Below are 106,145 nucleotides of genomic sequence, written 5' to 3'. Positions count from 1 at the left end.
TAGAGATAGATTGAGAAGCTTGGTCTTCCAGGAGAGGCTTGGAGTTGATCCGCTTCTTCTCCAGATCGAGAGGAGCCATTTGGTGTGTATGCCATCCTGGTGAGGTTTTCCAGGCACGTCCAACTGGGAGGAGACCCAAGGGAAGACTCAGAACACGCTGGAGGGACTCTCAGCTGGTCAGGAAACGCCTTGGGATTCCCCCAGAGGAGCTGGCCCAAGTGGCTGGGGAAAGAGAAGTCTGGGCCTCTCTGCTTAGACTGCCGCACCCGCAACCCGACCATAGGTAAGCGGATGAAAATGGATGGATGAATGATAGTTAAAATAGAAATATAATTAAATAAAATGTATTAAAATTAATTAACATGTAAAATCCCAACAGGTAGGCTTGAAAAGTCAATAGTAATCCCACATGATCTGTTTTCAATAGTACACCAGTACTTGCAACTGTAGGCTGCACAAAAAAATGTGCAAGGTTGCTCACCCTGTGTTGACCCAAGTTGAGTTTGGAGAGTGAGGAACCCACTAGTATGGCGGCAACGCCGTTTCACACTCCAGCAGCCAATGGGGCGTCTACATATTCATGTCTATTCTCCACCCAGGGTGTGACTTACCCTTTAATCTCTAAAGCCAGACATTTGGCTCCGGTCTTTCTCCAGTTGTTGATGGAGCTTCCATCTAGCGGGGGCCATCTAGTGGCGAGCGTACGTAACAGTCGTCCTTATTCATTTAGAGCTCTAAAGAAGAAATGCCACCTTAGAGGCTGTAGAGAGACAGCTGGAACTATTGTCAAGGAGTCATAAATTACAAGGCGACTTGGTGGAGACCATTCTCCTACAATAGCATTTTGCTATTATAAGCAGGCTTAGGAAAGCGCCCTTACCAAATTAGGACTTTTTAGGAATGCTTTTGTAGAGTTATAAGCAGTGGACAAAGGCCAGAAAGGCAGAACCACTATTGGGCTGAATGGTTCTCCATCGTGTACCGATGTCTGTATTTAACTGGACTGGATTGTAATAAACTTATCTTTTTTAACTTAATCAATTTCCCTCTGGGATTAATAAAGTATTTTTGAATTTGAATTGAATTGAATTAAACTTTGTCATCACTGAGTACAACCACTCCAAGATACAGGACCAGCTCAGCATGAAAATTAACCACATTGTCATTCTTAGGCACTGCTGTTCTGTATTATTATATTGTCAGTGCGCCCCAGGGCAGCTGTGGCTACATCGTAGCTCAACACCATCAGTGTGTGAATGTGTGTGTGAATGGATGAATGATAACACTGTAGTGTAAAGCGCTTTGGAGTCCTTACTCTAAGAGGCGCTATACAAGTGCGGGTCATTTATCATTTATTATGTAGCAGGCCCAGATGTAGGCATGGGCAAGGAGGGGCAATGCCCCCCCCTAAAAATACTGACTGCCCCCCAAATGCGATGACATGTAGAAATCCCAAATTTGAAAAGATTTGATGAAAAAGGGTCAGACTGCTCTCCTCTCTCTCTCTCTCTCTCTCTCTCTCTCTCTCTCTTTCTCTCTCTCTCTCTCTCTCATTCAAAGTAGTTGCTGATTGTAGATGCATAGGGAGGGTGTGGCCAGCCACTGCACTTCGTTCTATTTCGTCTAGTCTTAGCCCTTAAGCTAGCTGCTATTGGAAGGATGATCTCAGCATCAGCCAATCATGAAGAGCTTAAATGTACGCCCACCAATGGTGGGCACCCCTGTGGGTATATAAGTGGAGCGACTCCACTGTTCGCCTCTGTTATCTCTTCAAGCCAAGCTTAAGAGCTTCCTTTAAAGAGCAATTATCCAAGAAGCATTCTACTCACCTACCATGTCCAGCGACGCCAGGACCTGCCGGCTTGCCAGACGGGCTCCATCTCCAGCGGCAACCTGCACGCCAAGTGTGAGGTCTGTCTCGGGGCTCATCACGCTGGCCTGGCCTTGGCCCCCCAGGCCTCGTGCCGTGGCTGAAAAGATCCGCCGGGTCGAGTACTTCACCCCCGCCGCCGACGAGGAATTTCCGGTGGCTGACATGTACTCGCTGGACAAGGCGTTACAGTTCTTCAGCATCGGCCAGGAGCCGGCTGGCTTCAACCGACTGGATGATTTCATCGACAGTGAGGAGTACGACGAGGCTGGCTGCCATAGCCCTTCTTCCCTCCTGGACAACACGGAGGTCGATGAGCCTCATCAGCGGGTCCTTCTGCTCCACTGACTTCTCGCTCCTCCCTGCCAGTAGTTAGAGCACTGCTCCAGGAGCTGCCTTCCATCATCTCCGCAGCTGCGGTCCACAAGGGGCTAGCCGTGCCAGAACTGGCCTCGCCTGAAGCAGATGATTTGGCGGGAATTTTCGGGGCAACACAGATGCGCTGTCCAGACCCCATCTGGCCACGCTTCCCCGCTGCCATGAGCTGCTGGTCCGCCGCCTTCTCTGAACCTGCTAAGCTCAAGGCGCCAATTTCCACATATGCGCCCATTACCAAGGTCGAGGGCTTCTCCGACCAAGGCTGGCCTTCCGTTCCTCCACTGGAGCCGGACTTGGCCTCGCTGTTTGGCACCAAGAACCACCTTGCTGGCCCGTGAGCAGTTCCCGCTTCTAAGCATGACCAGCTGCTGACGCGGCTCACCGATTGCGCACATCAGTGCGCCTTGCAGACTGGCGCTGCAGGAAAAAACATTGCCCTTCTTGCCTTTGGCGTTTCCAAAATGGTGGAAGAGCCTGATGCTCCGGACGAGTCAAAAACCATCATTACTAAAACTGCTGATGCCATTCTCAATCTGTGCGCTGCTGTACTCACCAGTTCTGCTCACATTGCTGCCTGGCAGACCCTTATCCAGCAGGCCTTGTGGTTCAAGGCCCTGCTCTCCATTCCTGAACACCTGCACAGGGAGATGTTGGAAGGCCCCATCACCTCTGACGTTCTGTTTGGTCCCCATCTTAGGAGCGTCATCGAGAGGGTTCAGAAGACAGCTGAACTGTCAGCCACGGTGCGAGACCTGGTCCAACCACGGTACGCCTCTCACTCCGGCCGTTCCTCCAGAGGATGGGACGAACGACGCGGAAACTTCAGGTGCCCAGCTGCACCGCCCGCCCCGCGGAGCCGGCCTCCCGCTTCGGCTCCACTTCAGTGGGACCAGAGAGTTGGCGGCCAACAGTTCCGAAAGAGCCAACAGACACTGTCTTAGCAGTCAAAGTCACAGGAACCTTGCCGAAAGCAACCACGAAAATGACTCATTGGGGGGAATGTGTGTGCTTATGACTGTAATGTTAACTCTGTGAATGATTTTGGTTTAGAAATAAAACCCAAAAAACGTCACATAAAGCACAATCCTACAGTCCTCTGCAGAATCCTCTGCCGAATCCTCACACATGTTCCCCACACCAAGCACTGCGACACATCTGCATGTTCCCGCAGTCAGTCATATTACACGGCCAGCTGTCCGGGTGCGCTCCATTTGCGCACCGGCCCTAGCTTCCAGCCAGACCCAACACATCCTGCTCCCCCCACAACGTAGGGTGGGACGGGATGTCATGGCACTGTCGCGACCACGCGCGGCGACACAGTGCGCGGCTCCATCCGCTGGCACTTTGTCATCCCCATGCACGGGCCTGGCTCTCACTCATCCTTTAACTTTGGACTCCACGCTCCGCGGTGCGGATCAGCCTCTTCCAGCTGTTTCACACTCGCCCTTTCGAGCGCAGCCTTCCATGGGTCGCTCCCAGTTCTCTAGTGCGAGCGACGGCGGTAAGGGTACGAACCCAGTCCTCAGACGTCGTTCATGTGACCTTGAACATGTGTCCGCTGTCGGAACACGCGCAAGAATAGCACCACCTTTGTCTCATGAGCAAATGGATATTGGACACCATTCATTGCTGTCACACACTCCATTTTCAGTCCGCTCCTCCTCCTCCCTTCAACGGGATCGTGGAGATGACGTTTACGTCACAGGAACAATCTCAGGCCCTGGAGCTGGAGCTGCGGGAACTTTTGTCCAAGGACGCCATTTCCCAAGTCCCTCGCGGACAAGAGCTCTCAGGCTTCTACTCCCGCTCCTTTGTAGTACCGAAGAAGTCGGGAGGAATGAGACAAATTCTCGACCTTTCCCTGTTCAACTGCTCCATAGCAGTGATGCATTTCCACATGTTAACAATGAGGCAAGTCCTAGAATAAGTACGCTCCGGGGACTGATTCACGTCAATAGACCTGAAAGACGCATACTTCCACATCCCAGTAATTCCCAAACATCGAAAGTTCCTGCACTTTTCATTCAAGGGAGTTCAATACAAGTTCAATCGTCTCCCTTTCGGCTACTCACTAGCCCCGCGCACCTTCTCCAAATGTCTGGAGACCGCTCTGCAGCCATTGCGCACGGCGGGAATGAGGGTTTTATTTTACCTGGACGATCTGCTCCTATGCGCCCGGTCCAAGGGCGAGGCGTCAGAGCAAACCAGGAAGTTAATAGAGCATCTGTCAACCCTGGGGTTTTTCATAAACTGGGAAAAGAGCTCCATCCTTCCATCCCAGTCGATTGTGTTTCTCGGGGTGGAGCTGAACGCCTCCCTAATGAGAGCACGTTTGTCTCCGGCAAGAGCGGCAGATCTCACCACGGTGATCTCCCACATGCAACCCCACAGGAACGTGAGAGCCCTGTTAGTCATGAAACTTCTGGGCATGATGGCTGCAGCCCACGCTCTTGTGCCGTTAGGTTTACTGCACACGAGACGCCTACAGCGTTGGTTCACCTGCCTCCGGGTACACCCGATATGTCAGAAGAGACGTATGTTGAGGGTTCCCCCTTCAGTGGCAGGGACCTCGCTCACTGGGGGAATCCCTGCATCCTCTCACACAGGGTTCCCATCGGACGTCCTACGTCACACGTATCTGTGTTTACGGATGCGTCACTGTTGGGATGGGGGGGCACGTGCTTGTCCCATACGGTGGCAGATCGCTGGCCCTCCCACACGCACGAGCACATAAATGTGTTGGAGCTTATGACAGTGAGGAATTTGATCAGACACTTCGCTGCCCTTCTCGAGGGCCGTCATGTCGAAGTTCACACAGACAACCAGGTGGCGGCAGCCTACATAAATCGTCAAGGGGGAGTTCGATCCCTCCCACTATTGCGCATAGCCACAGATTTACTGTGTTGGGCACATGTCCATCTGCTGTCCATAAAAGCCACCTACATTCCGGGGGTCCTGAACATGTCAGCAGACATTCTGTTGAGAGGGGGACCCCGCGACTCCGACTGGCGTCTGCATCCCGCACTGATATCACAGATCTGGATCAAGTTCGGGGAACCCTCTGTGGATCTGTTCGCGGCTCGCGAAAACGCTCAGTGTCGCCTGTTGTTTTCCCTGAGTCCCTGGGTCCACCCCCCACTCGGAGCGGACGCCTTCTCATACCAGCCCTGGTCTCAGACGCTCTTGTATGCATTTCCACCAGTCCCACTGATTCCCCGTCTCCTGGACCGAGTTCCGTCGGAACAGCTCTCGGTAATTCTGGTAGCTCCCAGATGCGTGTCCGCCTCATAGTTTCCAGACCTGCAAGCGCTAGTGTCCGGCTCCCCGTGGAGGCTTCCGTGGAGGGCGGACGCCCTTCTCCAGGCGGATGGGATAATCAAACATCCTCCGGAAATAGGCCATCGGCTGTGGGTCTGGCCGCTGAGTGGTCACGCTTAGAGGCTTCTGGGCTGCCGCATGATGTGGTCGCCACGATTCAGAGTGCGCAGGCGCCTTCTACCGTCACATCTTATGCTGCTAAATGGGCAGCTTTCCAGAAATGGTGCACAGAGCGGAATGTTCAAGCGCTCTTCTGCCAGCTGGCGGATGTCCTATCGTTTCTGCAGATACTGATGGACAGGGGCCTCGCATTTAGCACTATTAAAACATATGCTGCAGCTATCTCATCCTGTCACCAGGGCTTTGGAGATAGATCTGTTTTCAATCACCCCCTCACAAAACGTTTTCTAAAAGGTGTCAGAAGGAACAGACCTGTGTCCCGCCTGCTATTTCCCCAGTGGCACCTAACGGTGGTTCTGCACGGCTTATCTGAAGCCCCATTTGAACCCTTGGACCAGGTCTCACTCAAGTTCTTGTTACTCAAAACTGCCTTGCTGCTGGCGCTGGCATCAGTCAAGAGAGTGAGCGACCTAACCGCCCTCTCAGTGGCTCCCGCATGCCTCAGGATCCGGGAAGATGGCGGGTCTGCTGTTTTATGCACCAACCCAGCCTTTGTGCCCAAAAACATTAATACTTCCTTCAAATCCAGGTCAATTTCATTGGCTGGACATTTTCCTCTTCCCCATAATTCTGATGAGGAGGCGGCTTCCCACCTTCTCTGCCCGGTGCGTGCGCTCTCGCGATATGTGTCACGCACTTCAGGGATTTGTCGCTCACAAAGCCTGTTTGTGCACTACAGAGATTCTTCCCTTGGGCAAGCGCTGTCGACCCAGCGTCTTTCACACTGGCTGTGTGACGCCATTTCACTCACTTACACATCATCAGGGCAGGATCCTCCTGAGACTTTCAGGGCTCTCTCAGCCAGAGGGATTTCCTCTTCTATGGCGCTCCACAGTGGTGTGTCGATGGAAGACATTTGTCAGGCTGCTTCATGGGCTTCACCCTGTTCCTTTACTCGTTATTATTTACGAGATGCGTCTTCAGGATCCATCACTCGTTCAGTGCTTGGACCTCAGCAGGCTGAGTGAAAGCATTATGGCACCACATCAGCCCTACCTGAATGAATTTCATCCTCTTGTGGATGATATTTTTAGTGGGGGCCCCACTCTTCTCTCTGGCTGCCTCAGCCTTTTAAGCCCTGGGCTAAGGCTGAGTGACCCTCGCTAAAAGGTGACATGTTGGGTGTGTCTATTGGTTGAGCTAACCAGTGTGGCGTAAACCCATCCAGCTGCGCTTTATTCCAGTAGCAGCTAGCTTAAGGGCTAAGACTACACGAAATAGAACATTGGTTATGTATTGTAACCCCAGATTCTATTAGTCTAGTCGCAGCCCTTAAGCCAATGGCCCCACTGGTTCTGTTAGGACTAAGAGCCATCGGAGGCAAACAGTGGAGTCGCCCCACTTATATACCCACAGGGGTGCCCACCATTGGTGGGCGTACATTTAAGCTCTTCATGATTGGCTGATGCTGAGATCATCCTTTCAATAGCAGCTAGCTTAAGGGCTAAGACTAGACAAAATAGAACCAACATTCTCTGTCGTGTCACTCGCTTCACAGTTCACACGCTCCCAGTCAGCAGCAGAACACAGAGAGGCACCGTTGTTATCTGAGCTCAGCAGCCACTGGTTGAAGTTTTCTTTTGCTGTCGGTCACTGTAATAAGTTGGTTACTCTTAATCAAGGTTTTTGTTTGCCTTGTTCTCTTCTTTCATTTGTTTTTGAAGTGAACCGAGTCGACATGCATAGGTTTCTGGTTTCTAAACCTAGCAACAGTGCTAAGGCACTAGCGGCAGAAGCCGGCTCGTCAGTGCTTCTCAACTCGCCACAACCCCCCATGTTCAGGGCAGTACTGGAACAACCAGTTGCACAAGCACCGCAGCCCCTCCTGCTGTCCCCGTCGCTACCAACCCAGCCATCGCTGTGGGTGACACAGGCCTGAACAGTAGCGCACTGTCCCAACCCACCGCTCTTGTTTTCCCCAGGCGCTATTTTGGGAAGAACATGCGCTCACTTTGCCCTGCCTGGTATCGTGAGAGACCATGGCTGGCATATTCAGTAAAGCTGGATGCGTGCTTTTGTTTCCCTTGTCGTAAGTTTGGGGGGAAGAACAATGATAGGGATTTGGTTTTCAAAAAACAAGGATTTAATAATTGGAAAACAGCACTGGAAAAGGACACGGGATTCACAAAGCATGATGCATCAAGTCAATGCCACATAAAAAATGAAAAAGCCTGGTCTGAAATGTCCCAAAGAGTGGCCACAGGGGAAACAATAGGTAATTTAACAAGTCCCACACAAATTTAAAAAAGAAAACAGATACTACGTAAAAACTATTGGAGAAGTAGTTCAGTTCCTAGCAGTAAATGAACTAGTGTGGAAAGCTCCAGTGGTGATGATTTCTCTGTAGGACTCTTCTTAAAAATGGTAGACTACACACTGGCCAAAGACTCCAAATTTAATGAAATAAACAAACACATGCCAGAAAATGTAAAATACAAATCTCACAGCATACAAAATGAAATTATTGAAACACTGGCAAAAATGGTGTTAAAAAAGATCAAAGATAATTATGACAAAGCAGATTAAGCTGGGGTTTCCTAGCCTGGCAAGCCAGACTAAATAAATGTATTATTTAGTTTGCAAAGCAAGAATTTGGCCTAGTTCACTAGGCTAGGGGTTTCCATTAAAAGTGATGGAACTAGGGACAGATGCAATGTGGAGAATCAGTCAGTCATGATTAGATTTGCCTGTAATGGCATTCCAGAAGAACACCTGATCAGTCTGCTTGACCTCAGTCAGTTAAATGCTGATTTTATTACCACCCAAACCCTTGAGCATCTCTCTGATTCAGGCTATAGTGCAGCTGAAATGATCAGTCAGTGCTATGATGGAGCTTCTGTCATGAGTTGGGTCAGGGGTTATTATTGGAGCCTATGGAAACCCATTGCCCAATATTTATGTGTCGATGGAGGCGACCCGCGGCAGCGGCCAGCGGCAAAGCCGTCAACGCGTTCGAGGCTCGACACACGGGAGGCGACAAACGGCCGCGATCAGCGAAATTCGTCGCTGTCGCTTTTATTACCCGACACACGGGAGGCGATCCGCGGCAGCGGCAAAGCCGTCTACGCGTTCTGTTCCATGGCGAAATCGAAACGTCCGTTGTTTTGCTTGGCTGTGTCAGGTTGGAGGAAATTAAGGTTATTTAAGCGTTCAGAGTTAATAAAGTGGCAGATATGATGTTTCACAAGGTGCTGCTAGAGTTATGCGAAATCTTACTTGTGATTTTACTATAAAACATAATAATAATCAACTTCTCCTTCATGTTTGCTCGGAGATGTACGGAGCATCCTGTCCGCTCATTGGTCAGTGAATGAAACCTCCGTTGATTGGTCCTCGTCTGAGCGACAGCGATGAAAAGTTGAAAATATTTCAACTCTCTGGGATTGCGTCGCGGTGTCGCCTGTGCACGACACGCGCACGAGCGCAAAATTTCACACGCACGTTTTTCACCTTTCGCTCATCGACATATAAATATTGGACAATGGGTTTCCATAGGCTCCAATAACACGTTTTTGGGGCCAAATGGGAGGTGGCCACCACCGCCATTTTGACCGTGTCACAGGTTCCGTCAAGCCCAGACAATTCCACAAAATGGAAGAGAGTGGGAGCTGAGGGTGGGGCTGTAAGGCTGGGATCAACTGACGACAGCTACAAGCTAACCTGAAGCTAAACCAAAGCTAACGCGGAGGTGGGAGCTAAGCTAACGGAGGTAGCAACCTAGCTACAACTGGAGTTAACTGTGCACAACACCAGAGCTTCTGAGTCAGAGATACGCCGGGCTGACCGCTGGGTAAAACCGGGTGGAACACAGAGGTCTCCGAGAGCTCCACAAGCCGGCAGCCGCACAGCAGACAAGAGCCGCTGCGATCTGAGATGCGCAGAGCTGCCGCTGAGGAGAACCGGGTGGAAAGGTTTCCATCCCAGAGCTCCACAAGCCGGCAGCCCGCGCAGCAGACAGAAGCCGCGATCAGACAGAGATGCGCTGAGCTGCGGGGAGGGGAGAAGAGCTCCACAAGCCGATAGTCGGAACCCAGCTCCTCCAACATGTTATATTTCAACCCATTTTCTAAAGTGCAGCATTATGTTAAATGCACTGGGTTTTACCCTATTACATTTAAATGTCATGGTTAAACAGTACATGTTAAAATATAAGCTCAGCTCGGCAGTGACCTAAAATACATAAATATAATTTTACTTACCGAAAAAAATGAAGTGGAGACTCCTTGGACGCTCTATTAGTGCAATTAATGCCACAGCAAGTCATTTTGTCCAACAATTGCACAAAAAATATCCAAACAAGAATACACAAACACAGAGACTTAAAATCCTGGAACAGTTTCCAGACCAGACTGAGGCTCTACTGAGGCCTTTCCACGGAGCTAGCTCTGTGGTCACGTGAGTCTGATGCTCATTAATTATACAGAATTTTAGGCTTTTAATACACTTAAACAGAAGAGTGAGAAAAAAATTCAACCCCTCAGAGTTGTCATGAGTGTAAACTAGATAATTTAAACCAAAACATGTTTTGGTACCAGGCTGTAAACATGTTTATTTCTGCTGTGAAATTGGTATTTTTAACATGGGAGTCAATGAGGATCTGCTCGCTTCTGACACCAGCCCCCAGCGGATGAGAATGGAACTGCAATTTTTGGTACTTCCGGGTTGGCCTCAATTTTTGAGCCGCATTGTGGGGGCTTGGTTTCGCTTAGGAGGGAGACCCGCGATTATCGCTTTGTCACGCATGTGTCATTGAAAATGAATGGAGGAGAGGAGATGTTGCTTCCCGTATGTCGAGCCCATAATTCAGTTCAACTGTCATCTGAACAGGCAAACAAAATAACACACAAAAAAGAAAAGACATCAACATTGTAAATAGCAAATCTAGGATGTATTGTACATTTCTAAGAAGATTAGACAGTATTTCATAAATAAACTCATGGTGATTATCATTTTAAGTAACTTTTTTTCTTCTTTTTTTAAACAAGTTTTATTTAACCAATGAAGCTTGCAGGCTTACATAAGATTCAATATTTACAGTTGAATTCTGAGCATGACAAAAAAAAGCAGGTGTACAAACAGAAACAATAATATTAACCTAGCTCAATATCAACCTGCAGAAATCATAACATATATATATATATATATATATATATATATATATATATATATATATATATATATTACAGAGGTGGAAAGTAACGAATTACATTTACTCATGTTACTGTAATTGAGTAGCTTTTTTGTAAATTTATACTTTTTAAGTCGTTTTTAAAATCTGTACCTTTACTTTTACTTGAGTAAGTTTTTAAAAAAGAATTGTAATTCGCTACATTTTAAATCATATCCGTTACTGAGTAAAAATAAATTCTAGGCTTAATGAATTAAAAATATTACGTGTAGCAGCGTCGGAACAGAAAGAGACACCTGCATGAGCGCCACGTCTAAACGGGGGGGGGGGGGGGGGGGGCTGGCTACACGCTTTATGATGAGGACAAACAGCCATTTTTACCGCAGTTTTGCTCAAAAGCATCAGTTCAGTCCCTGTGATCCACTCGCTGTTTACCTCCTCTCTCCCTCCTCTCCTGTGGGTTGGAACCCGCACCTTCGCGCACCGGTGTGACGTCATCAGAATTCTGCTCGGTTCGGCAACCAGACTCGGTTCCGTGTTTGAAATGTGTTTCCTTACCGCGCATAGAAGCGGCAAAATTACGTTTAGCGCTCCTAAGAAGCCGATTATCAGCACCCTGCTCATAAAACAGAAGACCTGCAGGTCTCTGTGAGTTAATCCTGATACCAGGGGCGGATTTAGCAATTTGGGGTCCCAAGGTGAACACAGACATGGGGCCCCTTACACTAAATTTTCTACAATCTTACCTTTAACTGGATTTGCGAAACTACCCCCTCTTCTGACACGAATTATTGTCACTTTTTATTAATCCTCCTCTTTTTTCCAGTTTTTCTCTCCCTTTGAGTGCTTTCTATATTTACTCTGCTTTCTTCTTCCTGTCAGCGCTCCTGTGCTTTAGTCTTAGTTATTTTTTTTTCTATTTTCCATTTTGGTTTATGTTTTCCTCCCTTTAAACATTTTCCATTGTCTTTCCTTTCTGCTTCCTTTTGATGTTTACATCGAAAAACAACGTCACTTTCAGAAGTGAAGATAAAAGCTTTTATGAAGCACGCTGCTTCTTTCTCTTATTGGAGCCACTCGGATAACTCAATTTCATGCTCAGTGGTTTGACTATCACTCTGGGTTTGTTACGAACGCTCCCGCCTCTCTTCTTATTCTTATTTGTGGTCTTATGGAACTTGGCAAACAACAATTTGGTGCATTACCGCCACCAACTGGATTGGAGTGGAATGACTACCAATCACTTCCTGTTTGTTTATCGCCGTCTTAATAACCCTCTTATGACCATAATTATAACAGGGCCGCCTGGTATGTTTTTAATCTTATGGCTATAAAATTGTAATAAAAAGTACAAAGTGGGTGTAACTCTTCTCCTTTTATCAGAACTTCAGTGTATGGTTTGTATTTAGAATTTATTTCCATTAAAGCCTTTAAAAATCAGCTTAAAAGGGAAAAAAGCAAAAAACGGATTTGAATTTTTTACATTTATTACTGAACAGGAACTTCTAAACTACTGGGCAAACAATTTAAACTTTGAACTGTAATGCATCTATTCTTAAAAAAGTTTGAACCTTGGTATCTTTTTTAGCTGTTTTTAAGACCATTTATTTTTGTAAACTTTCAGATGTTTTATTTGATGTGGTAGACCTTGAAGCAGCTTCTCTCCAGCTGCAGGCAGAGTCCTGCACACCTCACACTGCCATGGGGTGCTTCTCTTGCACACCATGCTGCTGTACCAAAAACTTTTGTTTTAGCAACAATAATTATTTATTGTAAAAAGATAAATAATGCTGAAATGAAGCTGAATCTTACAATCAGCAAATAGTTGAGGGTTGTTCAAATAAAAAAATTAAAGACTGAACAAACATTCATACCCTGGTTCACTGGAGATCTGTCCTTCGTGGTCACTGACTTCAAATATAAGCCTTCTGGGACACCTAATAGATCATGATGATTTTCTTTGAGGCATTTCCATGATTTCATGCTGGTTTTTATGCTAATTAGCTTCCCCGTTCCGTTATCCGCTTTCACCGCGGCGCTGCACTCCGTTTCAATCAGGCTGAACAGCAGGATTTCCCCTCGTAGCGATATTTTCCCTAACTCTGATTGCTTCATACTATAGATCGTTGGAAAGCTGCTTTTATGTACTTTTATAAACCGTTGGAATTATTTGAATCTGATCAGCCATTCAAAAGTTATAAAATGGAGCATTTTGGATGACAAACTCAGCACGTCTCTGAATCTGTGTTGTGATTCGTTGCGCTCAAGACAGGGAATCCCGGTGGCTACCATAATGTATTGTATATGCACGGAAAGCCCCATTTTTAATCTTTGCAGCACTTTTGTAATTTTAATGATATCTTGAACGGTTCAGGAATTATGGTAATGAGAAGCATGTCCAATCCCGTCTGCGGCGACAGGTTGGTAATAAGAATATTGTGGCATTAACAGAGGGGTGCCGGCGGTCAGGGCTAGGGGGCCCCCCAACACAAGGGGGCCCCAGGCGGCCGCCTACCTATGCCTAATGGTAAAACCGCCTCTGCCTGATACTGTTCAGGTGTAAACATTGTGCTCCATCCCTGTGTTTGAACTCAGAAGATGCTTCTTGATGCCACAGATATGTGATGATTTAGCTTGTTTCTTTATTTTACTCCAGAATAAGAGATTAAATTATTACTAAAGCAGTTCAGTGTAGTTAAATTAGTCATTCAAATGATTCTAACATGCTGCTGCTGCTGCTGCTGTGTGTGTGTGTGTGTGTGTGTGTGTGTGTGTGTGTGTGTGTGTGTGTGTGAGTGTGTGTGTGTGTGTGTGTGTGTGTGTGTGTGTGTGTTTGTGGGACTGCATAAGACAGCATGGCTTCATCAAATCCATGCATCCTATATCTTGGCTGAAGTAATGGCTCAGGAAAATAACTTGTATTTAATAAACAATGATGTCTCTGCAGTGTTTATGATAATATTTTTATATTATATTGGACCTTTCTTTGGTCTGGGAGGTATAACATATCATGATGCAAGCCTTTTAAAACATGTTAAAGTGTTACAAGAGGAGATAAATGCATGAATTTGAAGTTCATGTTTGGAGACCAACCTTCACAGTTTGGAGGCTCATGCTGGTGAGGAGACATCATTAGTTCTAGTAACACCTGGGCTCCCAAGGCATATTCTGACAGAATGTACGTTACGGGACCCTTAAGGATTCCAGTTGGATGATTGGAGGATTATTTAGGAGGATTGGGATGAACAAACTGGTTTCAGTGGTGAAGGCTCGGCATTAAAATTGTAGAAATGCAAAATAACTACACTTTATTATCTATATAAACATGTACTGGGTCCAGTTTTTTATTTTATTAAGGACTTTTGTCATAAATCATTACAGAAAATCCAAATCCTCTCCTCAGACAGTGAAGAACTGTGTTTCGCATACGTCACTCCAGCACGTAAAACAAGCTAGCTGCTGATGCTAATATTGTGAATCACTGTTGTTTGTTTACTTTCATGCTCCTAATTATTACGTAAAATTGCGTTTACAGCCGCAGCGAAAGGTCTGAGCCATGTGTCTGTGTCCTACACGCATTTTTAAATAACAGGTCTGATCTAAAATAATAACCTACGTCTATAAATCCATCTAGAACCGCACCGCTACTTCTGGACTCCAGACGAGTCCCGTTAGCATGACTGCAGCAAAACTAACCGTGTTCGCTCCGGTTAGGAAAGAACAAGTCCTTTGGGAAAGCTACGACACACACACACACACACACACACACACACACACACACACACACACACACACACACACACACACACACACACACACACACACACACACACACACACACAGATATAATCTAAAAGATTATCTCTATATTTCAACATTAAAACCTCCATGACATCCTGGATTAGTGCAAACAACGAGTTGAGCTAAGGAGTTACTCCAGCATCAGGAAGATTTATTCTGGTAAATTGTTGGTTAAATATTTTCCAGAGTTATGTCAATAAATACACACAGCAGTAAAACTGTAGATTACTGAACTATATTGGGACACATGATGGAGCTAAGACCAGCTGAAAACTTGTCAGCTTAGAGCTCCCAGTGGAGCACAGAAATGAAATATTTAAAAAAAGTAAACAAACTGTACCGATTTTGGTTCTGAAGATGAACAGAATCCTCCTCTATGTCCAAATCAGGTCGCAGGTCTTCTGAGTCAAACGGTCTAAAACATGTCTGCACCTCTGGTAGTGATATCCAGCTGGCGGGGTCGGAGTTCGGTTGAACTTCTCCAGTAATCTAACATCCGTTCTCGTCGTCGTATCCCAGAGAAAAAACAAATCTGACAGACTAGTAGAGGCTTCAGAAGCTACATCTGACTGATGACACATTGTTCTCTGCTATAACGCTAACGCAGAAACAGCGGAGCCAGGCGTTTACTACAGCTGTTTCAGCAGAACTCCATGTGAAACGTCAACTGCTGCCCAGGGCTTAGACCGGAAGTTAGTTTCTGTTTTTCCTGCGCCGGTCACAAACATCAGATTTTCTTACAATTCCAGCCGTCAAAATCCAAAAACCTTTTTCATCTGAGATTTTAATACACATTTACACATGCTGTTCAAACCAATTTTGCCACTGGCCGATATCTTTGAATGAGTGAGTGAACCCACTACCAAAGATGACCTCTGCTAACTTTAAAAATCAGCTGCTCTAAATAAGGATTCACGGAAAAGTCATGGGCTTGTGACTATAACCTAATTTATGTTACTAGTTTGCAGTGTAACTGCCTTTGTACTTCAATATGCATATTTGATCATTTAATTAAAAAAACGGCCACTTTGACATTTATACCCCATTGTCTTTTTTTTAACTATTCAGAAGAGCCCGTCCTTGCACAGTCAAAAAAGTAACTATGTAACTTTTACTCTGACTACATTTGAAATAAGCTACTTTTTACTTTTACTTGAGTACATTTTGAGGCAGGTAATTTTACTTGTAATTGAGTAAAATTTCATGAAAGTAATCATACTTGTACTTAAGTACAACATTTTAGTACTCTTTCCACCTCTGATATATTACATCAAACAACATTATTAGGGGTAAAGGAAACATTCACCAAATTGTTATAGAGCCAAATGGCTTTCTTGGAACTACATAATTTAAGAGAATCCATAAAGGATGCAAGTTCTTTCGAAAAAACAATAAAGATCGGTTTGATATTGCCAAATTTACATTTATGTATAAAGAATTTGGCAAAAATAATAAAATTATTGACAGTGAATTGCTGCATTTTATTTTCCAAACTAATACCATACTTGATGTCAGAAAAAGATAAGGAGCGTATAATGAAATTATTATGCGTTAACCACGAGTGAAAACTATCCCAGAAAATTTTGGTAAAGATGCACGTGAAAAATAAATGTATCTCAGTTTCTATATTATCAATCAATCAATCAATCAATATATTAGAAGTGCAAAAGGCACAATCGTTCTCTCCAATATTAAATTTAGACTGCAAGAAATCTTTGCAAGGATAAATACTGTTTATAGTTTTAAAATGAACTTCCTTGGCTTTAGGAGGGATTGGGAATTTGAGATAGTTGCATCTAATGTTTTTAACATCAGAATTACTAAATTGACGTACTATTTCCCGTCTTCTAAGAGGTAAGGGAAAGAGGGCGTCAGTGAGCCAACATCTAAGGATTTTATTATTGCAGTTCCTGTCCACAAAAGAACAGTTCTTAATTGTTAAAGGAGGCGTTTTTGGAATAAGGTGAGAGTACAACAAAGTGCCTTTCAACTGAGCATATATAGCTGGTGGGATTGCCTTGATTACCTCGGCATATTGCTTAGAAGAACAAGTTAGGTTAAATTTGTGATTGAAAACCGTAAAATTAAGAAACTCTCCATTCTGGTCCATCAAATGCAAAATGGACCATACTCCATGGAGATGCCAATCATTAAAAAAAAGATTTCCTTTTAATCAGGATATAACGGTTGTTCCATATTGGCGTGTTGTGCGGTGTGAAGTGATGCTTATACATTAATTTCCAATATTGTAGAACTTGCTCATGAAATTTGGATAACTTAATAGGGAGTTTGGATAATTCAAAGTCACATTGAAGAAGCAATTGGATTCCGCCTACACTGGAGAAAATTTTAGCAGGAAGATTAAACCACAACATATTTATATTCTTTATAAAATTTTGTAGCCATTTTAACTTAAGTGCACCATTCATTATATCGAAATCGATTGCATTGAGACCCCTTCCTCTATTGATTTGATGGTGTCATTCCTTCTTATGTAATGATGTCTGTTTTTCCATATGAAGTTAAAATTGTTTTGGTTAAATTCTTTAATAATATTTTGAGGAATTCTTGGAGAATAAGCCGGATAGATAATTCTTGACAATCCTTCCATCTTGGATAGAAGTAATCTACCAAAAATTGAGAGATCTCTTTGTAGCCATATGTTTAAAATACTTTTACTCTTTTTAATTAAGCTCTCAAAATTACATTTTACTCTCGTTTCTAAGTTTTTTTAGATTGTAATACCCAAATACTTGACTTGATCTTTAACAGGTATGCCATGCAGAGTTGTTTGAGGATGATCATAAATGGCCATTAATTCACATTTATTTTAAGGAACTTTTAGGCTGTGTCCGAATCCAGAAGTAGGATGCTTGTGAGTACGGGTCCTCGCCGGTCTAGCAGGGCCGGGTCCTTGCAAGACCGCTAAAACCGGAAGTCAGCGGCTCTGAATTCGGACAGTACTAGCCTCGTTTTTATTCCCTCCCCCAGGTCAGGTTGCCTAGCTACCGTGACGGCGGCAAACAAGCTAACAAGCTAGTAGCGACGTTGAAAATGGATCCACAGCAATATTTCACTTTATTTGTGGTTTTTGAGGAGCTGCGACGGCTCAGTAAACGTCACCGGCCTTTGTATTTAAAGTTTAAAAATCATTTAGTCCTGTTATCTGCTAGAGTTACAAGTATTATACTCATGATCTCCTTTTTTTGCATATATCTGAATGTTAGTGATGTGACAGCCATCGATTGAGCCAGCCCAGCAAACCCTTTTGATGGACGATGCAGTGGACAGTGAGATGAGGCATCCAGAAGCACCCTCTGCAGACCACTCAGTCTGATGTTCCACTTGCCAACCAGAAACGTTCAGCCACAGATCTCGGTTCCTGCACTCCATCCACCTCGATCCATGTTTAGATTTAGCAACACCACCAAAGACTCCCTGCTTTCCAAGTTTACTGTATATATTTTACTTTTATTCCTTACAGTGTTCCCTTACAATGTTGTTACTTGTTAAAAACTGAATAATAAAACTGTTAATGGTCAAAAAAGAGTTATCAAATAATAGAAATTTTATTACTCGTCTCGTCTCGTCTCGTCTCGTCTTCCTCCGCTTATCCGGGTCCGGGTCGCGGGGGCAGCATCCCAACTAGGGAGCTCCAGGCCGTCCTCTCCCCGGCCTTGTCCACCAGCTCCTCCGGCAGGACCCCAAGGCGTTCCCGGACCAGATTGGAGATGTAACCTCTCCAACGTGTCCTGGGTCGACCCGGGGGCCTTCTGCCGGCAGGACATGCCCGAAACACCTCCCCGGGGAGGCGTCCAGGAGGCATCCTGACCAGATGCCCAAACCACCTCAACTGGCTCCTTTCGATCCGGAGGAGCAGCGGTTCTACTCCGAGTCCCTCCCGAATGTCCGAGCTCCTCACCCTATCTCTAAGGCTGAGCCCGGCCACCCTACGGAGGAAACTCATTTCGGCCGCTTGTATCCGCGATCTCGTTCTTTCGGTCATTACCCAAAGCTCATGACCATAGGTGAGGATTGGGACGTAGATCGACCGGTAAATCGAGAGCCTGGCTTTCTGGCTCAGCTCCCTCTTCCCCACGACAGATCGGCTCAGCGTCCGCATCACTGCAGACGCCGAACCAATCCGCCTGTCGATCTCCCGATCCCTCCTACCCTCACTCGTGAACAAGACCCCGAGATACTTAAACTCCTCCACTTGAGGTAGGACCTCTCCCCCGACCCGGAGGTGGCAAGCCACCCTTTTCCGGTCGAGAACCATGGTCTCAGATTTGGAGGTGCTGATCCTCATCCCAGCCGCTTCACATTCGGCCGCGAACCTACCCAGCAAGAGCTGAAGGTCAGAGCTGGATGAAGCTAGGAGGACCACATCATCCGCAAAAAGCAGAGACGAGATTCTCCTGCCACCAAACTCGACACACTCCACACCACGGCTGCGTCTAGAAATTCTGTCCATAAAAGTGATGAACAGAACCGGTGACAAAGGGCAGCCCTGGCGGAGTCCAACCCTCACTGGGAACAGGTCCGACTTACTACCGGCTATGCGGACCAAACTCACGCTCCTCTGGTAAAGGGACTGAATGGCCCTTAACAGAAAGCCACCCACCCCATACTCCTGGAGTGTCCCCCACAGGGTGCCCCTGGGGACACGGTCATAAGCCTTCTCCAAATCCACAAAACACATGTGGATTGGTTGGGCAAACTCCCATGCCCCCTCCATCACCCTTGCAAGGGTATAGAGCTGGTCCACAGTTCCACGGCCAGGACGAAAACCACATTGCTCCTCCTCTATCTGAGATTCAACTATCGATCGGACCCTCCTCTCCAGTACCTTGGCGTAGACCTTTCCAGGGAGGCTGAGGAGTGTGATCCCCCTATAGTTGGAACACACCCTCAGGTCACCCTTCTTAAAGATGGGGACCACCACCCCGGTCTGCCACTCCACAGGAACTGCCCCCGATGACCACGCAATGTTGTAGAGACGTGTCAACCATGACAGCCCTACAACATCCATAGCCTTGAGATACCCAGGACGAACCTCATCCGCCCCCGGGGCTCCGCCGCTGTGTAGTTGTTTGACTACCTCAGCAACTTCTGCCCCCGAGATCGGACAGTCCATCCCCAGGCCTCCCAGCTCTGGTTCCTCCTCGGAATGCGCATTGGTGGGATTGAGGAGCTCCTCAAAGTATTCCTTCCACCGTCCGACTATAGCCTCAGTTGACGTCAGCAGCTCCCCATCCCCACTGTAAACAGTGTGAGCGAGTTGCTGCCTTCCTCTCCTGAGGCGCCGGACAGTTTGCCAGAACCTCTTTGGAGCCGATCGATAGTCTTTCTCCATGGCCTCACCAAACTCCTCCCACACCCGAGATTTTGCCTCGGCAACTGCCACTGCTGCACCCCGCTTGGCTGTCCGGTACCTGTCTGCTGCCTCCGGAGACCCACAGACCAGCCACGCCCTGTAGGCCTCCTTCTTCAGCCTGACGGCTCCCCGAACCTCTGGTGTCCACCAGCGGGTACGGGGGTTGCCACCACGACTGGCACCGGCCACCTTACGGCCACAGCTAGCAACAGCCGCCTCGACAATCGCAGAGTGGAACAAGGCCCACTCGGACTCAATGTCCCCCACTGCTCTCGGGACGTGGTCAAAGCTCTGCCGGAGGTGGGAGTTGAAGACCGTCTTGACAGGTTCTTCTGCCAGGCGTTCCCAGCAGACCCTCACTATGCGTTTGGGTCTGCCAGGTCTACGCGGCATGTTCCCTTGCCATCTGATCCAACTCACCACCAGGTGGTGATCAGTTGACAGCTCCGCCCCTCTCTTCACTCGGGTGTCCAAAACATACGGCCGCAGGTCAGATGATACGACTACAAAATCTATCATCGACCTGTGACCTAGGCTGCCCTGGTACCAAGTGTACCGGTGGGCATCCTTATGTTCGAACATGGTGTTCGTTATGGCCAAACTGCGGCTTGCACAGAAGTCCAATAACAAAACACCGCTCGAGTTCAGATTAGGTGGGCCGTTCCTCCCAATCACACCCCTCCAGGTCAAGCTGTCATTGCCCACGTGAGCATTGAAGTCCCCCAGCAGGACAATGGAGTCCCCTGATGGAGCACTATCTAGCACTCGTCCCAGGGACTCCAAAAAGGGTGGGTACTCTGAACTGATATTTGGCCCATAAGCACAAACAACAGTCAGGACCCGTTCCCCGACCCGAAGGCGCAAGGAAGCTACCCTCTTGTCCCCCGGGGTAAACCCCAACACACAGGCAGAGAGTCTCGGAGCTAACAAAAAGCCAACCCCAGCCCTCCGCCTCTCACCCGGAGCAACTCCAGCAAAGTAGAGTGTCCAACCCCTCTCCAGGTCTCGGGTTCCAGAGCCAATGCAATGTGTCGAGGTGAGTCCGACTATATCTAGCCGGTACCGCTCAACCTCTGCCACAAGCTCCGGCTCCTTCCCCGCCAGCGAGGTGACGTTCCATGTCCCAAAAACTAGTTTTCTTGTCCGGGGATTGGACCGCCAAGGCTCCCGCCTTGGTCTGCCACCCGATTCGCATTGCACCGGACCCTTCATGTTCCTCCTGCGGGTGGTGGGTCCACAGTTGGACGAGCCCATGTATCCGGTTCGGGCTGGGCCCGGCCGGGCCCCATGGGCGAAAGCCCGGCCACCAGGCGCTCGCTCACGGGCCCCAACCCCAGGCCTGGCTCCAGGGTGGGACCCCGGTAACCCTCCGGGCCGGGTACTCCGACTCTTCATTTTAACCGCCATGAAAGATCCTTTGAACCGTTCTTTGTCTCACCCTTCACCTAAGACCAATTTGTCATGGGAGACCCTACCAGGGGCACTAAGTGCCCCAGACAACATAGCTCCTAGGATCATTAGGGCACTCAAACTCCTCCACCACGATAAGGTGACGGTTCAAGGAGGAGGAAATTTTATTACATTAAAACAAATAACAAAAACATTCAAACACATATATAGAACCTGAACCAGAAGAAACTAAAAAAAAAAACATTTCTCTGCCATCCTTTCCATCAATGCTAAAAATCTGTCCATCCTTCTTTCTCTCCTCTCCTCCGCTTCCCTCTGTTGTCTCATGTCCTCCCTGATCAGGTCAAGGAGCTCATCAGCCCTTCTCCTTTTTCTCCCTGATGAGGAGTCTGGCTTCCTTCCACCACTCTCCCTGTCCTCTGTCTCACCCACTGCTGCACTTGGCCCTGGAGTGTCCTCGGGAATGGAAGCAATAAGGACAGGATGCATAGTTGAAGGCCTCTGTCCCAACACCTCGTCCATGGGGACAAACCAGGGCCAGGTTTCAGCAGTGGGCTTTCCGCTAACTCCCTCTCCTGACCCTGGATACTTGCAGTCCTACAGACAAAGGGAATTAGAATTACAAGGCTTTATTGTCATTTAACAACAGAGAACACTGGGCATAGTGAAATTACAGATGCTCCTTAAAGGTACTGGTTCTGGATGAGAATAGAGAGGAATAGAAGAACAAAGTCAGATTATAAATCATAGTTCATAAAACATGCAATAAACAATATTTTAATTTATCAACATGGGAGATGAAAATTGTGTTCTGTGTTTTTTTTCCGCCTAAAATGAAATTAAAAACATTAAATCAGTAATGTGGTTTCTTAAAAATTAACTTAAATAAACATTAAACTTAGTTTTCGTTATTTTTGGCGTTCGTTACATGATTACATAAGATGCAAGGTCTTTTACGGTGAGTTTTTTCCTATTAGACTTTCAAGCAAGTTTACGGTGGGGTGTTAACCTTAAAACAAATGATGAGAAGCTTTATTCGCTAAATAAACACACACACGGGAATAATGACGGGACCACCATACAAGCTCGTTCTCGCTGATTTCTGCTTAAAATGTACTTATACAAACGAAAAATGTCTATAAACAGAACCGCTTTCAGATTAGTTTTCTACCGCTATTTTCTTTTAAAAAGCCTGCTGGGATCAAGCTAGTTTACGGTGGGTTTATTCCTATTAAACATTCAAGCTGGTTTTCGGTGGGGCATGTTTTAGCCTTAAATTACAAGAAAAAAACAATTTGCGGTATTAGATCTTATATAAAAAAACAAATCAAAAGTGCCCAAACACGTATTTTATTTTTCGACCGCTATTTTTTTTTTAACTAACTTACATTTTAAGCTGTACTGCTGTCCCGCTCCGTCCGCCGTTGTTGCGAGTGTCCAGTCCAGCGGCCGGCGCGCAAAGCATGCTGGGATACCCTTGCTCCTGAGAGGATCCATCAGACCCATCCTCGAAATGTGGGTGGAGCGAGGACGTGTTTGAGGACGCAAGAATGAGGATTCTTGGAATTCGGACAGTACTCGTCGCTGCGCTTTGACGTCATCGACCTCAAAATGCGCACTTACGAGCATCCTTCCTCTGGATTCGGACACAGCCTTGGAGTAGGACCTCTTGAACTTTTAAGGCTCTTCTACTTCCTATTTTTTCGGGGCGGTCTGGATGACGCAATAGGTGTGCGACGATGAGAAGAACCCCCCAAACGCGCGATGACAAAAAGTTTAAAAGAAGCTTTAAAATCCCACTTTGGCTTCGACAGCTTCAGGTCTAAACTACAGGAAGATGTTGTCAAAGCTGTCATCAGAGGTAAGCCGCGAATATGTCAGTCTGCTCGCTGTTTTTATGCTAATGGAAGTTGTTAGCATCTAAAGAGCAGACCGTTGAAGGAACTCTGCTTAACCAGGGTTGCCGTGATTGCTTGAAAGAGTGTTGAATCTAGTTTTGTGTTTGCAGGTGACAGGGATGTGTTTGTGTGTATGCCCACGGGAGCGGGGAAGTCTCTGTGCTACCAGCTACCCGCAGTGCTAGCTGGAGGCATTACTCTGGTTATATCCCCGCTAATCGCTCTCATCCAGGTCAGTCTCATTCAGAACCACCACCCCAACAAAAACACCTCATGACAGATTCGTAATGGCGCTGCAAACCCTTAAGTTGATTACATTCGTAATGCTGCAGCTGTAATTGGATTGTTTTGGTTGTAAATCACTGTCTTGAGTCAAGTGTATAAGCTTTTAAAATAAATAAATGGGTTTGATCTTTTAGTTGTCTGAAAATTCCTCCATCTCTGAACTTGTACATGTGATTGCACATCTATGGTGAGGATTGCTTCGGCTATGCTTGTGCTTCATTGATCCTCTTGTTATTGTTTTGTTTTACCATACCCTGACGTAACCCTAACCCTAATTAGAATCACTTTAGATGTTTTGAGGGCATTGCATTCATTTAAGGAGCTGTGGAAGTGGACCGTGAGTGGGCTCGGGGAGCAGATGTTTATAGAAGGCCTGTTGGCTCGGATGTGAGCTGATGGTTTTTTTTTTCTCAGTCTTGTCAGTGTCAGCTGCCAGTGAACTTTTAGTCCAAATTCTGACCGACAGAAGCCCATTCTACATAATCAACGACTGGAGGTTGTAAGAATTTGTGAGGTTTTATTTGCCCACCCATTTTTAAGCCACATGTTTACAATAAAATTCAGGTCTGGTCCTCAGCAGTCCTGAACCATCTCCACACTGGTGGAGCCTTGATCCCTCACCTTGAGGAACTTTAGACGTTGATCCTAGACTTTCTTGGGTGCTCTTACCTTGAGCCTTCTTCACTAATGCTGTAGAGAGCATGGCCATATTTCAGCAAGAGGAACTTAATTCACCTCCGTACTCATGAAATCATTTTGACATCATAAAAACTGAGATGGCTCAACCGCTGTACCACTCGTCCGGTTTTTAAAAGGAAGTCTGAGGTTAAAAAGGTGTAACACTTTGTAGGTGTCCATTCTCACTCTTGAATCAACCCTGTCTGTGTATTTTATTTATTTCATTCAGGACCAAGTGAGTCACCTGAAGGCTCGTAACATCCCCGCATGTTCCATCAACTCCAAGCTCCCTGCACGGGAGCGCCATCTGATCATGGCCGACCTGGGGAGCAGCAGCCCAAAGCTGAAGCTTCTCTACGTCACCCCAGAGATGGTGGCGTCTCCCTCCTTCCAGTCCAGCCTCAAGAGCTTGTGTTCTCGCGGTATGCTGTCCTACCTGGCCGTGGATGAGGCCCACTGCGTCTCCCAGTGGGGCCATGATTTTAGACCAGACTATCTGAAACTGGGAGACCTGCGGGCCTCCTTACAAGGAGTTCCCTGTTTGGCTCTGACTGCAACAGCAGCCAAACACGTCCAAGAAGACATTGTTCAGTCCTTGAAGCTGCGCTTGCCTCTGTCTTTCCTTACACCTGTCTTTCGTAGTAATTTGCATTATGATGTGATCTTCAAGGAACTGCTGCCAAACGCTTACGTCCACCTCCAGGGCTTTATCCAGAAGGCTCTGGCCATGGGGAGTGGCTCTAATGGACAGGTTGGTAGAACAAAGCCATTCTAGACGTTGGTTTTCTAGAAATGCTGCCTTTTTAAAGGGGATGCAGCATTAAATACGAGATGCTCTCAACCTAAAACTCCTAAACATTGAATCACCTGAAACAGTGAGCACGCATGATAATGTTTAAAACTTCTTTAATGTCACATAGCAGCCAGAAAGAAAAGTTTTTAAATTAACATGGATAATATCCTGATTATCTCTGTGTTGGTGGAAATTTATGGGAATAAAATTCACAAACTGAATGAAGTTGTAGGTTTTAGGGGACTTTTGTGTTTTTCTAAGAAGGAAAATAACCAAATGTTTATATTTGTTACATAAATATGTGAATCAATATAAAAACATCCGAGTTTTACTCAAAATTTTACCAAATTTTTAAAAAGCAACAGAAAAAATAAATATTTCATTAGTACCGATACTAAACTTTAGCAGATTTTCACCCTAAAATCTCCCTAAATTCAGTTTTTATGGAGGTACAGTAAACCTGCGCTGAGGATTAAAAATGTTCCCATTCTAAGTGATGAAGGCATCGGTGACTTCCTGCTGAAGATCCCAGCCAGCTCCGACCCTCTTGGATATTTTTTTACTCTTGTGTTTTTGTTTGTCTCTGATGTTTGTGAGCAGGGCTGTGGGATTGTTTACTGTCGAACCAGAAACGACTGTGACACTGTCGCTTACCAGCTGACTAAGCTCGGGGTGCTAGCCAAATCGTATCACGCAGGTAAGACTGTTGAAGTGTGTGTGCGTGTGTGTGTGTGCGTGCGAGTTTCAGGTGTTAAGTTTTCTGGGTTTTGCAGGAATGAAGGCAGTGGATCGTACCGATGTGCAGAATGACTGGATGCAGGGGAACGTTCTGGTTATTGTTGCTACCATCAGCTTTGGGATGGGAGTGGATAAAGCTAACGTCAGGTAAAACAACAGATTTTTTGGCTTTCTGCTTTTTCACATTATTATTTAGATTTGGATGTACACATGACTTAATTTGCTCCTTCAGATTTGTAGCTCACTGGAACATAGCCAAGTCTCTGGCCAGCTACTACCAGGAGTCTGGACGCGCGGGCCGGGATGGCCTCCCCTCTTTGTGTCGAACTTACTACTCCCCTAAAGACAAAGAGCAAATTCTGTTCCTCATCCGCCAGGAAGTCCATCGCCGTCAGGTGGGACTACCAGCTGCTGGACAGAGCTGTGTTACTACAGAACTTTGTGATGTTTTCTTTACCATTCCTGCAGGAAAAACGAGGTTCTGCAAAGGAGACGGACAAAGCAGCCATTGCAGACTTTGAGGCCATGGTGTTGTATTGTGAGCAAGACCGGTAAGAGGGTGATTTGGTTCAGCCAAATTAGTTACACACAACATTCAAACTTTTGTAACAGCCAGTTTCGGGTAAAATCTCATTTTTATTTTCATTTTTACAACAAATGTCCAGCAGAGGGCAGACTTGCACCCTTTTTCTTTGTTCATCCAGGTTTTGCATCCCCTCTAAGGGGATTCTACCTCACAAATACATACGTTCTATGTGTTTATAGCATTTAGAAGGTCTCCAGTTTGTTGAATTACATGTCATATCCTGTCTAGGTGTATATCAGACAGTTGGGCTAGGCCCCGCCTTCTCCCCAGGCTGTCGCAGCGCCGTAAGCTGCAGGGATGCTCCGAGGAATGCCGATCCTCTGGAAAAGCTGGCAGCTTCAGCAGGTGTGTTTGGCAGCCTGTCTGCACACACACCTGCCTGTTTGCTTTGCTGTTGAGCAGCCAGGCCTCTTCAGAGCACACCCTGTTTGATTTATGTTCCCACAAAAGTAGGATTCTTGAGATTTGGGTTTTAAAAATGTGCCAAGCTTAAACGTCAGCGCCGCCTTTGCTTGGCCTTGCAGCAGCAGCAGCGGCAGCAGCCGCAGCAGGTCACACAGGTCACAACCGCCATGAGCAGGACAGTGACTGTTGGAGAGGAAATAAACATTTTCACGAACAGCTCAGCCTTTGAGCAACGGAAGATGTGATGAAGACTCACGGATGAAGATGAGGAGGACGAAGAAGGCTCCCAGCTCCACCGGGTGGGCGCTGGACAGACTCTGCAACTTGAGCCAAACTTTGCTCAGGAGGCTTAGCGTCTCCTCTCTGGCATCCATTCTAGAGGAGGGGGACAGGAAGTGGAAAGGTTATAATCGAGTCGTTATAAACGCACGTTAAACCTGGTTAAAGTCATCTAGGTGACGGTCTTATTAAAACGAACCCTCTGGGTGAAAGCAGATTGCTTCCAGCTGTTCTTCTACGGTGCGGTTGGTTGTTTCTCAACCCGTAGGAAGACGACGGCGAGCCGAAGGAACGCCAAGAGTTTTACTGCCTGTTAGTGAGCGAGTGGTTTATAGGAGGGAACGTGTTCGCCAGTGAAACGATACAGACGATCAGCCAGGCTAAACCTTCGTTAGGTCCGTTTAACTGAAATGTGTGTGTGTGTGTGTGTGTGTGTGTGTGTGTGTGTGTGTGTGTGTGTGTGTGTGTGTGTGTGTGTGTGTGTGTGTGTGTGTGTGTGTGTGTGTGTGTGTGTGTGTATCAGGTTACACATGTTTTGCTGCTGATTGGATACTGGACGGGTGTGGCACTGTGAGGTTTCTGGACTTGAGGGAGTTACCTGTTGGAGAATAATACAAACACTCCTGAATCGTGGCGGTGAAACAGCCCAGGTGTTCTGAATTGGGTTTCTGTAGAAAGATCCTGATCAAAGACAGTCTCACTTGTTATCTTTGAACAACCTCAGCTCTGAGAAACAACATAGTTTTGATTAGATAGATGAGCTAATGGCTAGTCACAGTAGACCAAGCTCTTCGATCCAATTGAGTTTCTATTAAAAGTTATTAAATATCTTAGGTGTTGTTTGAAGAAATAAAGATAATTCCAATTAAAACAGGTGAGCTAAAGTGGGACCAGTTAAAATGTTTCAAGTCCATTCCTGAGCACGACTGTCCCACAATGGTCCTTGGAGACATGAATATTCACCTGGACAATCCCAGCTCATCAGGCTTCCTGTCAATAATGTCATCATTTGATCTAAAACTAGTACAAAGTCCTCCAACTCACGAAGCTGGATAAGCACTTGACCTCATTTTCACCAGAAACTGTGCCATAGACACAATCTCTGTCACACCACTGCATCTTTCCAATCATTACTTCATCCATTTCAGCACAACTCTACAAGGGAGGTCCACTGCTTCTTCCCCAATGGCCTCATTCAGCCACAACCTCCACAATCTGGCACCCAACCACTTCTCTTCTCTTGTTGCTTCCACTCTTCCATCTCCCAGCTCATTCTCTGCTTATGAAGTGAATGATGCCACCGAGTCACTCTGCTCTTGTCTTAGCAACTTGTGCCCTTTAGCCACTAGACCTGCTAGATCCTCTCAGTCCCACCCTTGGCTAAATGATACGCTCCGGTCTCTACGCACCAATCTTAGAGCTGCGGAATGGAAATGGCGCAAAACAAAAGATCCTGGTGATCTATTGAAATTTCATGAATTACTGTCCTCATTCTCTGCCAGCATCACTGATGCAAAGAAAGCTTTCTACACTGACCAAATTTCTCAGCTCCACTGACTCTCAGAAACTATTTTCGACATTCAAAACTCTGCTCAACCCTCCATCTCTACCTCCTACCAACAATCTATCAGCTGACACCTTTGCCTCATTCTTCACTGACAAATGGCAGCTATAAGCAAACAGTTTTCTCAACTGGCTACTCCTGAACATTCGCTACCACAAACTCCTTCTAGCCCAACCATCTCAAGCCCTACTGCTTCATTTTCCTCTTTTTCCCCTCTCACTGAGAACTGTGTGTCCAAGCTTCTCACGTGCAGCCGCCCTACTACATGCCCACTCGACCCCATTCCGACTAAGCTGCTCCAAGCTATGGCTCCTACAGTAGCCGCAGCAGTCACACATGTGATCAACGCTTCACTGACATCCGGTACATTTCCCACCTTTCTCAAGCATGCTCAGGTTAAACCGCTGCTAAAAAACCCATCTCTTCCTCCAAATCATGTGGAGAACCACCGACCTATTTCTCTCCTCCCTTTGCTGTTCAAAATCATTGAAAGGGTGGCTTTCAAGCAGATCACAGAATACCTCTCACAAAACTGTCTGCTTGACCCTTACCAGTCTGGGTTCAAAAAGGGCCACTCCACTGAAACTGCTCTGTTAGCAGTGACAGAATCCTTAAAAGAAGCTAGAGCGACTGCCAAATCCTCAGTGCTTATCCCGCTCGACTTATTGGCTGCATTCGACACTGTCAATCACTACTTCCTTTTGTCCACACTCTCTAGCATGGGCATCACAGAGAAAGCACACGCCTGGTTTGAATCGTACCTCACAGAACCGCCATTCAGTGTATCTTGGCTTGGACAATCCTCTACCATGCACCATCTTGCCACAGGAGTCCCCCAGGGCTCTGTACTAGGACCCACCTTCTCTGGGTGAGATCATTCGATCACATGGCTTCTCCTACCACTGCTATGCAGACGACACCCAGCTCTATATGTCATTTCCATCGGACGACCACACTGTCTCTGCACGAATATCAATCTGCCTCTCTGACATATCAAAATGGATGAAATCCCACCATCTCCAACTCAACCTCTAAAACTGAACTACTTGTCATCCCAGCAAAACCATCCATGCAGCACAATATCTCAATCCAAACTGACTTCCTATCTCTGGCTCCATCAAAGGCAGTTCGAAATCTAGGTGTTGTGATTGATGAACACCTGACCTTTAAAGATCATGTTGCCTCTGTTGCTCGTTCATGCCGCTTTACGCTGTATAACATACGAAAGATTAGACCATACCTAACACAACAAGTCACCCAGCTCCTGGTGCAATCTACTGTCGTCTCCCGCCTTGATTACTGCAATGCCCTTCTAACTGGTCTTCCAGCCTGTACTGTGAGACCTCTTCAAATGGTCAAGGACGCAGCGGCGAGTCTGGTCTTCAATCAGCCAAAAAGAGCACACGTCACCCTTCTGCTCATTGAGCTCCACTGGCTACCGCTTGCAGCACGCATCAAATTCAAATTGCTAACACTAGCATACAAAGTCCGAGATGGTGCTGCTCCCATCTACCTGAATCCTCTTGCAAAGGCTTACGTCTCAGCCCGGCCACTCCGGTCATCACAGGATCGTTGGCTAGCAGTGCCTACACCACACTCAGGACAATCCAGACTCTTCTCATGCATCGTTCCACAAATGTGGAATGACCTACCAAGCACCACAAGAACAGGGGCTTCCTTATAAATTTTCAAGAAACCTGAAGACCCTGCTCTTCAGAGAGCATCTTCTAAACTAGCACCCTCCCTGCACCCATCCACCTCTCTACAGTCCACTCCTTGTTCCCTCCTCTCCATGATTCATCATGCTCCATCACTGCCACCTACGACTGACTGGAAATTGATTGTTGTTATTGTTGTTGTTAGCCGCAAGGGCAACATGCCGATTATCACTTGTAAGTCGCTTTGGACAAAAGCGTCTGCTAAATACATAAACAAGTCCAGTCTACTTGGCGTGGCTCGACTCTGTTCCACCAGGTTCTAAATAAGCTGCTCCACCGGATGCGTGAAGCGATGGTACACAGCAGTTAGCCGCCAAAGGCAGAGGAGTTAAGTGCTTGCCTCAGAACCGGGGGTTGCAAGTTCAAACCCCATCTGTCAGTCGTGTCCTTGGGCAGACATTTACCCCGCCTTACCTGATGGTGGCGGTCGGAGAGAATGGTGGCACCAGTGCTCAGCAGCCTCGCTTCTGTCGGTGAGCCCCAGAGAAGCTGTGGCTACCTTTTAGCTCACTACCACCTGTGTGTGTGTGTGTGTGTGTGTGTGTGTGTGTGTGTGTGTGTGTGTGTGTGTGTGTGTGTGTGTGTGTGTGTGTGTGTGTGTGTGTGTGTGTGTGTGTGTGTGTGTGTGTGTGTGTGTGTGTGTGTGTGTGCATGGATGACTGACAGGTAGTGTTGTAAGGTGCCTTTGGGGGTTGTAGAACTCTAGGAGGCCATTTACCATTCACCAGAAGCGTAGGGACGTGTTTCTGGCGCTTCAAGTCTAGTTTTTATGCGGTGCTGTTTGAAGAAGTTCAGCGAGATGACCGAACCAGTGATACAAGTCATGTAGTGGTCCTCCTAGAACATTCTAACTCGGTGAACGGTCCAACTGAAAGGTCCAGTTCAGGGCCCAGAAAGAGGAGGCTCGTGGGCCTTTGCTTTGGAGTCCTCTGACTCTGAAAAGCGCTCTACAAGCGCGGGTCATTTATCTTTCATCGCGGGAACTCCTGAAATCACGCGTGGTTTTGCGATTCTCCGTCCATTTTATAATCTTGCAGGACCAGCTGCGTGGAATGCTTTCACTGCTGACTTTTCTTAGCTAAAACTTGTTTTAAGATGGTCAATCACTCATGCTAGCTGCTAGCTTGTCAATCAGGTGAGAACTAATTTCTCTTTCTCCAAAGTGAGGCTGTTCAAAGAGCCATCTACAAACGGTGAGCTGAAACCGGTTTTAGCTTTAATTAGCTGCCAGTGAGTCACGTTACCCACCAGCCTGAAGTCCTGGACCTCGCCCAAAACAACACGAGGCACCAAAATGTCATCAAAAGCAGGATTATCGCTGGAATCTGAGACTCACATGAGTGGTTTAACACGGCTTCACCCCTAATCTTCATTCTGATTGACTTCTGGAGGTCGTCAGGATTGTTCCTCCGCTTTGGAGCACAGATAATTTAATCAAGTACGAGAGAGGAATTCAAACGCTTTACTTCTTTAACAGTGTTTCGTTTTAGTACACATGCATCCACCTAACTCTAACAACAACCTTCAAACATCCTAAAACCACGGAGCTATGCTAAGTAAAGGTTAATCATTAATAATTTACATCATTACCTTAATATTATTGTTACATTACAACCCAAATTGCCCGAAATAATGCGAAAGCTCTTGTTTTCTTGTGACCCTTAAAGAGTTAAAATTATGTCACATTTATTGACAAATGCACATCATGGAGCTAATCCAGCTCTACTAAAGATTACAGATTATCCACAACATTTTATTATGGAAGTTTTGCATGTGACCGTGAAAAATGTATTCTAGTTTAAAAGAAGAAATGCAACAAATTCCTAAAAAGCAAGAAGTTTCCAACACTTTCCAGATGTTTCTGCTACTTTTCCCATTTTGGGTGGATTTTTAGTTGATTTTTTTGCACTTTTAAAATTTTTTTATGAACAACAAAAAAAAAAACACGATGTTCTGATTCCTCCCCAGCTGTAGCCGTGGTGCCTTTCTGGCTGTTTGCACTCAAACACTAAATGTCACTCACCTGTGAGAGATTTCACCAAGTCTAGTCCAGATTAGGAAATCCTGTTGAGTTTGTCATCCAGAAGAGATTACGGGATGCAGATTATCACACAGGTTGAGATTAAAGATGAGTTTTCTAGACTGATGATGGTGGAGCAGAACAAACACTGCGTTTGTCTTCCTCCCTCTGAAGCTGGTTTCTTTATGTCTGTCCTGTTTGGGAGTGACTCTTGCTTCAGTGTTTTCCACCACCTCCTCCTCCTCCTCCTCCGAGGCTTCTCTGTTTCACACAGAAGAAAGTGGCGGCGTTTGAGCGTGATAGTTAGGATGTTGTCGATATGACCGCCTCCCAGTCCGGCTCTACGCTCGTGGGAACGTGTGAACGTTACATAACGCTGCCTCTGACTTTTTCATATGGAAAAAACTGATAAAATCAGACTTAAAGGGGAGTTTTCATTAGGAAACAAGTTAATTTTTAAGAATAGTGAAATATAGAAGACAAAAGTATCTAACAGTCTTTCCAAGTGTGGATCTGATTTTCTGTAATTGATTCCTCGTGTTGGCATTTCTAGCTGAATGGAACGATTCTTTGATTTTTATTTTCCAAAGACAATCTGGTTTTTATTTCATAACAGAACCACCGACCCTGACGGCGTGTGATGGTTACACAACAGGTTATAGATCAGGGATGAACTTGGTGGTCTGAGTGGCTGCAGGGGGAAAATGGCAACCATGTTGTGGTTTTTGTTCAGTTTTACGTCCCAAAACAAAAATAGGTCATAGCATGTTTATTCAGGATTAACGTGCTGACTGTTGGTCTCGGCACGACAACTCCACTAACATATTAGTATTAGTAAATTACATCAATCAAGGCTTCATTTATAAAGCGCCTCCCACAACCCTCTACTTGGTGCCCAAGGCGCTATATAGTTACTTTAGTGTATTCTTCTATATGTATCTGTACTTAAGTAATTTTCTTGGGGCCTACATTTTACTTTCTACTCCTAGTTTTTCTCGAAAGTAAAAGTACTTCAGTTTGTGTTTTGTCTGACCCCCACCCCCGATCTGATGGAGACCAGCAGCGCCCTCCCTAGTCCAAAGATATTAGTACTTTAATTTGCATTTGACCCCCTCCCCCCTTTTTCTGACACACTTCTACACACACATGCTCACACATTTAAATATCTAAATACTTTTACTGTGCAAGTAAAATGAATACTTTTAAAACGTTTTACTTAAATCAGAAATGTCTTGGATACCCAATCTTTTACTTAAAGTAGCTTTCTGGAGTTTTCCCCTTTCAGAAATTATGGATGGTTTTTCAGAAATCCGTAAAAGTGATTGTCTCATCATGTACTGCGATATAATGTAGGTAATACGTCTAAGCATGCCTCCTGCCCCACACAGCTCAATCAATCAATCAATACTTTATTAATCCCAGAGGAAAATTAGAGTTTCAGTACACACAATTCAGAGATCAGACATACATGGGCAAGACACATGACAAGAATTGGTGACTGTGGTCATTTGCAACCCGATTCTCGCTACCTTAATAGAGATCAGAGGGTAACATGAGGATTGGTTCAGGTAGAAAGCTCCGTCCAGTAGGAAACTGAGAACCGACCAGAACAAACCAATAGCGTTAAACTACCGCTTAGATTCTTCAAATTTAAGGAAGTGCATCGGCTGATGCAGAGTTGAACTTTTCACAGACAAGTAAGACTTTAAAATATAAATATGTGAAAACACAGCATGACATGAGAGTAATACTTGTAAAACAACGTGCTTAACTCTGTTTATCAGCCACAAAAATACATTTATAAACTAGAAACGTGAAGTCGCCATCTTAAAAAAAGAGTCCTAGAGAAAATTGGTGTGATGTGCTTGTCAGCCACTAGATGGTGCCATCGGGTAAGAGAAATACTCCGGAAAGAAACTAAGTAATTTTTACCCCATTGCCAATTTTACCCCAGTTACCAACAGCGGGACTGGAGAAATCGGTGAGTAAACCCACCTCTTTTTGGCTCAGGTGAATGTCAACATAGAAACATCTATCGGAGTTTAAACGGGTCACGGGAAGTTGGACTTACCTGACTGACTGGTGTTTTGACTGATGGTTGAGCGAGTCGTCGTGTGAGTCGTTGCAATCACAGTCTGAGTTTTGTGTTCCGCTAGTTCACTCTAACCTTTAAGATGTCCAAATAATCACTTTTTTAATCCCAGAGCTTGTTTCAGGTGTTGGTAATCTCTCCTCCCATCAGGTGTCGCCATGCCACCATCTCCACCTTTTTCGGGGACAAGACGCCAAACTGCGCGGGTGCCTGCGACTTTTGCCGTGACCCCAAAGCCGTCCGAGCCCAGCGAGATAGGGCGGCCGCGCTCGGCGCCCAGGCCAAAGCCGCTCAGATCAACAAGCCCAAAGGGCCGTTCGGGTTCCAGCCGGACTTGTACGAAGGAGGGAAGACGGGATATGGCTTTGAAAGGCAGGACGGGTCATTGTGGACACATTTGATCCTCACACTGATGGTATCGACTCTGTGTGATGTTGTGGGTTATCACTGCAGGCACGATGAAGGGGAAGGAGGAAGTGGTGATGACGAAGTCAAGAAGAGGAAAAAGGAGTTTTCTGATCTCTTTAAGAAGCAGATGAACATGCGGAAGGTGGTGCAAAGGAACGGACTCGTCTTCTGTCATTTTCATCTAAATGAAGATTATTATTATTAGCCTAATGAACTAGACCTAATTCTTGCTTTGCAAAGTTTGGTATATACGCTCCATCGGAACCTCTGCAGCCCCTAGCAACATTCTGGCTGGCCAATCACAGCTCTCTAGAGGAGTTTCAAACCCATAGAGAGCTGTGATTGGTCCATAATGGGGGGGGGGGGGCAATCATAGCGCTCTTATCTGTTTTGTGAACCAATCACAGCGCTTTATCCGCTTTGAGGGCCCTCTATTGGTCTGGTTGATGGGATGAAGCAACAGAGTGGAACAAAATGCCGACAGCTCATTTGAAACGGCTTTTACATCAATGTTTGAATATTTAGACTTTGGTTTTATATTGAAGGTTTTATTTTTTTAGAAAAAAGGATGTATTTTGCCTTCAACAGCGGACCGTCTCGTTGACTGACATCCGTTGCAGTGAGTACGTCACATTGTTCATTGTCCCGTAGCACGTGGAGATCGTTTGAAAGACAACGGTAGAACCCGCCCCCCCGACCGAGAGCTGTCAATGGAGCGTTGAGCTGGCTTGCCGGGCTAGATTATTATGAATGAGTTAGATTAAAGCAGAAATCTGGAGCTTTCCCTCTTTCAGGAATTATGATGATTATTTAGAAATCTGATAAAGTGACAGTCTTGATCTGTACTTTACTGCTAAGCCTGTCCTGTAGAGCCCCATGCAGTTTACACTGAGTTAAGCATCAGCCGATAGCGTTTACCATCCGCTTAAAGTGGGCATGTGTGTTTGCACTTTGCAGACGCTGCTAGACTTTCTTTAAAATGCTTATTAGCTTATTGGCCGGCTAGAGGTGTGCGTTCATGACGAGAGGCGTGCACAGCTGTAATCACAAAAGTAGGGATAGGAGCTTAAAGTGCAATTCATGTTTCCACCTCTAGATGGTGCCATCCGAGGAAAAAACTCCACATTTCTGCTTTAAATCTGTTTTGTCAAAACGGCTTCATCAGATCAGCCTTCTGCACATCTGTATTCCAGCTGTTAGCAGCTGGGGCTCCGTGGGGCCCTCCTGTGTGTTCTGTGCTCTTTTTTTTTTCTTGTTAAATTATTCCCACGTGTTGTCAGAAACTGGCACAACATTTCAGTTAAACAGTTCCTCAGAGGCTCCAGGTGGAGGCAGGCCAAAAGGTTTCAAGCTAAATGTAAAACAAAACAAAAAAACAACATCACTGAGGACAGAAACCGATTAAAACAACATCTGGATGGTGGGAATCGTTGAAGATGTCTGTTTTCTGTCACTAATTTTGACAGAGCGGTGTAAATAAATGAATAAATGTGAGTCTGTTGCTTTAGGGTGCTGGTGGTCAAACGGAAGAGTTCATCCTACCAGGTATTCATGCAGTCACTGGATGAAAGGGTGAGTCATGATGCTTTTTAAGGAGGTCTGACGAGTATCCTGCTGTGCAGATGTGGAATGTCCGCTCAGAGAGGCCAGCAGCCAGAGGATCCCCAGGCTTACCGTGAAGGTACGAGACCTCCTGTTTGTCATGAGATGAGAACGGAAAACTTTCTGATCATTAACCACAACGAAAACAGACCATTTGTTTTAAACGTGAGGTTTTGTGCAGAAAAAGTGCAAAAATTGAACTCCACGATATTCCAACTTGTCGTAAGGGGCTTGTTTTACTCACATTTCAGACCCGAGAGCACTGCCTGCACCTCCTGCAGGACGCCCTGCGAGGCCAGCGGGGAGCAGCAGAGGCTTTCAGGTGAGAAACCCTTCAGCCATCCTGTTTCAGCCTGACGGCCCCCTCTCCTCTCCTCTCGGTGACTCCTTCTCCCACCCCTCCTCCATCTCCCAGCTGCAAACGCCTGACGCTGGCCGTAGAAACGGAGCACGAGATCTTCAGGAACAGCAAATCTTCCAACCTGTACAAAGCTTCGGTCTTAAAGAAGGTAGCTGGAAATGTTTCTGTCACGGTTAAAACCACAATAAAACTTGACGTGTTTGAGGGACTGGTTTGTGTTTTGAAGATTTCAGAGATTAATAAAGCATCACCGGATTCAGCTGGAGGAGCAGAAGGACAAGGCAGCACGGTGGAGTCGAGAGATGAGAAAAAGCTCAAAGAAGAGGCGGAGTCTTCGTGTTTATATCCTGAGGAGTTTGAGGGCTTCACGTCTGCCTCACAGATCTACTCTGTAAGCTCCCCAGTACCACGTGTTTCTGTTCAAAACTTATAATGATGGTTTTACGCAGGGTAGATTGCTATGCGTGGATACAGGGTTGATGTGCTAACTGCTAGTAAAGTGTGTTGATGCCACCCTGAGATGGCTTGGGCTTAGAAAATGAACCATTCATCCCAGTCTGACATCCAGCCTCGAGGAGCAGGTTATCATTCAGATGTCTCTGCACATTGCTGCAGCTGCCGACTATTCTTCATCATGATGCTGCCACCACCGTGCTTTACTGATACGATACAAGTTATTCAGGTAAAAATGTTAAATCATTGTTTCATCAGACCAGAATAGTTGGTTTCTCATGGTCTGAGAGTCCTCGTGGTGCCTTTTTAGGAAACTCCAGGGAGGCTGTTGTGTATCTTTTAAAGCTGAAGTTCACAGAGAATTATGTAATACTTGTTCTTTTTTTAAACATGATCGGTGCAGGATGAACGTGAAACAAGTCTTCTACCTTTATTTCCTGCATTAGCTGAAAAGGGAAACGCTCGGGTCGGAAAAAGCCACGCAGATCTACGTCACGCTGTCGGCATGCAGCATTCATGGACTCACCCATCTTGGCTCGTGTCGGGAAACGGTGGTCGTTGATGTGGCGTCCGGAAGAGACGAGAGCACAACTTAGCTAATGAAAGCTAACTGTTAGCATTAGCAACTCCACAACATGACAGAACTCTTTCAGGCTTTGGTTATTTGTGGACATAAAGCATAAATGTTACAAAGCTATTAGCCAATCAGAGACGAGATGTCCATACTTCAGGAGTAAAACTCCAAATCCTGCAGTTTTGTGCTCGTCTCTAACTTCTACTTCCTGAAATCAAGCTGTAGAAACACCTGAGCTCAGTGGTGCGTGGAAACTTAAGTACATGTTTATTTTAAATCACAAAGTCACCTTCTGTTTGTTATTATGGGATGTAAAACATGAATTAAACCCATTTCACTAAATGAAAAAATTTTTGACAAGGAGACAGTGCTGGGAATATTTTCTGGGTGTACAGTAATAATTATACCTTATAGAGCTCCGGACGTCACGTGACTCTCAGAGAGTCGACGCCATGTTGGCAGGCAACAGATGTAAACAAATTGAACGGGATCGGCTTGGATTTTACTCCGTCGGAGTTTACTTCACACTTTAAAACCGAAGAAATCGTTTTATATAGTCAGAAATTAAATAGACTAAACCTCTCCGACCCTTACCGTGCCCCTGGGATACTCTTTAAAAACGCCAGAAGCTGTCGGAGCGGACTTCTTACCGGACCTGGCCAGGGAACGCCTTGGGATTTACCCGGAAGAGCTGACCCAAGTGGCTGGTGAGAGGGAAGTCTGGGCCTCTCGCCTTAGGCTACTGCCCCCGCAACCCGACTCCGGATAAGCGGATGAAAATGGATGGATGGATGGACAAATAACAGATTTACATGTAAGAAGTTTAAATAGAGTGCTGTGCTGTTTGAATGTATAAACTGAACACCAAGAGAAATCACTAGTCTGATTTGTTTCCGTGAATAAAATAAATATGTCAGGCTGGAGCGTCTCAGGATCTGTCTGAGATCTGTCTCGGTGAGACAGATAATGGCAATCCAAAGTGCTTTTTATGTGTGATCTGACAATTGATCAACCATTGCTTCAAAATTAAATACAACTTAGCCGTTAATTGCTGTGATCATAAGACACGTAAACGGCAGCACGCAGAACTCACGAGGAAACGTTTTAAGTGATGTTTACTTGTTGCTATGAGTAATAAGACAGAAAAAGCCACGTCAAAATAAAGTTAGGAAGCCCACTAAGAATTGTAATAAAAGCATTTAAAATAAATACCATACACAGTTGAGGAAACCGTGGTATAAGTACCTGATATGAAGTGGTCGCTGCGTAAGCGAAAACCTTTACTCTCTGGATCCCACAGTTTCATTTTAGCCCGGTCACTAGCGCGTTTCATTGCGATAATCCAACGTTTGCGGCGTCCGTGTCTGTTCTGCATCCTGGGGCACAACAGGAATCTACCATATTTCCCGTTTGAGTTTTCTGACAATAACAAATAGCCCAGCTGCGGCCTTCTGCCTGCCAAGATGGCGCAGCTTCGATTTGAACTGTTGCATGCTGGGAGAATTGACTCAACTCCCGGAGCTCTATACACTGAAACACACCTAGAAAAGCTGAAATGTCCCTTTAAATGGGAGAAAAAGGACAAACTAAGTGAGTCGTGTTTTATTTGTTGTTCCCACAGATGAAAAGAAAAAGAGTTGGAGCAGGACAGAGAGGCTCCTGCGCTCCCCACACACAGACGGAAAACTGTGGATTTTCCATCAATCAGTCTGGGAAATCAGACGTCCGGGATATCAGGGAGAGAATCAACTCATCAGCTGCTTCATCAACCATCAGAGCCACAGCTTCTGCCACCCATGTCTCACTCCACAGTCCCACCAGAGCCAGGAGCAAGAAGCAGCAGAAGCTGGTGGAAGCTGCCAAGAGTTCACGCAACATTTCCCAGTACTTCACCACAAAACCAGCCAGGGAGGTGGGAGGTGATGCGTTACCTCAGACTCACGTTTGTGATGCGGGACAAACGATGGAGGAGGAGGAGGAGGTGCACGAGGGCAGCCCTGTGACATCAGAGACGGAGGATGTGATCCTGCTGGAGCCTAAAATTGATGTTATAGTTGTATCTGATGATGAGGAGGAGGAGGAGGAAGAGCTGGCTCAGGATACAGTTCAGCCAGAGCCAGCTCTCATTACAGAGTAATTCACCAGGTTTAGTCCAAACTCGTTTGAAGGTTTTTTTTATGAATCCTAACAAAACTTTTTCCTCCCTCTTAGACCCAACCGCCCAGCAGAAGAAGAAAAAGACCTTTCTGACTCGCCTTTAATCCAACAGGTACACACTTTTTTAGGTGTTAAAGAGCAGGTTCACAAAGAAACAGCTTTTACTTATTTTTTAAATGTGATCAGGCACTCTTGCAGGGTATCCGCGGGTCCTTAGAAAGTCTTAAATTTGCTTTTCCAAATTTAAGGCCTTAAAAATCCTTAAAAATGACAAATAATCCTTAAATCCAGTTTCCAAAGGTCTTAAATTACCAAAGACCCAATAAACACGATTATTTCATTTCTTTAAAAATTTCGTGAATTTCTAGTTGGTGTTTAGCGTTTTTTGTGTGTGATGTTGGCGTAAGCGGAACCGTACACATTCAGGTGGTTGTGAAAGGGGGCTGTTTTTAGATAAGCACATTAGCTGATTAAGCTAGTGGGAGCTTGCACCATGGGGATGTTTAATGGTAACTGGATGGCTGATCCCACGCTTGCGACGTGGTTAGCACCGGTTCCAGGCAATAGCTGGAAATGATAGCTTAAATATATTTTTAAAAATAGCTTAAATTTGGTCAAAGTGGCCTTAAAAAAGGTCTTAAAAAGTCTTAAATTCGGCACCCATAAACCTGCAGATACCCTGTCTTGAGCTTCGCATGCAGGCTAAACATGAAAATGGTCTTCTACACCGATTTCCTGCTGATAGGTGAGGAAACGCTCAGGTTAGAAAAGCTCCTCAGATCCACGTCACACCGTAAATTAACATTCATGGACTCGTCCAAATTGGCTTGCGACTTGCAAGGCTGTTGGCTTAGCATCCAGGAGAGAGCAAGCTAGCAGATGCTAACGTTAGCATTAGCAAATCTACCACACAGCAGAGCTCTTCAGGCTTGTGTTATTTGGGGAGATGAAACATTAACGTTGAAAAGCAAACGGCGTCAGTGGTAGAGTCGTGTTGCTGTTATCCATTCGGAGACAAGGTGTCTGGACATCAGGAAATAAGACTCCAGATTCTGCTCCCCTTCTCTCTGGCTCCCTTCTAGTTTCTTAAACAGAAGCGCCAGAGCTTTTTTTTTTTCCCTCTCCCCTGAGCTCAAATCACAAGGCAGAGAGAGACCACTGCAGATGTGTTGGGAAAAGAAGTGAACTTGGTCTTTAAACGTGATCTCTATATCCAGTGATGACGTTTTATGCTTCCAGGTCACTGATGATATAAAAGCAGAGGAGTCGTCTCCCGCGGCCAAGCGCAGCCGGCCAGCTGAGGGAAACAAACAGAAATTGACCTTTAACCCCAACGTGCAGGAGAAGTCCCTGCAGCCGGTCAGTGAGCCTCTGAAAACGGTGACGCTGAAGGAAGCGGCTGATATCGTGGTCCGTTATCTGGGCCCGTTCTACACTCGGGGGAAGTTTGCCACTAAGGTGAGGAAAGAGTGGACCGGAAAAGCCTTGGAGTGAGAATGTGACTCTAATCGTTTGTTGTTTTGCAGGAGCTGTTTAAGTCCTTTGCTCGCCACCTGTCCCACCTTCTAGCAGAGCGTTGTAGTCTGGGAAAGGACCAAGGTAACCTGGATGTCATAATTAGGTAAAACACCCCTCTGGCATCACCTTAACCCTCTTCTCTGGTTCTGCAGTTAAAGCCGAAGCCAAAGTTTTCATTCGGACGTTTTTCAGCAGAGTCCGGCGCTGTGAGAGCGAAGCCGACTGGAAGCACCTTAAACCTCCGCACAGCTGGGAAACGTCAGAGAGCAAGTGATGATGGGAAATGGAGTCGTTTTCATGTATCCCTTTTTATCAGGGTGCCTGCTGACCGGGTGATTCAGCTCCTCTCAGGGCTTTGCTGCTGATGTTTCTGATGAAACAGACTTTTACAGCCTGATGGAGACGAGGATGGTCTCTGGTCCTACTGTTTTACTCATTTTGACTGTAAATTGTGTGTATTTTGTTTGAGTTTGAAGGATGTAACATAAAATATGTTGTACTTTTGGTTAGCCATGTGTGTTTGGGGGTGTTTTTTATAACGTGTCCTATGGGTTATCAGGTCTAATCTACAGCACACACCATGTGTATTCTATGCATATATACTCAATACATGGAATATACTCTGTTCTCTCTATAACGTAACAGTTGAAAGAACCACAAGATGCCTAGACCTGATTAGTGATGTTGGAGAAACCGGGTCTGGACTCAGAGGACCATACCTGTGTGTCAGACCACCACTGGCCTGAACTGGACCACCTGTGGGCAGGAGTCTTCCACATCAAGTCAGTTGGGGTTCATCTCAACATTCACAGGGGAAGTACTGCTCCATTTGTAAAGCCATTAAGTCGTTGTGAGGAACGACTATTGCAGGTTTCAGATTTCTTTACAACACTTGCTGCATGTAAAGCTGCTGAAACAGCTGAAACGGGACAATATTTAAGCAAAACTACGAGTTTCGTTACTCTTATTTTGGCTCTTGTGGGGAATCCGTCTACAAATGTTCACCAAGATTATTTGTTTCATTAGATTTTGTGCCTTTAAAGACCATGTTCACATTCAGAAAGAAACAGCCAGCTTTAGACACATGGAGGTTCCTGGTTTAACAATAAAGCCAAAGTTAAAACAAATTATAGAAGTACGCTGTGTCCTTATTTAACTCTATAGCACTAAATGTATATTTAATGAGCCTACTTTTACGTTTCTACTAGCTTTACCTTTAAACATGTGCTTCTAAAACCTACTGTTAAACGTATCTGCTGCCCTCTGGTGGAGCATGTCAGTACCACAAGTGTCAGCCTTTTTATGATTGGATGAAATGGTCTAGCGAACTAGACCAAATTCTTGCTTTGCAAAGTTGATATTTATTTATATAGTATTTAGTCTGGCTTGCCAGGCTATGGATTAAATGCTTGCATATGAAATATAACGACTTGTGTTTATTATTTGAAAAAGAGAGTCTGCCCTAACATTAATTTAATTGCGCAACATGAAAATTGAAGAGCGAGTCATCCGCAGATCAGCCTTTATTTTTTGCTGATAAAATAAAAATGAGTACCTAATGGTGCTGTAGATGTGTGTAGTCTTTATTTTGGGACTTTAAAACATCTTTTTAAAAATAAAATAAAAATCAGCCCAAAAATGTTATCATTGCTCCCTCTTCAGGTTAAAATTTCACTACATTGAATTTTAATCAGCTATTGCTTCTGGATAAGAGGCACACACACATTGACATTGCAGCAATCATGTTACGTGGCTGAAATGCCTTCATGGGGGTTACTGTAGCTTCTTACTAACCAATCAGAATGGCATCAAAATATGTTTCCCTGCTACGTTTGTCAAAATAAAAGTCTAAACTAATTGATCGTGTCGCACAGCCACAGCAAAATTAAAGCTGCCACACCTATAGAATACACATTTTGTTGATTTTTTAAATGTATTTTAATGACTCTAACTTGTTCTTCCTGTTTCGTATCTTTATTCCGAGTTCCTGCTGGCAGCAACCCACTCCTTAAAGAGCAAGTCACTCCCTACCAGAGTCTTACTCCACTCCAACTTCCTGTTTGAAAAAATGCAACAAATGCAGTTGCCTGGCAGATTGAGAGGGCAGAGCTGCCAACAAATATGCACACAGGCTCACAATGACATTGTGACATCATAATGTACAAGCTAACATCATAGTGTACCTCTTAGCCAATAGCGATGGCAGATTTTAAATCAAATGCAGTGCAGAGTTTTTACCTGACGACGGCGCAACAGTGACAGTTTTAGGCAGAATATTTTAAATTGAACTAAGATGCACTAAAGTGCCAAATTGTTGACTACACGTGTCTACAGCATGATTAGACACTCATTTATATAGTTTATCAGCAAAAAAAAAGTTGCTTTGGGGATGACTTGCTCTTAAAATCCAGGAAGAACAACGTTAACAATCTCCGTTCAAACTATCTCGTTTTCTCTTCCTAAACAACCGAACCGGATTTCTCCACACAACCGGCCAACCCCCCCTCAACATAAGTCTAACCATAACAAATTGTAACCCGTTACACTATTTTAAAACAATGTAAATGGTGAAATATATAGCCTATATTTGCACACTTATACTAACCATAATTGTAGTTTTTAACCCTCCCAATGTCTTTATGGCTGACCCCGCGAGGAAAGTTGACCATTGAGCGGGATTGATGGTTTGTCCCTTGAGGTCCACATGGCAGGGGTGAAGTGGTGCTCTTCCTCAACCCTGCCACATGGACCCAAGGGATAAACCATCAACCCTGGCCAATGGTCAACTTTCGTCACGGGGTCACACCCATTAGGACAGTGGGAGGGTTAAATGGTGAGCAGCATTCTGATTATTTCTTTACTCATTAATTGTATTATTTTTATGTTGTTTTACAATTATGCCTTGAATAAATAAGATCGATTTATGGTTTGAGTGAACATTAATATTAAGATGATTTATTGATACTGGCGTTTGCTGGGGGGGGGGGGGGGGGGGTCGTCCATGGGTGGCCACGGGCACCCCTGGCGCCCCTTGGGGGCGCCGTTGCCCGTCTCCCTGCGCCTTTATACTTTGCACGTGCGGTTCGGTAACGTATTCCAAACCTGCGGGAGGTTCTGGAAACAGGTGTGCTCCCAGAACGTTTCATTAATCGTTTGTCTTAAACGGAGCGGCGGTTTGTTGTCACTTCCGGGCATAGCCCTGGCCACACCGCCGCCGTCGGAGTAGGAAAAGGAGGAGAAGCTCTGGCAGCATTGATGCTTCGTGCGGGAAGGATGGAGGAGTTTGTCACGGAGGAGGACGAGGAGGAACCGTGGTACGACCAGCGGGATCTGGAGCAGGGTGAGGCATCCTCTCATATGTCAGCTTTGTGCGATCGCATCCACCCATGAAACTGGCTGCTCGTCATTTCTGCTAATTATTGTCGGTCTGGTCAGTGATTTTCCCGTAGATGGTCCTGCTTTCCCACCGGGTGAATGCTGCCTCTGTTTCAGCTGCACACTCTGGTACTCTCGTGTCAGAAAACACCGGCTATTGTAGCGGAAACGTCTTTATTAGGGAGGAAATCGAGACAATGTCTGGATTTAGAATCAGCGGGTTACTTTGGGAGTTGATTGACAACATCTAGACAGGAAATTGATCAGATTGCATGTCCACTGATGGGGAAGTGTGTCCTTTAAGTGATGATTCAGTGGTCCTCAGAGGACAGCTCTGGTGTGTCCTGCTCTGCAACATCCCCTCATCTCCTGATCACCTGCTAACCCAGAGAGCTAAATCAGCTGTATGCCTCATCAGCATCATCATGGCAGGTGGATTTCTGATGGTGTGTGTTTCCTCTCATTTGAAGAGGTTAAACATCCCCCAGCAGAGCTGATTAGTCCCCCCAGGCTCCTCAGTCTGGATCAGAGATTTCAGGCTCAGATTGGAGGCACAAAGTCCAAACACTCATGGTGGATTTTATCTCAAAGGATGTCGTTATGCAACACCTGTGCTGCCAGCACTGCTTATTCTGTTGTCAGAAACTTGAGGTGAAATCCGCGCTGATGGCGTGGCGTGGTGATGTCACGTTGGTGCTACTGAGCGTGATTCACACATCACAGAGCATCACTGCGAGCGCAGAGGTATCTAATGGTTGGTTTTCCCCTACGGATAATGCTTACGTTACATAACTCGTGACAGTTGCAAGAACAGAACCAGCAGTGTGAGTGGCTCTCTCCTCACTCAGCTCATTATCATTCTGTGTTTCAGGCCATTATCAGTTCTGCTTTGTTTAAACAGGAAGTCACAGCTTCTTCTTCTCCTCCCTCTGCAGTGCAGAGACACTATTTTTCAGGCCAGTTCCAATTTCTGATATTTGTAGAGTTCTGCTATGTGAATCTGGACATTTAATGTGACCAATGTTTTGGAGATGGTGTATTTTTCCACTTAAAGCTGCAATAGCTAATTTGGAAAACAGCTTAAACCATTTTAAATTTTTCGTCATAACATCAGCTAGTCCCCTCAGTGGCGGCTCCAGAAATGTTTTTCTGCAGGTGCTATGAAGGAGCTAGTCTTTTTATTGAGGGTGCTATAGAGCTCCGGGAGTTGACGTCACTTCTCCCGGCATGCAACAGTTCAAATCGAAACGGCGCCATCTTGGCAGGCAGAAGCCCGCAGCTGGACTATTTGTTATTGTCAGAAAACTCAATCAAACGGGAAATATGGTAGATTCCTGTTGTGCCCCAGGATGCAGAACAGACGCAGACGACATAAGGAATGAGCCGTCTACAGGATTCCCCAAAATCCGGAGCGCCGCAAACGTTGGATCATTGTAATAAAACGCACTAGTGACCGGGCTAAAATGAAGCTGTGGGATCCCGAGAGTAAAGGTTTTCGCTTATGCAGCGACCACTTCATATCAGGTACTTAAACCAACGTTTCCTCAACTGTGTATGGTATTTATTTTAAATGCTTTTATTACGATTCTTAGTGGGCTTCCTAAACTTATTTTGGCGTGGCTTTTTCTGTCGTATTACTCATAGCAGCAAGTAAACATCACGTAAAACATTGCCTCGTGTTTCTGCGTGCTGCCGTTTACATGTTTTATGATCAGAGCAATTAACCGGCAAAGCTGTATTTAATTTTTAAGCAATGGTTGATCAATTGTCAGATCACACATGAAAAGCACTTTGGATTGCTATTATCTGTCTCACCGAGACAGATCTCAGACAGATCCTGAGACGTTCCAGCCTGACATATTTATTTTATTCATGGAAACAAATCAAACTAGTGATTTCTCTTGGCGTTCAGTTTATACATTCAAACAGCACAGCACTCTATTTAAACTACTTACATGTAAATCTGTTATTTGTTCATCCATCCATCCATTTTCATCCGCTTATCCGGAGTCGGGTTGCGGGGGCAGTAGCGTTGAGAGTCCCTGACTTCCCTCTCCCCAGCCGCCGGAGCCAGCTTCTCCGGGGAAATCCCAAGGGGTTCCCCGGCCAGGTACGGGAAGAAGTCCGCTCCGACAGCTTCTGGCGTTTTAAAAACGTGTTCCAGGGGCACGGTAAGGGTCGGAGATGTTTAGTCTATTTAATTTCTGACTATATAAAAAGATTTCTTCAGTTTTAAAGTGTGAAGTAAACTCCGAAGTAAAATCCAAGCCGATCCCGTTCAATTTGTTTACATTTGTTGCCTGCCAACATGGCGTCTACTCTCTGAGAGTCACGTGACGTCCGGAGCTCTATGAAAGAAGTGGTCATGCGTACCTATTGTTCGCTAAAACACCTTCAACACTAGCAGATAAAACATGCGTGCACAAAACCTCAACAACACCTGAAACAATCATTAATATGCATCATAAACATATGAACAATCGCTGACTTTTCCGTGAAATCATAAACGCATACAGCCATACAGAAAACCATCTATAGTGTTGCAAGGTTAGCTAACGTTAGTGTTAGCATTTCCAGCGGCAAAACCCTCAACTGCTGCGGTGGTTGAGGGTTGACTCTCTTCATCCAGATTCGTAGGTTTTTGTGGGTCTGAGATCACTTCCAAAGATTCATTCGTTTCTGACTGAACCTGTGGAAATTTGAGCAACAAAAACCACTAGCTCTACCTTGCACTCGTTCGCAGGTGGAAAATGAGGTCAAAGGTTAGCATCAATTTCCTGTTTTGGTTTAAGTTTTTACTATTTATATGATAATTTACTGATTATTTTTGTTTTGTATGTTAAATATTATCACATCCACACGTTAAAATAAAATAAAATTGTAAAAAAAAAATCTAATATTTACTTGGGGGTGCAAGGACTAATCCAGGGGGAGCTATAGCGCCCCCCCTTCTGCGCCACCACTGAGTCCCCTCCACGCTGTCACGGACGTTGGCGGGACACGTCCTCTGTAGCCTCAGCAGGTCTACCATTGGCTCGAACAGTTTTGTGTCTAGCTGGTCACAGAGCTCTACGTTTGTTGAGACGCTGGATGGAGAAAAACTACAAAGATGGTGTCGACCCCAGGAATGGCAACTTTGGACTATTCTTTCAGGCATGAGTAGATGGAGGTAATTAAGCCCTTTATTTCAAAACAGGATACTTACTTCTCCTACGATGTATGGCGGACTGACCTTTTTAGTTCTGTTGGCCGGCTACAGATGCACGCTCACAAATGAGAGGCGTGGATTCTATCCATAGTCATGGGAGTAAGGGGAGGGGCTTAAGGGGCAATATATATATTTTTTTCATTTCTAGGTGGTTCTCTCTGAGGAAAAACCTCCGTGGTGATAAAACTTTCATGCTCAGAGATGAACATCGGTAACTGTTGGTTTCTGGTCCAGTGTTGTGATGTTAGGGTACCCTCGAGTACACAGCCTGGCAGCAGAGTTCTTCTGAGCTCCACCAGACCAGATGAATAATGTAAACTGTTTAGATTCGATTCGACACATGGTTCATCCTTACAAACTATTCTTTTAAATATGCAACAACGTTAGGAACAAAAAAAAGCCAGGATACTGTTTGAAATCCAAGTAAAAACCAAACTACAAAAATGAAATTGGTGTTTGTAGCCCATAAAGCGCTGATTCAGCGTGTTATTTGAAACCCAAAATATTGGTTTGTTCCTTTCTTGATTCTACTAATGTTTAAGGAGTAGGAAAAATCTCAATTTCAGACCCTGATGGGTTAAGGTTTGCTGATTAAAATCTGCCAAAGCAGAAAGATCAGAACAATCTTCTGTAAAATATGAGAATGACACGCGTTGGACGTTTCTACCCGGACATTTAAGTGTGACACATTCTGAGCCTCACCATTTTAGTGTGTTCACGAAACTGAGTCAGTAAAACTAAAGCTGTGTTTAATGTCCGTCTTTAGATTTGTTCGTTTAATGTGATTTACACTAATTATTTGGCTATGGCGATATATTTGCTGTACTTTCACCTGTTAGCAAAAAGCTAATTATTAGCCATAGCCTCTTTTTTATTATTTTAGGGCTAGCATAATAATAGTGTGATTTGTGTTTTAAATATGTAAAAATTTATGTAATTGTGACAAAATAATGATGCTGTTAAATTGTGTGTGTGTGTGTGTGTGTGTGTGTGTGTGTGTGTGTGTGTGTGTGTGTGTGTAGATATGTATGTATGTAGATATGTACAGGTCCTTCTCAAAAAATTTGCATATTGTGATAAAGTTCATTATTGTCTGTAATGTACTGATAAACAGACTTTCATGTATATTAGATTCATTACACACAACTGAAGTAGTTCAAGCCTTTTATTGTTTCTATATTGATGATTTTGGCATACAGCTCATGAAAACCCAAAATTCCTATCTCAAAAAATTAGCATATCATGAAAAGGTTCTCTAAACGAGCTATTAACCTAATCATCTGAATCAACCAATTAACTCTAAATTTGATTTTTCTAATATATATATATATATATATAAAATTTTCTTTTGCTGTTGCCATAAATCCCCTTTTTTGGTCAATTTTACACTAAAGAATAACATCCCTAATATGTAGATATTTGCATTTAGTTTTCAGTGGATTTAGGTGGATTTTAAGTCACTTCAGAAGCTGCAGTAACCAGTCTAGTGTTCCTTTCTGCTGATTTCTTTCCGTCTTTACTTCTATCAGATCTGCACTTGGCCGCGGAGCTCGGAAAGACTCTCCTGGAACGCAACAAAGAGCTGGAAGACTCTCTGCAGCACATGTACATCAACAATGAGGAGCAAGTGCATGAGATAGAGGTATGACCGCATCAACTGCTACCTGTCCTGATGTTCGTAAGCATCAGCAGACATTTTTCATTAGATTGCATTGAGCTTTAAATCAATCTATAAATCTCCAAGGGTGTTTTTTTTCATTACATGTTTTTTTAGTAATAATAATTCAAACTTTTCTTTATTAGCAGTGCTACGTTAACCATTTATTCCTAACAGCTATGAGCTGGGACAAATCATTTTGTCGCTAATCTGGTAGAGAAGACATGTGGCTGGACCTTACCAGGCAGTAAAGTGTTTAGGATATGCTTAACAGTGGGATTTTTAAAATCTCTTAAGTTGGTTTCACTTTTTTCTGATTAAGAAAAAATGTGAAATCTGCTGCTAAGTAGCATAAGCTCGTTGTCTCAGTTCAGAACTTTGCACAAAACCACCCAGTTGTAGCGTGTTAATCTACATACTAGAATCAACACTGTTTGCAATCAGTTGTTAGATTCTGAGGAAAGACCCATACGAGTTAACACTGAAGCTTCTATTATATATAAATATCTAGGATCTTATATACTCGATAGAAGTTCATACGCCAACGAGCTTGGTCTAATTTTAATCCAAAGATAAATGTTTAATTTAAGATAAAGTTAATAGCAAAAGTTTATTTATTTAATCAGAAGTTGGGAATCTTTGCTTATTCAATAACAAAGAATATTTATACCATTCTGTGTTTCATTTCAAAGATGAGGCAGAGTTTAAAAGTTAAGAATTTATTACTAACAATGTTAAAAAATGACAATTTGAAATGACAATTTGATATTAAACTTGTTTTAAAGGCAAACCTGTGACTGAATGAAAGCTAAAATGGAAATGAGAGTTTTGGATGTGTGAATGTTGTCAGAAGGTTTCTTTCAGCGAGAGAAGCGCGTTCTGGGTTGGAAATGATGGTTTTGCAGCTAACTGAGTCGTTTCTTAGAAGAACAGAATCAAACACCATCTTGTGTGCTACCTCACCCAGCAAGACGACCCTCTGTGTGTATCCGGAGGTCAAGGAGGATGTTGTCAGCCTCAGGGTACTTGGTCCGGTAGAGAAGACGCGAGTAGAACCGATCCTCTGGTCCAGAGATGTCGCGGGTACATGGTGTCGAGTGTCTGGCTTAACTCTGAAGGAGTTTTGGGTCAGCTGGTTATTATTGCGTTTATTCAGGGCAATTCTATCGGCATGACAGAACAGCTTAGTAGAGATTCGGGTGGCCGTTCCCTCATCTCCTCGTATGGTTCAAGAACTGAACTTTTGCTGCTGGAAATTTAGTTTTAACAAAACCCTCAGAACACGCCCACTCTCGGCCTCAGAAAGCTTGGTCATGAGTAAAAGACGTGATGATGTTACCCTTACCCTGGATATCCCTTCTGAATGAGGCTGGTTACGTGCAAGATGACCTTCTGGTTTGCTGAACACACATAACTGATTATCAACCATAATCACAATTATACCCAAAGCATAAGAAATCATTTCAGTAATTAAAGTACATTTACTGATCCAAGAGATTATTATGATGATTGTAATAACAGTAATAAAGTCAAAAGTTTATTAAAATTATTATTTAAAATTATTATTGAGAAACTTGAAGTGTCCTTCAGCCTGGGACGGAACAGCAGCAGATAAAGATGATTTTCAGCAGACATCATGGCTCCTTGCGTGTTTAATTTGTGGGGCAAAGTTACAGTCGACCCAGCTTGACCCAGCTGGGAAAATGTGACCTTTGTCACAAATTAGAGGCCATTCATGACGCTACAGTTATTTTTATTTATTTATAGAATTCATAAACACTGTTTCAAATGCTATTTATAAACATTGATTTACTATCTCCAGCTGCTGTTTATAAATCCTGTTTAGAACACTGTAACATGTTTACAAACATAAATCAGACATCAATAAAAGACCAACATGACTGCCGTTAAAAGCAGTGTTCATAAACTAGTTACAGAAAAAAAGTAATAAATTTGCTTTGCTTAAGTAATTTAGTGACAACACAGCTAAACAATTTAACAAATGACCAGTTTTACGATCTGTCAGGGTTTTGTGTTGAAATGTGCCAACTTGCTAGAATATCACAGATCTGGACGTGAGATTGGTGGAAATAATCAGCTAGGCTCTTGTTTTTATTTGAAACCACCTTTGCAGCACCTTTCCAAGCAGCTGGAGACGTTGAGGGACATGAACGAGCAGCACGCCAAGGTGTACGAACAGCTGGACGTGACGGCCCGAGAACTGGAGATCACCAACGAAAAGCTGGTTCTGGAGAGCAAGACCTCGCAGCAGAAAATAGACAGGTGACCCGACCCAGCTCAAGTTTTTATCGGGGTCACCTGGTAGGTGGACGTTGGTCACACCAAGACAGAAATACCTCTCACTTGTGAATTTGTGTGATTATGGCACAGAAACGGAGTTTCACACTTGTAGAGCTGCACAAGTAGAAAATGTATCATAGTTTAAAAATCAAAGCGTGTGAAGGACTGCACGATAAGAATGTTACTAGCCATAAAGCTTTAGTGCTTACAGATGCAACAAACCCTTTAGGTCCTCTGACGTGTTAAATCCTCCCCAGAACAACGAGGACCTTGATTTGCTTTGTCATCACGTTAAAGAATTTTGATCCCGAGTGGCCACAAGCCAGCTGAACACCATGGAGACGTGGACCAGCCACCTTCCACATGTTCTCTATAAAATGTTCTGAGGGATCAGCTGTTTACTACCAGTGCTCACTCTTGTGCCATTTGGGTGTGCCGCAGGTTGACCGGCACCATGGAGTCTCTGCAGGGTTTGGTGGACAGCCTCACGGCTCGGGTGGAGGAGCTGAGGATGCTGGAGGAGCTGAGGGTGCATCGAGAAAAGAAGGAGCGCCGCAAGACCATCCACTCGTTCCCCTGCCTGAAGGAGCTGTGCAGCGCTCCCAGGTCCCTCACAGTCTCCTGTCAGCTTGGAACACAACTATAAATGTTAAAGTGGCTTACCGTATTCACTGCAGATGCACTCAGTGAGCACACCTCACTTTTTACCATGACTGCAGTTGCTTCTAATCCTGTGATGTGACCTTTGTCCAGGTACGAGGATGGCTTCCTGCTGGCCAACCCGGGCAGTGTGGACCTTGTGGAGAGACAGCCTATGGATGAAGAAAACGAGCGCCTCAGAGACATTGTGTCATCCCTGCACTCTGCCATGGCCTTGGAGCGATCCAAGCGCGAGAGCGCTGAGCGGGAGTGCGCGGCAGTGCTGCAGGAGTTCGAGCGTCTGGAGCAGCGCCTCCTGGGAGCTGAGGGCTGCCAGCTGCGCGTCCAGGAGCTAGAAGCAGAGCTGCAGGAGATGCAGCAGCTCAGGAAGTCCAGGGCGTCCCTGATTGAGGACGGTTTGGAGACGCTGCTCAGCGACGGCCCTGAGATGGACACCCCAGAGGATGGAACGGGACTAGACCAGGGAGGCGAGGGAGATGCAGAAGCAGCTGGACAGCAGGGAGGACCGGTGAGGAAAAGCTGCAGCGACACAGCCCTGAACGCCATCTCTGCTCCATCAGGAAGACGCCAGGCAGGCTACAGCCTCCACGCCAATGGCACGCGCAAACGGGGCATGTCTATCCTCCGGGAAGTGGATGAGCAGTATCACACCCTGCTGGAGAAGTACGAGGAGCTGCTGGGGAAGTGCCGGCGGCACGAGGAGAGTCTGTGCCACGCTGGGGTGCAGACCTCTAGACCTGTCTCCAGAGACCCCTCCATGAAGGAGTACAGCATGATTCCCGTGGAGCCTTCTACATCAGGGGCCTCGGCCGCCGTCGCCACCCCTCCTACGCCCCCTCAAACCCCCTCCACTCCCGAGGCTCTGGAGGGGATCAGCAGGCAAGTGGAACAGGTGGACAGACGGCTGAGCCAGAACACACCCGAGTACAAAGCCCTGTTCAAGGAGATCTTCTCCCGCCTGCAGAAGACCAAGAGGGACGTGAATTCCAGCAAGAGCACAAAGACCAAATAACTCATCTGCCCAACCCTGAATCTTTTTGTAACTTGATATGTAATAAAATATAACTAACCTGGCTGTTGAACTGATCCAGCCAGATCTTGTAAAACACGTTTGTTGGCTCTGATGCATTTGTAGCAAGTTAAATCCCACAGATCAGAAGTGAAGAAGGTCCAGACACACATCCAGGCGGAACATTTTTATTTGAACACATCAGTAAACAGCTGGTAACACAGACATTGATTTAAACTCAGCTCACTGTGAAGGAAGTCAAATGGACAGCACCCATTCATTTATTTCTGGAGTGTTTAATAAAACCTGGAGTTCAGGGCTGAGGTTGGTGCTTCCTTCAGTGATGAAGAGGGAGAGCATAAAGGCACAGTTAATACATCATGAGCTGTGGTGACACACCAGACTCAAACCACTGCAAATACATGCCACCAGATGTCTCATGGTTTCTACAGACCTGAAATAAAGATAATCTCAATCCTTGGTCCTCATTCTGTGTCCATTATTTTATGAAAACAAGCTCAGACATTCGAATCTGAAAGCAAATGGCTCATCGAGACTTTCTCCCTGTATTCTAGCTGCTGCTAAGGCCACATGGCTGCTCACAGGAAGAGGTTAGAGGTCACCTCTGATCTCTGGTCCAGGACTAAATGGTTAAACATGGCCCAAATAATCTGCTCTCAGGCTTTAGCTGGGCCCAGTCCAGCTACGATAGCTCAATAACCATACAGCAACCGCATCACTGCTTCCTGATGCTCGCAAAGGCAGATTGTGGTATTCGTACAAAACGGCAAGAGAAGTGAAGGAAAGGGGCGCAGCTCGGAGGTAATCAGAGTCAGATCTGCTCCTAGAAACAAACCTGAATCATGGCTGGGCACATCGTGTGCTTTCTCCATATAGTTTTGCTTTTTGAGGATTTAATACTAGTCAGAAAAGGCGAGTGTAAACAAGAGTTCTACAATAGAGAGGAATGATGGTGTGATTGGGATGTAGAAAAAGGACGGAGAGAGCAGAAAGCCTTAAAAAAAAAAAAGATAATCCAGAGAGAAATCATGGAATGACTGCAGGAAGAGGAAAGCTGGATAAAGCAGGAGGGTGATGGCGGGAGAGAGCGAGGAGGAAGGGGATCAGTCTTTCCAGTCCTTCTTGATAACGAGGCCCCATTCCCAGGAGAGGTGGTCGTACTTGTCGTCATCGGTGAACTTGGACTTGATGGAGTAGGTGCCACGGGCCAGCATCCCTTTGGGGGCTTCCTCCAGGGTGGTGAGGAACTCGTACTCCTCGTTCGGTCTGGGGCCGTAGCTTCCAACCATGTAGTCCGACTTATCGACTGGATGGTAGAGAGTGAGAGTGAGAGTGAGAGAGAGTGAGAGTGAGAGTGAGAGCAGTGGAGGATGAGCGACATCACCTTCAGGTTTTAATGAGGGCAGTAACATGGCGTCGAGTCTGATTCTGGTTAAAACCGGCAGGAATTCTCCTTTTGTCACGTTGAAATGTTTCAGATCAGTAATCAGACACAGAACATCCGAACGAAAAATGAACGGAAGTTTTTAAACGATGATCTCATGTTTAAGGGAACAAAGTAACTTCTCCTTAAATAAACTGAACTCATGAAGTCTGCTAAAGACCTGAAGAAGCAACATGTTGTGCCCCATTCCAAAGAAACCCCAGAATCAAATCAGAACGTCAGATAGGGCTCTGGTTCTAACATCCGACCTTTGACCCGACACAAGCCCTCTAATGTGGCTGAAGAAAAACTGAAGAGGAACCAAATCCCTCCACAGTGAGACTCATCAGCGGTTGTCAAACACACTTCCTGGTTGTTGCCAGGAATGTTTTAGAGTGAATCGAGTTTTCACGCAGGACCAGGCTGGGCTGAACGACCGTTTTCTCAATCAATGAAATCATCAACAGAAAAAAAGTGTATTTTCTGTTTACCCTGATCTGTGAAACACAACTAACCCTAACCAGGTGAGTCAGTCAGAACAGGAATGCATCACCACACAAATCCACGAGAGCAGCCTCACCTCTGACGGATTTCCTGAATAACTGCTGATTGTACTTCAGTCCTGAGACAATCTCCTTGTTCACCTGCAAAAGCCAACATGCATGGTGTCTCCATGATGGTAAAATGACTCCTTAACTTAGGAGCTGATGGAGGTAACCCACCTTAAAGTTGATCTTTATTCTGTATTCAACTCCCTCTTTCAGTGTGAACGGGTGCTTCTTGAAGTTCTCCAGATCTCCTGACAGGATGAAGCATCAGAGTTAACAGAAGTGAGTCAGAGCTAGCGTGTGAGGTCAGAACAGCTGAGCTGCAGTGACTCTGGCGCCTGCTAGGGGGGGAATGGTGCTGTAGCTCAGTCTGACCTCTGGGAGAGCCAAGGAGCACCAGGAAATGGCTCATTAACCCACATGCACTGGAACCATGTCATTACCAACTAGTGGACTAATGACACAGCTGATCTATTTGTGCACAAGGATGGTGATCACACCGAGGCCCCCACCTATGGAACTCTTTTATTTCATAATGACACTTTACAGCAGAATGTCTCAGTCCGTCAGTCAAGACTAACGGGGTGGAGCCAGTGTGTCATTGGCTGCTAATTCAGTCAGACAAAAGCAATCGCTCACAAAGTATCAAACCAAAATGCTTCAAAAATGTCACCCAAACAACTCAAAATATCGTCTACTGACAAACTATTCTATTTGATCCGCCAAAGAAACCGAGCTAAACTAAGTTCGAGCAACGCCGCCATCTTTCATGACCATTGACCTAGGAAGGTGTTACAGAGAACTACCTTAAACTGTCCGGCCATGTACGGTGAGCAGAAATCCAGGAAAACCAAACGATGCTGAAGGATTAACCAGTGGTGTTGCAGGTCACACCCACTGGCTTGACTGAGACATTCTGCAGTAAAGTGTCATTATGAAATAAATCAGCCATGGGAAAAAACACTATTATGAAATCAAAGCTGTCTTTGTTAAAAAGACGTTACGTAATAAAAACTGAATCAAAAATGGCTCAATATGAATTTGGGTCATTATAAAAAAATGACTTAAAAAACATTAAATTAATAAAGATGTTTTAAAAGAAGAATGAAAATATTTCATAATACTGAGCTTAGATTTTACATAACATTCTGTTATTTCATCATTTCATTGTCAGATTACATGATTGTCTTAATTTCTTCATGTAGATGTTTATTTCATAATGTCTCATTTATTGAATTTTGAATACTTTTGAGTTCCATACCCACCGACGTGTCCGAGTGCAGCACCAGCTGTTTAAACACGGCTCTTTGTTGAGAACTTTAGGGGAATTTGGTTTCCAGCTGCTTTTAAAATCTAATTAGCATCAAACTCACCTGTCAGGTCGAGAACCAGAGGAGCAGGTGCCGTGTCACACACCAGGGTCATCCGTGTCACCTGAACGTTTGGAGCATTAGGATCTAAAAGAATAATAAAATGGTCCCATCAATCCAAATCCGGACACTTTTATTTTAAAGCACCTCTTTTAAAAAAACAGAATCATAACTTAAAACTTGTCCAGATTTCATCATATTAAAAAACTGCCATAAAAATAAGAAAGGAGACAAAAATGTCTGATCATTAAGTGGTAACTCTGACTTTACGAAATCTTTTCACACGTTTATAAAAATGTTTCTTTTGATGGGCGTTTTGATCTCTTAGCCACATGCCAACAGTTCCAGGTCATTAAACTTCATTTTACCATTTCAGAAACTATTTTTGGCACGCGGCATCCCAGTTGTTGTTTTGGGTTTGAGCTGAGAACCAAGTAGGAAAACAGGCTGAAACGAGCGTGGACTACATCATAGTGTCCGATGGTCCAAGAGGCTGAAGTGTTTTCACGACAAATAACCGATCTATTGATAGAACAAACACCCAGAGCAACTCCAACATAAAAACACTGGTGTGTGTTCGTCTCTCTGAAAGGCATCGGGAGGTTTATCTGAGCCGCCATCGGTGCTTAATTTGTAAATCCAACGTTCCCGGAACATTTCAATTCAAGTTTATTTATATAGCGCCAAATCATGACAAGAGTCGTCTCAAGGCACTTCACATAAACATGCCAATTCAGGTCAGTTCATTAAGCCAATCAGAAAAAATGTTTCCTATGTAAGGAACCCAGCAAATTGCATCAAGTCACTGACTAGTGTCAGTGACTTTACAGCAATCCTCATACTAAGCAAGCATATAGCGACAGTGGAGAGGAAAACTCCCTTTTAACAGGAAGAAATCTCCAGAGAATCCTGGCTCAGTATAAGCAGCCATCCTCCACGACTCAAATACTGATGTCAAACCAAAGTTCACTGAAGGTAAAACAGAAGCCGGAATACGCAAGGGGGTTGGGGGTGGGGTGGGGGGGGTGGGGGTTTGACAAAAATTGCGCCCACATTTTCTAAGTTAAACACGTCTTTTAACAAAGGGTAGTTTTTTGCATCTTTACTGTTCCCCTATTTCAGTTTCAGGGTTTCCAGGAGCTCCCTTTAGCTCACCTGTAATTCGAATCCTGCGTATAGCACAAGTTTGTCGTGTGAGTTGCCGGATCCTACCCGACAGTTGCCGGAATGGTCCTTTCAAAATAAAATTGTTCCCGGATCTTGTTCCGGCAACATCCGGCTCAAATTAAGCACTGGCCGTCACCAACCTGCCACCACTGCGGCCGATCCCAGCAGCGCCTCCTTGTACTTCCTCAGGCTCTCGTCATCCTTGTCCAGCTCCTGGATCTCCTGTAAGCTCTTCTGGGCGGGAGGTTTGTAGTTGACGCCAGACTCGCCCTCTTCATTGGCTGCTGCGATGGCTGCCAGCTGCTCTGGTGTGAGGTCCTGCTCTGCCATGGTGTGTTAAACTGTAACAGCAGCAGAGAAAGGGTTAAAACACAAACACAAGTAAATGGAGCGGTTTAATCAAATCTACATGTGAAGCTGAACAGCAGCAACATTCGGCTGATGGGTGACTCATCTAGATCAAAAACTGCAGTGAACTTTGACCTGAGGACATGGCAGCTTAAACATCAGTGCATGCTGGGAGAAGCAACACTGATCAATTCACCACCACTCTAATCTGTTTGTTCCCAACAGCTTGACGGCTCAATCCAGTGTTCTAAAGTCCAATTCTCTGGGGAGGTCTGTGAACGCACCACAATAATGATGCAGTCATGTATGTGGAAGCCTGCTTTCAGTAGGAACCTTTAGTTTTTACCGAGCTAGTGTTCTGTAGATCTATGACATATGAGACACTTTACAACAACACTAAAGAGTTTTTAATACTTTGAAGTTATTGCGTTCAATCTGGTTTCAGTGGTTCTTGATGTAGAAACTTGAGCAACTTCACTCAGGACAGCACTGCTAACCAGAAACTTCACTCAGCAATTTTGTGGTACAAACTCTAGTGGGAGGTCTCTGACTGCTTTACAGGATCAGCTGTTTACTGTGCCTCTAGCTAATATACAGGCTAGCAGTTAGCTTGTTCTGTTCACCGACCGCCAATAAAAAGTACAAGAAGAATTTAGCTTTTGTTGTTGGCATTGTGGAGAAGACTGGGAGGAAAAGTAGAGCAAAGAGCTAAAACCAGAGTAAACATCAGCGCAGCTTACATTAGCTCAAGGGAGCTAAAGAAGGATATGAAATCACAGACTGATGGTGACCTGGCTTTGTTGCTGCTGGGCTTGTAGGTAATAATATTTTTTGCACAACCGTGTTGAACTTTCTACATTGTGGCTTATTTAGTATCAGTTGGCTCATGTTAGTATTAGCTCATTGTTAGCGCTAGCTACAGTAGAGTTGTTTATGACAGCTGTAAGGCCTGATGTATACTTCTCCGTGAGCTCTGCAATGGAGAGACGCACAGTGTCGAAAAGGTTTTCACATGCGAACTTCTGTTCAGGCAGCTGAGCGTTGCAAAAAAAATTCCTCGCCATGACAACAGAGGGCGTAGCACTGTTCTGTGGTGTCCTACCACCATAACACTCATGCATCTGGTCCATGATAGTGTATTTACTAACGTGTGAGACTTTATAACACGAACAAATTTGTCCTTTATTTCCCTCCACCTCTTCATGCGGTCACCACCTCTAAACCCACATTTCCGTTCACATCTGCTCCGTATTATGTATTCCTTCAGTCACGGGTGAATAAAAGTTCATACTTTCACACAGGGCATCTGCAGGTTTAAGGGGGCCATATTTAAGACCTTTTTTAAGCTATTTTTAAAATGAAATTTAAGCTATAATTTCCAGCTATTGCCTGGAACCGGTGCTAACCACATCGCGAACGTGGGATTAGCCATCCAGTTACCATTAAACTTCCCCATGGTGCAAGCTCCCACTAGCTTAACCAGCTAATGTGCTCTAGGGCTGCAGCTATCGAATATTTTTGTAATCGAGTACTCTATCGAATCTTTTTTTCGATTAATCGAGTACTCTAATAAATTACCCTTTTGTGTTTGTAAACCTTTATATCATATATTGATGAGCCAAGATGGCGCCGAGTATGGCTGCCTCGTCGCGAGCTCCACCAAGTTCCAACATTACACGCTCCATACTGTACATTAATGCCACTGTTTTGCACATACCAACCTCTGTACATTTTATATCTCTTATCTTATTGTTTACTTTATTCATTTGTATACTTAGATTAGCCATTTTTATATTTTACTTGTTTTTACATTACTGTATTTTTGCACAACTCTGTTGCTGTGAAGCTCGCACACAAGAATTTCACTCGCATGTACTGTACCAGTGTACCTGCACATGTGACGTGACAATAAAAGTGATTTGATATCAAATAGCATGTTATAATTATGAAAGACCTCTTAAAATGAGCAAGCAATTGCCAGTTATTCTTCAAGTTTTATTCAAAATTAGTTTGCATAACTTCAGCACTTCAACTTTACTTCACAGTAAACAAATGCCTGTGCAAAAAATAAGTAAACAACCTGAGCCGATTTTCCCCTCATGCGAGAATCTGCTAGCCTGCAAGCCAGACAAAAACTAGGAGGATAACGCTGCGAGCGGCTGCGGCCCAAACAGAACCAGAACCGCTCATGGCGCAAACAGCTCGCCCCTGTTTCCCTATTAACACACGTCCGTTTTAATTTCTACACTTTTTTTCTCACACTAACAAGGATTGCCAAAAGCATGTTTGCTGTGGTTTTGTCAAATTATACTGATCACACAACATGTATTTACTTTCTTTCGTTTTCCTCCGCCACTCTCATAAATACCCGTGTCCTGCTGCAGAAACCCCGAGGGACAACAGACATCAAATAACACAATAAAAAATCCGACGTGTTGTGTAAAAACTGCTATTTTTTAGCACATTTTAAGTCCGACGTGTTGCTACCAAACGTACGGTGTGAGCTGAAACTGAGTGCTACAAACGAAAAAGTCACAGTGTCTGCAGAATATATAGAAATACAGGCTAAAATGCACTATCCAGGCTAAAATGCACTATCTTGTAGAGGCTCCGAGTCCGCTTGCAGAAGTGACATTTACAGGTGCTGCAGCACGGAGGATGTGGTGTTGTGCTAGGCTAAATCCATTTTACTGTATTTATACTGGACTACGTTTTGACCTTACGACGTGAAAAATGGTCCCACAACTTTGACATTTTCTGTCTTTTTCGCCCTCCACCGGGGTCAACGTTGTCCGCCATGGCTTAAGAGAAAGTTAAGTTATATTCGCTACTCGCAGTCCAGTGGGCACGTGCGTCACTTATTTCGGTCCGGGTGAAACATGACCACGGGCGATTGCAAAGCCATGAATTAATTAAATATGAATTAAACGAATCCTCGAGGCAGAGAATTTGACTCGAGGATTTTTTGTACTCGAATTATTCGAGGTACTCGAGGAATCGTTTCAGCTCTAATGTGCTCATCTAAAAATAGCCCCGTTTCACAACCAGCTGAATGTGTACGGTTCTGCTTACGCCAACATCACACACAAAAGCCCTGAACACAAACTAGAAATTCACAAAATTTTAATTGAAATAAAAGAATATTGTTTAGTGGGTGTTTGGTAATTTATGACCTTTGGAAACTGTATTTAAGGATTATTAGTCATTTTTAAGGATTTTTAAGGACTTAAATTTTGAAAAGCAAATTTAAGACTTTTTAAGGACCCGCAGATACCCTGTTCACACTTTTTCCGAGACGTGTTCTATGTGCACTGGGTCTGCTGCTCCATATCTTTTTACTTTTTAACGGGGCAATGGCGGAGCTGGCGACACATTTCCAGGAAGTGGCGTCCTGGCCAATCACGGGCTTGCGGTCTCCGTCACTTCCGACAGATGTTTAAAATTTTGGGCATGTCTCCGTCACCCTCTGTGAGCCTCGGAGAGCCTGTGCACCGACGCATAATGGCGTTGCAAATCTCCACGCAGACATATAAATCAGGCTTAATTTGGCTTCCAACCAGTGGGAGGGAGAAGCAGGAAACTTATTTAGTGTTGCTTTAACACAAACAGCTAGACGGTCAATGGGCTAAAAGCTCTGGGTTTAGTTGTTTATCACTACAAACTGATCAGCCTCCAGCAGGTTATTTCCATCCAGCCACTCTGCCACAGATGATTAGAAGCTTCAAAGTAAGAAGTCTTTGTTTCCTGGTGCTTTGATATAATTCCGGAAGGAAAAGTTACTGATAGCAGCTGGAACACACGTGTCCATCCACACCTGCAGAAGCCAGCTGGATTCCAGTCTGTTCTTTCCCTGTTCTGCCTCAAACGCTCCAGATACAGACACACAAATCAGCCCAAAACACAGCCCTCAGCTCTGATCCACTGTACCACATAAAATCATAGAATTCTTATTAAAACAGATGAGATGTCAGTGAAAATTAATTTAAAAAAATGCTGCAGAATTTTCCACGAATGCAGCTACACCCTGAAGAGTCTCCGCGTTTCTTGTTAAAACAAGCCAGCTTCCCGAGAGATGGAGAAGTCAAGCAAGCTCCGACCAAAGCAACATTCCAGTGTGGAGAGAGAAGTGAGCAGATGAGAGAGCTGTGCTTTAGGAGAGAACTTGGATCCTGAACCAGGCTGCAGTGAAAGAGGAAGGATCTATACGAAAAGACCTAATTTACATTTATGGTCAGTTTGTTTTAAACGGGTGAAAATCAAACGTTTTAGCCACTGGATCAATGATAATGGTGGATGATGCTTTGTGAGATACGTCCACCTGCTCAGGTGGACCACCACACACACCAATCTCCATACACATCTGAGTGTTAGCATCTCAAACTGAGTGTATACACTGTTTTCCCCCTTTTCCAAATGAGGCCCGTGTGCTGCCATAAAAGCACAAATTCCTCAGCAGCCGATTGCGTGTTTCAGCTGGTCAGCTGCTTTAGAAGAAGGAGCGAGAAAAACAGGAGGAACCAACACAGAGGCGCTCGTGCACGGCGATGAGGAGCAGGTTGTTTTTCTCGCCTCCAAACTGCAGCATACCGAGACGTCGCCGGCAGGCTACGCTCTATCAGATTATTGGCTGGTCTTCAACAAAATAACTCATCTTTCAAGTCAGAGCTTCTCCTCACAACAACGGCTATGTGAACTGAAATCAAAAACCAACTTTGGTTAGAATGACGCGACCCTGAGGTGAGACGGCTGGTTTGAGAGTGCAGAGATCGTTTGAGCGGTGATGTATCTGTGTCTTCACTCAACTCTTCAACACCAACAAGCAATGAGAAAGGAGATTACGCAACGCCAGTTAGCTGCATCGTTTTCATTCCTATCAACAAAACTGCTGATTTGCTAATTTAAATGGCCCACATGCTCCGAATTACCAGCAGGATCACTGACACCACCGCCACGCTCATAATGACAGGCCTTTTCTTCCATCTGGCCTAAACAACGTGGTTAAGTGGTGACTTGCTACTCTACCAGGAGAAGGCTGTGTCATTGTTCACCCTGCGTGGAATCAGATTAGAGGTTAGGAGATCGAGTCTGCTGCTGAATTTCGGGTCTACGGGTTCCTCTTTTCTCTACGTCCTGAGGGTAAATAGTATATCTAGACCTGAGCAGCGGCACAAATTAAAAAACACACCAGGCCTGGCAGCAGCTAAGGTTTCAGATTAGGTCTGTTTCTTAGCAACATGGATGAAACTAGATTATGGTTACAGATGCTTTTGTAGCTCCCATTGCATTAGCCATTCCATCACCTATCAATATAATTTTTCTTAAATTGTATTTGATCATCTTTAACAGTCAAGTATTAAAGACAGAGTCAAACGTTAACATCAACCAACAGGAAACGGACCTCATAGCAGTAAAAGAGAGGTTGATGAAAGATAACAGGAAGTTCTGGAGTTTCGGTTGATACTTTGTGTCCTGATTTAGTTGGACGTGGACCAAAGCTTGTATCGAAGACAATAACAGGAGACGACTGCTGCTTCACTAAAGAGGACACCGAGACGTCTGTAGCTCTGCTTTGGTCCTCTGCTCTCCCAGCACCGCCGTCTTTCTGTCCAATCAGAGATCTTTGGACTCGTCTGTTTATTCCGCCCAACGTGTTGAATTCTGCAACAGCAGATTTTCTTTTACAGCTCAGACTCACTGAAACACATTTGGCCTGATTCTGACTGATCTCAAACAACTTTAACAGATTATAATTTTTAAGAATTGTTTTACATAAGTGCGATTCTGGCCACGTGGCTTAGCTGTTTTCATTGGTCTGTAGCAGTTAGATATGAGGAGTTTATGGACCAGAAAAAAAGGACTTTCCTTTTAAGTTGCGTAGCAAAAGTGACAAAAAACAAAACAACCTTTTGAATTTCGCATTGCCCAATCTCCAAGTTAACTAATTCAGTTGATATTTGGTGCTTCCCGAGTAGCCTCGGTTTGGTAAAATGGAGTTTACATACCACAGGGATGATATGCTAACAGGTAGTCAAAGCACACCAAGACCAAAGTGTATTGCTGCAGAATTTAACAGCTAAATTCTCCTAAGGTTTCCAATATTTGCAAATGTTCCTTTATAGACCTTTGAACCGCCATTTCGTTTGGATCAGTTTATTTTCCTTCAGAAAAGTTCAACTGCCCCCCCCCCCCGGATTCCTCTTCCGGTCGGCATTTTAGGAATCGAAATAAAAATCTTTGAACGATTCCGGGAAAAACTAACAGTTGGTCCCGGTTCCAATCGATGCTCAATGCCCAACCCTACTTGTGAGTCGTACTCGGGGAGAAAAAAAGCTCAGATGTGCTTGTTTCAGGAACTAGCAGAATGCCACATCAGAGGAGAGCTGAACACGACAGGATTTGGAGTCTTAGTCCCTGATATTTGGACATCTCTCCTCTCATTGGCTAACAGCAACGCAACTCTACCAACGACTTTGCTTTGCATCATGAATGTTTTATCATTACAAATACGACAAGCCTGGAGGAGCTTCTGCTGTATGGTTAAGTTGCTAATGCTAATGGTTAGCTTCAACTAGTCTAGATGTTCTCTGCGGTTTTCTGCACACTAAACCAACAACAGCCTTCGCAGTCATGAGTCGAGATGAGCGAGTCCATGAACGTTATGTGACAGTGTGATGTAGATCTGTCAGGACTTTCAAATCCTAGAGTGTCACAGTCTATTTTCCATCAGAAGCTAATGCATGAGATAGGTGTAGGAGACTATTTTCTTGTTCAGCCTGCATAAAAAACTCAGATTGACTGATTATAATCAGAAATAATCATTAAACAGGGGTTTTCAGTTTCCCAAGCCTTTAAGATTGAAACAACACAATTTGGACCTGGCTGCTTTTGTCTAGCTGTTAGCTCATCAGTACTGAAAACAAGTAACATACTTCTGAACTGAGGCCATTCCATCTATGACAGATAACATGAAAATGACCAAAAATATCCATTTAAACTGCAAATAACTGAATGTAATGTTGAACATCAGAAAACATTAAACACTACTCTTGAAATGATCACGTAGGTTGGTACGAGTCTGAAACTATGCAGCGGTGCCTTGTTTGAGACTAGAGCTGCATATGGGCCCTTAACTGCTAACTTCCTTTTTCATGCAAGAGTATGATGACTCACATCCTTTATGGTGCTATAACACAATCAGTGCAGAGAAGCTCATAGTCTACTGTTACTGTAACTAAACTAGCAAAACAAACTTAAGTCTGTTTTTAAAGACGCCGAGTATAATTTATAATTTTAGATTAAATCTGGCTGTGCCTCAGTATGCTAAGAATGCAGAAGAACACAAACCAAAACTTTGAGGAAGTGCTGCAGCGAACAGTAAAGACCTGATGCAACATGGAAGAATTGAGCAAAGCTGAAGGAAAAAAGCAAGATGTCTGCCACCCAAGAGCCTTCTGATTCAGGGAAATCTGTAATGAGGATTTGTTGGGTCTCAGTAGACAAGAGATGGTGAAACAAAGCACCAGTACATCCCAGGAAGGTAGAGAACAAACAGGAAGTTGCAGAAATAGCCAGTGATGGACCCCTGCAGGAAACTGGGGTGAATGTCAAGGTGCCAGCGATACAGATTTACTCCTCCTGAGATTCAGCTCATCTCGAGGCAATGAAGATAACAAGAGGCTGAGAAAGACCATGCTCAAGCTGACAGGCCACTGAAACAAGAGGAGCTGCACCACATTGTGGGTGAAGGGGGTCGGTGGAGATAGCTGCCATACCTGCATGCATTCCTCTTAGAGCTAAAACAGGTCACAGTCAGACACAAAGAGATCCTGAAAGTCAACTGGACTTGTCTCATTTTAAAGACTTCCGTGTCATGGATGAATGAGAACCCACACCAACAGAAACAGATGTCTAATTAATGCTGTGTTTTAACATTTCTAGCATTTTGGGAAACATTGCAGAATTAAGAACCAGTTTACTACATAGTATGATCTGATGGGAAGTTTAAAGCTTAAACTGAAACGCAAAGGTCCTTTTTTTGGCTAAATTCTTTCTCTTTGGCCTCATCAGCTCATGTCAGAGCGTAAAAAAAAAGCTACAAGAGACATCCGGTCCTGCGAGCTAGCACAACCTCAAACTGAAGGGAAGCAAATGAAATGTTCCATAAAAAGTTTACAAAACAAAAAACAACAACGATAAAAAAAAATAAAATAAATAAAAGCTTTATGGCTCATTTTTCACAAATGAAGGAAAAGGGAAGGACACAGGGTTCAGCTGATCTCACACGAGTTTAAGGAAAGCACTCCAGCTAAAAGTAACTTTTGTGGGTTAAGTTAAGCTGTTAAATTGATCTAAGTGATGTATGTGTGCACTTGACCGAGGAGGCCTTCAAAGAGCCAAAATGGTGGCTGTTTGAGGTGTGAGCAGAATCAAATCTAAAGGCAGACAAGTCACAGGAAGTAGCAGGAAAAGGTTCCTGCTACAGCCGATCACATGCTAACGAGACACGGTCTTAAACGAGTCCTCACTGACATGCTACAGCGAACTTTCAATAGTCCGGACGTGACTTTCTTCACCAGACAGGGAAATAGCTAAACTCGGTGGCATTAACATTACCTAACCGCCTTCACGTGCACAGCAGATCAGGCTCCAAACCCGGAAATTCACTGACAACTTGAACACTCTCCCTTCTGGGCGACAAACTTTTACTAGCAGTAAATAAAATAAGCAAAACCGTTTCAAATGCTATATTTTCTACAACCTAATCTTGAATTCAGACAAACGGCGTTAAGAAACTAGCTTTATCGTCAAGTAGTTCCTGTCAAAAAGTCGCGTCAATGCGGTCATTTTCCCACGTTTTAAAGAATATTTGTGAAACGCTCACTGATAATCACACGTGTATGCGTTAAAACAAGCAACTAAAATGCCTACAGGATACTTTTGGCAAGTCTTACCGTTCCACTTCTGCTCGACTGAGGCAGTGAATGGGAGTGAAGCGGCAGAGGAAAATCTCAAAGAGCTGCTGCTAACGGGTACATCCGGTTTCACTTCAAAATAAAAGCATTCTTCAAGGCGGTAAATATTCACCTAAATGTTTTTTTTTTGGGCCAATTAATGAATGTTTAGTTTCTGGGTCTTCAATTGACTCCGTATCATTTAAACGTTAAAAGTTTAATTCTCCCTTTCAACAATAGCAAGTCATTTGGTACCACTTCATAATCCATAATTCATAATCTACATTACTCCACTACAGCAAAATAACAATTCATCGTTATAAAATTTAATAACCAGTAATAATAAAAGGTTTGATTCGTGTCAAAAGCACATTTTCCCATATTGTTTCATCTCTATATCAGAATAATGTGCAAAGAAGTTCCAACATTATAAGACACAATTACAGAAAAATAAGCAAATGCTTATATTGAGGTTTACCAAATATTGGGGCCATCTAAGTGTTACGTTCAAGCATGTACGTATTTTTTATGGGGGGTTCCAAAGTCAAAAATTTCCCCTCCACCTTTTATCGTCCCAAAACAATATTACTCTATACTAAATAGACAGTGGCTGAGTACAAGGACCAAGAGCAAAACAATCACTTGTGTTTGCCCTTTACTTACGGTAGAGATGCCCCCCCCCCACTAGTATTTTGTTATGAAATTTTCAGTATACAGTAAACATATATAGGTAAAACTAGAAAATGTATGGCGCAAACCTCAATTTACTTCGGTAATTAAATTAAAAAATGTGAAACTTATAGCGAAGCAAGAAACCTCAAAGAGGAAAAGGTTCTATATTCTAAAGCAATCTTTTCTATAGCGCCCATCGACATAATAGCGCCTCGCAAGGTAAAAAAAATCACGAGGCATTTCACAAAAACTTGAAAGTATGAAAATATTTTTTAAAACGATTAATGCTTAAAAAATGTCATTAAAAATAAAGAAAAGGGAAAAAAATGAATAGGAAAAAGGAAAATCAATAGATTCTAGGCTTAAAGTCACACTATACTCAACCAGTTAATCCACAGCACCCGCAAACCGTTCCCAAGCCTTTAGATGGCATCTGATTCTTACTTTTTATGAAATAAATGGACTTTTGCACCACATTCTAATCTCACCTGTATATGTATTCACTTAGGAAAAATGGAAGCTCCCCTCAATACTTACGCTACCGGAAGTTGTTGCAATTCACGCGGGTAAAAACACTTTCCCCTTAAATGTAACTTTCACATTAAATAATCACATTTGATTTTCTCTGCTGCAGCCTCATGTCAATACCCTAAAACGTTACAACACACCACACAAGGAGTTGGACAAATGGCGACATCTAGTGGATTTTCAAGGTCGTAAAACAAAATGCTCACTAGATCCACTGGACCAACAACTATCATAACATCACTTGCACAGACATTTCAAAAAGTTTAATTCCAATAGATGTTATACCAAGACAATTAAAAATAAAATAACAATTTTTTGGCAGTAATGAGAATGCCCTTGATAAACCAGACAAAACAAAAACACAAACATTTGAGAAATACAAGTATCGGTCGATACCCACTGCAGGCTTTTATTACAAGTTTCATTTACTACAGGGCAGAGGGAAACTGGCAAAACCCAGTTCAACCTACAGTCAAAAACCATTTTCATCGAGAAAAAAAAAAAAAAAAAAAAAAAAAAAAACAGGTAAAAAACACTTTGGAGTACTTAAAATAAGGTCTGAACAACATCAAATCACACCAGAAGACGACCAAGTGTAAAATATTCTGCACGTGTGTAACAACCACGCTGCTCTGCACAGAAAGGAAGGGGTGAGGAGTAGGAAGCACTTTGTCTCTTAGCTGGTGTCCATCTAGGAAAACAAAGAAAAAGTCAATTAGACTGCCATTTAGTGACATTAACCAACAAGAGAGCCTGTGTTGTCAGATCAACGCACCCTGGCATTGTAGGCATCTAACTGGGCATCGAGTTCCTCTGCTGACAGCTGCTGCTTTGCTCCACCACCAGCTCCACGGCCGCCTCGCCCTCTTCCTCGAAAACCGCCAGCACCACGGCCCCCACGACCTCTCTGCATGCCCCCAAACCCTCGCACAACCACGTTCGTACGGCCACCCCCTCTGCCCAGCCTGAGACAGTAAAAATAATTTAACACCACAACCCAATCTTTAATGCTTTAATCAGATAAACATTTAACTTACCCCTGCATCGGCCGTCTCTGTGTGTCAATCTGTGACGTGACAAGTTGTATGTTCATAGGTCGCCCTGAGGAGAGGAAGTGATCCACTATAAATCAGCTCAAAGGGGGTTGAACACTCAAGAAAGTTTGAATTATTTAGTCATGTCAAACCAGAAAAATGTAAACAAGGTCTGAAGCGTACCATCCAGTGGGATGCCGTTGTACTGTTTCATGGCCTTTAGAGCGTCAGCTCTCCTTTCAAAGTGGACATCTGCTGTTCCTAAGCTTCTTCCCGACCGGTCGTAATGAACTGCAGCTTTCTTCAGAGTTCCGAATTCCGCAAAAAGTTCCTTGAAAAAGTACATCCAAGATTAGTCTAAGACAGCAACAAGCCATAAAACACAACCAACCAGTGAAGCGCGGATTTTGGAGTACCTGAATGTCTGCATCGGAAACACCGAAGTCGAGATTGGAGACGAGGAGCTTCCCTCCAGTTTCCACACCAGCTCCCCCGCCACCCCCAGCAGCACCATTGAAGCCACTGAAGCCGTTGTCGAACATGTCGTGCTGCCACTTGTCTGGGAGCTGTTTAGGCTGCAACAGATGAAAGAGAACGCACCTGCTGACTTCAGGATCCCCTTGCCTCTGCCCATCACTGAGTCCACACGGCTGGCTGTTGGGGCAAGCAGGGGGCTCCACTTCCAACATGGTGCTCAGCTCCCTTTAGAGGGGGGGGGGTCCCCAGTATTCCCTGCCCACCCCGTCACAACGAGCAAGTGCATCAGCTCAAAGGGACGTGCACACAAATACTCAAAAGCAAGGGGATTTGTAGTAGTCTCGCTTCGATTCAAATTTTGAACTTTTTTAAACGTTAACACACCAATGTTGGGCCATCTTAAATCGGAATGTGTACAAACATCACAATAAAGTCCATACTGATTTAAGTTAGTAAAAACATGCTCAAACTAGGGATGCAACGATACCACTTTTTTCCAAACCGATCTTAGTACTCGCCGATACCAATACAGATACTTCTACCACACAAAAAAAAAAAAAATGCAATGATTTGGAATGCAGATTTTACTTTCTTCTCTGCTTTCAACAGGAAAAGACTGTGAGGTAGATAAAAAGTAAAATATATGAATGGAAATCATCACAAAACTAAAATATTAGGTGAACAGAAATGACAAGTTACAGTGAAGCCATTTTCAAGCAACTGCATTGGTATCGGTTCCTGGTATTGGTTAACTTTCACCGATACTGGTATTGGTATCGGTGCCGATACCAGTATCGTATCGGTGCATCCCTAGTTCAAACTCACTGGTTCCCAAAGTTAGGACAGGACACCAATGTTGAGATTATCAAATTTAAAAATAATTGACATATATGAAGAGAAAACATCTAAACAGACCAACTGACAAGCGTTTAGTCTTGGTGAAAGTGGATGGAGTCATCTTCCTGTCCTAATGTAATTGTCTTATTGGCTATTTGTACGTGTCCGTCATGAATAATGAAGGTTTTTAATCACAGATCTTGTAAATCAGAAGTTAAAAGATCTGGGAGCCACTTGTTTCAATCACTCTAATCAACTGTCTAAAGAAAAATGGTCCCATTAAAGCCCACTTAAAATAAAAATGTATTCTTTAGATCCAAGTTTGATGTAGTAAATGGATTAAAAACAAAACCATAAAAACAAAACTCAACAGTCCTGTTCTGGGTTTCTAGTGAAATAAACCCTAGAATAGACTAACGAGCCTTTCCAGAAACCTAAGTATTACCATCACAGATATTTCTTAAACCCAAACCCACAGACTTGATGCTAAACCTGTAAAACTCCTCAGACTAGCTACCAGAGATGCCCATTGTTCTCGCCATCTGCGCCTCCCTCCAGAAAAGCCAGCTCCTCGGGACACTCGGGGACTCCTGTTCGATGCAGCGGCGTCTCCAGCGCTGGTACTTTGTGTCCTGGACCTCAGAACAGTTCTCAGTAGGGGAAGAGTCCGTGTGCTGGATGAGGAGTGAAAATGGCCAGATCTCCCCTCTGCGTGAGCGTCCATTTTGAAACCACGCCATTTTGACTGGGGCTTTGTTTGGCTTCGCTACCAACTCGATCACACTTTAAAAGACGAAGAACCGGTTTTGTTTGGGCACTAACAGAGGAGTAAAAGTCCGCTTTTCCATCCACAAGTAACAGGCAAACTGGTAGAAAAAGCCACCAGAGGGCTTGAGAACCCACTCCCCGAACAAAAGGCCGCCTGGTCGCTGCGCTGGCGGGAACTTGAGCACATATCCCGCTCCGACAAGCAGTGAAAACACACTTTCGAGTGATACTCTTGACGAAGTGGGTTTCTTTCACCACCGTGGCCAGGATACCTCTCACTGAGCACTCACTGACGACTAGCTTCACAATGCGGGGCTGGATTCAAAATGGCGCTGAGGGCCTCCACTCCTTCCGTAGGCTGTTGAAGCTCGACGTGCGTTACACATTTGGGTTGCGGGAGAAGGGACACAATATGAAAACATTTCTCTGCTTATTCCTCTAACATTCTCATACCCTGCTGTAAGGCGTAGGTCTGCCTCTAGCGCGACTCAGGTTCTGTCGATTCCTCATGGGGCCGGATCCACCGCCTCGGCCTCCAAAGCCTCCGCCGCCGCCTCCGAGTCGCCCAGCGCCTCCACCCCGGCCGCTGCCTGTGCCTCCGCGGCCACGGCCTCTTCCTCCCCGGCCTCCACCTCTCTGCTGCCTGCTCTGTTTGATAATGTCGTCTAAAGACATATCCATCTTATCGGTCATTTTGCTGCCCCAATAACGCTAAACTTTGAACAAATTAAGAATGTTACACCCTAGACACGGTCGGTCCCTCTCCCTGTCCCTTTCAAGGCTCAACGGTGTCTGATTCTTGTAGCAGCTGCTAAACACAAGTAGTAGAACACGACGTTCTCTACGTAAGCCTGACGTGAGTACGTGAACGTGATCCCCTCTACTGTCGACGATGAGGCGGAACCGGGCGGAGCATGTATCTAAAAGAAACCTTGACAGGAAAATGTGCGAATTGTGCAAAAGTTCTACACAGATGTGGTAAAATACAGAACAAATAAATAAATATTTTTTTGACAAATATGACATATAACATTTGATCGAAACTAAAACTGTAAACTGAAGAAATAACCGGGAAAAACTAAACCACATCAATCATCAATTCTTAAAAGAAACTTTCACAAAGTCAAGGATTTTAAAATAATATAGTTAAGTGTTTAAAGAGCAAGACACTCCCAGATCAACTTTTTTCTGATAAACTATATAAATGCGTATCTAACCGTGCTGCAGACACGTGTAGTTTTGCACTTTTGTGCATTTAAGTTAAAATTTAAATTTTCTGCCTAAAACTGTGAGTGTTGTGCCGTTGTCAGGTAAAAACTCTGCACTGCATTTGAATTTAAATCTGCCATCGTTATTGGCAAAGGGGTACCCTAGAACGTTAGCTGGTAGCATATGATGTCACAATGTCGTTGTGTGTGTGTGTATTTGTTAGCGGGCCCGCCCTCTTGGTCTGCTAGGCAACAGAATTTGTTGCATTTTTCAAACAGGAAGTGGGAGCGGAGTAATACTCTGGTAGGGGGTGACTTGCTCTTTAAGCAGTTACACAGAACTGGTGATGGCTACTGACCCCTTAGATTTCTAAACTTTTGCTTTTTTTTTTTTTTTTTTTTGCACAACTAACCAGTTTTGGGTTGCTTTTAGCAGCCCCTAGTGTTCTGTTAGTAAAACCAAAAGTGAAACTGTGCATTCACCTTTTTAAACACCTTAATCCATAATAATGTCTCCCCATCCTTCCTTAATTTCTACAGGAGCAGCTCATCACTAAATTGACCAAACCAGCAGTGTTTATGATCTAAAACATGCAGGAAGCAGACTGCAGCACCAGGCATGTCAGCTCCACAAGTCCAACTCTGAAGTTGCAAGTGCGACATTCTGGCCATAGAGGGTGGTCGGGGTCTGAGTGACATTTCATTAACCCTGTACAGGGTTGTTTTAGCACACACTGGCTCAAGAAAATTTTAAAATATGAAAATTTTGCAAAACACTTCAGATAAACAATTATTTGATCTTTCAAGGGAAAAAGCAGCCAAAACCTGGCACTGCATGCCTATTTGTAATAACTGCAATCAACCATTTGCTTTTGAGATCATTGAGCCTACTTGACATTGTCAGACATGTCTTACTTTTACAGGTCCGGCTAGAAACATTCAACCTAGCTTTCCAAATAACATAGTTTATCAGTTAGTGTGATTTAAAAGGGAGAGGACAGAACCTTCTCCACGTATTTTGGATAGCCCCCTCTAATAATTGAAATAAATAAAAAATAAAATGCCTTTAGAATTTACTCAGTATCAATAAAACATGTTAGCTGAAGTCTGACCCCTCCACCCCAAAAAACCCCAAAACAACAAAAATCATGAATCTGAATCCACAGAAGCAAACGTACTGTAAAAGTCTTTTATTCAATATTTTGTGTAAAGGCTTAGAGGAGAAGGGTCAACCAAGGACTGCATCCTTGCATTCTAGATAATAAAGTCCACAACGGGCAACAAATTGTTTAATAAAAATGTTGGCCTTCTATTTAGTATTTTGGCTTTCAAAAGCTTCCCATAAAGCGTGTCCGATGTTCAGTTACTTCTAGCGTTTATCGATTTATCGATCTACTTTCTGAACCCAAAACACAAGTCAGCTCTTTTACAATTGCCTCCAAAAGTTATTTAAGCAGCAGGTACTACTATATTTAAGACTTTTGTGTCCCGTCGGGCTTTAGTTTGAGCCTCAGCATCAGATGTCTGCGAATTTTGATGCACACTTGAATCGGACCCATCCACATTAGGGCGGTAAATATTCAGAATTTGTAAGGGAAAACATGAAAAACTGAGCGGGAGGGGAAGGTTTGTGCCCCTGGAAATTCAAGTGTGTTTGCTTTTCTTCTTTGTCGGTCGTCGAGGGTAAAACCAAACAAAAAAAAGACATGAGTTTCTATGGTCCATAGTATAGAAATGAGACTTGTTTCTGTTACATGAGCCAACAGCGTTGGCTGTCAGAGGGCTGAGAAATGAAAAGTTCTTCAGGATAATGGATGGAAAAAAGCAATGAGAACATCACAGGAAGCACTAGGATTTCTTGGAGTCCAAAAAGGCAACACGCCTTTTGAGATCACTCAGGTCCACTGGTGTGAAGGCTGCAGAGCGAATAATAACAATGATCAAAAACACATTTTTGATCTGAACACCTTCAATGTGACATTTAATAAAACATATTTATTATGACTTACAATGTAGGTTAGGGTTGGGGTTCTTGTCCACGTACTCCTGTGGTCCACGGTCGTTCCGTTCACTATTCTGTGTTGATCTGATGTCTCTGAGTACGCACTGCCAGGCTGCGGAAGGAGGGAGAGGAAACGTAACATCTTTGCTGCAAGCAAGAGCAGCTCAGAGGATTTTATTAGCAAAAATATAATAAGAAACATTGATTAAAGGTCATTAAGAAGCTAAACAGGCAAACTGATGGGATTTAACCTGGATTACAGGATAGTAGGGATGTGAATCTTAGAGCAATTCGCAATTTGATTGGATTCCGATTCTCTGGGTGTCGATTCGATTCAGAATCGATTCTCGATTTAAATCAATTCACAATCAATGTTAACAAAGTGCCAGTTCTAGGATGAACTACTTTGTTGTACAAGTTAGTTGAAGCTGTGGGACATTTTTATTTTACTTTAAACTGGTCATGCTCCAAAAATGCAAATTTACAAGGTAAACTAAAGTGACTCTAAAGCTAAACAGAAGCAATCTTTTGACCAAAAGGCAACATTTATTTTTGCTTCCCTTGTAAAATATAACAAATCTTTAGTTACCTAACAGTAGCTTTGAAAGTAATACGGTCAAATACTTTTCAAGTATGTGTAGAAACAACATTTGAGTCCTCAACCTGTTTAAAAAAAGTGCCTTAGATTTCTTACGAAGGAAAATGTGTTCTCTCATTTATCAATAACTTAAAATAAATACATGAGTAATCCTGAGCCCTCACTTATCAACTTAGAAAATAAATATGAGAATATCTCAAATTAATGTGTATGAAAAAATTACATTCTAGTCCCCACTTATCAGCAGATTCAAAAATAAATCATCTCAAGTTATGGGACCACAAAAGTAAACGGAGTACTGACTCTCCTAACAAAGATAAAAAAACAGACAAAAGTGCATCTCAAACCTGTAACATGCCAAACATTTGACTTCTTGGGATCGATTCTGAACCTTTGTGAATCGATTTTGAATCTTTATAAGTAAGAATCCAGATTCAGACTTGAATCAATTTTTTTCAGCACCTCTAGAGGTTAGTCAGCTTGTCACTTGTACTGAAGACTAAACATCTGACCACACACCTTGGGATTACTTGGATTTTCATAGCATAACAAACACCTCAGAGGGGGGAAATGCAAAGCACAGTCACCCACAGTTTTATGTCTGGAACATTATGTTTCAGTTCCAAGTCACGTTGCAGCTGATTGAACGCAATCTTACTGCACCACGTCATTGTAATGTGTAACTCCCGTGTGTTACTGTGCTTAATGAAGACGAGCCACGTAGGGGAGAACTTTGGAGATGGGCAGTGGAGTGGAGTGGAGTCACGACTGTATCCTGTTTAACTTCTCCATTCCCCTTTGCAAAGCTAAAAAAGACAGTACTCGTTCCTGTGTGACTATTACGTCAGGCAGGAAAAACCCTAACATGATCATTAGAAAACCGAATTATTGAATCAAGTGTTTCCCTCCACAACAGCAGGTGGCGACATGCACCCTTTGTTTTGGCATTCCTCCGGTTAGCCCGTAGCAAAACACAAATAGTAAACAAACATTGGTGGGAGTAAAGCAGAGTAAAACCGGGATATGAACATTGGTGGAAGACATGGACGACAACAACGCTGTAGCACAGCTGTACTGTTTGACGGTGTTGCATGTCAGATTCATGCAGAGTCTTGCTGTGATGATATTAGAATACCACTTTTGTCTCGTCACTTCTGTGAAAGGGAGTGGCCAGCCCGCTGTTGGTACCAGATCTGCTCGGGTTGCCAGATCGGCTTGGACTCCTGTACCTGCTGATGACATCACGCTACGCAAAAGCCACTCTGCTTTCACACATACAGTACAGGCCAAAAGTTTCGACAGACCTTCTCATTCAATGAGTTTTCATTATTCTTATGACCATGACCCTTTACAAGTGCTAAATACCTCTGGGAACTCCTTCAAGACTGTTGGAAAACTTTCAGGTGACGACCTCTTGAAGTTCATCAGGAGACTGCCAAGAGTGTGCAAAGCAGTAATCAGAGCAAAAGGTGGTTACTTTGATGAAAATAGAATATAAAACATGTTTTCAGTTATTTCACTTGTTTTGGTTAAGTACATAACTCCACGTGTGTTCATTCATAGTTTTGATGCCTTCAATGAGAATCTACCAATGGTTAGGGATGTCCCGATTAGGTTTTTTTGCCCTCAAGTCTGAATCATTTGATTTTGAGAATCTGCCGATACAGAGTCCCTATCCGATACTTTCGATACATAAAAAAAATAAATAAAGGAAGAAACAGTTCCAGAATGTTCCTTTATTTTTTTTATTTAATTACCTTTTTATTTTAATTTTTAACAACAGATCACTTCTGTGAGGTAGCTTGAACAATCAAGTAATAAATAACATAAATTATTCACTTTTGGACTTTATTGCAAATATAAAAAGCCTAATATAAATACAGATAGCACTTCAACTTCAAATACCTGGCAGGGGTCTATTTTGCCTCGGCCCCCAAAATGCTTAGATACGTCCCTGGGCATGGGACAGAGTTTTGAAGATGATCTGAATTGTATCAACTATATAAATACTACATGCTGATAAGTTATTGCTTTATACAGGTACAAACGTGTAGTGGGATCAATCTACCTACATTTAATTTTTTAAGAACTTTGTTTTGTTTTCTTGGTTTTTATTTTCCTGTCTTCCTATCCTGTCTGTCTCTGATCTTCCTGCATCTCCCAGTCCTCCAGAAAAACTCCTGCCTGCTTCTTTCTTTTTCACCTCACAAGTAACTTTTTAACTAGCAGATCAAATTGATCTAGTGACTGCAAAAAAAGCGGAGTGTGCACCGCGCTGCCCGGCTGAGCCAGTGATGAGCGCTGCAGCGCGAGCGCGTCCACACGTCCTGCTCAAATACAGACAGAACTTACCAGAGAGAAAATGACCGGACACAAATGACTGTGTGTTAATTATAAATTTTTTGGTGACGCCACTTAAAACTGTAGAAAATGTTACTGTGGCCGTGTGCAGAACGCAGCTGGAGTTCATGAATAATCAGCGGCCTGCCTGCCGCTCTCTGCTCAAAAGAATCTCCGCTACTCTGAGTCCATATAAATAATATAATATAGGCAGAAACTGGACTTTTTTTGTGCTCCTTCTGGGTCTGTAAGTTAAGGGCATCACGTGAGCCTGACAACCTTTAGGAGAACCAAGTTGCTCTCCTGTAATTTGAACCCAGTATCCAACTCCGGATCGGGGCTTGGATCAGGAAGTAAAGCCTGAGTCCCGATCAGTCTGAAACCACGTGATTGGGGCCGATTTCCGATCATGTGATCGGATCGGAACATCCCTATAATTGGTCATGGAAAATAAAGAAAACACATTGAATGAGAAGGTGTGTCCAAACCTTTGGCCTGTACTGTATGTATGCTTGGGCAATAAATTGATTTTAATGAATGAATTAGAAAATTTTGTTGCGGGCGATTTAAAAAAAGTAAAATAGAATTTTTATGTAATAGCATCTTTTTGGCTCCCCGGAGCTTCCGTAGCGTTAATTTCAAAGAACCGCGACAAAAATGGGTGTTTCTCAATGCCAAGGAACCTTGCCTTGATATCTTGGCCCCACCGCTGTTGCCTAGGGGATACGCCATCAGGAACCGCCAAGACGTGTTCCAATGTTCATGTTCTACAGAGGCGTGTGTTCTCCATTTGTTAGCCGTTTAGCTAGCTGAGCGAGGATACGGGAGGTGTGTTTTATGTCGATGGTTGTAGCCTAGCCTTGGTCAAAAATTACCCAGAATACACCGCCGTATTTTCAAAAGGACGGCGGATCAGAAGCCGGCAGCTACTTCAGGGACAATTTTCAAGTTTAAAAGTAAGTCAACTAATTAAAAATGTTTTTTTTTAATCCAAAGAAGTTATCTATGTTGGTTAGTTGCTTAGTAGTTTCAGCTTTGGTAGTAACTCACTTATATTTTAAATTTAATAAACAAATACACAATTTAAAAAGTAAAAGCCTTGTTTTATATTTACATATAAAATATAACATTATCTCTCGTGTCATGTGACGTTACAGAACCGCAGTGGAAGCCGCGGTCACGTGATGCAAGGAGCCTGGCCTTGCAAAACATCGCCTCGCAAGGCGACATTGAGAAACATTCAATGTCACAGCGCGCACATGAAACAGCAACAGCAAGCGACTCCACGGCCACCGGTAGAAGTGGGAAGTTTGTTCCTAAGAAAGGAATTAAATCATCCGTTGTTTGGAACTGGTTTGGGTTTGCTGCGACGGACGTGGAGCGAGGCACTTTTCTTCCAAGAGGGTGTTCATTTATTCATTATTCATCTCAGAAATGAGGGTAACATTTGTCTTGCTTGTGATTAAATAAAAAACAAAACTGGCTTTAAGGTGCCTTTCATTTGTATTAACTGCTATTCTTAATAATTGAGGGGGATAGAGAATCGGAAAAAAAATCGTAAATTGAATTTAAAAAAATCAGAGATTTAATTTTTAGGCCATATCGCCCAGCTCTAACTGTACGTTTTGGAAAGAGTTTAGCAGTTTTAAATCTGTCGCTCAGGAGGAAAGAACCACCATAAACCTCGCCAACAGGCAAGTAGCAGCTACGCTAGGGGAGAAGAGATTTTGTGGTGACGTCATATTTGTGATGTACATTCTGGTTTGGAGTCATAATAATTATGAACTTTTACAAGCTGATAAATCTCAAAGTACATGACAGGCGCAGTCGTAACACACCCTTAATTTAAATAGGAGTACAACATATGTGCAATCCAAGGCGTAAGGCAAATCGAATTAGAAAACAGCGTTTTTAGCCCAGTTGACTAGCATTATTTTTTTCGTTCTTCCAAAGACCCATGAGCCGACCGGAAAGGGAGGAGACTCAGGCCCCCTATTATTTAAAGAAACACCATACTGTCTTTGTTTTGTAAAGAACGTGAAACTACATAAAACCAACATCGGACTGCCAAAAAGCACAACAATTCTTATAAGTGAAAACTTTTAAATGTACTTACATAAATAGCATCCATTTCCATAAATGTAGAATTATTCTGTATATTTCGTTAGTTTTTATGTAAATAAATATATTTGTTCATTCAAAATTTTGCTTGCTATGTGCTCAATAAAGTTCTTTTATTTTGATTATACTGCTGAGGGTTTATCACTTGATATTTTGCTTTTATTTAACGTTTCATTTAGCAACAAATTTTCCCAGAATAGTGTTTGTTTTTCCACTGCAGGACTACAACCGCAAATTTGTTTGGACCAATCAAAGTCTTCAGTGTGAACGTGCTAACGTAACTTTTATGAACGTGGACCGCAACTCCGTAAGTCCTACGTTCAGCCAATCATCTAGTGTGACGTCATCAGTAGGCGCAGGATCCCGAGCCGATCAGGCAGCCTGAGCAGATCCGGTACCTACGCCAGTCATAGCTTGGCTAAGCTAAGATGACATTTACATGCAGAGAAGTTTGGTTTTTTAACCAAATTATCTGGGTGCCTTAGGTCAATTAGGAGTAGTCCAGTTCGGTTCGACTTTAGCTGAACAAATGCAATAAAAAATTTAAACTGTGCATTCACAATAAATCATTTTAAACATATTTTTTACACTTTTCTCATTTAAAGTTAACTGATCAAACAAATAAAGTCCCAGAGAAAAAAAAACAAAGAAGAGCTGGTTCATAAAAGACAGCAAAATTTAAAACAACCCAAAAAGGAAGAATGCTGTTGCCTGAGTTAGAGAAGGAAGGAAATTATTATTATTATATTTATGGTTATTTTCTGATGTACAGTGGCTGTAATAAATGAAACCTAAAATTAACAGTTTAACAAACTTCTCAGCAGTAGTGAAGAAAATATGAAAAATGTCAAAAATAATTGACTTATATTAGTTCTGATGGATTTGTAGGAATCAAGCTACAGTGTTCTTTTCTTGTTTTGTCCTGCAGTGGCTATGCTCAGTGTCAAAAGCAGGGAAAAAGTTTGTGTGTATTCATTCAGGTTTAAAAACAAATTTTCATCATTCTTATGCTGAAAATCATGCAAGATAATAATAAAAATACTATTTTCTAGGGCTGCACGAAATTAGGAAAACCTGCGATATTCGATAACAATGATTAATTTTGCAATGACGATATTGCTTGCGATAAATAAAAACTTAACTCAGGAACAAAAAATAATCAAAAACAAAGAAATAAAAAAAATCATAAAAAATGTGAAAAGCAAAAGATGTGAGGAAAGGGGAAAAGGAAAGGCAATCAGCGGATCCCAGATAAAGCAGAATCAGCAGGAAGAGCAGGACAAAGCTAACTCAGGTGTTTGCTAACCATCTAAATGAAGTGTGTCCGCCTCGGGGGCGGGCATCTAACCCATGAGAACCCACCCAAAACCCACCCAATTGGCCAAATGGGTGAAGAGCTCTATTTGATTTGTTAAAAAACACCGCGCTTCCGTTTGATTGACAGAATGCATTATGTGTAGCAAGCATTTGAGCTGACCATTCATTACGATATTTATCTGTTCTTTGCGATATGCATATTGTGCATGCTGATATCGCAATAATGATATATTTATGATATATTGTGCAGCCCTACTATTTTCGATTAAACAAATGAACAGGATGATGTTTAAGATTATAATCCAGAGTTTAGTCTAATCCTAATAGATAAAAACTTAAATTTAAATATCTTTCTGGATTTGACTTGGATCGTAGCAGACTTTAGAGATTAAAATGACAACGTTTGATCAACATCTGAGTTTTGGGCATTGGCTGACTCTAAACACGATGGTGGAGCTTAATTGACAATGTGATGATTATTTCAATTGTTCCAGTATGACAACATATGAAAGTGGTTTCTAGCAGATGATGAGTTTAGTCTCAGTTACCATGGTGACCTAAGCAACCTCACAAACAGCAGCCTTTTAGCTGAAACAAGAAATCCTGTTTCATACCATAACCCCTCTAGCTTATCAAAATTTACTTTAGTTATTCTCTAGAAGATAATTTACAGAAGAGGATTAGGGCCACTAAAAAAATAAAAAAAAATAAAAAAGATTTCTAACTTTAATCTGACTTTAATCTCAGAATTCTGACTTTTTCTCATGAATAAAAAAATCTGAATAATGAGGAAAAAGTCAGAATTCTGAGATAATTGTCAGGAATTTGTTTCGTTTCTTCTTTTATTTTAAGGAGCCCTAATCATCTTCTGTAGGAATTTGTTACAGAAAAAAAAAACCAGAAACAATGTACATTTGGGTGTTTTTTTTAAATTATGAAAACCTGAAAATGCTGACTGAGGCTGTAGAAAAAGTCACTCAACAGCTTTAAAACAATCTAGTTCTTTACTTTCTTAATTTAAATAATGAAAATGCCGCTCGGGACTCGAGGATTCTCGTCACAATAATCTTTTGTTAACTGACTCAGTTTCCCTTTTGGTTTTAAAGCCAGATCTCAAACCAGTTGTTAATCCCGAGAGACTGGTTCCAGACCAGCGCCGGCTCTTTGATGTCTACAATGATCAGCCATCTGCTGACATCAGAAGGTGGGATCACCACAAAAATTTGTGAACTGGTGTAAAAATATGCCAACTTATATAAAAGCTTCAGGCAAAATCAAACCAAACTATATTGATACTAGAAAATAAAACTGCTTTTAACCTGTTTACACGTGACCCAACATGGGTTTGGTTGCTCTTGATGCACATACCACTTCAGTTTAATTAATCAAAAAACTAATGTTATAAGCAGCCAAGTATATATTTTTTCATTTTTAACAATTCAGCTCTATTCTAAAACAGACATACTTACTATCATGTATAAAGCGCACATTTTCCTCATGTGCTGGGGTAAAAAGCTCCCCACTGTTAGTTGGCGATCTTGGGCTGGAAGTCCTCTTGTAACTATTCACCATCCTTGGAGCAGATGAGCTTTACGAACAGGAAAACAGCAACATTAGCAGCGTAGCAAACGCTCTGTCCCTTGTCTCGTGGAAAATAAACATTATCATGCTACAACCAATTTAAGCTGCAAATTCAAGCACGTTTTGCAGCACTTGTACACACATGCAGTACAGACTTAAAGTGCTATTTGTTTTCCCAGACCTGGTCATTCTGTTTGCAGCCTGTACTGGCTCCTTGCTCCTTTGTGGTGAGTGGATTCAAAGGGTGAAAATGTTCACAAGTCCTAAATAACACACAACGTAACTTCAGTATTTACATACAATTTAAGAGTCTATTTTTAGCGTCACACATGTATAGAGCCACAACTAAACGAAACTATTTCACCAGAGCTAAACTCTTGTAAAACCACTGCCTTGTTTTGATTGTTAGCGTCTCAACGATCACCTACAATAACATCTATCATGTGAATAGTTCTGGAAAGACTGATGACAACATAAACACGTGGCTACTGTGAAGGTGAACTATTTATCTGAAGTGACAGTCGGCTGTGCCTCTGAAGAAACAAGAGGTTTTTGGCGTTACCTCAACCTGAAGCTTTTGTTTACGTTTTGACTTGATTAGCCTCAGTGATGCTAGCGTCTGCTTACAGTGCCGAAACCACTACAATAACAAACGATTCCATCTTAAAACCTGTTTAAAGCTATTAAGAGTACGGTTCACCACAAACTTAAGCTTTGAGTAAATGTTTCAATGGTTTCAGCTAAGTGAATTTAGCCCTGTAGCTACCGAGCAGCTTTGTCTTGGCGGAGCGTTAGCTTAGAGCAGCTAATGATATTCCCTCAATTTCAATACAACTAATTTATTAGCGCCAACCCACCACAGTGATGGTATTGTCATAATACTCGAAAAATAGAGGCATTAAAAATAAGACAAACCTTTGGGGAATTATTCTCCTTAATGTCTGTATTCAGAGACAGAAAACGCCGTTAGAACTGCTAAAACGTTGCCAATGCCAACCAATCACTTCCGGGAAGCACGCGGAAGAGATAAAAAGTCCGTCTCATTAAAAACAGAAAAATAAACAAATAACAGTATAATCATTACTGTTATTTATTTATTGTTATTTTTATTTTAAAATATTTATATTATACCAAAAACCTACATGCACGATGCAGTAATACTTAAAAAGTCTCCGATAAATAAAATAATACAATGAAATTACACGAGTTAAAGCAAATATAATGTACAATCTTGTGATATGAAGTAAAAGTCAAGTTACACTGGAGAAAGTCCAAATTTATGTCCTTCTGCTTCCCAATTTTGCAGAGCATGCCTTTAAGATTAAAGAAATGAAACGATTCATACCAAATTTCACACAAAAACAAGAGGTGGGAATTGTTATCAGCACCTTTCTTGTGAAATTTTTATTAGACATCAATTTGCTTGTTTAGGAGTGAAACATATTACAGGAAATTTCCTATGAAAATGCTTTAAAACGCATAATCAAAGGCTCTTGAGATTATTTCTCAGCACTTGCACTTTGCATTTAATCAGACTAGCAAAATTCTTCAGTTTAATGTCACAGAGGCCATTTTTCTGCAGATCTTTTGATAAAAGAACTGAGTTTACATTGTGCAGTTTTATACAGCATCACAGACATTCACTCATTCATTCACACATTCATAGAATACTTTTTTTACGCACCAGTCACATATTCAGCATGCAAACACTTGCTCGGAACAGTAGGGGCAATGAGGGCAGAATGGGTTCAATGTGTTGTGTACACAGATAACATATTAGCTTTATTAGCCAGAAATTGCTCCATCAACCAGGTGCTAAATTAAACTGTAATGTCATCAAAACTTAAAAGAAATGTGGTTATTTTGTAGAAGTTTATTTATGAAAATGTACAAAATCAATAATGAAACAGAAAATATAAGACTTTTACATTTGAATTTTTAGAACAGCGACTAAATATATCTGCAAAAATGCTACAGCTTTTCAAGAACTCTATTAACACAACTTTCATTTCTTTCATTAATATTGTTATTTAGCCTCCATCATTTAGGATCCTCTTCTGCCCAGCAGGGAGGATGCATAACGCTGTATAAAACACAACTATCTTTTGTGTTTTTCACCATATATCCATAATTTCCCCATAAATTACAGGCTGCAACAAAAAAAGTGACTGCATAACACCGTTTCAACTGAATAAAAAAATTAATGAAAAATTCATGAGAATAAAAACGTAATTTTCTCCATAAATGAGTAGATTTTCAGAACGTTGCATGCTGCATTAAAAGGGAAAGACCTTTGGGTTCAGTGACAAGAACGACACTGAAGCTGAGAGTAGTAACAAAAACAAAAATGCACTAAATATGCACACAATAAAGGATGAATCCACAGTGAAGTAAAACTGAATAATCACAAAAATGAATTTCTAAACAATTACAGGAATCTGAGCCGCATTTTAGAATCTGAGCAGCAGTTTTCCGTCTCTCAGTGATCCTTCTTTAGCTTGGGTTGGTGCTGTTGCCTCTCTGAATGTTAACTCCTTTTATTTTTGTCTCGTTCGCAGACATCCTCTCTCCTGGGTCCACTCAGTGTCAGTTAACCCGGTCACACGCAGCCTGCCTCAAACAGTTTAGCCAGCTCTTTACAATCCGGGTCGATGAGGTCTGCTGGCTTCTCTCCGCTCTCGTTCTCAGCTTCTGTGCTCGCTCCCTTCGCTAACAGATACCTGGAAAAAGAGCCAAAAAATATTGTTAGTCCAATAAAGCCATTTAGTTCATGTGTAAAACACATCAATTATTAATGTCGTATCCATCGTTGTTAGCTTCCTGAATGGCCTCAGTTGAGAGTCCTACAGGACTGATGAGCTAACAGCTAGTCTAAGCAACACATGTATAGAGCTGTCTTCAAAAATCTTCAATCTCCAAATATTTACAGGGTTATATGCAACGTTGTTGGATAAAAACATATATTGTAATGACTTGACTGTGTAACATCTGGTGTTTTTAAACAAAGCTTCATCCATTTATTTTACTCGGGTAACAGACAGGCCTTTTCAGTTCTTACAGGAAGGACGTTTTTGGAGGTTTTGACCTCGCCTGGTACCAGTCCTAGTCCCCCTTATCAGTAGAACTCCCTTGAGACAGCTTTATTGTTTTAGAAATTGCACCTGAAGTGTCTCCCTGCAAGAGAGTCTGTGAGAACCTCGAATGTGTGTGTGTGTAAATGTGTGTGTGTTTTATCTTGCTGTGTGTGCTTAATAAATACTCTTGGAGGACTTTGTCTGATGAGAGTGAACTGTCGGACCTTGTTTGGTGTGTATTTCATTCTCCACTTTGCAAAGTCTAAATTGATTTGTTGATTGATTATTGGTATTGGTTTTGATCAGCTGATTATTATAATCCCTGCGTGTTTAACTTTCCCTAAGGTAATCCTGGATGGGAGATAAAATGAACTAAAAAACGTTATTTCTTAAAAACCCTTTCAACATCTTAAATTTTTCGTTACATGGCTCTGCCTTCAGAAATATTGAAAATTTCTTGCTGGACTTGTTTAAATTTAGCTACTATGTCTTCAGGAAGCGATCCACTATGCTAATGTATACCTGGCGATTTCTGGGTAACTATCACTGCAGGCCATGTGCAGCGGCGTCCAGCCGTCCTCGTCTCTCTGGTGGACGTCAGCGCCATACTTAACCAGCAGCTTCACCACCTCCAGGTTTCCTGTTAGCACGGCTTCATGCAGAGCAGCCATTCCTACACACACACACACACACACACACACACACACACACACACACACACACACACACACACCATCAGTATCCACGTTTTAAAGATTTGAACTCTAGATGGTGTTAGACAACAACGCCTAAAATGGGGCAGTAAAAGTTGGCGAGACGATCTCTCACCTGAGTGGAACAGCGTATCCACGCGGACCTTCCGTGCTCTCATGAAACGACCAATTTGCTCCAGATCTCCTTTTCTGACGATATCCTGAAAGATGATGTCATTGGGGAAATGCACACTTCTCTTTGCGGGTGCAATGGGTATGACAGTTGCAGGGCTCTCCTGTGCTTGTGTGCAGCGCGTTGAGCTGTATCGTGACACTTTGCTGTAAGAAGGGACATATGTTGACGCGGTTTTGTAGGAAGACGTGTGATATGACGAGGTGTAACTCGCGGAGCTCAGCTGCGTTGGGGTGTACTTTGAAACCGAGGCGTATGTGGGTGTCGTTGTGTATTGTGAGGGGTTATAGTAGTAAGGTGTATGGTACACCGGTGTGTACTGTGAACTTCGTGTGTATGTTGACACGGGTAAATGGTAGTTGTACTTCATCCTTGCAGCTTCGTTACCTCCTTCGTTCAGAAGGAGGAAAATGAGAAATCCAAGTGAGACAAAAATCCAAGGAAATAATTGTGTCCTTTGCAACGTGTCCCTCTTCTCTTCTTTCTGTGTCCTTTACGTTTCCAGCAGTAGCAGCTCATGCAGTCTTCCGCTTCACTTTGCTAAATCCACTTCCTCTCTGTTATTTTTATCCATCTACTTGATCTCTTTTCCTGTCAGATTCAAAGCAGCAGTCACACAGAACCGTGGCATAGCAGGGCGAGCCGAACAGCATCTCTATATACCCTCTGTAGGGCTATTTTAGGGGAGTAAGACCCAATGACTTCAGCTTAGAAATGAGTGACCCTCACAAGGCTCCTCCCGCTGTGATCACATGGCCACTGACACCAAACTCGCTCCTAGATCATAAAAATGTTGACAAGCACAATGTTCCTTTAGAGTCCTCACACTAAATGTTCTCTATACTCATTTTATAGTGTCTGTAGCTGAATTAAAAAGGTTGCATGGAGTTATTTTTTCTATTTTAGGAGATTGCAATCCATAATGCATCCTCTTTCATTTCATGATTTTTTTTGGGCACGTAAACTAAAGAATAAACAGAAACAGACACTTGATTTCAGCGTGACACACTGTTCTAGTGTGTTTACAGCATGTCCCAAAGTATGTTTTGTGCTCACTTTCATGCTTTGCACAACAACCTGACTGGGAAAATGATCCAGCGACGACATTTGACAAGGAGGGGCAGTTATGAACAACTGAGTGGGCAACGATATTCAACCTCTCCCCTCAACGGCCTCTGAAATGTCACATGGCTGCTCTAAGCTATTTACAACCATAACCCTTTGACAGGCTCTGCAATCTACATCAACAACAGAAAAACACATCTGCAGCATAGATTGATTTGCTTTGGTTTTGTGTTTAAGAAGTCGAAATCAAGAAAAAAAAGCCACAAAACTGGCTAAAATTCAGACTGCACACAGCCACTCTCAAAATTTCCCCAAATAGCCATAATTCCATCATTTGTTGACATAAGAATATTTTCTTTGATGAGAAATATTTTTACAATGAATATTAGGTAGAAACAGATTAATTAACAACAGACCGATAAGTTAGCAGGTAACATCTTGAAACACCTCCAGTCTCTAAAGTGTTTTAGGAGTTCATGTGAGAAATATTTTAAAGTTATTTTAAACCACAACATTTCCACCAATTTCATATTACACACCCATTCAGTCAGAAATGTGAGATTCTGACTGTAGTACAGATGTTCTACGAACTAAACCTTCTGTGTAAATAACAAGAACATCAGTGAAAAAGTGAATGAAATATTGTTAGCATGAACCACAATGACATGTTCAGATTTTTAACGGCAGAAATCGAACACGTAACTGGTCCAATTGGAATTAATCTCTGTTTCTCCATACTGATTTTGTTCAAAAAGACATCTACAACAGGTAAGATACTGATTGTTCATACCTTTCAACAGAAAGTCTAAAACACTGGTATTATTTGTGAGGTGCAATCATTCATTCAAGTAAATCTATTCCTTTAATTTTATAATAGTTTTTTTTTATTTTTGTTATAAGGTTGTAGAGGGTAATTGTTGTTGCTTTTAAGCTTAATATATTACCTTTACTTATGACCAATAAGCTGTGATATTCTATATAAATATAGAATATCAACCTGCTTGGTCTTTGGATGTTTAATCAGACGATTCTAGGATTCTTTGCTTTTTCAGGGATCAAACACACTTCGTCTCAACTCAGACAGAGTCAGGTTTATAAAAGATAAGAAACTTATTTTCTAAACAAATAAAAACATGACAAGTTAACCAAGGCTACTGTGATGGATGAATCTAAGAGGATGGGATGTGATGCATGGTGACTGTGTGTGAATGTGAGGTTATCAGAACCTTCGTATCTAGGTGAAAAGAATTTGGTTTGCATCAAGCTATGAAGTTGGTTTTTATCAAAAGCGGCATCAGACACAATCTGTGTGTCTACCTCACCCGTTCTTTGGAGACCCTCTTCGCGGATCAGGAGGTCAGGGAGGTCGAATGACCGCTGGGCAGCGAGGTTTGGTAGATTAACCTCAGCACCGACTCTCCAGTCCAGAGATGTTTCCGAGTCACAACAGATAGATGAAATCGTTTGCGTCTAGAACAGCTGGTTCTGAATAGCTGAAGGAACCGTTTTGCTGTGTCAGGTTTAGGCAGCTTTTAGCAGGGTTTTTGACAGCTTGTCAAAAATTGCTCTGGGTTAAAGAGGGTTTGCTACGGATGGCCTGTCCGCAGCTTTCTCTAGAACGGACTCACCGTCAAGTGAGCTCTGTTTTAATATTCTCATATTATGAATTCTTGGCGAACTGAGACGCCCCATGTTAAGGGGTGTTCACAAGCAAACCTCAGAACGTCACGCCTTGTGTCAGATACAGGAGTTCTGATTCGTGGAACAGAAAGCAATGTGTCAGGATATTAGCTGAACCTTGTCATCGTCACGTGTCTGAGTGTGTGAGCTTTCAGAAAATAGTGATTCACTTGTTCAACCAACATTACTGATCATCATTTATCAAGTTGTTTCATTTCAACCACAGTAATTTCAGCACAGATTAATCAAAACATTGTTATTTATTCATATAACGTTTGTTCACTCGCTATTATAACAGTTCAGTCCTTTCTTCTGTGCAGGACGGCCTAGATAAGCAGACAGGCTTGGCAAAGAAGGACCTTGAGAAGGGAACATGATGTTGACAATCTGTTATCATGTGTTCAGAGCTGCAGAGAGGTCCAGACTCCAGCTGATGGAATGGCAGGATCCAGCAGATTAATGGCAAAAAATGTAGACTTCTGTCTCCATATGACCAGATACTGAAGAGGTCAAACTGTACATGAAAAACTGACCATTTGTGGACGTTACAAGGTGATTTGAATACATACTAAAAGTGCTGCTTACAGTATTAATATAACGCCCGCTTCCACTGTCGGAACTACCGTGTAATATTTGCGGCATGAGCGTCTGTCCCTTTCACTGGTCTAGCCCAAAAGGACCATTTTCTGGTCCCTTTCAAGAACCAGTGGAGTTCCTGAACTTATATGTACGCAGAAAGGCTAGTGCGGATTGGTTGTAACTCGATGGGAATTGACATCAGCAGACGTTGCCAAAGAACTGGCATTTGTAAAACTGGAAGCGTTGCTGGTGAAGCAGAATGGAAGGAAAGAAAATAAACAGCATTAATGCAGATTTAAAACCATCTTTTCTAAATTCCCAGCTTAGACAAATGAGGCGTAAATCTCCCCACCATAGGGAGCCTAAGTCATGCCCATCTACTTCCGCATCATGGGTCCCCAGAAGAACGAAAAAAATGAATGCAAGTCCATGGGGCTAAAAGCGCTATTTTCTAATTCTGCTTGTTTTGTGCCATGAATTTCACATATGATGTCTGTGAATTTCAAAGACACATTTTGATACCAAGAACGTGCTTATTTTCAAATGGGGGGAAATGCTATTTTGGGTTTTGTGTGAAAATAAGTCCAGGACTACAAATGCGCATCACAAAAGTGACGCCATCGGACCGGACACGGAGAAAACTGAGGGAAAAGGGCTGTAAGTTCAGCAAACTTCCCACAGGTGGAAAGAACCACCATAATTCTGGTCTTGTGGTAAGTAGCAGTTACTTTAGCGGAGAGGATTATGTGGTGACGTCACATATGCGACGTGCCGATTTCTAGTGTGTAGTCACGCTAATTACGAACTTTTACAAGCTAATAAATCTCAAAGTACAAACTGGCATGGTCAAAACACCCATCATTATTTTTCATTTAAATTGCAGTAGAACATAGAAAATAACGTTTTTGGCCCCATTGACTTGCATTCATTTTTTAGTTCGTCCGGGGACACAAGAGCCAACCGGAAAGGGAGGAAATTTAGGCTCCCTATGTCGTAGTATTCACTATATGTCGTCTTAGAGCGCGGTAAAAAAATTACGCCTATTATGATAGTTGAAGGTCGCATTTTAGGTCACAAATCTGCCCTCCTCATCTACCGAATGGATTCAATTACTTGACAAAACATAACTTTTAATGAAATTATTGTTCGTGGATGCCTTTTGGTGTTGATCACATTACTCGCTGCCAAAGCAGCTGCGATCTTTATGTTTTTAGTTGCTGATGTTTTAGTAAAATCCTGAAAGGACGGATTTAGAACGGAGACACAAGAGCTGAAAGGACCGGGCCATTGCATCTGCTGGTCACTTTTCCCCTCCCAGACATTTCTCAGAACCCCTCTAGTGGAAACAGCTATAGATTGGTAGATCGTTGTATCATAAAACATTTTTGATCCAGGCAGACCTACTCAGAACTAGTTCTAACTGGTTCTTTTGGAAGACGCTGCCAGAGTAACACAAATACCATTGCCCTCCTCCTGGTTTCATTTATCAACTGCAGCAACTTCTCCAAACCTCTCTCCAGGGATTTGTTTTGATTGCTTTAAAAAGTTAAGAATCTATTTGTATGATTCATAAATCAAAACCTCTCCTCCCTTCCCCTGTGTGTCTAACCCTAACCCTACGCTGGCACCATTAAACAGTTTTGCTTACAAAAGTTATATTTAAACAACAAGTAAGGCAGGAAAAACAACAATTTGTTGTTCTGAATTTTTTGGATTACTCAATCTAAAGTGTGATTTCAAACAAACTGACCTCAAAAAGTAGATATTCAGTAAGTTAGATCCTATTTGGAGCTCAGCCAGCTATCATTCAGCTCTTCTGCATATTAGAGGTCCCTAAACGGGAGAAGGAAGAGGGTCAAGAGGCAAAAGTCAGGACAAGTTGAAGCGAGTTTCCAGCTGATGAGTTTTAGAAGCAGCTGTTGGCTTCTGCAGATGCTTATGTAGCATTACAGGGGTGTTCCCGCGCAGCAGCGGCAGCGACACTCCCTTTAGATCCTCCTGCAGCGATGTCTTCACCATGAAGAAACAGGAGCCTCTGCTTGTGGAGGGTGTTTGTTTGCTGCATACCAGAGCGAAGGGGGCAAGCATGTCTGCTATACATAGAGCCAGGCTGCACGGCCTCTGAACAAACTGCCCTTTGGAGCATGTTATGGTTTGTCAAATTACCAGGACTGGTAATTATTATAAATATGCATCCATTATCTTAACTGCTACTCCCTTGTTAAGGTTGTCAGCTGCTTATCAGGAGTCATCAGGTGAGAGGTGGGCGACACACTGGACAGGGATAAGTTGGAGTCTCCACATTACCCAACATGCAACCAACTCAGCCAACATGACTATTTAATAAGCCGATTTTTCAGATCTTAGTTGTTGTAAATTGCTTTTTGAAAAAACAAAAACAAAAAACAAACAAAAAAAACACACCAACAGATCTAATGGAAGGGATTAAGAAAAAAGAAACAAAAACAAAGTTACCTATAGTTTCAGCTTTTCTTGAAAACATCCCTCCTATCTTGGCCACATGAAATCTCAGTAGATGATCACATCTGGGATTAGTCTGTGTCTGGGCCTGAAAGGCTTGGTGGGAAGTAGCTGGTGTTATGGCACGTGCAGTTGGCAGAAAAAAGGAGTTTGTCTCTAAATCAGGAGGCAGTAATCCTCTGTGATCCAGTCAGAACGAGGGGTGGTCATGCCTGCTGCAGGAGGCGCTTCTATCCGGGGTCACTTAAAAAGGAAAGCCGAGATATTCTGCAGTGAAAGTTTAGCTTTTTCTTAGATTTAATCTACAAATGTCTATAGTTTTACTTTTTCATCTCAAATGTGACAATATAAACTTATTTTATTTTAGAATGATCTCCATTCATTACTAAAAGTACGCAATGTCTAAAGATGTTTTTCTTCATGACTTCTTTAATTCCAGAAGAAAACGCCACACCATTTGGTTCAGTGCGATAATGCAGCTCTGTGTGCTCGCCAGTGTTGTTAGCGGAAAGAAAAATCCCTGAATCGTTCGTATTCAGTATCAGAGATTAATAGTGGAAATCATTTCCAGCCTTTGATGGAGACACTGTTACAAAAACACACAAAAGTAATAAGGAAAAAAAATTCTAAACAATTTTGGCATTTTTGACATCTTGGACCAATTATTCTTATGTAATAAACCAAAATACAAGAGAATCTTTATTATTGTCAGCTGTAGACTTCCAGACAGTAGGGAAATAATGTTTTTTGCTCACGTTGGCAATGAACCACTGAACAGTTTTTAAATAAATCCTCAGTGATTCTTCATTAAATGCAGTGGCGGACCTAGAAAAATTGACATGGGGCAAAGAAGATGCAAAAGGTCTATGAAGGGTGGACATGCAGGACCTCCCCGTGGAATAATGGAAGGCTCTACAGCAGGAGAGGAGTTGCCCCCCTGTAGACACACCCTTGTCTGGATGATTCATAAGGTGTTTTTACGAAAAAAATGCTGCCAATTTGCTGCAATGCCATGGCAGCATCAATGCCTTAGGTCATTTATGAATAGTCAGACCGTGGCGGTAATGTGGCGCAATCATGTAATTTTTATAGAAGATTAGGCGATGGTGGTATAAAGGGGGTATGGGGGTGGTCCCTGCGCTGAAGCGGACCTCTGTTTATCTTGGACATAACTTGCCGCACTCAGACATCTGTCCCCATCAGTCTCTGTACAGTCTCAGGTGATCTGAGCTCCAGCTCTAATGGAGAGAAGCCCCAGGAGCGCTGCAGTACTCCAGTTTGCCATCTCAGCTGATTTTGTTCAAAAAGCAAAACTTACGGCCCGTGTTTACTTTCATATAGTTGCCAGAAGGAGCTCTGTAGTAATTCCCCACGTCATCGTGACACCTCCCTCTTTTGCACCAAGGTACAATCACCGTATTACTAGCAAGCGAGACAGAACGAATGCCGCAAAATTCCTGCAACGCCATGCTGGTCAGTTGAACTTTTCTAAAGGAAAATAAACTGATCCAAACGTAATGGCGGTTCAAAGGTAATGGCGGTTCAAAGGTCTGGAATCCTGTTTCCCCCAGCGAGAGCAGCCATCTACGGCGCTCAGCCACTGTAGCCACAGGTGGGAGGGAGATCTGGGGAGAAGCGCAGAGCACATTGTCTCCTGCAGGTTGATGACCTCACCAGGCTGAAGTCCACCGGGGGGTGGGGGGGTAGGTCGGGTTTTCACAGCATCTGTCTGCATTCCTTCATGGGGGTTTGTTCCCAGCCTCTCAAGGCTGTTATGGCGTCAGATTCGGGTAACAAGACTTTGTTTGGGTCAGGCTGAGATAATTTTCCTCTCTGCCTTCAGTCTTTGAACTGATCATTCCAGTCCTTCAGTGAAGCCAATTTGGGTTTTTAAACTTGTCCATACCGTCCGGTGACCCTCTCCGAGATGACATCCATTTTGCGCACTGATACCGGTATCGCAGCTAGAACATTGTCCAGCTTACGATTCACCTCGAGTAACGTCCCAGTCTGTGAAGTCTCCACACGGACAGTGGTTTCCGTGGGTGCGGGTCGCCCCCCCAATCGCTCCCGTCTTCCCAAATTTCCAGAAAACCAGATATCCTCCCACTCCAATCAGGAGAAATCCAGTGATCATCAGGCCGAATATCCACACGTCTTCGATGTCCTCAATGGACAGCTGGGAGAGGCATATGATCTTCCATTCCCTCCAGGAATCCAGCATATACCCCGCCGGGTGTGTCCCCTGCGGACCTGTGGGAGCCCCCTGCTCCGTTCTCATTGTTGAAAAAATCTTATCAATTGCGTTGAATGACCAATTTATCAAATCCATGGTTAAAAATAGGGTTTTTCAGAGGAAGTGCAGAGAAGTGCTCTGTGGGCAGACAGGACAAAGAGCCTTGGGAAAAAAGATAAGGGAGCAAAAAGAGAAGCGTCTGTACTCTGCGAGTGCCAGAAAAAGGACATTGTCACAATCTGCTCCTGCCTCCCTGACTGTGTCTTTCCCCTGCCTTTTATTAGTCCCTATTGGTTTCAACTGCCACTTGTTTACCTGCCCATGTGTTCCTGATTTTCCCCTGTGTATTTATACCTCCCTTCTTGTATCAGTCTTTGTCGCATCATTGTTTGTTGTCAGCGTTGTTTTGTCCTGTCATTCCCGCTCTGCCATTAAATCTACTTTTATTTTATCCGTGCCTGCATTCCTGCCTCCTGATCTGCTCCACCACACATGGTCCGCCGTCATCAACACCCTCAACGTGACAGAATGATCCGACCATCCTGGACCTGTGGTGAGCTCTAGTCACCTACCTGGAGGAATTTTTTTTTGCTTTATCTCCTTTTCAGAGGAGGGAGATTTCGACCTGAGGGTTTTTTTTTCGGTGCATCCTAGCTGTTCTCGGGGTGGTCGAGCCCACTGGGAGGTTTTGGCGCATCCTACCTGTTCTCGGGGTGGTCAAGATCATTCTCCTCTCCTGCTGTTTTCGCCCCGTCCTGTTTTTCCCATGGAAGCCGCAGATCCTGGAGCTTTGATGGAGTTACACCCCCTACGCACGCCAAAATTCTCCGGGGTGGTAGGGCCGGTTTCCCCGCTCTTCTTCTGCTTCCCTGCACCCAAGCCTCTGCCTGTGACCCAGCGAATCGTGATGTGCACCTGCTCAGACCGTTTGTTGAGTACCTGCCGCCGAGCCGGGTTTCCTTGCGCCGCTCCTGCAGTTCTTCTACTTCCTGGTCCACACCTGCAGGGCCTATTCCTGCAGGTCCTCCATGCTGCAGCCTCTTCTGAGTCCCGCTGCTGCAGCCTCTTCTGGGTCCCATACCTGCTGCTGCAGCCTCTTCAGGGTCCCACGCCTGCTGCTGCAGCCTCTTCAGGGTCCCACGCCTGCTGCTGCAGCCTCTTCAGGGTCCCACGCCTGCTACTACAGCCTCTTCCGGGTCCCATGCCTGTTGCTGCAGCCTCTTCAGGGTCCCACGCCTGCTTCTGCAGTCTCCTGTTCCATTTTCCGAGTGTTCCAGTTTCCCAGTGTCCTGCTGTCGAGTTCCAGTGTCCCGCGCCTGCTGCTGTCGAGGTCCAGTATCCCGCTGTCGAGTTCCAGTGTCCCGCTGTCGAGTTCCAGTGTCCCACGCCTGCTGCTGTTGAGTTCCAGTGTTCCAAGTCCGAGTGTTCCAGTTCCTGTTCCAAGTCCGAGTGTTCCAAGTCCGAGTGTTCCAAGTCCGAGTTCAAGTGTCCTCAGTCTCCAGTGTTATGTGGCTTTGTGGGCGTCTGGTATCTGCCCCTTAGGGGTGTGTGTGTGTGTGTGTGTGTGGGGGGGGTACTGTCACAATCTGCTCCTGCCTCCCTGACTGTCTCTCCCCTGCCCTTTATTAGTCTCTATTGGTTTCACCTGCCCCTTGTTTACCTGCCCATGTGTTCCTGATTTTCCCCTGTGTATATACCTCCCTTCTTGTATCAGTCTGTCGGATCATTGTTTGTTGTCAGCGTTGTTTTGTCCTGTCGTTCCCGCTCTGCCATTAAATCTACTTTTATTTTATCCGTGCCTGCATTCCTGCCTCCTGTTCTGCTCCACCACACATGGTCCGCCGTCATCCACACCCTCAACGTGACAGACAGTGCCTCAGGTGACAGTGGTTTGTTTAATATTGTCCAAGTTGGTGGTTCAAATCGTGAGGTACCAAGAGGGCGTAGCCGTAGTGACGAGCCACAGCTGTCTCTGGCGGAGGCAAGGCTGCTGAGGACAGATGCCATCTTTGTCAATATTAATATTAAAATTATTTGACATGATGACAAAAAGCCTCTTTTAGAACACAATTCAGTCAATGGCCTGCAACGCCGATTTGCCATCAGGGAGCCTGAGGTCATTTATAAGTGGCCAGACCATGGCTGTAATGTGGCGTAATCATGTCCTTGTTACAAAGGGGATATAGGGGTGGTCCCTGCGCTGCCTCATACTTCTGTTTATATTGGACATAACTTGTTTTTGTCCTCGTGCAGCTTCTGGAGATCTGACCTCCAGCTTTAACAGCTCCTGGTCTCTGCATCGCTCCGGTTTATCCTCTCAGCTGATTCTGATTACAAACGTGGAATTTACTGCCCACGTTCACTTTAATTGTCAATAAAGTTGCTGACTCTTACTCGGCAGTAGAGTTGTCACGGTAACCGGTGTAGCAGTAAATCCCGGTAAAAAAGTTGACAATAACCGTCTTCTTTTTAAAAACACTATATTATTTCGGTGGATTACCGTGGCTGCGGTGTAGGCGTGGTGACCCTTACCAGCCACCGTATCATCTACTGAAGTTGCCGGCAGCACATGCGCACTTTGATGTTTACAACCAAAACTTTCTTTAAGCTAAAGCTGAAATAATGGTCAAAGGAGGAGACAGCAGCGCACAGGACATTTATTATCCCTCAAAGAAGACAAAGTCGGAAGTACGGGCATTTTTTGAATATTTGAAGAATGCCGAGGGACAGTTGATAGAAGACGGCTATCCTGTTTGCAGCACGTGCAGAAAAAGTCTCTGTGAAAGGCAGCAACACTTCAAATCTCATGACACATCTGCATGACCATCACCCACAACTCTACAGTCAACGCAAGGCAAGCTAAGGTTAGCGTTTTAGCTAAAATGCGTGATCCGAGGATTTGGGTTGAGGGAGAATGCAACGAGTTGCTATATAAAGCAGCTGCACCGCCGCTACCTGCATATAAACCGTGTCGCGGACACCCCCATGTTGAAATGACGCTATTCATTATGGGGCTCCCAGGGGCAGATGAGAGTTGGTCTCTCTCCGAGAATAATTATGAATTTAACAATGATTACTGCCTGATGACATTTTCCCAAATCTGCGAAGGTCACTGGAAGGACAAACCGAGGACAATATTTTCCTGATATAGGGTTTATTACTCAAGTAAGGGTAAAAAAGTATCTGATTAGAAGGCTACTTGAGTACTGAGTATCATCTGATCTTATATTTTTTAAATGATGACATCAAACAGACAAAAAATAAGAAGTTATGGGCAAATATTGGTATTTTAAAGACTAAAGGGGAAATATGTTGACAAATAAACAACATAATTACAAAATAACAAATTGTAGGCAAAATTTAGACACAAACTCAGGACAATATTTTCCTGATATACAGGGTTATTTAGTTTCCTGAAAATTTAACATGTTTAAAAAAATACTGCGATAATACCGAAAACCATGATAATTTTGGTCAGAATAACCGTGAGGTTAAATTTTCACACCGTGACAACCCTACTCGGCAGTAACCCCCATGTGATCATGTCACCTCGCTCTGTTGCACCTAGGCGTAAAATGCCCTCACAAGTCCAGCGTTATGGTAATATTACTATCAAGCATGGTGGCGCAAATGCAGCAAACTTCCTGAAACGCCATGCCACAAATGCGTGTTCACAAGACACACTGGCTGCAGTATTACGCTGATTTGCCAGCATGGTGGGTCTTCTAAAAAGGGCTAATGAGTTAAAGCTGCAATGGCAAATCTGAAAAGCAAGTTGTCCAGAAACCTCCGTTAGCTGAAGTTAGCACACTTTGCTCAAGTTTCGGTACCCAGCCAGCACCACCAACACGTCATATTTCTACCCATTTGGGACCAAGCAGTGTTGAATTAAATGCACACTAATTTATCCCATTCAATCTGTGAATTAAAATACAGAAATATAATTTTACTTACCGATAAAAATAAATCAATTTTTTTGGCTGGTGTGTTAGTTCAATCAGTATAACAGAAAGCCATCTTTGTCCAATAATTGCACGATTAGCACCCGAACACGCAGAGAATCGAAGTGGTTGAACATTTTTAAAGTGAGGCTGAAGGATTCCCCAGAGCTAGCCGCTAACGCAAGCTCTAATGGCTACGGATATCTGTCAATCAAATTTAATTTTCATAATTTCAAGCACTTAGTTACACTTAACTGGAAGAGTTACAAAGTAATGCACTCTCCTCAGAGTTGTCATGACTAAACTAGAATGGTTAAACCTGAAATGTTTTTTGAGCCAGGCTGTAAACATGTTTGTTCCTGCTGTGAAGTCGTATTTTTAACATGAAAGGCAATGAGAGTTTGCCCTGTTTTGGAGACAGCTCTTATTTCAGTGGTACTCAATTGGCTCCCAAACCCTGCGCGCATCCCCCACCCCCACCCCTGACGGCCGACCGGGAGGTGTAGGATAGATAGAGCTGAGGAAAATAATCAAATAATCAATTCATTGAGATGCAGGCATAAACGATTCTGCATCATAGAAGAGTACCATACAATTTTAGTGGAATGTAGTTTTGTTATTTTAACGGCGGCCCCAGCGTAGCATCCAAATCTGTCAGAGTGGGTGTTCTCCACATTTACCGGGTAGGAAACTTTGGTCCACCTTTATGCGGTACTGCAGGGCTGAGCGCTGGAGTTATAACCTGAGACCGAACCCGAACCAAATCAGCCCGATCTGTTCAGTTGGACCGTGAATTGTTCATTTTAAAAGAGAGAGAGAGAGAGAGAGAGAGAGAGAGAGAGAGAGCGAGAGAGAGAGAGAGAGAGAGAGAGAGAGAGAGAGAGAGAGAGAGAGAGAGAGAGAGAGATCCTCCAAACACAAATTATTATTTTCATAATTTCATTATTTGGGGGGGAGCGGGTTCAATGACACGGCTGCAGCGTAATCATCTGTCTATTTTATTTAGGGACACGGAGAAGTTAAAAGGAGAGAGAAATAGAAGATAGAAGTTTTTGTTCCACTTTATTCTTTTGTTTCATGATTATAAACTGATGTTAAATTCAACTTCTCTCATCCCAGAGTCTTCTTCCAGACTTTGGTTGTGGTCAGAAACAAACACACTGGTTGTGCTGCAAGTCTTTTTCTTTTTTCTCCAAAACACATTTTTGTCTAAATGAAGGTTATGTTGTTGTTCATAGAGTTAAAATTCATGTTGAAAAGATTATTTCATCAAGTAGGACCTGTGGTTAGCTGGCTCATGTAAAACATGTCATGTCTTGAAAGAATCGGAATCGATGGGAACCGGAATCGAAACGGGGAATTAGAATCGGAATCGTTCAAAATCAAATGATGCCCAACCCTATCGGAGAGTCATTCAGAATACAGTCACTGTTCAAGATCTTAAATGAAATCACACATAAAAAATGTTATTTTCAAGTTTTGACCCAAAAGTTAATTAATTCATTTCTCAACATTAGATGTCTTAGATGTCTTTGTGCATAATGTTAGGATTTAAAAATCTCAAGGACATGAAAAAATTGTAAAAAAACAAATCACCAAAAAAAAAATCATCAATTTTAAAGCAAAAGAGAATCCTGTTATAAGATAGAGAGACAGATAATCTAAAACCTTAAAAAAAGCTTTAAGGTGCAGTTTTCTCATTTATTCAATACATTTACAGTGTTCTCAAGTGTTAAAAAAACAAAAACAAAAAAAAAAACTATGGTGCTCCTGTTCTGAGATGCAGAAGTTTTCTGGTGCAGCGGTGGACTGAAAACAGCAGGATTGCCCATTATTAATAATGATATGCACACACCTCGCTTCTGATTGGCTAAAAGAATGTGTTCAGCCATGTTGCAAAGTTACTATCACCAAGACACTTTCTGCTCTCTCTCCTCGCTGCAATAATAAAAAAAAAGCTTTCCTGGCACGAGCCAAGATGGGCGGAGCCATGAATGCAAATTCACAGTGTGACATAAATATGTGAGAATTTTCAAATCCTAGAGATCCACCATCTATTTTCTATCAGAAGCTAAAGAAGAAGATAGGTGTAGAAGACTGTTTTTATGTTCAGCCTGCATGAGAAACTCAGATTGATCGATTATAATCAGAAATAATAATTAACATTAAGTTTTTTCAGCCAACCAGAGCTTTAAATGTTATGTAATGGAAAGAAACAAACAATAGCATCCAGGGTTGAGCATTTTGTATAATTTTTCCATCCGCCCAGTTGTTAGTCCAACCAGTGACGATGGGTGAAACATTTGCAAATGTTACTCTGAGCAGCGTAGTGTTGCTGGTGTAGTTTGCATCTGTTCACATTAACACTTTACATTATGATCATTTCCAGTGGGCTGTGCCATCCAGAATGAACAGGCTTTAGGTGCAGCTGTGAATAAGTTGTCCCAGGAGAGGCTGCAAAGCTCTTTCTATACAAACCTGCAGCTGTTCACAGGGAGAGGAGGAGATGGAAGTGAGAAAAGCTCTCAGCCAGCCTGACTGTGTGTGGGAGATCCAGTTACTTTAACTGAAGCCTGCTTCCATGGAAGAGAGAGTCAGATGCTAAAAGGTGTACACATGCGTTCCTAATATTTCAATACATGATTGCACAAGGAGAGTTTGTCAGCTGTCAGTAGGCAGAGGAAATGAATGCTCTGACCAGGTTTGACAAGGTTATGAGGAATTCATTTCTGGGCTTTATTGGAGCTTAAACAATTAAAGACTGCATCAGACAGGTGTAATGTAACCTCTGCTCAACAAAGGAAGGACACAGGAAGGCAGGAGTGTCCTGGAAAGCCGCTGAGCAGCATGTTTTAGTTTTTTTAGTTGATCCATCACACCTTATTCAATGGTTAAACCACCTGATCACTGTTCTCGAAGCAGAAGCCTGTTGGCCCTTGAGGACCAGGATTAGACATCACTGCTTTTTACCAGCAGAAACTCAATTCATTCAATCCATTTTATTTATATAGTGCCAAACAACAACAAGAGTCGTCTCAAAGCAATTCACAAAGTAAACATTCCAATACAGGTCAGTTCATTAAGCCAATCAGTAAAAAGTGTCCCATATAAGACACCCAGCAAATTACATCGAGTCACTGACTAGTGTCAGACTCTTTACAGCAATCCTCATACTAAGCAAGCATGCAGCGACAGTGGAGAGGAAAACTCCCATTCATCAGGACAAATTCTCCAGAGGATCCTGGCTCAGTATAAGTAGCCATCCACCACATCTCACTGGGCGACAATAGATAATATTATTGAACGCACTCAGTTTAATAAAAATTAACGATAAGAAAACTTCAAAACAGACAAAAGCCTTTTGGTGTGTGCCATATTTATATTAAATGAGACACACACTATATTTATTTGAGTCCCTCTCCAGTTTCAGGCAAAAGTGTGAGTTTAGCTGAACCCCTACAAATACAATTTCTGGGGATTTGTAAGATTTTAGTTGATAGGCTTGATTTTTATTATTTTTTGGAGTTGAAATGTCTTGTATGCCTTTAACTTCCACAGTACAAAATAGTCAATACATTTTTTTGTTTTATTTGAATGTTTTTATTCATTTTGGGCAATTTGGGCAACGCATCCAATTAATATAGTGTTCGTAAATTTCATCTGCCGCTCGAAAAATACGCTGCATTGATGCTGTTTTTCTTTCTTTCCTTTTCTTTCTTTTTTTTTTTTTTACTGCAGAACGATAATTAGAATGCTAAGCATTCTATCACGCTAAAACATTATGAAAGGTAAAAAAAAAGTCGGGCTCGGGTCGGGCCAGAGAATCCTGAAAACCTTTTCCGGACCGGGTCGGGCTGGGGCTCCACCCCCTCGGGCCGGACCGGACACGCGCTCAGATTTTAGGCCCGTGCAGGGCTCTGCTATATAGTGTGATGTCGTCAGCACTTATATCATTAAAACAAATAAATAATTAAAAAAAAAATAATAAAAAGTTTAAGGCCCTAGCACTGGTCCCTGTGGTACCCCACATGTAACCTTCGGTCAATGAGAATTTACATAATTTATTTGTACACCACATTTCTCACATTTATTCAACAGTAACCCACAATCTATGGGGTAAGCTATTTTTGGAGACACTCCCCTGGTATTTGCATTTGCATTAACCCTAACCTCTTGCATTGCACTATGCCTATGCTACTGAAGTTGAGCTTTTAGCTCTTAACCCATATCGGTAGTCAGATAAAAACAAATGTATAAAAAATAAAGTATTATTCGACACACTGTACAACACACAACACAGCAAATAAAACTATAACACACACACATATATATGTAAGACTTCAAATGATTTAATCATTCCTAATTGGACCATTTCTTTTCATTCCAAGGCAAGCAACACCAGATGCTTTAAATAGAGTAAAATCACACACTAAATGTGGTAAACATGCAATGTCATTCTGTTTGATGCAACCAACCACATGGATGTGATTTATGAACACAGCTGTAGCTGATAATTTGTTTTCTTTACAGAAACAGCAATACAGTAACGGGAACACCAGGCACATGGAGACTAAACATTTATTAAAACATAAATATAACTATGTCGAGTTTATAAGATGTTCACATGGCTGTTCCGGAAAATCAGAAACCTACTGCCCAAAGCCAAGTTGAAGGGAATTTATTCCCAGAATGCATTTCACAGGAGTCAGTATGCTAATTTTAGCACAGCAGCCAATGACAGTTGAGGAGTTGTGCTCCAGATCAGGAGGAGCTGCATCAGGTTACAGGGCTGTGCTGTGCAGCAGTGACAGACTGAGCGGAGAACATTAGTGCACCTCTCACACTGATATATCGCTGGACCTTACAGAAATATGTAAAGTCAAATCGCTTTCTGCTTATCAGACACATTTTTGACACCGTTCAGCATGACCACGTGATAGAGATACGTGCTTGTGCATCACGCCTTGTATAGGAATCAGTGTCGGGGAACTTGACCTCACACATCATCGGAACTTCGGAAACAGTATAAATCCATCATCTCCATCCTGACACGAGGATCCGAAGGCGAGACAGGACCATGCTTGGGCACAGTGTACAGCGTCTGACATGACGTCAGCACTCTGATGTGCTACGTGAGCCTCAAACACACTCTAGAATAGGCTCAAAAGGTGTGTTTGATATAAGTTTGCATCAGCATTGTAGCTATTCTACAAGAAATTCCTCCGTAATTTATTTTAGCTTGACTCTAATGATACATTTCTTATGTAACTTTGGCTCAGCACATGACGTTCTGTCGCGTCACGTCCAGCCAGCTGGAAAAATAATGTGATTAATAAACCACGAGTTGTTCCAGGCATGTTTCTCCCTTCAGAGCAGGGTGTGTTTTCACTTTGACACCTCAGACCTGATGCCAAATACCTCTGTAAACCCTAGGCCCTGTGGGGTGTGAGCAAATGGTGCAAACCCTGAAAATAATGCAACACACCGCTCTGCTAAATACATGCAATAGGATATTTTAACTAGTAAAATATGCAAACACACAAGTGAACCCGGGAAGGACAAAACATCAGTTCCTAGGGAAGACTAATGTAGAGACAATGGAGCTAGAGGCCAGAGGTCGTGTTTATGACAGTGTCAGGTGCTTCACATTTCCAAAGAGATTCAATCTGGTGTTCAGCATTCCTAAAAGCATCTAGTCAAGAAGTAGACCCCCATAATCCACACAGCTGTGAGTGGTCGTAGTGAACTCAGTGAAGTCGGTGCAAGTCATCCTGCTTTCAAGTGTAAACCCAGTGCAGCACTTTCACCGTTTGATCTGAAAGGGCTAGGGTCAGGGACTCTACATAGAGACAAATCTACTTTGTGAATCAAATTTACTAAATTTCACAGAGGTTCAAGCAATCTTTATACATCCATCAGTTTCACATTACATGTTTATTTGGGCAGATATGTTGGCCTACTGGCAGATTTACATTTTGTTGCTGCTGTTTTTTGAGAACACTTGAAAAATGACCAAAAATCCTATTTTATATGGTTGGATCTTTGTTCCAAGTAGAGCTTCAACATGCAACAAGAAGAAATGGGATTGAGACAAAATGTTTTGCATGCATGCAACTTTTTGAAAGCAACGCTAAACCCTCCTTTCCACCGAAACTGTGAGCGTTTTCAGAGACGAAACGGGAGTGAAACGGTGAATTTGTATAGCACCTCCTTATGGTTCTACAACCCCCCAAAGCACTTTACAACACAATCAGTCATCCACCCATTCACACACACATTCACTGGCGGGTGGGGATAAGCCACAATGTAGCCACAGCTGCCCTGGGGTGCACTGACAGAGGCGAGGCCTGCCGAACACTGGCGCCACTGGTCCTTCCGACCTCCACCAGCACAATAAGACAATTTCACACAATAACAAGCAAGAAGAAAGACAGCCGCATGTACCCAGAATGGTCTGTGGTTTATTTTCTGTTTCATTTACCACCTCACAGGCCCTTCAACTGTGCTATTGATCTGCTACCAGGAGCCCCCTCTGCCGTCTAGCCATCTTTATCACCTCTCCAAGCCTGAGAGAGAAAGCATGGAGCGTTACATTCAAGACTGTCTAGCTGCTGGAACCATACGACCACCCTAGTCTCCTCTGGGAGCGGGGTTCTTCTTCGTACCCAAAAAAGAGGGGTCACTCAGGCCCTGCATCGATTATAGAGGTTTGAACCACATCACCGTAAAAAATAAGTATCCTCTGCCATTACTTTCCTCCAATTTTGAGCCTATTCAGGATGCCTCCATAGTCAGTTGGTTGGACCTAAGAACGCCTATCATCTGGTGAGAATAAGAGAGGGGGGTGAGTGGAAGACGGCATTCAAGACACCCCTTGGCCATTTTGAGTACCTGGTAATGCCGTTTGGGTTAACGAATGCCCCCGCAGTGTTTCAGTCACTAGTGAACTCAGTGTTGGGTGATTACATCAACTAGTTTGTAACTGTGCACTTAGACGACATACTGATTTTCTTTAAGACCAAGGAACAGCACACCCATCACGTGAGGGCTGTGTTACAGCGCCTGCTAGAGAACAGACTGTACGTCAAGGCC

At 43.4% G+C, this 106,145-nt stretch overlaps 6 protein-coding genes and 1 long non-coding RNA gene across 12 annotated transcripts; 2 read left to right on the top strand and 5 right to left on the bottom strand.

Annotated features, from left to right (window-relative positions):
- Positions 1 to 23,078: 23,078 nt before the first annotated feature.
- On the top strand, positions 23,079 to 42,100 carry recql5 (RecQ helicase-like 5). 4 transcript variants are annotated; one of them, XM_015940636.3, is made up of 19 exons: positions 23,079 to 23,323; positions 23,471 to 23,592; positions 24,553 to 25,074; positions 25,717 to 25,813; positions 25,890 to 26,001; positions 26,087 to 26,249; positions 26,323 to 26,405; positions 34,669 to 34,890; positions 34,972 to 35,068; positions 36,435 to 36,471; positions 36,549 to 36,607; positions 36,780 to 36,850; positions 36,944 to 37,037; positions 37,116 to 37,280; positions 39,538 to 40,049; positions 40,128 to 40,185; positions 41,313 to 41,531; positions 41,600 to 41,672; positions 41,744 to 42,100. In XM_015940636.3, the coding sequence occupies exons 1-19, from the start codon at positions 23,227 to 23,229 to the stop codon at positions 41,863 to 41,865; spliced, it is 2,925 nt and encodes a 974-aa protein (XP_015796122.3). In that variant the 5' UTR covers positions 23,079 to 23,226; the 3' UTR covers positions 41,866 to 42,100. The 4 variants fall into 4 exon arrangements, 3 of the variants coding, with proteins under 3 accessions (XP_015796122.3, XP_015796121.3, XP_054606452.1); XM_015940635.3 differs by having other exon boundaries at positions 34,669 to 35,068; XR_008565779.2 differs by lacking the exons at positions 34,669 to 34,890; positions 34,972 to 35,068; positions 39,538 to 40,049; ... (2 more) ...; positions 41,600 to 41,672; positions 41,744 to 42,100 and having other exon boundaries at positions 37,116 to 37,285.
- Positions 26,847 to 32,568, bottom strand: LOC107372406 (uncharacterized). Its single transcript, XR_001571018.3, has 3 exons — positions 32,430 to 32,568; positions 27,102 to 27,220; positions 26,847 to 27,028 (listed from the first exon to the last, which is right to left on the bottom strand). It is a non-coding gene; the product is annotated as an uncharacterized lncRNA (long non-coding RNA).
- Positions 42,101 to 44,715: 2,615 nt separating the features above from the next.
- Positions 44,716 to 53,898, top strand: cdr2l (cerebellar degeneration-related protein 2-like). Its single transcript, XM_015940640.3, has 5 exons — positions 44,716 to 44,931; positions 49,704 to 49,816; positions 51,966 to 52,114; positions 52,574 to 52,738; positions 52,886 to 53,898. The coding sequence occupies exons 1-5, from the start codon at positions 44,847 to 44,849 to the stop codon at positions 53,802 to 53,804; spliced, it is 1,431 nt and encodes a 476-aa protein (XP_015796126.3). The 5' UTR covers positions 44,716 to 44,846; the 3' UTR covers positions 53,805 to 53,898.
- An 800-nt stretch (positions 53,899 to 54,698) lies between these two features.
- On the bottom strand, positions 54,699 to 67,726 carry arhgdia (Rho GDP dissociation inhibitor (GDI) alpha). Its single transcript, XM_054750475.2, has 6 exons — positions 67,630 to 67,726; positions 58,471 to 58,671; positions 57,167 to 57,250; positions 55,968 to 56,044; positions 55,826 to 55,889; positions 54,699 to 55,128 (listed from the first exon to the last, which is right to left on the bottom strand). Exons 2-6 carry the CDS (start codon positions 58,658 to 58,660, stop codon positions 54,926 to 54,928), a joined length of 618 nt encoding a protein of 205 aa, XP_054606450.1. The 5' UTR covers positions 58,661 to 58,671; positions 67,630 to 67,726; the 3' UTR covers positions 54,699 to 54,925.
- A 1,594-nt stretch (positions 67,727 to 69,320) lies between these two features.
- On the bottom strand, positions 69,321 to 72,765 carry alyref (Aly/REF export factor). Of its 2 annotated transcripts, none has more exons than XM_015945953.3 (6): positions 72,399 to 72,765; positions 70,280 to 70,438; positions 70,047 to 70,194; positions 69,867 to 69,930; positions 69,605 to 69,794; positions 69,321 to 69,520 (listed from the first exon to the last, which is right to left on the bottom strand). In XM_015945953.3, exons 1-6 carry the CDS (start codon positions 72,636 to 72,638, stop codon positions 69,506 to 69,508), a joined length of 816 nt encoding a protein of 271 aa, XP_015801439.1. In that variant the 5' UTR covers positions 72,639 to 72,765; the 3' UTR covers positions 69,321 to 69,505. The 2 variants fall into 2 exon arrangements, with proteins under 2 accessions (XP_015801439.1, XP_015801440.1); XM_015945954.3 differs by lacking the exon at positions 72,399 to 72,765 and adding an exon at positions 71,695 to 72,134.
- Positions 72,766 to 74,328: 1,563 nt separating this feature from the next.
- Positions 74,329 to 84,140, bottom strand: mcrip1 (MAPK regulated corepressor interacting protein 1). Of its 2 annotated transcripts, XM_015945956.3 has the most exons (5): positions 84,028 to 84,140; positions 83,294 to 83,375; positions 83,001 to 83,119; positions 75,163 to 75,267; positions 74,329 to 75,069 (listed from the first exon to the last, which is right to left on the bottom strand). In XM_015945956.3, exons 2-5 carry the CDS (start codon positions 83,299 to 83,301, stop codon positions 75,002 to 75,004), a joined length of 300 nt encoding a protein of 99 aa, XP_015801442.1. In that variant the 5' UTR covers positions 83,302 to 83,375; positions 84,028 to 84,140; the 3' UTR covers positions 74,329 to 75,001. The 2 variants fall into 2 exon arrangements, with proteins under 2 accessions (XP_015801442.1, XP_054606451.1); XM_054750476.2 differs by lacking the exon at positions 83,294 to 83,375 and having other exon boundaries at positions 84,028 to 84,132.
- Positions 84,141 to 84,970: 830 nt separating this feature from the next.
- On the bottom strand, positions 84,971 to 87,760 carry ppp1r27a (protein phosphatase 1, regulatory subunit 27a). Its single transcript, XM_015945957.3, has 3 exons — positions 87,015 to 87,760; positions 86,709 to 86,859; positions 84,971 to 85,832 (listed from the first exon to the last, which is right to left on the bottom strand). Exons 1-3 carry the CDS (start codon positions 87,439 to 87,441, stop codon positions 85,712 to 85,714), a joined length of 699 nt encoding a protein of 232 aa, XP_015801443.1. The 5' UTR covers positions 87,442 to 87,760; the 3' UTR covers positions 84,971 to 85,711.
- Between the last annotated feature and the right edge of the window lie 18,385 nt (positions 87,761 to 106,145).

The sequence above is a fragment of the Nothobranchius furzeri genome, chromosome 12, assembly GCF_043380555.1.
Source record: "Nothobranchius furzeri strain GRZ-AD chromosome 12, NfurGRZ-RIMD1, whole genome shotgun sequence".
Lineage (NCBI taxonomy): Eukaryota > Metazoa > Chordata > Actinopteri > Cyprinodontiformes > Nothobranchiidae > Nothobranchius > Nothobranchius furzeri.
Note: the sequence above shows the minus strand (reverse complement) of the source record. Positions and strands in the feature narration are given on the sequence as shown.

What these genes read in the sequence shown, in the direction of transcription:
- recql5 (XM_015940635.3), top strand. Translation starts at nt 23,227, where the DNA reads ATGACAAAAAGTTTAAAAGAAGCTTTAAAATCCCACTTTGGCTTCGAC. An exon ending in AGCCAAATCGTATCACGCAG is followed by an intron (nt 25,814 to 25,889) that starts GTAAGACTGTTG and finishes TGGGTTTTGCAG; the next exon opens with GAATGAAGGCAGTGGATCGT. An exon ending in TAGTCTGGGAAAGGACCAAG is followed by an intron (nt 41,673 to 41,743) that starts GTAACCTGGATG and finishes CTGGTTCTGCAG; the next exon opens with TTAAAGCCGAAGCCAAAGTT.
- cdr2l (XM_015940640.3), top strand. Translation starts at nt 44,847, where the DNA reads ATGCTTCGTGCGGGAAGGATGGAGGAGTTTGTCACGGAGGAGGACGAG. An exon ending in CCAGCGGGATCTGGAGCAGG is followed by an intron (nt 44,932 to 49,703) that starts GTGAGGCATCCT and finishes TACTTCTATCAG; the next exon opens with ATCTGCACTTGGCCGCGGAG. An exon ending in AGCAAGTGCATGAGATAGAG is followed by an intron (nt 49,817 to 51,965) that starts GTATGACCGCAT and finishes CCACCTTTGCAG; the next exon opens with CACCTTTCCAAGCAGCTGGA.
- arhgdia (XM_054750475.2), bottom strand. Translation starts at nt 58,660, where the DNA reads ATGGCAGAGCAGGACCTCACACCAGAGCAGCTGGCAGCCATCGCAGCA. An exon ending in TCTGGTTCTCGACCTGACAG is followed by an intron (nt 56,045 to 57,166) that starts GTGAGTTTGATG and finishes TCATCCTGTCAG; the next exon opens with GAGATCTGGAGAACTTCAAG. An exon ending in GAATAAAGATCAACTTTAAG is followed by an intron (nt 55,890 to 55,967) that starts GTGGGTTACCTC and finishes TGGCTTTTGCAG; the next exon opens with GTGAACAAGGAGATTGTCTC.
- alyref (XM_015945953.3), bottom strand. Translation starts at nt 72,638, where the DNA reads ATGACCGATAAGATGGATATGTCTTTAGACGACATTATCAAACAGAGC. An exon ending in CAACGGCATCCCACTGGATG is followed by an intron (nt 69,931 to 70,046) that starts GTACGCTTCAGA and finishes TCCTCTCCTCAG; the next exon opens with GGCGACCTATGAACATACAA. An exon ending in CAGAGACGGCCGATGCAGGG is followed by an intron (nt 69,795 to 69,866) that starts GTAAGTTAAATG and finishes TTACTGTCTCAG; the next exon opens with GCTGGGCAGAGGGGGTGGCC.
- mcrip1 (XM_015945956.3), bottom strand. An exon ending in TGTGCGCTTTATACATGATA is followed by an intron (nt 75,268 to 83,000) that starts GTAAGTATGTCT and finishes CTCCTTCCGCAG; the next exon opens with CCTGGCAGTGCGTACTCAGA. An exon ending in CCCCAACCCTAACCTACATT is followed by an intron (nt 75,070 to 75,162) that starts GTAAGTCATAAT and finishes TTCGCTCTGCAG; the next exon opens with CCTTCACACCAGTGGACCTG.
- ppp1r27a (XM_015945957.3), bottom strand. Translation starts at nt 87,441, where the DNA reads ATGAAGTACAACTACCATTTACCCGTGTCAACATACACACGAAGTTCA. An exon ending in GGATACGCTGTTCCACTCAG is followed by an intron (nt 86,860 to 87,014) that starts GTGAGAGATCGT and finishes GTGTGTGTGTAG; the next exon opens with GAATGGCTGCTCTGCATGAA. An exon ending in AGTTACCCAGAAATCGCCAG is followed by an intron (nt 85,833 to 86,708) that starts GTATACATTAGC and finishes CTCTTTTTCCAG; the next exon opens with GTATCTGTTAGCGAAGGGAG.